We start from the raw sequence: 144,179 nt of genomic DNA, 5'->3' as shown, positions 1-144,179 counted from the left end.
GGAAACTGTGACCTGCAGTCTGGCCACCACCACCACCACTGTAGTGGCCAAGGAGGCGCCTCCTCGAGTGACCGGTGTTCCTGCTGTGCCAGCACAGAGAGAAGTGGGAACACAGACCTTTATCACCGCACACGACCTGGTTGTGCAACAGACCCGAACCCATGGGGTGTACCTGGCAGCGGGAGTGGACCTGGAACCTGGACTGCAGGGGTTCACCCGCCAGGTGGCGCCTCGTGGGGGATTCTGAAAATGAGTAAGCATGAATGCTTTGGTAATGTAAATAGTTCTTCCCTTTAACTGTTTGTTCCTGTTTTGCTGCTGAACCCGTTTAGGGTTAACTTTTAAAGGGATCCCTTTGTTGACCCGGGATCCCAATTGTTTGGTTTGTTTTTACACTTTTTGTTTCCTGTTATCAAGAACTGCCGCAATCATGAACAGTGCATGATACAAACTTTTTGTATATAGTTAGCACCTTATTAAAGGTGCTCCCTACTGGTTTTACTTAAAGAAGGACTCTTTGTGAAGATACCACACTGGAACCTTTGCTGAGTGAGGACTGGTAGCTTGAGAAGAAATGCTACCTCATAGAGACTTGGTCCCTTCTTAAAGGGGATGTTCAATTGTTGCACTTAAACGGTTATATTGCTTTAAGACAGGTAGCAATAATGTTCGATGAAAGAAAGTGATGATAATATGTACATGAGAAAGTTATATGTATCCAACCAGTTAATTGTGAAGAAATGATGATGATGTTTCTCGGAAGAAAAGGGATGATTGATAATGTTGATAGAAAGTGGGGATAGAAGGTAAACCCTGAGTCCTCCATAGAAAGTTAGTTTATTGTAAAGAAAGAGTTAATAATGTGTTACAGAGGACAGAAAGTGAACCCGTAGGGGTTAGGTAGTGAGTCCTCCTAGGAGCCATATGTAGATGGCTCAGTGCTTCTAAAACTGAAAGTAATGTTATGATCTATACTGTGTATAGAAGTTGAAAAGGCGGTAGGCCCTGGCTGAACGGGGCGGTCCTGTAACAGAAAGGAGAGGCAGTAGGTCTGGTGCCGATAGGACAGGCGGTCCTGCAGATTTAAAGAAGGAGAATGAAAAAGTTAAATTACCTTATAATGTGATTATAGGAAGGTCTTTAGTGGATACAGAGTGTATGTCCTTAAAGGCAACGTTAAAGTATTGTTCAGCAGTTTTTGCACTTAGTAGAATACCCGGTTGGGTAAGAAGAGTTATTTATAGCATGTTGCTATGTTATTTAACCATGTTTGTAACGTTCAAGTGTCCTTACCTCCCATAAAGGGAAGCCTGTTCAAGTATACTTATTGTTATTGCACTCAACAAAATTGTATGTCTTTTTGCTAAACTTGTATTGTTGTTTTCTTCCCAGTCCCGGAGTACTGTGTTTAACCAGGGGGGAGTGCAGCGCCCCAGAGTCCTGGTCGTTGCAGTACTGTGGCTCCGCCACTATGGGGAGCTATGGTGCGTCCGATGGCACTGAAGGAGTTCATCTGATCAGGTATCACAGACACCAATACATTTCACAGCCGGGCCTCCGGGGGGAGCTAAGGGTGCTATTCATTAGGCCACTCCCCACCATAGTGGGTAAACTGGGGGTCAGGCAGGAAGTTAGATCAGAAAGCTGACTGGGTTGGAACCAGGCAACACCTTGTGGCAGAGGGTGTTGTAGGGGAAGATACAGTAGGGTCTCTGTCAGGGGTGGGATCCTGACAGAGGCTTGGCAACGAGAACGAACGTAACGGGACCGTGCCTGCTCCGGGTAGCGGCGGTGCCCAAGAAAGGATTAGAAGAGAGATAGATTGTGCTGAGTGAGAAACGGGATCACGCAAAGGAGAAATACCAGTAGGAGTCATGCTGTAAGACCGAAGCAACATCCTACTGAGGCGCACTACCGGTGGCCGGAACGCCGAGGGAGTAGAATAACATTCAGCTTCAAGCAATACTCCAAACAGCGGCAGGACAGTCAGTCTCAGGCGGGCTGTCTAACTCAAATCACCTATGAAGTCTTGGGAGGCAATTGTGGGAGAGGGGCGTCTCTAGGGTCCCGGAAGAACTCCAGGCCTACCCGTCAAACGGGTGCCGTTCCTACCCGAACCTCAGGGAGGGACGGAGGATTAGCAGAACATCATCTAGTCGAGTTGTGAGGGAACTTAAGAAACAGACACAACAGTTGTGGGGTACTTTCCGTAAGCGCAGCAGGGAAGGACTACAACACATAGCGCTAGGGGGAAGGCACAGATTTCCTCCTGTGAAGAGAACTCTGGAAGTGTCATTGGACCGGCCGGACTTGCGCAGCCTGGTGAGCCGTATTCTGGACTGAGGACTCAGAGATCTTCAGTAAAGAGGTAAAGAGACTGCAACCTGGTGTCCTCGTTATTTACCGCGACCTGCACCCCACAACTGCACCGCTACACCACCACTTATTGCACCGGACGTCCCCCACTGACAGACAGGGCCACGGACCGGGTCTAGCCACCGTGACAACCCCAGAGCAGACACTCAGAGGCCCGGCTCCGGGTACCCCTCGGCCCTGCGGCGGTGTGGGGGCGCTCCACTTACCATCATGAATGAACAGTTTGCCTCTCCCCTTCCACAGTTGTTGTGTCTCTTTTGGATCATCCGGGCCGGGATGCGAACCTCCCTGCGTCAGGAGCTCTTTTACCCGATGGACCGCAGGGTCACCGTCCTGGGTCTCTGCCCATCCGTGGTGGGGCAGGGGATTTAGCATGGCGTCCTGCTTGTTCTTGAGCCTGTTCTCCACCTGATGGGAACACTGGGCGGCCTTGGGGCGATGGAACGCGGGCAACTCTATCTCTTCAAGTGCTTCCGAGTCTTCTCCCATTTCCGGCAAGTTGGGCATCCTGGACAAGGCATCGGCATTCGCATTCTTGTGCCCTGCCCGGTACTTGATGGTGAAGTCGAAATTGGACAACTGGGCCATCCACCGCTGTTCCAAGGCGCCAAGTTTTGCCGTGTCCAGGCGTGTTAGAGGATTATTGTCCGTGAAGACGGTGAATTTTGCCGAGGCCAGGTAGTGCTTGAACCTCTCCGTCACTGCCCAAACGATGGCAAGGAACTCCAGCTTAAAGGAACTGTAGTTGTCAGGGTTCCTTTCAGTGGGACGAAGCTTCCTGCTGGCAATTACCCTCTCCTTGCCTTTCTGGACCTGGGACAACACGGCCCCCAATCCCACGTTGCTGGCATCCGTGTACAGCACAAACGGTTGGTCATATTCAGGGTAGGCCAGTACCTCTTCTCCCATTAGCGCCGACTTTAAACAAGTGAAGGACCCCTCCAGTTCGTCATTCCAGTCAAAGGAGGTATTCCTACACTTGGTCTTCTTGGACTGGCCCACCAGCAGGTTTTGCAATGGCGTGGCTTTCTTGGTGAAGTCCTTGATAAATCTCCTGTAGTAGCCTACCAACCCGAGGAACTGCCAGACTTCGTGGAGGTTGCTGGGCTTCGGCCAGTCCTTGATCACGGTGACCTTGTCGGGGTCTGGGGCCACTCCCTCTGCACTCACCACATGGCCCAGGTACTGCACTTTGGGTTTTAGCAGATGGCACTCAGACAGTTTTACTTTTAAGCCGAAGTTGGACAGGGCTTCAAACACCTCGGCTAGGTGCTTCAGATGGTCTTCATAGGTCTTGGAGAAGACAATGACATCGTCCAGATAAACCAGCACGGTTTTAAAGTTCTTGTGTCCCAGACAGCACTCCATCATCCTCTGCAACGTTCCCGGGGCGTTGCACAGCCCGAAGGGCATGTAGTTGAACTCGCAGAGACCCATCGGCGTCGTGAAGGCCATCTTTTCCTTATCCGCCTCTGCCACGGGAACCTGCCAGTACCCACTAGTGAGATGTAAGGTAGAGAAGTAGTTAGCAGATTTTAGAGCGGCCAAGGACTCTTCTATCCTAGGCAGTGGGTATGCATCCTTATGTGTAATGCGATTTAGCTGCCTGTAATCAACACACATCCTCATTGTGCTATCCTTTTTCCTAACGAGGACTAATGGAGCTGCCCAGGGGCTACAACTGTCTCTCACCACCCCAGCCTCCTTCATCTCTCGCAACATGTCCTTGGCACACTGGTAATGAGCTGGGGGTACAGGGCAGTATCTCTCTTTTATAGGTGGGTGATCTCCTGTGGGGATATGATGTTGAATCCCTTTTACCTGCCCAAAATATAGGGGGTGCTTGCTGAATACCCGCTCATACTCATGAACCACCCTGTAGGCCCCCTGTTTCTGGTGTGATGGGTTTGAATCAGTGCCCACGTGCAATTCCCGACACCAATCTACCGTTTGCCCGGCAGAGCCGTTGTTTTCCGCCTGGGTGGACGGACTCAAGGGTTCTGGTGCCTGTACCGCATTATTACCAACAGTAAACAGTTTAGCAAGGGTGGCATATTTGGTTAGGTGCACCTCTTCCTCCCCGCAGTTAAGGACACGTACTGGCACCCTCCCCTTGCGGACTTCAACCATTCCCCTGGCGGTCAGGAGGGTAGGCCTGCTATCTGAATACACAGGTTCTACCAGGGCCTGGTAGTCTTTACCCTTGAGGCCTATTGCCGCCCGACACCAGATTAACATTTCACTCCTGGGGGGTATCACAATAGGGTTTGAATCACTCACGGTGACACGACCAATTTCACCACCAGTCAGCTCTACCTGTTGTCTCCGCATCAGAGCCCGAATTTCCTTCTGCAGGGCCCGTTGCTCACTGTAACCAGCTGTTTCTGCTACCTGCTGTAATAAGACAATGACTTCTGCAAGACAATTTTCTATGACATTAGTACCAATACTGAAGACCCACCTCTACCGACAAGCCTCTAACCTGCAGTAACCACCGATCGACCAAACCGATGCATGACCAGCTCTATCCTCGCCTACTGTATCCTCACCCATCCCTTGTAGATTGTGAGCCTTCGCGGGCAGGGTCCTCTCTCCTCCTGTACCAGTTATGACTTGTATTGTTTAAGATTATTGTACTTGTTATTATTATGTATACCCCTCCTCACATGTAAAGCGCCATGGAATAAATGGCTCTATAACAATAAATAATAATAATAATAATAATAATAATAAATCACGATTCAAGCACAATTCAGACACAGTTCCAAGGCACACATAACCTGATTCTCAGGCTTAAGTAGATCCTGTTCGTGACTCCAAGTTTGCAGCGCCCCCAAACGCTGGGCAGTGGGTACTCGGTACCGGGTCCCTCGGTCTCGGTTCTGGGGGTGTTACGGTGGCCCGACCCGGTCCGTGGCCCTGCTAAGGGGCGCCCAATTAAAGGTGTAGGTGAGAGTTTGTCAAGTGTATGTGACGCCACCTGTGGTATTCGGTCAGGGTGACCGACGCTGCTAGGGGTCCGCTGGGGTGATGACGGGTAACGAGGACACAGGGTTGAAGTCTCTTTACCTTTTTACTGAAGGCTTCGGCATCCGCAATCCAGAGCACTGCTAACAGGGCTGGCTGAGACCAGCCGGTCCGAAGGCACATCCAGAGTTCCCTTTGCAGGTGGAAATCAGTAGCCTTCCTACTAGCGCCTGGGTGTTGTAGTACCTCCCTGCTGAGCACCACGGGATAGTCCTCACAACTGTCGTGTATGTTTCTGTTCTCTCTCTCCGTCCCCCAGATGGTTTGGATAGGACGGAGTTATTTTATAGGGACCCTAGAGACGCCCCTCTCCCACAATTGCCTCCGTTGTCTTCATAGGTGTAAAGGGTGGACAGCCAACTTGGAATTAGCTGCCCCTGCCGTGATCTGGAGTAAAGCGTGTAGTCAGCACTCCCTCGGTGTTCCGGCCACCTGCTACGCGCCTCAGAAGGATGTTGCCACGATCTTAGGGCACGACTCCTCCCGGTATTATCTCCTAGTGCTGTGATCTCGTTTCTCACTTCTCCACAATATACTTCGCTTCTTGTCCTTTCTTTGGAAACTGCCGCGATGCAGTGCAGGTGCAGCTCCGTAACGATCTATCTGTGCTAGGCCGCTGTCAGGATCCCACACCTGACAGGTCCTCCCTGGAACTCTCCCAGGCTGCTTTTCTGACCTAACTTCCTATCCAACCCCCAGTTTTACCCATGTGTGAGGAGTGGCCTAGTAGATAGGACCTTTTGCTCCCCCTGGTGGCCGGAGTGTGAAGTTTAGTGTGTGACTGTGATACCTGGTCAGGTGAACTCCTTTGGTGCCATCAGACGTACCATCACTCCCCTTAGTGGCAGAGCGACAATACTGCAACGACCAGGACTCTGGGGCGCTGCACTAGCATACATTCACAGGGGGATTTCAACAAAGTATTATTGTAAGGGTGTACAGATCTGTGCAACCACAATATTTTAGTTCTTTATTTTTATTTATCTATCCCCAAATGTTTCAGTTTGTTTCTCGATGGATTTGTACAGATTATGGGAAACATTAAAGGTGGAAAAAGTTCTGAAATGATTCTTCTTTGAAGGATTTTTTTTGACATGATAAAAACCTGGTATTTTCACAGGGGTGTGTAGACTTTTTATATAGACTGTATAAGGTCTTGTAACCCCTCAAAAGATTAAAATGCAGTGGGTCTTTCAGGATTGAATCTAAATATAAGATAAGTCCGATATTCCATCAATTAAGCAAAAAAGCAAATCAGAGTCAGGTAAATGGACAATGTGAGGGCCGCTCTGTAAGGACCAGCGTCCTCCTCGGCACACGCTTCCTTCATTCGCTGCCTGTAGTGAAACCTCCCCGTGGATACAAAGATTTTGATTGTTTACACACATGAAGCGGGGGGATGAGAGCTTTTCCTGTACAATGGGGCCCACGTGAGACAAGCCCCCTCTTGTTTTCCTATGTGTAGGTTAGTGTAAGTAGTCCAACATAAGAAGCTTCTCCCGTCTCCCATCTAAACAGGGAGGACTTTGTGATCAGATCGCTGGATGGGAAATTCATTGCTATTGTATCTATCACTAGTGGAGTCCTCCTTGTTAGTAAATATAAGCTTTGGCTACAAACAGATACATTGTAAGCTACTTTCACTCTAGCGTCGTGCACTGCACGTCGCTATGTGACGTTGCAGCGCACCGACGCATAGTGTGGAAGCGCCGCACAACGGGGGCAGCGGATGCTGTTTTACATCGCATCTGCTGCCCCATTCTGATGTGCGGGGAGGCGGGGGCGGAGTTCCGGCCGCGCATGCGCGGTCGGAAAAGACGCTATCGACGCACAAAAAAAGTTACATGCAAGTTTTTTTGTGCCGGCGGTCCGACGCAACACGACGCAACCATCGCACGACGGTTGCGACGTGTGGCAATGCGTCGCACTGCGTCGCTAATTCAAGTCTATGGAGAAAAAACACATCCTGCAAGCAATTTTGCAGGATGCGTTTTTTCTACAGAACGACGCATAGCGACGTGCAGTGCACGACGCTAGTGTGAAAGAGGCCGTAGAGTTATAGCCACAGAGCAACGTTTCATAAGTGACAACAGAGAATCGAAATAATGATTTATTAACCAGCCCATTTATCTAGGACGTCATCCCCTCACTATCATCACAAACCCAAAATGAAGAAGTTAAATCCAACCCCTAAACTAATTCAGAACTTAAACCCAACCCCTAAACTAATTCAGAACTTAAACCCAGCCCCTAAACTAATACAGAACTCAAACCCAACCCTTAAACTAATGCAGAACTCAAACCCAACCCCTAGACTAATGCAGAACTCAAACACAGCCCCTAAACTACTACAGAACTAAAACCCAACCTCTAAACCAATACAGAACTCTAGCCCAACCCCTAAACTAGCACATAGCTCAAACCCTAAACTAATACAGAACTGAATCCCAGCCCCTAAACTAATACAGAACTCTAACCCATCACCTAAACTAATACAGAACTCAAAACCAGCCCCTAAACTAATACAGAACTCTAACCCATCACCTAAACTAATACAGAACTCAAAACCAGCCCCTAAACTAATACAGAACTCTAACCCTTCCCCTAAACTAATACAGAACTCTAACCCAGCCCCTAAACTAACAAAGAACTCTAACCCATCCCTGTTGTGAATTCGGCTCTTGGGCTCCCTCCGGTGGTTGTTGGTGGTAGTGCAGTTGTCTTGGGGTTGTAATCCAGGGCAGGTGTTTCTGCTGATTGCAGCTCTATTAGGTATTTAGGTGTGCAGGATCCATGATTCCTTGCCAGTTGTCCATTGTTCTGGGAGGGATTGCATCTCTCTCTGGCTCCTCATGCCCTGATGCCAATTCAGCTAAGATAAGTGTCTGTTTTTTGTCTCTGTGCACACATGCAGTGTGCTTTGCAATTCAGTGCAATTCATTGTGTTTTTGTCCAGCTTAGACTTTGTTTGGATTTTTCAGTCATGCTGGATTCTCAGGAGATGCAGATATACTTTCTATGTCTTTAGTTAGATGTAGAATATTTGTATTATCTGCTGTGGATATTTTTAGGATTTTAATACTGACAGCTTAGAATTCTGTCCTATACTTTTCTATTTAGCTAGAAGTGCCTCTTTTGCTAAATCCTGTTTTTCTGCTTGCGTGTGTTTTTCCTCTTATACTCACAGTCAATATTTGTGGGGGGCTGTCTATCCTTTGGGGTTCTGCTCTGAGGCAAGATAGAATTCCTATTTCCATCTATAGGGGTATTTAGTCCTCCGGCTGTGTCGAGGTGTCTAGGACTTGTTAGGTACATCCCACGGCTACTTCTAGTTGCGGTGTTAGTTTAGGGTTTGCGGTCAGTACAGGTTCCACCTACTCCTGAGAAAGTCTCTCATGCGGCTCCAAGGTCACCGGATCATAACACATCCCCTAAACTGATACAGAACTCTAACCCAACCCCTAAACTAATATAGAACTCAAACCCAACCTCTAAACTAATACAGAACTCAAACCCAGCCCCTAAACTAATACAGAACTTTAACCCATCCCCTAAACTAATACAGAACTCTAACCCAGCCCCTAAACTAATACAGAACTCTAACCCATCCCCTAAACTAATACAGAACTCTAACCCATCCCCTAAACTAATACAGAACTCTAACCCAGCCCCTAAACTAATACAGAACTTTAACCCATCCCCTAAACTAATACAGAACTGTAGCCCAAACCCTAAACTAATACAGAACTCAAACCCAACCCGTAAACTAATACAGAACTTAAACCCAGCCCCTAATACTAATACAGAACTCTAAGCCATCCCCTAAGCTAATACAGAACTCTAACCCAGCCCCTAAACTAATACAGAACTCCAACCCATCCCCTAAACTAATACAGAACTCTAACCCATCCGCTAAACTAATAGAGAACTCTAACCCATCCCCTAAACTAATACAGAACTCTATCCCATCCCCTAAACTAATACAGAACTCAAACCCAGCCCCTAAACTAATAGAGAAGTCTACCCATCCCCTAAGCTAATACAGAACTCTAACACAACCCCTAAACTAATAAAGAATTCAAACCCAGCCCCTAAACTTACACAGAACTCTAACCCATCCCCTAAACTGATACAGAACTCAAACCTAACCCCTAGACTAATTCAGAACTCAACCCCAACCCCTAAACTAATATAGAACTCAAATCTAACCTCTAAACTAATACAGAACTCTAACCCAACCCCTAAACTAATACAGAACTCAAACCCATCCCCTAAACTAATACAGAACTCTAATTCAGCCCCTAAACTAATACAGAACTCTAACCCAGCCCCTAAACTAATACAGAACTCTAACCCATCCCCTAAACTAATACAGAACTCTAACCCATCCTCTAAACTAATACAGAACTCTAACCCAACCCCTAAGCTAATACCAGTGGCGGATTATAATGACGTCAATCTGGGCGGTAGCCCAGGGCCCAGTGGACACACTGGGGGCAATATGCTGGACACACTGGGGCAGAGATGCTGGACACACTGGGGGCAGGATGCTGGACACACTGGGGGCAGGATGCTGGACACACTGGGGGCAATATGCTGGACACACTGGGGGCTGAATGCTGGACACACTGGGGGCTGAATGCTGGACATACTGGGGGCAGAATGCTGGACACACTGGGGCAGAATGTTGGACACACTTGGGGCAGGATCCTGGACACAATGGGGGCAGGATGCTGGACACACTGGGGCAGATTGCTGGACACACTGAGGGCAGTATGCTGGAGACACTGGGGCAGATTGCTGGACACACTGGGGGCAATATGCTGGACCCACTGGGGCAGGATGCTGGACACATTGGGGGCACGATGCTGGACACACTGGGGGCAGGATGCTCAACACCTTGGGGGCAGAGATGCTGGACATTGGGGGCAGGATGCTGGACATATTGGGGGCAGAGATGCTGGACATTGGGGGCAGAGATGCTGGACACACTGGGGGCAGAGATGCTGGACACTGGGGGCAGAGATGCTGGACACTGGGGGCAGAGATGCTGGACACTGGGGGCAGAGATGCTGGACAGTGGGGCCAGAGATGCAGGACACTGGGTGCAGAGATGCTGGACACACTGGGGGCAGGATGCTGGACACACTGGGAACAGGATGCTGGACACATTGGGGCAGAGATGCTGGACAGTGGGGGCAGAGATGCTGGACACTGGGGGCAGAGATGCTGGACACTGGGGGCAGAATTGCTGGACACTGGGGGCAGAGATGCTGGACACACTGGGGGCAGGACTGGAGACAGGTGGGGCAGGATTGGAGACATGGGCAGAATGTAGATACGGGGCATGATTGGAGACACGGGGCAGAATGAAAGACATGGGGCAGGATTGGAGACACCGGGGGCAGGATTGGAGACAGATCGTGCAGGATCATGGGGCAGGAAGGATACGATGGAGACTGATGGGGCAGGATGGGGAGATCATATGGGGCAGGATGGGGAGATCATATGGGGCAGAATGGATACTCATGAGGGCAGGATGGGAGAACATATGGCTGAAGCCAGGAATGAGATACACGGGGCCAGGATGGGGGATATTATTATTACCATAGGGGCTAATTAAGGGATATTATTACTGCAGTGATGTATTTATTTTATTTTTTGAGGACACTGTTTTAAATGGGGGGACGGTCCTGTTACTGTGTAGAGTGACACTATGTTGCCTCTTTTTCTTCATGTGGTGTAATGTAGAAGTTGGGAAAAATTAAGTAATGTGTTTTGCAAGCGGAGCTCGAGATAACTGTGTTATTTCCTGCAGAGACAAGTCCTGGCTGGATGAAGTGATGGCAGTCTGTGCTGGATGAAAGATGAATGACTTCACCTAGAGACGTCACTGGTGAGTCAGTGTTACCTATACACTGACACTATACACTATATACTATATACAGAGGTCCTGTGTATAATGTTACCGGTGATCACTGTATTACCTCTACACAGACACTGCATACTAAGTACAGATCTCCTGTGAATACTGACACTTATGGTGATAGTATTGTGTTTTGTTTTTTGTCTTCCTAACTGAAGGGTAAATTGACTAGATCAATGGATGTTTGACAGGTTATAGTTTCACACAGCAACTATTTTTCTGGAATAATATGGTTCTGGTATATAATGGCCCCGTTGCATAACCCCGTCGCATTACCCCGTCACATGACCCCATCACATGACCGGGGGCCCACAGTGTCTGAACAGCCTGGGGCCCTGGCTACCCTTAAATCCACTGATGGCTAATACAGAACTCTAACCCATCCCCTAAACTAATAAAGAACTCTAACCCAACCCCTAAACTAATACAGAACTTAAACCCAGCCCCTAACCTAATACAGAACTCTAACCCATCACCTAAGCTAATACAGAACTCTAACCCAACCCCTAAACTAATATAAAACTCAAACCCAACCCCTAAACTAATACCGAACTCTAACCCATCCCCTAAACTAATACAGAACTCTAACCCATCCCCTAAACTAATACAGAACTCAAACCCATCCCCTAAACTAATAAAGAACTCTAACCCATCCGCTAAACTAATACAGAACTCTAATCCATCCTCTAAACTAATACAGAACTCTAACCCATCCCCAAACTAATAAAGAACTTAAACTCAACCCCTAAACTAATACAGAACTGTAACCCAACCCCTAAACTAATACAGAACTCTAACCCATCTCTAAACTAATACAGAACTCAAACCCAGCCCCTAAACTAATAGAGACTTCTAACCCATCCCCTAAGCTAATACAGAACTCTAACCAAACCCCTAAACTAATACAGAACTCAAACCCAACCCCTAAACTAATGCAGAACTCAAATCCAACTCCTAAACTAATGCAGAACTGTAACCCAACCCCTAAACTAATACAGAACTCTAACCCAACCCCTAAACTAATAGAGAACTCAAACCCATCCCCTAAATAGAGAACTCTAACCCATCCCCTAAACTAATAAAGAACTCTAACCCATCCCCTAAACTAATACAGAACTCAAACCCAACCCCTAAACTAATAGTGAACTCTAACCCATCCCCTAAACTAATAGTGAACTCTAACCCATCCCCTAAACTAATAGAGAACTCTAACCCATCCCCAAACTAATGCAGAACTCTAACCCAACCCCTAAACTAATACAGAACTCTAACCCATCCCCTAAACTAATAGAGAACTCTAACCCATCCCCAAACTAATACAGAACTCTAACCCAACCCCTAAACTAATACAGAACTCTAACCCATCTCTAAACTAATACAGAACTCAAACCCAGCCCCTAAACTAATAGAGACTTCTAACCCATCCCCTAAGCTAATACAGAACTCTAACCAAACCCCTAAACTAATACAGAACTCAAACCCAACCCCTAAACTAATGCAGAACTCAAATCCAACTCCTAAACTAATGCAGAACTGTAACCCAACCCCTAAACTAATACAGAACTCTAACCCAACCCCTAAACTAATAGAGAACTCAAACCCATCCCCTAAATAGAGAACTCTAACCCATCCCCTAAACTAATAAAGAACTCTAACCCATCCCCTAAACTAATACAGAACTCAAACCCAACCCCTAAACTAATAGTGAACTCTAACCCATCCCCTAAACTAATAGTGAACTCTAACCCATCCCCTAAACTAATAGTGAACTCTAACCCATCCCCTAAACTAATAGAGAACTCAAACCCATCCCCTAAACTAATACAGAACTCTAACCCATCCCCTAAACTAATAAAGAACTCTAACCCATCCCCTAAACTAATACAGAACTCTAACCCATCCCCTAAACTAATAGTGAACTCTAACCCATCCCCTAAACTAATAGAGAACTCTAACCCATCCCCAAACTAATGCAGAACTCTAACCCAACCCCTAAACTAATACAGAACTCTAACCCATCCCCTAAACTAATAAAGAACTCTAACCCAACCCCTAAACTAATAGTGAACTCTAACCCATCCCCTAAACTAATAGAGAACTCTAACCCATCCCCTAAACTAATAAAGAACTCTAACCCATCCCCTCAACTAATAGTGAACTCTAACCCATCCCCTAAACTAATAGAGAACTCTAACCCATCCCCAAACTAATGCAGAACTCTAACCCAACCCCTAAACTAATACAGAACTCTAACCCATCCCCTAAACTAATAAAGAACTCTAACCCATCCCCTAAACTAATAGTGAACTCTAACCCATCCCCTAAACTAATAGAGAACTCTAACCCATCCCCAAACTAATGCAGAACTCTAACCCATCCCCTAAACTAATACAGAACTCTAACCCAACCCTTAAACTAATAGAGAACTCAAACCCATCCCCTAAACTAATACAGAACTCTAACCCATCCCCTAAACTAATAAAGAACTCAAACCCATCCCCTAAACTAATACAGAACTCTAATTCAGCCCCTAAACTAATACAGAACTCTAACCCAGCCCCTAAACTAATACAGAACTCTAACCCATCCCCTAAACTAATAGAGAACTCTAACCCATCCTCTAAACTAATACAGAACTCTAACCCAACCCCTAAACTAATAGTGAACTCTAACCCATCCCCTAAACTAATAGTGAACTCTAACCCATCCCCTAAACTAATAGAGAACACTAACCCATCCCCAAACTAATGCAGAACTCTAACCCAACCCCTAAACTAATGCAGAACTCTAACCCAACCCCTAAACTAATACAGAACTCTAACCCAACCCCTAAACTAATGCAGAACTCAAACCCAGCCCCTAAACTAATACAGACCTCAACCCCAACCCCTAAACTAATGCAGAACTCTAACCCAACCCCTAAACTAATACAGAACTCTAACCCAACCCCTAAACTAATACAGAACTCTAACCCAACCCCTAAACTAATAGAGAACTCTAACCCAACCCTAAACTAATAGAGAACTCAAACCCATCCCCTAAACTAATACAGAACTCTAACCCATCACCTAAACTAATAAAGAACTCTAACCCATCCCCTAAACTAATAGTGAACTCTAACCCATCCCCTAAACTAATAAAGAACTCTAACCCATCCCCTAAACTAATAGTGAACTCTAACCCATCCCCTAAACTAATAAAGAACTCTAACCCATCCCCAAACTAATGCAGAACTCTAACCCAACCCCTAAACTAATACAGAACTCTAACCCATCCCCTAAACTAATACAGAACTCTAACCCAACCCCTAAACTAATAGAGAACTCAAACCCATCCCCTAAACTAATAAAGAACTCTAACCCATCCCCTAAACTAATTCAGAACTCAAACCCATCCCCTAAACTAATAGTGAACTCTAACCCATCCCCTAAACTAATAGAGAACTCTAACCCATCCCCAAACTAATGCAGAACTCTAACCCATCCCCTAAACTAATACAGAACTCAAACCCAACCCCTAAACTAATAGTGAACTCTAACCCATCACCTAAACTAATAGTGAACTCTAACCCATCCCCTAAACTAATAGAGAACTCTAACCCATCCCCAAACTAATGCAGAACTCTAACCCATCCCCTAAACTAATACAGAACTCAAACCCAACCCCTAAACTAATAGTGAACTCTAACCCATCCCCTAAACTAATAGTGAACTCTAACCCATCCCCAAACTAATGCAGAACTCTAACCCAACCCCTACACTAATACAGAACTCTAACCCAACCCCTAAACTAATAGAGAAGTCAAACCCATCCCCTAAACTAATGCAGAACTCAAACCCAGCCCCTAAACTAATACAGAAATCAACCCCAACCCCTAAACTAATGCAGAACTCTAACCCAACCCCTAAACTAATAAAGAACTCTAACCCATCCCCTAAACTAATACAGAACTCAAACCCAACCCCTAAACTAATAGTGAACTCTAACCCATCCCCTAAACTAATAGAGAACACTAACCCATCCCCTAAACTAATAAAGAACTCTAACCCATCCCCAAACTAATGCAGAACTCTAACCCATCCCCTAAACTAATAGTGAACTCTAACCCATCCCCTAAACTAATAAAGAACTCTAACCCATCCCCAAACTAATGCAGAACTCTAACCCAACCCCTAAACTAATGCAGAACTCTAACCCAACCCCTAAACTAATACAGAACTCTAACCCAACCCCTAAACTAATGCAGAACTCAAACCCAGCCCCTAAACTAATACAGAACTCAACCCCAACCCCTAAACTAATGCAGAACTCTAACCCAACCCCTAAACTAATAAAGAACTCTAACCCATCCCCTAAACTAATACAGAACTCAAACCCAACCCCTAAACTAATAGTGAACTCTAACCCATCCCCTAAACTAATAGAGAACACTAACCCATCCCCTAAACTAATAAAGAACTCTAACCCATCCCCAAACTAATGCAGAACTCAACCCCAACCCCTAAACTAATGCAGAACTCTAACCCAACCCCTAAACTAATACAGAACTCTAACCCAACCCCTAAACTAATACAGAACTCTAACCTAACCCCTAAACTAATAGAGAACTCAAACCCATCCCCTAAACTAATACAGAACTCAAACCCAACCCCTTAATCTAGTAAAGACAAAGACTAGACCTCCCATAATAATGGTGACACGAGACGCCATAACGAATCTGAACCCAGACTCCCTAAACTAAAGTAATTGCAGACTCCCAGCTCAGACTCAATAACCTAAATCAGACTCCAGATCAGACCTCCACCTAAATAAATACAGCCGCCTGAACTAATATCGACTCCAGACCAGATTCTAAAGCAAATCCAGACCCTGGACCAAGCCCCATAAACTAAGAAAGATTCCTGCCCAAAAAATATAAACCAGACCCCTAAATAAATGCAGACGCTAAACGCCCTCCATAAATACAGCACCCCTGCATTAGTACAGACCTAAGGACAGATCTTAAAATAAATGCAGACCCCTAAACTAATATGGACCCCTAAATAAATACAGACCCCAGACCAGACCTTCTCCTAAATAAATACAGCCGCCTAAACTAATATATACTTCACACCAGATCCTAAAATAAATGCAGACCCCAGACCAAGCCCCATAAACTAAGAAAGACCCTCTGCCCCCCAAAAAATACTGTAAATAAATGCATGGCCTTGACCAGACCCCTAAAAAATATAAACGTGACACACCCTCAGTAATTTACGCAACCTATGTAAATTACTACAGATCTCAGGCCAGATCCTAAAATAAATGTTGTCCCCTAATCTAATTTCCACCCCAGATATGGTCCCAGTCCATACTCTCAAATAATGGTAGACATAAGTCCCCTTAAAAAAATAGACCAGACCTACTAAACTAATAGAGACCTCAGATTAAACCTCAAAACTTATACAGAGTCCAGACCAGATCCCATGATGGCGCCCAAGTGCAGGAGGAGACATGCAGGAGAAGAAAGGCAGATCTGTAGCTGGGTCTAGTAAAGCTACCCCCTTGTGTTTGTACATTTATTTTTTAAAAAAACAGCGCCACCCCTGTCCACAGGTTGTGTGTGGTATTGCATCTCAGCTCCATTTCCTTCAGTGTCAGACACAACCTATATACAGGTGCGTCGCTGCTTCAGAAAGGAAGCCACCATGGTCTTCAAATTTTGGAAATCCCCTTTAAGTCTTAGGACCTGACCTAGAATGCTATGGAGAGTACTAAAACAATCAGCATTCTCCCCTACTGGGTATGTGTATCCTTCTATCATGGGTGCTTGAATTCACACATCAATAATACATTTCACAGGATTTCAAAGACAGGACTTGTATGAACCCAGGGGCTCATGTGTCTCTAAGTCTCAGGAAATAATCTATAAAGGAACTGCATTGTCACAAAATGAAGTATTGTGCACATCTAGTTATCATTAAAAACATATTTTTGGTGCTATTTAACTTTTTTTTATGTGACTTTCAATAAATAATGTTTGTAATATTGCTGTTCTCACACCTGCCGCAAGAGCACATAATCAACAGGCACTTCCTACTTTCTATTGCTCGCTTTTCAGCTTTGTTTTGTTGCCTGGGACATGATGAGCAGAGTCATCTCATTATGTAAATCGTCACTGCACAGTGCCACCTGCACCGGAATCAAAAAAGGACACAAATGCTGCAGTCAACAGGAATTTAGAATTAATAAAAGTTGCTGTTTTTTAAGTATATAATTGTTCTCTCCTCATATTATGAGATGGATTCTCTAAGTCGCAGGTCAGGGTAGACAACATGGATCAAAGGAGATGGCACAGCGGGAAAGACTAGCCAGGTGGCACAAGTCTTACAAGCAGACAAACTGAGAAGGAAACACCAGAAGACACAGAGCCCGATGTGCCCACATACAGAGGAATTGATTATCTATAGTCGGTCCAGGACTTGAAGCAGCGTTTGTAGTGTGAACAGTTCCGAAGCAGAGTTTGTTATTCTTACAGCAGACAAAGGGTTAATCAGCAAAGATAATGCACAGTGGCTGGCAGCAAGAATTAGCAGGAAAAATAGTTTGCAGAGAAGATGCAGTCTGTTGCAACAGCATTTGTAGTGTGAACAGCTCCAGAGAAGAGTTTGTGAGGCTTCCAGTAGGCAATGAAAGTAGATGAAGAATGAAGAAACAAACAGGAGTTTGATGAGAAGATTCCAAGTGAGAGAACTGGGGAGGCAAGTGCAGCGCCCCAGAGTGCTGGTCGTGCAGTAACATCGCTCTGCCACTAAGGGGAGTGATGGTACGTCTGATGGCACTAACGGAGTTCACCTGACCAGGTATCACAGTCACACATTACACTTCACACTCCGGCCACCAGGAGGAGCAAAAGGTTCTATGTATTAGGCCACTCCTCACACTCTGGTAAAACTGGGAGTCGGATAGGAAGTTAGGGAGAAGCTGACTGGGTTTTGCCCAGGTAACATCTAGTGAGAGGGGAGTGTTGCTTGGGAAGACTCAGGGGGGTCCCTGTCATGGGTGGGATCCTGACAGTGGCCTAGCGAAAGGACAGATCGTTACGGAGCTGCGCCTGCACTTCATTGCGGCGGCATCTTAAGAAAGGACAAGAAGCGAAGGATATTGTGGAGAAGTGAGAAACGAGATCACAGCACAAAGGAGATAGAACCAGTAGGAGTCGTGCCCCTAAGATTGTGGCAACATCCTTCTGAGGCGCGTAGCCGGCGGCCGGAACGCCGAGGAAGTAACAGGCTCTACGCATTACTTTGAACTACGGCAGGGCAGTTAACTCTAGGTTGGCTGTCTCACCTTTACACCTAATGAAGACAACGGAGGCAATTGTGGGAGAGGGTCGTCTCTAGGGTCCCTATAAAATAACTCCAGGCCTACCCCGTCATACGGGTCGTCCTATCCATATCATCTGGGGGACGGAGAGAGAAATAACAGAAACATACATGACAGTTGTGAGGACTATCCCGTGGTGCTCAGCAGGGAGGTACTACAACACCCAGGCGCTAGTAGGTAGGCTACTGATTTCCACCTGCAAAGGGAACTCTGGATGTGCCTTCGGACCGGCCGGTCTCAGCCAGCCCTGTTAGCAGTGCTCTGGATTGTGGACGCTGAAGTCTACAGTAAAAGGTAAAGAGACTTCAACCCTGTGTCCTCGTTATTCACTGCGATCTACACCATCACCATCTACACTTCTGGGAAGCCTTGGGGACACACTTCACCTGTGGGAAGGTATACCATCTAGCTGCCATTCCATCACCCCAGCGGACCCCTAGCAGGTGGCGTCACGAACACTTGACAGACTTCCACGCTCACTGAGGAAGCGGTGAATACACGAACGCGAAACGCGCGTTGGGGTAGTAATCCAGGGTCCAGACGGGTCATCACGGATATCTATGGGTAATTAACCCTTTTACTTCTGTATCTATCTTTTACATGTTGCGGGGTGTTTGCTTATGATGCGCTATATGGTTAGTGCGATTGTATTATCGCAACACTTATTCTAGCTGGTATGCATCAATCTTTATTGCACATATGCAGAGACTGGTAACATTCACGGCCGCAACACATTATTTATTACTGTCCCGTCTTGTGGACCTGTAGCACTAGGTGCACTGTTGGATATAGTCACTAGCTACTATTTATAACATGATTTTGTACTATATATGATGAATTTTTAGGTGGAAATTGAAGGTTTCAATAAATATGTTCCAAGGTTACTTGTATGGCTAGTTTTTGACTCTTGCCTCTCCAATATTAGCTACTTGACAGACTTCTACCTACTCCTTTGATTGGACGCCCCTTAGCAGGGCCACGGACCGGGTCGGGCCACCGTGACATCCCCAGAACCGAGAGAGAGAGACCCGGTACCGAGTACCCCGCTGCCCTGCGTTTTGGGGCCGCTCCACAAACAACGAGAAAAACATGGTAACTGGACACAAAGTTACTTAATACTCAGACATGAGATTCTGAGTCGGCCTTAAAAGGCCTTAGGTGATGATGTCACTGGAGTTCATAGGTCAAACCCAACATGGAGCATAGAAAGGGGCATTCAGCGAGTATTATTCCTTTTGAAGGGGACAGAACAGGAGCATTATTAGTTTTGAAGAGGACACTCAGGGGACAGTACACTTTTGATCTGGACACTCATGGGGCATTATCTAATATATAAAGCTGAATGTGTGTATGCAGCGCCCCAGAGTTCTGGTCGTTGCAGTACTGTGGCTCTGCCGCTAAGGGGAGCCATGGTACGTTCGATGGCACCGAAGGAGTTCCTCCAATCAGGTATCACAGACACCAATATATTTCACAGCTGGGCCTCCGGGGGGAGCTAAGGGTGCTATTCATTAGGCCACTCCCCACCATAGTGGGTAAACTGGGGGTCAGGCAGGAAGTTAGAGAGAACGCTGACGGGATTGAACGGAGCAACACCCTGTGGCAGGGGGTGTTGTGAAGGGAGAGACTGTAGGGTCTCTGCCAGGGGTGGGATCCTGGCAGAGGCTTGGCACTGAAAGAACGTAACGGGTCCGCGCAGGCTCCTGGAAGCGGCGGGACTCAAGAAAGGACTAGAAGCGAGATAGATTGTGCTGAGTGAGAAACGAGATCAAGCAGAAGGAGAATACCAGCAGGGGTTTTGTTGAAAGAGGCAGCACCCTGCTGAGGCGCAATACCGGTGGCCGGAACGCCGAGGGAGTGGATTAGAATACAGCTTCAAGCCATACTCCAAACAGCGGCAGGACAGTCGGTCTCAGGCGGGCTGTCTACCACATATCACCTATGAAGTCTTGGGGGGCAATTGCGGGAGAGGGGCGACTCTAGGGTCCCGGAAGAACTCCAGGCCTACCTGACAAACGGGTGCCATTCCAACCTGAATACAGGGAAGGGGTGGATTACAGAGGAACATCAAATCGAGTTGTGAGGGAACTTAAGAAACAGACACAACCGTTGTGGGGTTACTTTCCGTGAGCACAGCAGGGAAGGACTACAACACATAGCGCTAGAAGGAAGGCACAGATTTCCACCTGAGAGGAGAACTCTGGAGGTGCCATTGGACCGGCCGGACTTGCGTAGCCTGGTGAACCGTGTTCTGGACTGAGGACTCAGAGATCTCCAGTAAAGAGGTAAAGAGACTGCAACCTGGTGTCCTCGTTATTTACCGCGACTTACACCCCACAACCGTACCGCTACACCACCATTAGCACCACTTACTTCACCGGACGTCCCCCACTGACAGACAGGGCCACGGACCGGGTCTAGCCACCGTGACAACCCCTAGACTGAGAACCCAGAGGCCCGGCTCCGGGTACCCCTCGGCCCTGCGGCGGTGTGGGGGCGCTCCAAATCTTGGCGTCACGAACAGGATCTACTTAAGCCTGAAGAATCAGGTCATGTGTGCCTAGAGACTGTGATTTACTGTACTTAAACCGTACTTTATTGGAGGGACTGTGCTGCGCCATTAGCCGCCAAAAGTTCCCGCCAAAAGGCGCCGCCATTGCTACACCCAAGGGGAAGGAGGGCGTGTTATGGGCGGAGACTCCCAGTGTGGCGCGAGAAATGGCTACCGCCCCCTGCACTTCTGGCTGCAGAGGAATGACCTGCCCCAAAGCAGAAGAGAAACACCCCTTGATATGCAACGGCGAGTGCCTGAGCGAGGAAGAAGCAGTCCCGGCCTGCCCTTCTTCACCGGAGATGGACCGGAAGCCTGCGGACCCAACAGCGGAGTTGCGTCCACCAATCCCGACCTCGGAGTTAGAGGAGGAGGAACCACGGCCAGCGGAGCCGAATCCGAGCATCCCATTGGAGGAGCCCCGGTCCGGGCTGCAGCAGACTCTAGCGTCCTCGTTAACGGACCGGAGCGACACCGATGGAACCATATTGGGCGCAGGTATGGCCGGCGTCCCTGCTCCCCTCCGCGAGCCCGCTTCCATGACCCACCTCTATCGCAGTAGGGAGCGACTTATCTCGGCAGGGCTAATGGTGCTATCCCCCGATGACCTGGGAAGGATGGTGCCACCGCTGTCGACTGGAGTGGGGGAGCCTGTGGATGTGAGCTTAGATGGAGTAGTTCTTCGGTGGGACACCCCCTGGTTTAGAGCAGATGGATCCCGGGAGAACGGGTCCACTCTTGCGGTGCTTACATGGGAACAATATAGACAGTGCTTGATTCTACAGTGGAAAGGCCGGAAAGAGGCCGAGTCGGTGGGCCCATCGAAAGTACAACAACCCCCTCCGGCATGGGATGACAGAGACGTGACAAGGCGGGGCACTGTGTTGGCCTACCATGCAAGAAGGGGGTGGGGCCTCATACACGAGCCAGGATTGGATACTGACGTTTTCGTTGCGCATTGTAACGTGAGGGCTCCCTGCTGTGGCCGTAGTGGAGAACCATTGCAAAAGGGGGATTCGGTGACCTACAGCCGCCACCAGAACCCGCTTGGGTGGTATGCACGGAACGTTCGGCGGTGTATGTCTGGAGCCGCGACCCTTACCGCCTCGGACCTGGTCCCAGGAGCACCCGATCTTGTCACCATCGCAACGGTGCGCCTGGTTGCGGCCACCGAGTTGGCCAGTCGGGTTCATCTTCACGTTCGAACCGCGGACGCTGGCACCACGGTGGCTGGGGTTCAGGAACCCAAGCCCCCAGAAAAAGAATAAACCTCGATACCATGAAAATGTAAATAGTTACTGTTTGTTCTTTTGTTCCTGTTGCTGCTAAACCCGACCAGGGTTAATGGATCCCTTTGTTGACCCGGGATCCCTGTGTTTGTTCTGAGTTTTCCTAAAATTTTTGCACAAGTTTAAAGAACTGCAGAAATCATGGACTGTGCATGATTCGAACTTCCTTTGTAAATAGTTTGCACCTTCTTAAAGGTGCTCCCTACTGGTTTTAGCCAAAGACACTTTGCGAAGATATTTGCCCTATTTGTTTGAGCCAAAGACACTTTGTGAAGATACCTTTCCTACCGGTTCTAGTTAAAGACACTTTGCGAAGATACCATACCGGAACCTTTGCGTGGGCTGGTAGGCTGAGAAGACGAGCTACCTTAGAAAGACTTGGTCTCCTCTTAAAGGGGATGTGAGAAACTGAACTTGAGAGAGATACTGTTGCAGAACAGTAATGCCATAATGATGCCTTGAAAAGAAATGTAACTGTTTTACATGCTAAGTTATATGTGTTGAATTTGTTGAAATGTCTAAATAATGTTTGCAGAAAGAAAAGATGCAGAGAGCCCGTAGGGGTAGAGATAGAGGTCTGCATAGTTGAAAGTAAGCAAAGTAATAATGAAGGTGAGGATAGAAGGTAAACCCCGCGTCCCCATTGAAAGTTACTTTGTTACTAAGGACAGAGAGTGACCCGTAGGGGTTAGAGAGTGAGTCCTTAAAGGAGCCGAGTAGAGCTGGCTCAGAGTTCTTTAAATGAAAGGAATGTTATGTCTATACCATGTATAGTAGAGAAAGGCAGTAGGCCCTGGATGAACAGGGCGGTCCTGTAAAAGAAAGGAGAGGCAGTAGGTCTGGTGCCATAGGGACAGGCGGTCCTGCAGGTTCAAAGTAGGAGAATGTGAAGTTACCTTACCCTGTAATGTGATTATAGGAAGGCCTTTGGTAAACTAAGAGTGTATGTTTCTTAAAGGCAATGTTAATTTATTGTTCCAGAATTTGCACTAAGTAGAATACCCGGTTGGGTAACAGGAGTTATGCATAGCCTGTAATTTATAATGTTGACCATGTTTGTAACGTTAAAAGTGTCCTCACCTCCCATAAAGGGAAGCCTGTTCAAGTATACTTATTGTTTTGCACTCAACAAAATTGTATGTCTGTTTACTAATCTGTATTGTTGTTTTTCTTCCCAGTCCCGGAGTACTGTGTTTAACCAGGGGGGAGTGCAGCGCCCCAGAGTTCTGGTCGTTGCAGTACTGTGGCTCTGCCGCTAAGGGGAGCCATGGTACGTTCGATGGCACCGAAGGAGTTCCTCCAATCAGGTATCACAGACACCAATATATTTCACAGCTGGGCCTCCGGGGGGAGCTAAGGGTGCTATTCATTAGGCCACTCCCCACCATAGTGGGTAAACTGGGGGTCAGGCAGGAAGTTAGAGAGAACGCTGACGGGATTGAACGGAGCAACACCCTGTGGCAGGGGGTGTTGTGAAGGGAGAGACTGTAGGGTCTCTGCCAGGGGTGGGATCCTGGCAGAGGCTTGGCACTGAAAGAACGTAACGGGTCCGCGCAGGCTCCTGGAAGCGGCGGGACTCAAGAAAGGACTAGAAGCGAGATAGATTGTGCTGAGTGAGAAACGAGATCAAGCAGAAGGAGAATACCAGCAGGGGTTTTGTTGAAAGAGGCAGCACCCTGCTGAGGCGCAATACCGGTGGCCGGAACGCCGAGGGAGTGGATTAGAATACAGCTTCAAGCCATACTCCAAACAGCGGCAGGACAGTCGGTCTCAGGCGGGCTGTCTACCACATATCACCTATGAAGTCTTGGGGGGCAATTGCGGGAGAGGGGCGACTCTAGGGTCCCGGAAGAACTCCAGGCCTACCTGACAAACGGGTGCCATTCCAACCTGAATACAGGGAAGGGGTGGATTACAGAGGAACATCAAATCGAGTTGTGAGGGAACTTAAGAAACAGACACAACCGTTGTGGGGTTACTTTCCGTGAGCACAGCAGGGAAGGACTACAACACATAGCGCTAGAAGGAAGGCACAGATTTCCACCTGAGAGGAGAACTCTGGAGGTGCCATTGGACCGGCCGGACTTGCGTAGCCTGGTGAACCGTGTTCTGGACTGAGGACTCAGAGATCTCCAGTAAAGAGGTAAAGAGACTGCAACCTGGTGTCCTCGTTATTTACCGCGACTTACACCCCACAACCGTACCGCTACACCACCATTAGCACCACTTACTTCACCGGACGTCCCCCACTGACAGACAGGGCCACGGACCGGGTCTAGCCACCGTGACAACCCCTAGACTGAGAACCCAGAGGCCCGGCTCCGGGTACCCCTCGGCCCTGCGGCGGTGTGGGGGCGCTCCATGTATGTATGTATGTATGTGTGTATGACCGGGATTGGCATCTGAACCGTCGCAGCTACAGGCACAAAATTTTGCACAGTCACACGTCTGGACCCCGAGAGCGTCAAAGCTATGTTGTGAGGTGAAATTTTAACCCCGCGCTTTCCAATTCACCAAACAATTTTGACCCTATCTACATAATGGGGAAAGAATGAAAGGAAAAGTGTAGGAGGCAAATTAACAGCTGCCAGATGTGAACAAGGGGGACTTAAAGAATGAGAGCGATGGCGCCAAAGAGTATATACTGTACAGTTGCTAAGGTGGGGCCCCGACATGGGATAATCACCACACCACCTGTTGTGAAATTGGATTTTGGGCTCCCCCGGTGGCCACTGGTGGAATTGAACTGGTGTGCATCATCCTCTCTGTTCACCTGTTTCCATCAGGATGTGGGAGTCGCTATTTAGCCTTGCTTCTCTGTCACTTCCATGCCGGTCATCATTGTAATCAGAAGCCTTTCTGTGCATGTTCCTGCTGCTAGACAACTCCCAGCTAAGTTGGACTTTTGTCCTTGTTTGTTTTTGCATTTTTTTCCAGTTCACAGCTGTAGTTTCGTTTCTGTGTCTGGAAAGCTCTTGTGATCTGAAATTGCCACTCTGATGTTATGAGTTAATACTAGAGTCTTAAAGTAATTTCAGGATGGTGTTTTGATAGTGTTTTTAGCTGACCATGAAAGTGTCCTTTCTGTCTTCCTGCTATTTAGTAAGCGGACCTCAATTTTGCTAAACCTATTTTCATACTACGTTTGTCATTTCATCTAAAATCACCGCCAATATTTGTGGGGGCCTCTGTCTGCCTTTCGGGGAATTTTCTCTAGAGGGGAGCCAGGACTATATTTTCCTCTGCCAGGATTAGTTAGTCCTCCGGCCGGCGCTGGGCGTCTAGGGATAAAACGCAGGCTACGCTACCCGGCTACTGTTAGTTGTGCGGCAGGTTTAGTTCATGGTCAGTTTAGTTTCCATCCTTCCAAGAGCTAGTTCTTATTTTTGCTGGGCTATGTTCTCTTGCCATTGAGAACCATAACAGTATGACCGGCCAACGCAGAGGGTTAAATTAATTGACAGAGAAAGGAGAGACAAGAGAAGTCTGCTGAAGATTTATTTTTTTTTTTTTCCTTCAGTTCTGAGTGTGCTTGCAATTGAATCCTTGCAAGTCTGCCTATGTTGCAGCCTTTCTCTCTCTCTCTCCTTCTAATCCTGGAATGGCTCTGTGTTCACCTGTGTAAAATGGATATTCAGAGTTTAGCTGCAGGTTTGAATAATCTTACCACGAAAGTTCAAAATTTACAAGATTTTGTTGTTCATGTTCCTATATCTGAACCTAGAATTCCTTTGCCTGAATTTTTCTCGGGGAATAGATCTTGCTTTCAAAATTTCAAAAATAATTGCAAGTTGTTTTTGTCCCTGAAATCTCGCTCTGCTGGAGATCCTGCTCAGCAGGTCAGGATTGTGATTTCCTTGCTCCGGGGCGACCCTCAGGATTGGGCTTTTGCATTGGCTCCAGGGGATCCTGCGTTGCTCAATGTGGATGCGTTTTTTCTGGCCTTGGGGTTGCTTTATGAGGAACCTCAGTTAGAACTTCAGGCGGAAAAGGCCTTGATGTCCCTATCTCAGGGGCAAGACGAAGCTGAAATATACTGCCAGAAATTCCGTAAATGGGCTGTGCTTACTCAGTGGAATGAGTGCGCCCTGGCGGCGAATTTCAGAGAGGGTCTCTCTGATGCCATTAAGGATGTTATGGTGGGGTTCCCTGTGCCTGCGGGTCTGAATGAGTCCATGACAATGGCTATCCAGATCGATAGGCGTCTGCGGGAGCGCAAACCTGTGCACCATTTGGCGGTGTCTACTGAGAAGACGCCAGAGAATATGCAATGTGATAGAATTCTGTCCAGAAGTGAACGGCAGAATTTTAGACGAAAAAATGGGTTGTGCTTCTATTGCGGTGATTCAACTCATGTTATATCAGCATGCTCTAAGCGTACTAAGAAGCTTGATAAGTCTGTTTCTATTGGCACTTTACAGTCTAAGTTTATTCTATCTGTGACCCTGATTTGTTCTTTATCATCTATTACTGCGGATGCCTATGTCGACTCTGGCGCCGCTTTGAGTCTTATGGATTGGTCCTTTGCCAAACGCTGTGGGTATGATTTGGAGCCTCTTGAAACTCCTATACCCCTGAAGGGGATTGACTCCACCCCATTGGCTAGCAATAAACCACAATACTGGACACAAGTAACTATGCGGATTAATCCGGATCACCAGGAGATTATTCGCTTTCTTGTGCTGTATAACCTACATGATGTGTTGGTGCTTGGATTGCCATGGCTGCAATCTCATAACCCAGTCCTTGACTGGAAAGCTATGTCTGTGTTAAGCTGGGGATGTAAGGGGACGCATGGGGACGTACCTGTGGTTTCCATTTCATCATCTATTCCCTCTGAGATTCCTGAATTCTTGACTGAATATCGTGACGTTTTTGAAGAACCTAAGCTTGGTTCATTACCTCCGCACCGGGAGTGCGATTGTGCCATAGATTTGATTCCGGGTAGTAAATACCCTAAGGGTCGTTTATTTAATCTGTCTGTGCCTGAACATGCTGCTATGCGAGAATATATAAAGGAGTCCTTGGAAAAGGGACATATTCGTCCTTCGTCATCTCCCTTAGGAGCCGGTTTTTTCTTTGTGGCTAAGAAAGATGGTTCTTTGAGGCCGTGCATTGATTATCGGCTTTTGAATAAGATCACGGTTAAATATCAATATCCGTTGCCACTGCTGACTGATTTGTTTGCTCGCATAAAGGGGGCCAAGTGGTTCTCTAAGATAGATCTCCGTGGGGCGTATAATTTGGTGCGAATTAAGCAGGAGGATGAGTGGAAAACCGCATTTAATACGCCCGAGGGCCACTTTGAGTATTTGGTGATGCCTTTTGGTCTTTCAAATGCCCCTTCAGTCTTTCAGTCCTTTATGCATGACATTTTCCGTGATTATTTGGATAAATTTATGATTGTGTATCTGGATGATATTTTGATTTTTTCGGATGACTGGGACTCTCATGTCCAGCAGGTCAGGAGGGTTTTTCAGGTTTTGCGGTCTAATTCCTTGTGTGTGAAGGGTTCTAAGTGCGTTTTTGGGGTTCAAAAGATTTCCTTTTTGGGATATATTTTTTCCCCCTCTTCCATCGAGATGGATCCTGTCAAGGTTCAGGCTATTTGTGATTGGACGCAACCCTCTTCTCTTAAGAGTCTTCAGAAATTTTTGGGCTTTGCTAACTTTTATCGTCGATTTATTGCTGGTTTTTCTGATGTTGTTAGACCATTGACTGATTTGACTAAGAAGGGTGCTGATGTTGCTGATTGGTCCCCTGCTGCTGTGGAGGCCTTTCGGGAGCTTAAGCGCCGCTTTTCTTCCGCCCCTGTGCTGCGTCAGCCTGATGTTGATCTTCCTTTTCAGGTTGAGGTCGACGCTTCTGAAATCGGAGCTGGGGCGGTTTTGTCGCAGAGAAGTTCCGATTGCTCCGTGATGAGACCTTGTGCTTTTTTCTCACGTAAATTTTCGCCCGCCGAGCGGAATTATGATATTGGGAATCGGGAGCTTTTGGCCATGAAGTGGGCTTTTGAGGAGTGGCGTCATTGGCTTGAGGGGGCTAGACATCAGGTGGTGGTATTGACTGACCACAAAAATCTAATTTATCTTGAGTCCGCCAGACGCCTGAATCCTAGACAGGCGCGCTGGTCGTTGTTTTTCTCTCGGTTTAATTTTGTGGTGTCCTACCTGCCGGGTTCTAAGAATGTTAAGGCGGATGCCCTTTCTAGGAGTTTTGAGCCTGACTCCCCTGGTAATTCTGAACCTACAGGTATCCTTAAGGATGGAGTGATATTGTCTGCCGTTTCTCCAGACCTGCGGCGGGCCTTGCAGGAGTTTCAGGCGGATAGACCTGATCGTTGCCCACCTGGTAGACTGTTTGTTCCTGATGATTGGACCAGTAAAGTCATTTCTGAGGTTCATTCTTCTGCGTTGGCAGGTCATCCTGGAATCTTTGGTACCAGGGATTTGGTGGCAAGGTCCTTCTGGTGGCCTTCCCTGTCTCGAGATGTGCGAGGCTTCGTGCAGTCTTGTGACGTTTGTGCTCGGGCCAAGCCTTGTTGTTCTCGGGCTAGTGGATTGTTGTTGCCCTTGCCTATCCCGAAGAGGCCCTGGACGCACATCTCGATGGATTTTATTTCGGATCTTCCTGTTTCTCAGAAGATGTCTGTCATCTGGGTGGTGTGTGATCGTTTCTCTAAGATGGTCTATTTGGTTCCCCTGCCTAAGTTGCCTTCTTCTTCCGAGTTGGTTCCTCTGTTTTTTCAAAATGTGGTCCGTTTGCATGGTATTCCGGAGAATATCGTTTCTGACAGAGGTACCCAATTCGTGTCTAGATTTTGGCGAGCATTCTGTGCTAGGATGGGCATAGATTTGTCTTTCTCGTCTGCTTTCCATCCTCAGACTAATGGCCAGACCGAGCGGACGAATCAGACCTTGGAGACATATTTGAGGTGTTTTGTGTCTGCAGATCAGGATGATTGGGTTGCTTTTTTGCCTTTAGCGGAGTTTGCCCTCAATAATCGGGCCAGCTCTGCCACCTTGGTGTCTCCCTTTTTCTGTAATTCGGGGTTTCATCCTCGATTTTCTTCTGGTCAGGTGGAATCTTCGGATTGTCCTGGAGTGGATGCTGTGGTGGAGAGGTTGCATCAGATTTGGGGGCAGGTAGTGGACAATTTGAAGTTGTCCCAGGAGAAGACTCAGCTTTTTGCCAACCGCCGGCGTCGGGTTGGTCCTCGGCTTTGTGTTGGGGACTTGGTGTGGTTGTCTTCTCGTTTTGTCCCTATGAGGGTTTCTTCTCCTAAGTTTAAGCCTCGGTTCATCGGCCCGTACAAGATATTGGAGATTCTTAACCCTGTGTCCTTCCGTTTGGACCTCCCTGCATCTTTTTCTATTCATAATGTTTTTCATCGGTCATTATTGCGCAGGTATGAGGTACCGGTTGTGCCTTCCGTTGAGCCTCCTGCTCCGGTGTTGGTTGAGGGCGAGTTGGAGTACGTTGTGGAAAAAATCTTGGACTCCCGTGTTTCCAGACGGAAACTCCAGTGTCTGGTCAAATGGAAGGGATACGGTCAGGAGGATAATTCTTGGGTGACTGCCTCTGATGTTCATGCCTCCGATTTGGTCCGTGCCTTTCATAGGGCTCATCCTGATCGCCCTGGTGGTTCTGGTGAGGGTTCGGTGCCCCCTCCTTGAGGGGGGGGTACTGTTGTGAAATTGGATTTTGGGCTCCCCCGGTGGCCACTGGTGGAATTGAACTGGTGTGCATCATCCTCTCTGTTCACCTGTTTCCATCAGGATGTGGGAGTCGCTATTTAGCCTTGCTTCTCTGTCACTTCCATGCCGGTCATCATTGTAATCAGAAGCCTTTCTGTGCATGTTCCTGCTGCTAGACAACTCCCAGCTAAGTTGGACTTTTGTCCTTGTTTGTTTTTGCATTTTTTTCCAGTTCACAGCTGTAGTTTCGTTTCTGTGTCTGGAAAGCTCTTGTGATCTGAAATTGCCACTCTGATGTTATGAGTTAATACTAGAGTCTTAAAGTAATTTCAGGATGGTGTTTTGATAGTGTTTTTAGCTGACCATGAAAGTGTCCTTTCTGTCTTCCTGCTATTTAGTAAGCGGACCTCAATTTTGCTAAACCTATTTTCATACTACGTTTGTCATTTCATCTAAAATCACCGCCAATATTTGTGGGGGCCTCTGTCTGCCTTTCGGGGAATTTTCTCTAGAGGGGAGCCAGGACTATATTTTCCTCTGCCAGGATTAGTTAGTCCTCCGGCCGGCGCTGGGCGTCTAGGGATAAAACGCAGGCTACGCTACCCGGCTACTGTTAGTTGTGCGGCAGGTTTAGTTCATGGTCAGTTTAGTTTCCATCCTTCCAAGAGCTAGTTCTTATTTTTGCTGGGCTATGTTCTCTTGCCATTGAGAACCATAACACCACCACGGGGATATGAACACACACACAAAATGCGCCACACACTACCACGTGCTCGAACACATATACCACGCTCAGCGCACATTTCACCACACATACACCAACCTCGCCACATAAAAGTCGAAACACAAAAGTCGACGCTCAAAACTCGCCACGCGCAAAACTCTCCACATGCAAAACTCGCCACACGTGCAAAACTCACCTCCTGGAAAACTCGCCACACGCAAAACTTGCACACGCGGAAAAATTGCCACATGCACAAAAGTTGCAACACATGCAAAAGTTGCCTCACACAAAACTTGCACATACACAAAAGGCACCACACATAAAACTCGCTACGCGCAAAACTCGCCATGCGCAAAACTTGCTGCACACAACTTGCTACACTAACCTGTCACATGCAACTCGACACACAAAAAGTTGCTACACGCATGTCGCCACACAAAACTCATCTCACAAAAGTCGCTACATGCATGTCGCCACACGCAACTCAACACACACAACTTGACACACGAAACTCACCCTAAAACACACACAAGTCTGGTATTATCCTTCAAAAATAAAAATCTGATTAATAAGCAGACAAACTACAAGAGCAACAAATGTACCATATAGGAATCCGGCAGCTGTCAGTCACATGACCTGTCTATTATGTGTATGTGTGAGCTAATATATACTGCCAGAGGGTGGGCTTACTGTTGGCTGGGGATTTATCAGGCTGCCAATTTAGCTTACAAATACTGAGGTAAAAATACTGACCAAATAACGTGTGAACGAGCTCTAATACAGGAGGAGATGACATACAGATATATACTATATACAGGAGGAGATGACACACAGGTATATACTATATACAGGGGAGATGACACACAGGTATATACTATATAGAGGAGGAGATGACATACAGGTACATACTACATACAGGAGGAGATGACATACAGGTATATACTATATACAGGGGAGATGACACACAGATATATACTATATACAGGAGAGATAACACACAGGTATATACTATATAGAGGAGGAGATGACATACAGGTACATACTACATACAGGAGGAGATGACATACAGATATATACTATATACAGGAGGAGATGACACACAGGTATATACTATTTACAGGGGAGATGACACACAGGTATATACTATATACAGGAGGAGATGACACACAGATATATACTATATACAGGAGAGATGACACACAGGTATATACTATATAGAGGAGGAGATGATATACAGGTACATACTACATACAGGAGGAGATGACATACAGGTATATACTATATACAGGAGGAGATGACACACAGGTATATACTATATACAGGAGCAGATTACCTACAGATATATACTATATACAGGAGGAGATGACACACAGGTATATACTATTTACAGGGGAGATGACACACAGGTATATAGTATATACAGGAGAGATGACACACAGGTATATACTGTTGTGAATTTGCTTTTTGCTCCCTCTAGTGGTTACTAGTTTTTTGACTCTGGTTTTTCTGTCATTCCTTTTATCCGCACCTGGGTCGTTAGTTAGGGGTGTTGCTATATAAGCTCCCTGGACCTTCAGTTCAATGCCTGGCAACGTAGTTATCAGAGCTAGTCTGCTGTGCTATTGTCTACTGATCCTGGTTCCAGTTATATCAGCTAAGTCTGCCTTTTGCTTTTTGCTATTTGTTTTGGTTTTGTATTTTTGTCCAGCTTGTTCCAAATCTATATCCTGACCTTTGCTGGAAGCTCTAGGGGGCTGGTGTTCTCCCCCCGGACCGTTAGACGGTTCGGGGGTTCTTGAATTTCCAGTGTGGATTTTGATAGGGTTTTTGTTGACCATATAAGTTACCTTTCTTTATTCTGCTATCAGTAAGCGGGCCTCTCTGTGCTAAACCTGGTTCATTTCTGTGTTTGTCATTTCCTCTTACCTCACCGTCATTATTTGTGGGGGGCTTCTATCCAGCTTTGGGGTCCCCTTCTCTGGAGGCAAGAAAGGTCTTTGTTTTCCTCAACTAGGGGTAGCTAGATTCTCCGGCTGGCGCGTGTCATCTAGAATCAACGTAGGAATGATCCCCGGCTACTTCTAGTGTTGGCGTTAGGAGTAGATATATGGTCAACCCAGTTACCACTGCCCTATGAGCTGGATTTTTGTATTCTGCAGACTTCCACGTTCCTCTGAGACCCTCGCCATTGGGGTCATAACAATATACTATATAGAGGAGGAGATGACATACAGGTACATACTACATACAGGAGGAGATGACATACAGGTATATACTATATACAGGAGGAGATGACACACAGGTATATACTATATACAGGAGCAGATTACCTACAGGTATATAGTATATACAGGAGGAGATGACATACAGGTATATGCTATGTATAGGAGGAGATGACATACAGGTATATACTATATACAGGAGGAGATGACACACAGATATATACTATATATAGGTGAGATGACACACAGGTATATACTATATACAGGAGGAGATTACCTACAGGTATATAGTATATACAGGAGGAGATGACATACAGGTATATGCTATGTATAGGAGGAGATGACATACAGGTATATACTATATACAGGAGGAGATGACACACAGATATATACTATATATAGGTGAGATGACACACAGGTATATACTATATACAGGAGGAGATTACATACAGGTATATACTATATATAGGAGGAGATGACATACAGGTATATACTATATACAGGGGAGATGACACACAGCAGGTATATACTATATACAGGGGAGATGACATACAGGTATATACTATATACAGATGACAAACATGTATATACTGAGGTGAAAATGAGAGGTGTGAGGTGAAAATGAAAAGGTGTGAGTGCAAAATGAGAGGAGTGAGGGAAAATAGGAGTGAGGGAAAATAGTGGAGTGATTGGAAAATGACAGATGTGAGGTCGAAATGACAAGTGTTAGGGGGGAATGAGAGGAGTGAGGGGGAAAATAAGAGGAGTGAGGGGGAAAATGAGAGGTGTGAGGGAGAAAATGAGAGATGTGAGGGGGAAAATGAAAGATGTGATGGGGAAAATGAGAGGCGTGATGGGAAAATAAGAGAAGTGAGGTGCTATAACTAACCACAGATATTTACTATGCCCAGGCAACGCCGGGCTCTTCAGCTAGTTAGCTTATAAAGGGCATTGTTACTTTAAGGAGACCCTGATCGGGCATTAATACTCGCAGGGGGCACTTGGGGCATTTTAACCTTAGAAGGAGCACAAGGGACATTACTACTTTCTGGGGGCGAGAAGTGGGTCCTATAACTTTCATGGTAGCACAGTTGACCATTATTATATCTGCAGGACACATAGGGGGTCATTATTTCTGTCTAGGGGGCACTATTACTTTGTGGGAACAAAATAGGAGCACTAGGATGGAGGGTTGGAGTAGGTCGGAATAGGTTATGAATGTCTGACAATGCTTTTAGGATAGAATACATCTATATGATATTCTATGGAGATTACCCTTTTCCCATAAAAGTTAATGGTGATTGAACATTGAAATCCACATTTACAGATCTATGATGCAGCTGCCATACAATGACCAGAGGCTGCAGATGTGGCAGGTCTGGAGCCTGATAAGGAGATAGCAGCATTATAAATGACAGGAGCTCAGGAGCTTCAGCTTATGTCTGAGGTTAGGATCATCTCTGAACTACAGGTGCATCTAAGGGAAAAATGTTATTTTCTTACTTCTTTTTCATATGGTGCTTTATGGTCCGGGCAGAGCATCTACAGTACAACAGAAGGCAAAATTAATACCAGAATGTACTTTACATTCAGGTCTATGGAGGCCGTAAGGGAAAACTTATATGAGGGTCACATCAGAAGCATAACTAATAGAAAAAGAAAATCAAATATTTTTGTTGGCACGTTACAAGTGCTTCATTCTATAGCTCAATCGCTGTACTATGTGCTACCTGCTGACGTGGCAACAAATGCCCTGTTCAGGTCTGTCACATAAACCCTGGCCAGACACAGATACATACAGTAAAGTGAACCAATCCAACCCCCTAAAAAATTTTTAAAAAATCAATAACTGTACTGAAAAGTTGTAATAAAGTAATTAAATAAATAGATAATAATAATAATGTTCTGTTTGTCTCATGCAATACACATAATCTAAAAATAAAAGTCAGTCTGGAGTCACAGAGCATTGTCCGCACTGGATACATTGTATCAGTCTGGAATCACAGAGCATTGTCCGCACTGGATACATTGTACCAGTCTGGAGTCACAGAGCATTGTCCGCACTGGATACATTGTATCAGTCTGGAATCACAGAGCATTGTCCGCACTGGATACATTGTACCAGTCTGGAGTCACAGAGCATTGTCTGCACTAGATACATTGTATCAGTCTGGAGTCACAGAGCATTGTCTGCACTGGATACATTGTATCAGTCTGGAGTCACAGAGCATTGTCTGCCCTGGATACATTGTATCAGTCTGGAGTCACAGAGCATTGTCTGCACTGGATACATTGTATCAGTCTGGAATCACAGAGCATTGTCTGTACTGGATACATTGTATCAGTCTGGAGTCACAGAGCATTGTCTGCACTGGATACATTGTACCAGTCTGGAGTCACAGAGCATTGCACCATCTGAATTGTACTCTTTGTGATTATTTTTGCATTATATGTATTTTGTATGATGATAATTCTATATTAAATAAATTTTGTTATATTGGCAATCGCTCCTTCAGTTGTTTCTCCATTGGTACATGTGTATATGTGAAGGAATAATCCCCCTTGGGTTTTTTTTTTTTCTTAACTAGTATATGAGGTGCTCTCTTTAAGTATATACATTGTACCAGTCTGGAGTCACAGAGCATTGTCTGCCCTGGATACATTGTATCAGTCTGGAGTCACAGAGCATTGTCTGCCCTGGATACATTGTATCAGTCTGGAGTAACAGAGCATTGTCTGCCCTGGATACATTGTATCAGTCTGGAGTCACAGAGCATTGTCTGCACTGGATACATTGTATCAGTCTGGAGTCACAGAGCACTGTCTGCACTGGATACATTGTATCAGTCTGGAGTCACAGAGCATTGTCTGCACTGGATACATTGTATCAGTCTGGAGTCACAGAGCATTGTCTGCCCTGGATACATTGTATCAGTCTGGAGTAACAGAGCATTGTCTGCCCTGGATACATTGTATCAGTCTGGAGTCACAGAGCATTGTCTGCACTGGATACATTGTATCAGTCTGGAGTCACAGAGCACTGTCTGCACTGGATACATTGTATCAGCTGAGAGCATGTTCAGGGTTTCTGCCTATATAAAGTGTTATATGTCAGTGACATGTGTTGAAAATGGAGAGAAATAGAAACATGAATCACATATGAAACTTGTAGAATTTGCAAAAATTTAACTTTTCTGTAGATCTTAAAATCCCGGCGGACTCATTTCTGTGCGGATTTCATTCTTTGCGATGCATAGGTATAAATCCACTACAAATCGAAAACAGAAGCCGCACAGTGTTTTTCCGGCACGTGTGAACATAACGTAGTGACAGCGTGGAAGGTCCCAGAGTCGTCCGGGGAGGGAATACGTCCTGACACGTTATATGTAGAGTCAATATTATATGTACAGTCACATGTTGGAAAAATACACAGAAAAACACCTTTCACCCAGAGCGGGAAACAAGTGGATAATCCCACACTCTCCACAGGGTCACATCTGTGCGGTTAATGATAAAAGTACAAGTCGTCTAATGGATGAGAAATGAGAAAAAGAATTAAAAGTTACAATTTACATAGACAAAGTTACAATAGTAAAAAAAGGAAATAAACAAAACTCTGTAAAGAAAATAACAAAACAGAAAACATTGTTTGGCATAGAACACAGAATGATGGAAGCATAATTGCAGTATCAGATTACATGGGAGTTATTTGTTGTCTGTTGCCATGGAGATACATGGGTTTGCATTGAAGCTGTAGACTCAAACTGGTGGGATTTTTTGTTTTATATATTTTTAAGGTGCAATGGGCAATTGAAATAAAAGTGCTTGCAGCCATCGAGGTTCCGTTTATGGTCAATCTTGGCTTCAGGATCTGCTTGCTAGTTGCACGAGAGATCCTGGCGCTGACCGATGGTGGCATGGCTCTGCCCTCGGGTGATGTATACCCTGTGATCAATCACCGGCCATAAACGCTTGTTCTAGTTTCTCTGCTATTGGTAACTGATAAAATACTTTACATTTGCTGCAGAGAATATCATCACTTTTGCAAAAAACTATTCTATAATTTTTCATCATCCACAGGATACAGAGCAGTTTTATCAGTTTTTAGATCAAAACTAAGAAAATCTGTGAATTCCTTGGATCAATCCCACTGCCATTTATTCTGTACATGATCCTAAAAGTGCATCTGTGCAGATAATAAAAAATCAGAATCCATGGAGAAGAAACATCGGAATTGTTGTCGGAGCCGGGAATTGTCTATAATCCAAGACGACAGTGAGCTTGTATTCAGTGTATAGGAATATTTATAGGCAGACGACCCCAGAGGTGTCATATACAGGAGATAGATAGATAGATAGATAGATAGATAGATAGATAGATAGATAGATAGATAGATAGATAGATAGATAGATAAGTAATAGATAATAGGTGGATAATAGATAGATAGATAGATAGATAGATAGATAGATAGATAGATAGATAGATAGATAGATAAATAGATAGATAAATAATAGATAAGTAATAGATAATAGGTGGATAATAGATAGATAGATAGATAGATAGATAGATAGATAGATAGATAGATAGATAGATGATAGGTAGATAGATAGATAGGTAGATAGATAATAGATAGATAGATAGATAGATAGACAATAGATAGGTAATAGATAATAGGTGGATAATAGATAGATAGATAGATAGATAGATAGATAGATAGATAGATAGATAGATAATAGATAAGTAATAGATAATAGGTGGATAATAGATAGATACATAGATGGATAGATAGAAAGATAATAGATAGATAGATACATACATAGATAGATAGATAGATAGATAGATAGATAGATAGATAATAGATAGATAGATAGATAGATAGATAGATAGATAGATAGATAGGTAATAGATAATAGGTGGATAATAGATAGATAGATAGATAGATAGATGATAGGTAGATAGATAGATAGATAGATAGATAGATAGATAGATAGATAGATAGATAGATAGATAATAGGTGGATAATAGATAGATAGATAATAGGTGGATAATAGATAGATAGATAGATAGATAGATAGATAGATAGATAGATAGATAATAGGTGGATAATAGATAGATAGATAGATAGATAGATAGATAGATAGATAATAGGTGGATAATAGATAGATAGTGGCATGTACAGAAGGATAGGACCCATCAGAGGGAGGTCACCTTGCCACGGTTGATGGACGCACATGAATCAGCCATTGTGTGAGCTAAGAACCTTCTTTTTCTTTTTAATCCATCTTATTGAGTAGTAACATAGTTTAGATTTAATGTTTTGACAGCTAGGGTGGAACACGATGTATATACGACAGCTCCGGGGATTGGACACGATGACCCCGGAGGTCCCTTCCAGCTCTAACATTCTGTGATTCTATGATTGGATTGTTGCACCCAGATTGATTTCTACCAGCGCTGCCTTCATTCTCTTGTATATACATAGACACATCACTGCTATATAGAATATTCTGATAATATTTAGATTCCCGGAGGCCACATTGGCCATTGTGTGTGCGCCCACCGGCCAAGACAAGGCGACCTCACGCTTTGTGCGCCCACCGGCCACAACAAGGCGACCTCACTCTGATGGACAGTGACTTTCTTGATCTGTCAGCTGTAGTTTGTGTATTTCCTTTTCACCCTTATATAGCGCCATTAATTCCGCAGACCTCGCGCCTATAGAGCCGTCTTATGGCGCCCTGATAACCGGCCGGGCCGGTCCCATATAGAGCTGCTGCACAGTTCAGGGCACACGCTGGTATTATGTTACAGCCGTGTGGGGAGGCCGGGAGCCGCAGACTCATGGGCTGCACATTCCCCAGTAAATGGGTCACTTTCTGCACGGACCGGCGGACGCTCCACTTTATGAAACTCTCAGGATCTTACATTCCAGGCTGAAAAAAAGCGTAAAACTCGGGGTAAGAATAAAATAAAAGCGGGGGCCTGGGGTCCCTGATCAATATTCCAGAGGCACAGGGCTGGGGTCTCCTCCTCATACTCTCTCTGTTGGTTGGGCAATCTCCTCCCCTTGTCTTAAGTCATAGACACAGCAGATTGCTGGAGAACACATGCTTCTTCCCAAACTCGGCTCTGTCCTCTCTGAGCCCCTTCTTGGAGCTTTCTTGCCCCATCTCCAGCCTCCGCCACAAAAAGGTGAGTTCGAATCTTCAGTAATATTCTTTATTTCCTGCCCAAAAAAGAGGGAATTTGGTGATTCTGTGCTGCGGAATGTTTGGGATTGAGCAGTTGATACATTGTATCGATTCGATTGTCAGCTCTGCCTCCCATTGTTTGCATCTTTGTGCTTCATTATTATTGATTCGGTTGGGTTTTCACACTTTTTTACCAACTTTTATGCTGCCCAGATTCTGGCTACTGCTCAGATGTAGCAGTGCTGGGTTTGTTATCTGCGGTTTTATATAAACCTGCGCTCACAATGCAGCATGCAATGACAAAGTCAGCTCTGCTACATACATGTCAGTTTTAGTTATCCTATGTCGTGAAAATAAATAAGTACACCCCCTCCACCGTCACCACACTGCCCCGACGCGGAGTGTTCATTCATCAGCTGTTTCGGGTTTTAGCACCAGAATCAAAGAATCGCACGCATTCCTGCAAATCTGCGGATAATTCATGGACAATCGGTTCTCTGTTGCTGGTGGGTGACCCAGATATCACTGCTGACGTAGCAGAGTTGAGTTTGTTGCCACTTTATCATTAGATAATGTTTTAGATTGTAAAATACTATGAGTTGTAATAAATGACCAACTCAGCTCTGCTACATTAAAGAGACAGAGAGCACAAATATGTCTAGATGTCACCGCATAATAATGCGAAAACACAAAACGAGGTGAAATCTGCAGCATAATCCTCTGCGGAAATGTCAAGTTCAGCTCTGCTGCATCTGTGCTAATATTATGTCACTTCATGGTTCTGGATCAGGTTGGACTGGTATAGCTCGATCCATGAAACGTGGTAGATTATCCTTCAGTCCCATGTAAAGCCGCTGATAGCACCTCTGCGCCAAGTGACAAACTCGTCACTAACCGTATGGGATATTCTCTGGGACTGTCAGGGAATGCTGGGAGTTGTAGTTTCACAACAGCTGGAGGGCAGCAAAATGCTGACACTGCTAAATCGGAAGATGAGTCGTATTAGAATGGAAGGATGGAACTTTCCAAAATATCCCAGGTGTGGAGGGATAATCATTAGTGACTTTAATTACTACGTCATCAACATGGGAAAGTGCAGGGATTATCAGCTGATTAATACAATAACAAAATGTATCTAATATCTAGACATCAAAGGATTCATTCATCCAAGATCTGTTTATGTCTTAAATGTATTTATTTTTATCAATCTATCTATCTATCTATCTATCTATCTATCTATCTATCTATCTATCTATCTATCATCTATCTATCTATCTATTATCTATCTATCTATCTATCTATCTATTATATCTATTATTTATCTATTATCTATCTATCTATCTATCTATTATTTATCTATTATCTATCTACTGTCTATTATCTATCATCTATCCGTTATCTATTATCTATCATCTATGTATTATCTACTATCTATCATCTATCTATTATTTATATATTAACTATCTATCATCTATCTATCTATCTATCTATCTATCTATTATCTATCTTTCTATTATCTATCTATTATCTATCTATTATGTATCTATTATCTATCTATTATCTATCTATCTGTTATCTATCTATCTATCTATCTATCTATCTACCTATCTATCTATCTAATATCTATTATCTATCTATTATCTATATATCTATCATCTCTCTATCTATCTATCTATCTAATATCTATCTATCTATCTATTATTTATCTATTATCTATCTACTGTCTATTATCTATCATATATCCGTTATCTATTATCTATCATCTATCTATTATTTATATATTAACTATCTATCATCTATCTATCTATCTATCTATCTATCTATCTATCTATCTTTCTATTATCTATCTATTATCTATCAATTATGTATCTATTATCTATCTATTATCTATCTATCTGTTATCTATCTATCTATCTATCTATTATCTATTATCTATCTATTATCTATCTATTATCTATCTATCTATTATCTATCTTTCTATTATGTATCTATTATCTATCTGTTATCTATCTATCTATCTATCTATTATCTATTATCTATCTATTATCTATCTATCTATTATCTATCTATTATCTATCTATCTATTATCTATCTTTCTATTATGTATCTATTATCTATCTATCATGCCTCTCTCTATCCCTCTCTCTATCCCTCAGCTCCGTGTTCCCCCTCTCCATCCCTATCTGGGGGGCTCTGACTTGTCTGATACCTATAAAGCTCGCTCACGTCTTGTGTTACAGGTCTTCTTCTGGCCGAGCTGCCGCCTTTGATCATCCGCTGGAATCTCCAGTGGCCATTATTACACTAGGAGGAGCGGCGACTTTACCCAGCACAAATGACTAAAAGCAACGGCGAAGATCCGCGATCTGGGAACAGGATGGAGCGCTTCCAGCAAGGTGTGCGCCAACGCGGCATAATGGCCAAGAAGAAGGTGCAGAACATATCAAAGGACGACGTCAAAAGCTTCCTCCTGCGGAATGGCTTCGTGCTGTTCACCATCATCGCCGTCATTGTCGGTGAGTACCGGATCCTCCCGTCATTTCACCATTATTACAGGACGGGACAGAATCCGAAATCAGCGTGTGAGGGAAAAGAAGTGCCGCTTTCTACAGGACTTCATGTTTTCATTTTTCACAACTTTGAAGATCTCTGCTTGCTGTCAGTGAATGAGAACCTTTTTTTCCATTTGCAGACAGTAAATCTGTATATAGCTGGTCTCAGTTGTATCCAGAATAATCAATGTGAGCTAAACAGCCCGGACTAATGAAAGCGGACGCTAATCTATTTATTATCTATCTATTTATTTATCTATTTAGAGCTTGGTACGGTAGACCATGCTTCCTAGTGATGAGCTCGCTGACCAGTCCCCAGTACAGTGCACAAGCTCGGCTCTTCATAGTAGTAGTAGTATTTTATCCAGTATTATTTATTATTTGTATATTATTTAGTTTTGTTGTATTATTTTATGATGTGATGTTATTTTTCATTATTTTCTTATCATTGTTTTACATTATTACCATTTTAGCTTTATTTTATGATTCGCTATCTAATATCATTTTATTATCATTTATTATTTTAATGATTTCTTTGTTGCTTATTATGTACAACGCAAGTACACCAAATATATCTAGAGAAGTATCCGAGCAAACCCCATGACATTCCATGGTAGATTGGCTTTTTACTATGTAAGTCATGAGGCCTTCTCTTCAGACATCCACCCAATATGTTCCTCTTTTTATTATGCTTTATGTCTGGTTTTAATTTGTAGAGATTTGGAGCAGGAGCTGAAATGTTGTGTGCAAAGAGAAATCAAAGAGAGTCATTCACCGTAAAAGGCCACAATTGTAATTATGATCTCACATGACGTCAAAACTTATACACAAGTCACATCCAAAGCTGCATACAGAATCTTTCTGCTTTCTTTCTGCACATGGATTTTACCTGAAGCTTGAATGCTGCTCTGGATGTGAATGGAGTATGAGAGTATCTCAGAGCACGATATGGTGCGACGATGCGAATGCTACGTTACTGCTGGTTAGAAAAGTGCCATCATCGAATGCAATGTCAAAGGCATTTTTACTGTTGGGTTTTATCCTCGGAATACAGGCTGCCATAAACAGCCCAATATTCTGATGACTACAGTGGGGCAAAAAAGTATTTAGTCAGTCAGCAATAGTGCAAGTTCCACCACTTAAAAAGATGAGAGGCGTCTGTAATTTACATCATAGGTAGACCTCAACTATGGGAGACAAACTGAGAAAAAAAAATCCAGAAAATCACATTGTCTGTTTTTTTATCATTTTATTTGCATATTATGGTGGAAAATAAGTATTTGGTCAGAAACAAACAATCAAGATTTCTGGCTCTCACAGACCTGTAACTTCTTCTTTAAGAGTCTCCTCTTTCCTCCACTCATTACCTGTAGTAATGGCACCTGTTTAAACTTGTTATCAGTATAAAAAGACACCTGTGCACACCCTCAAACAGTCTGACTCCAAACTCCACTATGGTGAAGACCAAAGAGCTGTCAAAGGACACCAGAAACAAAATTGTAGCCCTGCACCAGGCTGGGAAGACTGAATCTGCAATAGCCAACCAGCTTGGAGTGAAGAAATCAACAGTGGGAGCAATAATTAGAAAATGGAAGACATACAAGACCACTGATAATCTCCCTCGATCTGGGGCTCCACGCAAAATCCCACCCCGTGGGGTCAGAATGATCACAAGAACGGTGAGCAAACATCCCAGAACCACGCGGGGGGACCTAGTGAATGAACTGCAGAGAGCTGGGACCAATGTAACAAGGCCTACCATAAGTAACACACTACGCCACCATGGACTCAGATCCTGCAGTGCCAGACGTGTCCCACTGCTTAAGCCAGTACATGTCCGGGCCCGTCTGAAGTTTGCTAGAGAGCATTTGGATGATCCAGAGGAGTTTTGGGAGAATGTCCTATGGTCTGATGAAACCACACTGGAACTATTTGGTAGAAACACAACTTGTCGTGTTTGGAGGAAAAAGAATACTGAGTTGCATCCATCAAACACCATACCTACTGTAAAGCATGGTGGTGGAAACATCATGCTTTGGGGCTGTTTCTCTGCAAAGGGGCCAGGACGACTGATCCGGGTACATGAAAGAATGAATGGGGCCATGTATCGTGAGATTTTGAGTGCAAACCTCCTTCCATCAGCAAGGGCATTGAAGATGAAACGTTGCTGGGTCTTTCAACATGACAATGATCCAAAGCACACCGCCAGGGCAACGAAGGAGTGGCTTCGTAAGAAGCATTTCAAGGTCCTGGAGTGGCCTAGCCAGTCTCCAGATTTCAACCCTATAGAAAACCTTTGGAGGGAGTTGAAAGTCCGTGTTGCCAAGCGAAAAGCCAAAAACATTACTGCTCTAGAGGAGATCTGCATGGAGGAATGGGCCAACATACCAACAACAGTGTGTGGCAACCTTGTGAAGACTTACAGAAAACGTTTGACCTCTGTCATTGCCAACAAAGGATATATTACAAAGTATTGAGATGAAATTTTGTTTCTGACCAAATACTTATTTTCCACCATAAAATGCAAATAAAATGTTAAAAAAACAGACAATGTGATTTTCTGGATTTTTTTTCTCAGTTTGTCTCCCATAGTTGAGGTCTACCTATGATGTAAATTACAGACGCCTCTCATCTTTTTAAGTGGTGGAACTTGCACTATTGCTGACTGACTAAATACTTTTTTGCCCCACTGTAAATGTGCCTAACAGATTCCCTTCCAAAAACTGCATCCTCAGAATACAGGCTGCCATAAACAGCTCAATATTCTGATGACTATATATGCCTTACAGATTCCTTTCTGAAAACTGCATCCTCAGAATACAGGCTACCATAAACAGCACAATATTCTGATGACTATATATGCCTTACAGATTCCCTTCTGAAAACTGCATCCTCAGAATACAGGCTACCATAAACAGCACAATATTCTGATGAATATATATGCCTTACAGATTCCCTTCTGAAAACTGCATCCTCAGAATACAGGCTGCCATAAACAGCACAATATTCTGATGAATATATATGCCTTACAGATTCCCTTCTGAAAACTGCATCCTCAGAATACAGGCTGCCATAAACAGCACAATATTCTGATGACTATATATGCCTTACAAATTCCCTTCCAAAAACTGCATCCTCCGAATACAGGCTACTATAAACAGCACAATATTCTGATGACTATATGTGCCTTACAGATTCCCTTCCAAAAACTGCATCCTCCGAATACAGGCCGCGATAAACAGCACAATACTCTGATGAAAATATATATGCCTTACAGATTCCCTTCTGAAAACTGCATCCTCGGAATACAAGCTGCCATAAACAGCACAATATTCTGAGATTACTATATACGCCTTACAGATTCCCTTCTAAAAACTGCATCCTCAGAATACAGGCTGCTATTAACAGCATATAATATGATGACTATAAAAGTATATAGATCCCTGTCTCAATGCTCCATTCTCAGAATACTGGCTGCCATAAACAGCAGTAAAATTTCACTGCTCCAGTCAACTTATAACAGCGCAAACCAGTTAAATATTCTGATGACTGTATAAGCATCATAGATCTCTGTCTATATCCTCCATTTACAGAATACAAACTGTCATAAACAGCATTAAGTTATAATTAATATTAAAGGATCAGCGATCCCCATCTCAATGCTTCATTCACAGAATACAGGATGCCAAAACATTAACTAATCTGATAACTCTAAAAGTATAATAGATCCCTATCTCAATACTCCATTTACAGAATGCAGCATTAAATTCTGATATAAAGGATCCCCTTCTTAATGTTTCATCCTCAGAATATAGGCTACAATATACAACATAATATTCTGATGACTGTATATGCCTTACAGATTTCCTTCCGAAAAGCGCATTTTCAGAATACAGGATGCAAAAAATGTCACATACGGTAATCTGATAAATGTAAAGTATTATAGATCCCTATCACAATGTTCCATTTACAGAATACAGGCTGTAAATCTCAATGCTCCAGTGACAGGACACAGGTTGCCAAAAAAGCTCAAAATGATGACTTTAAATGTGATACAAATCACCTTCTGTAAGCTCCATTTGCAGAATACAGGCTGCCATACACAGCACCAAAATCTCAATGCTCTATTCACAACATAAAGGCTGCCATAAACAGCACTAAAATTTCAATGCTCCATTCACAGAATACAGGCTGCCATACACAGCACTAAAATCTCTATGTTCCATTCACAGACTACAGGCTGCCATACACAGCACTAAAATCTCAATGCTCCATTCACAGAATACAGGCTGCCATACACAGCACTAAAATCTCAATGCTCCATTCACAGACTACAGGCTGCCATACACAGCACTAAAATCTCAATGCTCCATTCACAGACTACAGGCTGCCATACACAGCACTAAAATCTCAATGCTCCATTCACAGACTACAGGCTGCCATACACAGCACTAAAATCTCAATGCTCCATTCACAGAATACAGGCTGCCATACACAGCACTAAAATCTCAATGCTCCATTCACAGACTACAGGCTGCCATACACAGCACTAAAATCTCAATGCTCCATTCACAGACTACAGGCTGCCATACACAGCACTAAAATCTCAATGCTCCATTCACAGACTACAGGCTGCCATACACAGCACTAAAATCTCAATGCTCCATTCACAGACTACAGGCTGCCATACACAGCACTAAAATCTCAATGCTCCATTCACAGACTACAGGCTGCCATACACAGCACTAAAATCTCAATGCTCCATTCACAGAATACAGGCTGCCATACACAGCACTAAAACCTCTATGTTCCATTCACAGAATACAGGATGCAAAAAACAGCACATAATCTGATAACTTTAAAAGTGTTATAGATCCCTATCAGAATGCTCCATTTGCAGAATACTGGCTGCCATAGACAGCACTAAACTCTCAATGCTCCACTCAGAGAATACAGGTTACCAAAAACAGCACACAATCTGATAACTTATACTTACGTATTATAGAACCCTTTATCAGTGCTCCATTTAAAGAATACTTCACTTGCCATAAATATGTATTTTGTTTTACCCAGTGTAAATTCCGCTGTTCTCCTGAATCCGGCAATATTTTTCTTTTGTTCCTGCACCTCTCCGTTCCCGAGATATGACTCCATCTTCCCTGTATATAAATCTGGCAGGTGTTTTTTTTTAGCTAAATGGGTGTGGTCCTTAATGGGGTTTTATGACCACACCCAGTTGGCTAAAATGAGAAAAAAATTCTAAAGGAAAGAAATGGCCATATCTCAGGAACAAAGAGGCACAGGAACAAAAGAAAAACATTGCCGGATTCAGGAGAACAGCGGCATTTACACATATTTCCCCACTAGGGGCACTTTCCTGCAGCACCTCATATCTCAGCTTCCTGGGAGGGTTAATACAGGAGGTAGGGATAGTCGAGGTCAGGTGCACCGCCATGTACCCCTACTGCTATGGCCAATATGTGCAGCAGTTCTTCCGTGTGACTCTTCTTCTCCGTCCCCACAGGTATCATCCTGGGATTTTCTGTCCGATCCTATAAAATGTCCTTCCGGGAGATCAAGTACTTCTCTTTTCCTGGAGAGCTGCTGATGAGAATGCTGCAGATGCTCGTCCTCCCTCTCATCGTGTCCAGTTTGGTTACAGGTAGGAATAAGCGTACCCTCCTTCTTGTTCAAGGCGCTGTACGTGTTAGACCTCTTTCAGAAATAGCGCCACACCTGTCCTCAGGTTGTGTCTGGTATTGCAGCTCAGACTCATCGAAGTGAATATTGCTGCACTGCAATACCACATATAACCTGTGGACAGGGGTGGCGCTCTTTTAGGGAAATGTATCATTTTTGGATTATATGAACAAAGCAAAATACATTAATTAATAAATAAAATAAATTGCCGTTTTGATAGTCGAACTAATAAAAGGACCTGTAAGTAAATCTACCTTTACATCTACATTTTTTTTGCATTTAACTGAACAAATGAAGCAGCCAGCCCTCATAATGTATAGTGTATGCAGCTCTAATGCAGATCAATGTGACACCTTCCACCATGTGATGTGTGCTCTTCTATAGGACATACCCTCAAAATATCCCACTCGAATTACTATTAGTGCCTATGACCTCCTTACTATGCCTCAAAATGAAGAAAGACCCCCAAACCAGACTTAACACATTCAGACCCCCCCAACTAGACCCCCTAAACAAATACAGACCTCAGACCAAATACCTAAAAAATAAAGACCTCAGACCAGACTGCCTAAATACAGACTTTAAACAAGACCCTCTAAACAAATACAGACCCCAGACCAAAGCCGCACAACACATACAGACCCCAAACTAGACTCCAGAACGGTCCCTAAACAAATACAGCGGGTACGGAAAGTATTCAGACCCCTGTACATTGTTCACTCTTTGTTTCATTGCAGTCATTTGGTAAATTCTATAAAGTTCATTTTTCCTTATTAATGTTCACTCTGCACCCCATCTTTACTGAAAAAACAGAAACGTAGAAATTTTTGCAAATTTAATACAAAAGAAAAACTGAAATATCCCATGGTCATAAGTCTTCAGACCCTTTGCTCAGTATTGGGTAGAAGCCCCTTTTGAGCTCGTACAGCCGTGAGTCGTCTTGGGAAGGATGTAACAAGTTTTTCTCCCCTGGATTTGGGGATCCTCGGCCATTCTTCCTTGCAGATCCTCTCCAGCTCCGTCAGGTTGGATGGTGAACGTTGGTGGATGCCATTTTCAGGGCTCTCCAGAGATGCTCAGTTGGGTTTAGGTCAGGGCTCTGGCTGGGCCGGTCAGGAATGGTCACAGAGTTGTTCTGAAGCCGCTCCTTTGTTATTTTAGCTGTGTGCTTAGGGTCATTGTCTTGTTGGAAGGTGAACCTTCGGCCAAGTCTGAGGTCCAGAGCACTCTGGAAGAGGTTTACATCCAGGATATCTCTGTACTTGGCCGCATTCATGTTTCCTTCAATGACAACCAGTCGTCCTGTCCCTGCAGCTGAATAACACCCCATAGCATGATGATGCCACCACCATGTTTCACTGTTGGGATTGTATTGGGCAGGTGATGAGCAGTGCCTGGTTTTCTCCACACATACCGCTTAGAATTATCACCAAAAAGGTCTATCTTCGTCTCATCAGACCAGAGAATCTCATTTCTCATAGTCTGGGAGTCCTTCATGTGTTTTTTTAGCAAACTCTATGAGGGCTTTCATATGTGTTACACTGAGGAGAGGCTTCCGTCAGGCCACTCTGCCGTAAAGGCCCGACTGGTGGAGGGCTGCAGTGATAGTTGACTTTGTGGAACTTTCTCCCATCTCCCTACTGCATCTATGGAGCTCAGCCACAGTGATCTTGGGGTTCTTCTTTACCTATCTCATCAAAGCTCTTCTCCTACGATTGCTCAGTTTGGCTGGACGGCCAGGTCTAGGAAGACTTCTGGTGGTCCCAAACTTCTTCCATTTAAGGATTATGGAGGCCACTGTGCTCTTAGGAACCTTGAGTACTGCAGAAATTCTGTTGTAACCTTGCCCAGATCTGTGCCTTGCCACAATTCTGTCTCTGAGCTCCTTGGCCAGTTCCTTTGACCTCATGATTCTCATTTGGTCTGACATGCACTGTGAGCTGTGAGGTCTTATATAGACAGGTGTGCGCCTTTACAAATCAAGTCCTATCAGTTTACACACAGCTGGACTCCAATGAAGGAGTAGAACCATCTCAAGGAGGATCACAAGGAAATGGTCAGCATGTGATTTAAATATGAGTGTCTGAGCAAAGGGTCTGAATTCTTATGGCCACGTAATATTTCAGTTTTTCTTTTTTATTAAATTTGCAAATATTTCTACATTTCTTTTTTTCAGTAAAGATGGGGTGCAGAGTGGACATTAATGAGAAAAAAAATGAACTTTTTTGAATTTACCAAATGGCTGCAATGAAACAAAGAGTGAAAATGTAAAGGAGTCTTAATACTTTCCATACCCACTGTACATTGTAATATTTGTAACTTATTAGGTCTTTATTGCATTATTACATTTTTTGGAACTATTTTCTTATCCTAGCCATAAAGCTAACCCTAGCACTATCCCTAATCATAGTACTGTCCTACCCTTAGAGCTCATGCTAGCCCTAGCACCATCCCTAAGCCCAGTACTATCCTTATCCATAGTACTACCCTATCCCTAAAGCTAATGCTAACCCTAGCCCTAACCTTAGCACTATCCCTAACCCCAGCACTATCCCTATCCATAGCACCATCCCTAACCCTAGTACGATCCCTAAGCTTAGCACTATCCCTAACCATAGTACTAGCCTATCCTAGCTAATGCGAACCCTAACCCTAACCTTAGCACTATGCCTAACCCCAGCACAACTCTAAGCCCAGCACTATCCTTAACCATAATTCTACTCTATCCGTAGAGCTAATGCTAACCCTAGCCCTAACCTTAGCACTATCCCTAACCCTTGCCCTATCCCTAGCACTATCCTAACACCAGCACTATCCCTAACCCTAGCACTATAACCCCAGCACTATCTGTAACCCCAGCACTATCCCTAACCCCAGCACTATAACACCAGCGCTATCTCTAACCCTAGCACCATCCCTAAGCCCAGCACTATCCTTAACCACAGTACTATTCTATCCCTAGAGCTAATGCTAACTCTAGCCCTAACCTTAGCACTATCCCTAACTCTAGCACTATCCCTAATCTTTGCCTTATCCCCAGCACTATCCCTAACCCCAGCACTATACCTAACCCTAGCACAATCCTTAAAACCAGCATTATCCCTAACCAGAGTACCATGCTATTCCTAGAGCTATTGCTAACCCTAGCCCAAAGCCCTAACCCTAGAACTACCCCTAACCATAGTACTATCCTATCCCTAGAGCTAATGCTAACCCTATCCCAAACCTTAGTACTATCCTTAACCCTAGCCCAACCCTTAGCACTGTCCCTAACTGTAGCACTATCCCTAACCGTAGTACTATTGTATCCCTAGACCTAACTCTAATTCTAGCCCTAACCCTAGCGCTACCCCTAACCATAGTACTATCCTATCCCTAGAGCTAATGCTAACCCAAGGCCAAACCCTAGCACTATCCCTAACCGTAGTACTATTGTATCCCTAGACCTAACTCTAATTCTAGCCCTAACCTTAGCACAATCCCTAACTCTAGCCATAGCACTCTTCCTAACGCTAGCACTATCCCTAACCCTCACTCTAATCCTAAGCTTAGCGCACCAACATGTCATCTTGAGCCTTCACCCGAACCCTGCTGCTCCTACTTTCTGGCCACTCACTACTAGAAGAAGGATCACTTGCCATCCGCTCAGCTAAGATTGCCGAGGGCTAGGGACTGGTAAATGTATCATTTTGACAGTGAGAGGTGACATTTTTGCGCTTCTATTTCATTTTTATGCCCTGGGCTACTCAGATCTCCTCCATTCTACACCACAGGACCCCAAGATGGGTAAGATAACGGGAAGAGATAAAGCTATGTAACAACATGTAACAACATGTAGCATAGCATATGTTGCAATCAAGAAGAAATGTTGCAATATTAGTGCGTCATCATCTAACGAGCATGGAGCCTCATAAGAAAAAAAAACTTTCTCCGACCTCTGATCTTACGTAACCGCATCATCCAGAGATTAACTGGCCGCAAAGTCATGACCTCAGCGCTGAATGGTCCTCGCCAAGGAACACGGGCCGCAGTCGGTGCTCCAGAACACTGAGCTGAATGGCTGCCCCATTACTGGAGGTGACTCATTCAGGAATGTCCATTGTCCCCATCCTTCTTCTCTACAATGATTTAGGCCGTGTGAATTTTTTTATACCCCCTACGCTCTCTGCCCACCATTGATCACATCGGAAATCAGTGTGCCGTAAGGATAAAAGGGTGAAAAAATAGTTAAATGCTGACTTCAAAGACTTGGGGACAATCAGTCAAGTTCTGTACTCCTGCTTCATGTTCTCTGTGATTGCTTTTGTTCAGAAACAGCGCCACAACTGTCTACTGGTTGTGTTTGGTATTGCAGCTCAGCTCCATTGAAACAAATAAGGACGAGCTGCAATACCACACACAACCAGTGGACAGGAGTGGCGCTCTTTTTTGAAAGAAAGCAGCCAGAAAAATTAGGTCTATGCTTGAAGGTTCAAGCATTTGCAATGGTTACAGGCATTCCATAAAGGGAAAGTCTCACGTAGTTCATGTTTAATGTCATCAATTACTTTGTTTATTTGTTTATTTTGATACTTTACCTATTTTTTTTAATTAACCCCTTCCTGACAGGGGCCAGTTTTTGCTTTTGGTGTTTTCAGTTTTTCTTCTTTTCTTCTTCCAAGAGCCATAACTTTTGTTTTCATTTCTCCCTTGACATCGCCATACAGACGAGTTGTAGTTTTCAATCTATCATATAATGTATGGAAAAATGGGGGGAAAAAAAGTTTCCAAATGGCGTAAGAGGGTGAAAAAAAATCTAAATTCTGACTATCAGGAGGTTTGGGAAGATCTTGTATTGGGCACGAAATATTAAAGGGGTTGTGCAGGATTTTAAAAAAATGCTTGTTCTCTTTCAGAAATAGCGCCACATGTATATTTGGGTTGTGTCTGGTATTGCAGCTCTGCTCCATCCAGCTGAACAAAGTTGAGTTGCAATACCTCACACATCCTGTGGATAGGTGTGGCGCTGTTTTTGAAAGAGAGCTGCCATGTCTTTATGTCTTAATCCTGGGCTTTGTGGTGCAGTGTCTATTGTTGGCTACAGGATGAATTAACTAAGAATCAGTCAGTAAGCTGGTTCTGCTGGCAGAGTTTGTAACTCTTATATCTGTGGTGATTTATGACCACATCAAAGTTCAGCTCAACTTAAATGTCATTTCTTTTCAGAAATCAGATGAAAAGAGCTCAATAAAAAAGTTTACAAACTCAGAACAGAGCTCACTGATTAATTTTTAGTTCAGCTCATTCTGCAGCCAGCAATGTGCAAGGAAACAAACAGGAGGACCTGTCACTTGCTAAAAAATTCCCTGAGTTCTCCCGATTCTGACGTTTTTTTCCATTTTGAACTATGTTGCTCCATTGCAGAGATATTCACATTTGTTGCTTTTGGAGCGCAGTATGTGAAATCTCTACTTGCAAACCAACTGGGCTTTTCTTCAGAGTTTCTCCTCCATCCCAGACCCTGCATATCACAGCGCAGTAGCATCTGAGACTGCTAGATCAGCTGCTGAGCTGTGATTAGCATGGATTGGGATGGAAGGGTGATAGCGCACAGTTGTAATGCAAGCAGAGATTTCACATGCTGGATTCCAAAAGCAACAAATGTGAATATCTCCGCGATGCAGCGACGCATCGCAAAAGGGAAAAAAGTCATAGAATCAGGGGAGCTCAAGGATTTTTACAAGCTATTTTACTTTTTTTGAGCAAGCGATGGGACCTATTTAAAAGCTAAACAATGCAAAAAGACTTTATTGCAAACATTTTTCTTAGAACTAAATACACACATTTAGTAAAAAAAAAAAAAATGCTCCCGATGGCATCCATATCCTTTACCTCTTACTAACCTCTCTACAGTCCTACACCCTTTCACTGGTTGATATCTGGGTCTCTCTTTGCATTTCTAGTGTTATAGATCTACAATGGTCACGATTGAGACAGACGCCCACGGGGGGCATTATCCAGCATAGTTTGATAGTATCAGTCGAGCTGCTATGAGCAGTTTACAGAAATGATTGTGGACTATTATTATTCTTAAAGGGGACATGCCTGTAAGTTATAATAGTATAATAGCATGTAGCGGGATATGCAGCAGCTAGATCGGAGATAGATGAACCAACGCGGAAAAATGGGGCCACAGCTCAGGCTTGACCCTTATCCACCGACATGCCTATCTTGGCAAATAAGGAAGAGAGTTTGGGCAAGAGTAATCCTGGAACTGGGCTAGACGTGCCCCCAAGAATAATGACTTTTTTGGGGGGCTGTTGTGAATTCTGCTTTTGGGTTCCCTCCGGTGGTGGTAGGTGGTAATGCAGTTGTCCCTGGGTTGCAGTCCTGGTCAGGTGTGTCTGCTGATTGCAGTTCTGACTGGGGTATTTAGGTGTGCAGGATTCATTAGTCCTTGCCAGTTGTCAATTGTTGTTGGGAGGTGTGGACCGGATCCGGTTAAGGTTCAGGCCATTCATGATTGGATTCAACCCACATCAATGAAGAGCCTTCATAAATTTTTGGGTTTTGCAAATTTTTATCGCCGGTTCATTGCTAACTTCTCCAGCGTGGTTAAACCCTTGACTGATTTGACGAAAAAAGGCGCTGATGTGGCGAATTGGTCCTCTGCGGCTGTCTCTGCCTTTCAGGAGCTTAAACGCCGATTTACTTCTGCTCCGGTGTTGCGCCAACCAGATGTTTCTCTTCCGTTTCAGGTTGAGGTTGATGCTTCTGAGATTGGGGCAGGGGCCGTTTTGTCTCAGAGGAATTCTGATGGTTCTTTGATGAAACCGTGTGCCTTCTTCTCCCGCAAGTTTTTCGCCTGCTGAACGCAATTATGATGTCGGCAATCGGGAGTTGTTGGCTATGAAGTGGGCGTTTGAGGAGTGGCGACATTGGCTTGAGGGAGCTAAGCACCGTATTGTGGTCCTGACCGATCATAAGAATTTGATTTACCTCGAGTCTGCCAAACGGCTGAGTCCTAGACAGGCTCGATGGTCCTTGTTTTTCTCCCGTTTTGATTTTGTGGTTTCGTATCTTCCGGGTTCTAAGAATATTAAGGCTGATGCCCTCTCTAGGAGTTTTTTGCCTGATTCTCCTGAGGTCCTTGAACCGGTCGGCATTCTGAAAGAAGGGGTGGTCCTTTCTGCCATTTCCCCTGATTTACGGCGGGTTCTTCAGGAATTTCAGGCTGATAGACCTGACCGCTGTCCTGTGGGGAAATTGTTTGTTCCTGACAGATGGACTAGTAGAGTGATTTCTGAGGTTCACTGTTCTGTGTTGGCTGGTCATCCTGGTATTTTTGGTACCAGAGATTTGGTTGGTAGGTCCTTTTGGTGGCCTTCGTTGTCACGTGATGTGCGTTCTTTTGTGCAGTCCTGTGGGACTTGTGCGCGGGCCAAGCCTTGTTGTTCCCGTGCTAGTGGGTTACTTTTCCATATTTCTATGGATTTTATTTCTGATCTTCCGGTTTCCCAGAGGATATCGGTTATCTGGGTTGTTTGTGACCGGTTTTCTAAGATGGTCCATTTGGTACCTTTGCCTAAGTTGCCTTCCTCTTCTGATTTGGTTCCTTTGTTTTTTCAGCATGTGGTTCGTTTGCATGGCATTCCGGAGAATATTGTGTCCGACAGAGGTTCCCAGTTTGTTTCTAGGTTTTTAGAGAATATAGTACACCGCACACTCTGTATGTGTATTTGCAAAATAGTGAAAAGTTTATTTGACATGAAAAGCAACCAGAGGTAATTATTATGACGTTTCGGCCCTACCAGGGCCTTAATCATACAATCGCTTTAATGTGCACAGAGAAGAGGGAAGAGTCCTTGTAGTTAAAGGCATACACTTAAATGCCGAGCCCGAGTAGTAATGCGTATACTAACGCAAAAGTAGCCCTGAGGTGGGTTCTGTGAACCTGGTAAGTGTAGTTACTGTGTGGCGCTCCCGCGCCCTGCTGCCGGTGTGTAGCGTGGCCGGCGCCGTAATGTTTTATGAGCGCTCATAAAGGTTAAGGTTAGCGCTCATAAAACATTGCGGCGCCGGCCACGCTACACACCGGCAGCAGGGCGCGGGAGCGCCGCACAGTAACTACACTTACCAGGTTCACAGAACCCACCTCAGGGCTACTTTTGCGTTAGTGTACGCATTACTACTCGGCATTTAAGTGTATGCCTTTAACTACAAGGACTCTTCCCTCTTCTCTGTGCACATTAAAGCGATTGTATGATTAAGGCCCTGGTAGGGCCGAAACGTCATAATAATTACCTCTGGTCGCTTTTCATGTCAAATAAACTTTTCACTATTTTGCAAATACACATACAGAGTGTGCGGTGTACTATATTCTCTATGTACGTGGGGCTCATACAGCCCACTACACCTGCACCTCGCTCCCCCATTACCCTGAGTGCGCGCCGATTTTCTTTACTCATGTTTCTAGGTTTTGGCGGGCCTTTTGTGCTAGGCTGGGCATTGATTTGTCTTTTTCTTCTGCATTTCATCCTCAGACAAATGGCCAGACCGAGTGAACTAATCAGACTTTGGAGACTTATTTGAGATGCTTTGTGTCTGCCGATCAGGATGATTGGGTGGCCTTTTTGCCATTGGCCGAGTTTGCCCTTAATAATTGGGCTAGTTCGGCTACCTCTGTTTCGCCTTTTTTTTGTAATTTTGGTTTTCATCCTCGTTTTTCTTCAGGGCAGGTTGAGCCTTCTGACTGTCCTGGTGTGGATTCTGTGGTTGACAGGTTGCAGCAGATTTGGGCTCATGTGGCGGACAATTTGGTGTTGTCTCAGGAGGAGGCTCAGCGTTTTGCTAACCGTCGTCGGTGTGTTGGTTCCCGGATTCGGGTTGGGGATTTGGTTTGGTTGTCTTCCCATCATGTTCCTATGAAGGTCTCTTCCCCTAAGTTTAAGCCTCAGTTTATTGGTCCTTATGGGATTTCTGAGATTATTAATCCGGTGTCTTTTCGATTGGCGCTTCCGGCCTCTTTTGCTATCCATAATGTCTTCCATAGATCTTTATTGCGGAAATATGTGGTGCCCGTTGTTCCCTCTGTTGATCCTCCGGCCCCTGTTTTGGTTGATGGGGAGTTGGAGTATGTGGTTGAGAAGATTTTGGATTTTCGTTTTTCGAGGCGGAGGCTTCAGTACCTTGTCAAATGGAAGGGTTATGGCCAGGAGGATAATTCTTGGGTTTTTGCCTCTGATGTCCATGCTGCTGATCTGGTCTGTGCCTTTCATCTGGCTCGTCCTGATCAGCCTGGGGGCGCTGGTGAGGGTTCGGTGACCCCTCCTCAAGGGGAGGGTACTGTTGTGAATTCTGCTTTTGGGTTCCCTCCGGTGGTAGTAGGTGGTAATGCAGTTGTCCCTGGGTTGCAGTCCTGGTCAGGTGTGTCTGCTGATTGCAGTTCTGACTGGGGCATTTAGGTGTGCAGGATTCATTAGTCCTTGCCAGTTGTCAATTGTTGTTGGGAGGTGTGGACCTCTGCCTGGTTCCTCCTGTCTTTCTGCCAAATCAGCAAAGATAAGTGTCTGTTTTTTTTTTCCTGTGGCACACATGCTGTGTGCTTCACAATTCAGTGCTATTCTTTGTGTTTTCTTGTCCAGCTTAGATTGTGTCAGTATTTTCTCAGTCTTGCTGGATTCTCTGGAGTGGCAGATATACATTCCATGTCTTTAGTTAGATTGTGGAACTTTTTGTATTATCTGTTGTGGATATTTTTGGAGGGGTTTTAATACTGACCGCCTAGTAATCTGTCCTATCCTTTCCTATTTAGCTAGAGTGGCCTCTTTTGCTAAATCCTGTTTTCTACCTGCGTGTGTCTATTCTTCTCCTACTCACAGTCATTATTCGTGGGGGGCTGCCTATCCTTTGGGGGTCTGCTCTGAGGCAAGATAGCATTCCTATTTCTATCTATAGGGGTATTTAGTCCTCCGGCTGTGTCAAGGTGTCTAGGGTTTGTTAGGCACACCCCACGGCTACTTCTAGTTGCGGTGTTAGTTCAGGATTTGCGGTCAGTACAGGTTCCACCGACTCCAGAGAAAGTTTTCATGCGGCTCCAAGTTCACCGGATCATAACAGGGGGCACAGATTGGTCCCTGAAGGGGTTGTGCGCTACTTTTTATTAGCAGGGTACCCTGACAATATGTCAGATCCTCCTTATCAATCAGCTGTGATTGCATCAAACAGCAAGTGTTTCATTTCCCTGCAGCACCACCACAGGGGAAATGCAGTATTACATCAGGTGTATTGAAATCAATGCTGTGTCTGGTCCTCCAGACCTTCGTTGAGGTCACTGGGCTGAATTGGGAGATGCCCTCGATTGACTTCACATCGGGGAATCTGAAATGTTTTTTCTAGTGCAGAAATCCCAGTACGATTAGGGTCTGCAGCACAGTAAGTAACGCTATATGTGGACCCCGGAGCGTCCCCCCCAGCTGTGACCCATATGTAGCTATATCCTGTGCGGAGGTCCCTGGATTCATTTCAGCATCAGCTGTTCGTGCACTTTGCCAAATATGTGAAAATGTATATGATGCCCATGGTGCACATTCCTTGTTGCGCTGTATCAAGTATCTGCGGCTGAAAAGAATGAATCCCCCAATGTATACTCATAACTCAAAGCTCATGGGCCCCAATGTACAGTCTTGAACCGGCCCCCTCCACCTAATTATGGGCCATTTATAATACTGGTGTCTGTATATGTGGGCCCCCTCAGGTACCAGGGTCCAGGTGTGAATGCCATCTTAGGATTTGCACCTGTATATGGAGTTTTAATTTTGTCACTGTATGTTGGTATTATTTCCGCACTGTTTGGCGACACTTTTGCAATGTGATGGCACTTGATAGCATTGGTATTGTATATTAGCATAATAGTGCACTGCATGGCGGTATTCATTTGTGCAGTGGATGGTTTAGGTGATACTGGATAGCATTGCTATTTAGGCTGCTCTATATAAGTTTTATTTGGCCGCTGTATGTTGGTATCATTTCGGCACTGTATGGTGGTATTTACTTTTGCAGTGTATGACTATGAAAATAAGGAATAGAATTCTTAGTTTGACTGTTGTATGGAAATTTAGTTTTTTTGGTATTATTTTGAGCAAGGTATGGTAGTATTTATGATATTAGGGCACTATATGGTGTTATCCTCTTACAGTACATGCTTGTGGATAGCATTGGTATATGGGCAGTTGTATGGAAGTTTTATTTTTTTTTACTGTATGTTGGTATTGTTTTGAGCAAGGTATGGTGGTATGTATGATATTAGGGCACTATATGGTGTTATCCTCTTTCAGTACCTGGTTGTGGATAGCATTGGTATATAGGCAGTTGTATGGAAGTTTTATTTTTTTTACTGTATGCTGGTATTGTTTTGAGCAAGGTATGGTGGTATGTATGATATTAGGGCACTATATGGTGTTATACTCTTTCGGTACATGGTTGTGGTAGCACTGGATAGCATTGGTATATAGGCAGTCGTATGGAAGTTTGTTTTTTTTTACTGTATACTGGTATTGTTTTGAGCAAGGTATGGTGGTATTTATTATGTATGACTGTGGTGGTACCGGATGCCACTGGTGTTTAGGCAGCTGAATAGAATGGGTATTTGGCCACTATATGTTAGGATATATGGACACTATATGGTGTTATTCACTTTTACTTTATGGTCGTGGTAACACTGGATAGCAATGTTATTTAAGTCGCTGCATGCAAGTTTTATTTGGTCACTGTATGTCGGTATTATTTCAGCACTGTTTTTTTTTTTTTTTATTTTACTCCCATATACAGCAAAATTAATTCTTATTTGTTTTATTTCGTTTACTCACTCATATAGTGCCATTAATCCCACAGCGCTTTACAGGCATCATTATCGCTGTCCCCATTGGGGCTCACAATCTACATTAGAGTGTGGGAGGAAACCGGAGAAACAGGATTTGAACCCAGGACCCCAGCGCTGAAAGGCTGGCAATATTTACTTTTGCATTGAATGGTTATTTTGTATTATTTGAGCACTATATGACGGTATTTGCTGTTGCAATGTATGGCTGTGGAGATACTGGATAGCAATGTTATTCACGCACTTGTATAAAAGTGTTATTAAGTCACTGCATGCTGATATTATTTTGAGCATTGTACAGTGGTATTTTTTTTTATCAATGTATGGCTGTGGTGGCAGTGGATAGCATTGGCCTCTAGGCAGTTATATGGAAGTGTTATTTAGCCAGTATATGTTAGGATAATTGAGCACTGTATGGCGGCATTCAGTTTTGCAGTGTATGATACTGGACAGCACTGTTATTTCCACAGCTGCATTATCTGGTTTCTGTGTGTTGGTATCACTCTAGCACTATATGGTAATATTTACTTTTGCAATGTATGGCTGAAATTAATTTAGCTGATTTTTATTCCTGTTATTAATGTTATTATCCTTATTTTGTATTAATTGTAACACTTAATATTGAGCAGAAGTCTGCTGACTCGCTGCTACTGCTACTAATTGTTACGCCAGAGCTTATTGTAACTTGTATTCCTATCTGTTCTCTCATGTCTGCGCTTCCGTCTCTTAGCCACAATAGCGTGTGTGCAGTTCGCCATACTGCGTTCACAGACTTTTCTGTCGAGCCATGTACCTTCAGATTTTGGTCTTACATAGTGACCGTGCACCAACCGGTCCTTAAGGGACCTACCCCTGCGGAAAGTAATTTGAGGCTGAGGGGAGATGATATCCTCAAGAGTCGTACCTGCCTGTAGGATCTGCCAATGTTTTCTAAGAATCCTATAAATATTACCAGCTTGTGTGTCAAACATGCCGATCACTCTAGACTTGAGGAGCCACAAACGGATAATAGTGCCTCTAGAGTCTAGAGGCACTATTATCCGTTTGTGGCTCCTCAGTTCATATGCCTGTGTGCTAAAAACACCTTCCTCTGAACAGTTCCTCCTGATGCGGAGGTATTGTCCGTTTCTTATCTTATACTGCTTTTTATAAAGTTTACAAATCAAATTCTTCCTTTATTCATCCCTTGTACGTTGATTAACAGCTTCCTCCACAAAGTATGATGCCCCCAAAAGAACCGCACACACAGTGTGATTCCCCCACATACACCATACTCAGTATGATGCCACTATAGCCTCCTACACACAGTATAATGTCCCCACAGAATAATGTTCTCACAGCCCCTCACACAGTATAATGTCCCCACAGCCCCACACAGTTTGATGCCCCCACACAGCATAATGTTCTCACAGCCCCTCACACAGTATAATGTATGAGGACACAAAGTATGATGCTTTCACACAGCATAATGTTCTCACAGCCCCCGCACACAGTATAATGTCCCCACAGCCCCACACAGTTTGATGCCCCCACACACAGTATAATGTCCCCACAGCCCCCACACACAGTATGATGCCCCCACACACAGTATAATGTCCCCACAGCCCCCACACACAGTATAATGTCCCCACAGCCCCTCTGACAGAGGCTGAATTGTGGGAGAAGGAGCCATCTGTTCCACTATTATATTCAACTGTATCTGTATCTGTGACCCACAGATGTTTCCTGTAAGTCACAGTTGGACGAGGTCCGGTCCATGCAGTAGACAGGTCATAATGTGCTTAGGCTGGAATACAATTTCAGCTCCTAGGTTCCATCAAGTGGTGGCTGCAGGCAGTCAGAAATGGAAAGTGATCCTGTCAGCCGGATTTTGCTGAGTAAACTACAGGCATTGTCATGTTGCCGCTGTTAAACTGATTAAAATGATACCTGGGCTGAAGCAATCCGTCTTGTGGTTCTTGTGTAATCAGTGTTGGAAGTTTTCAGTTAATGAGATGCCGGTGCTCCGGGGTGGCCTGTGGGCAATCTTATCTTCCTGCTCTAAGCCAGAGAAACCAAGGAGAGACCAAGGAAAGACTCTGCCCACAGGCCGTCCAGAAGCACAAACATGTTCCTGGAAGGGATGTTACCTCTCCTGGCTCCAGCATATGTTTCTACTGTTCCCCTCTGCTTCAGCTATCTATCTGCCTCCGTATTTGTGTGCATCGGCTGTCATCTTCTTAGGTTTCCTAGCCCGCTAAGCCTGAGTATTGAGTTAGGAATGCACCCTGCTAAAATGCGCATCACTATACCTAGCCCCCTAGCTAATTAATCAACTGCTACTACTGGGCTCTTGCTGCACCTACTTCAAAGCGAGGCACTCGATAAACTCTACTCAACTCTGCTACAACAAATTTCCTGATTGCCAAATCAGCTCTGCTGTTCCTGGGTTCTGTCCACACGTCCTGCACTGCCGCAGCTATGTTCCAGATTGTTGACTTGGATCTGCTGTTCTTGGGTGCAGTTCACACACTCAGTTCTGCTAGAACAAGGTGCCTGATTGCCAACTCAGCTCTTTTTTTCCAAGGTAATGTCCAAATGCCTAGGTCTACAACAACAAGGTGCCTGACTGCCAACTCATCTATGTTCTTCCAGGGTGCTGCCTACACACTCAGCACTGTTACAACAAGGTACCTGACTGCTGGCTCAGCTGTGCTATTCTCAGGTGCTCGTCTCTGCTCCATTAAGGCACCTGCTTGCCTAGTCATTTCTACTATTCCAAGGTGCTGTCTGCGTCTTGGATTCCTCTGTATCAAGCACTTCCAGCCCTGCTAATCCACTTGCCATGCGGCATATCCAGCTCTACTGGTCCTGGCAGACCTACATACTGTCTGGCTTGTCCAGTTCTACTGCATCATCACCTCTGGTCTGTTTTCTCACCCACACTTATAGCTTAGTGAAACCTCCTCCCCAAAGGAGCCCATAACCAGGGATTTTGATCTGTGTATCAGAAGCATAGAAGTTAGAACTCTGACATATATAAAGTTATCTCAGCACAGAACACTGGACTTTTAAACTTTGACCAGGCATAGTAACCCTCAGACCAGGAGCTGCTGACAAAACCAGGTCTATAATTCCTGGAGAGCAGTGCATTGTGCCATACAAATGCCAACGATACAGCCAGCCCGTCCAGCATCTGTCGTGGTGCCTGGGTATCAAATATCAACTGTACAAAAGAGGATTACCTTCTGCTTAGGTGATCTAAATCTCTACAATACAGTAATAATATATTCCAGCCATTTATGTAAGATGACACTCTGCCCCCACGATAAAAGGGAGAACAATAGGGTTAGTGAATGGGCCGGGGGTTAAGGCAAAGCATTATCTGATTATACAGTGTGGTAGGAAACTACTTGTATGTATATGAAAAGCTCTGCAAATGTATAACATCAGTTCTTTATAGGTTTCTAAATCTTTGCCTAGTGTCCGTGCATTTTAACAATTATATATATATATATATATATATATATATATATATATATATACAAAGGCTGATAATGTGGAAAGACCTAATACTTTTCACGTTTGCTACAATTGCAGCCAGTATAGACAATCCTCTGTGAGCTCCACAGCCTGGATTACAGAATGATACAATGTAACTCTCATCAACAAGTGAGGAAATCCGCTGCTGCAGAGGTTTGTGCTACAGAGGCTTGTCTAGGCTAGATACCTACAATGGAGCAAACATCAACACAAGAGAGGATATCCACTGCTGCAGAGGTTTGTGTTGCAGAGATTTGTCTAGGCTAGATACATACAGTAGAGCAAACATCAAGACAAAAGAGGATACCCACTGCTGCAGAGGTTTGAGCTACAGAGGCTTGTCTAGGCTAGATGCATACAGTAGCGCAAACATCAAGACAATAGAGGATATCTGGTGCTGCAGAGGATTGTGCTACAGAGGTTTGTCTAGGCTAGATACATACAATGGAGCAAACATCAAGACAAGAGAGGATATCCACTGCTGCAGAGGTTTATTCTGCAGAGATTTGTCTAGGCTAGATACATACAGTAGAGCAAACATTAAGATAAGTGAGGATATCCGCTGCTGGTTTGTGTCTTGTCTACCCCCACGGGCCTACTGCATCTTTCTTTGGCTCTCTATCATTAGTTCCGATAATCACTTTAACTTCAATTTTATTCACATATCATTATCAACATTTCTATTCCTTATCACTATCTTTCTATCTACATACTACTACTATGTAAAACATTATTACCATTTAACTTTCTTAAGGCAACATTATATTTCAGCTTATTGCAACAATGAACATTCCCTTTAAGAGGGACATCTCAAGTCTCTTTGAGGTAGTGCAAACTATCAATTTGCTAGTCTGCAGTAAACAAGAACTTCTGCGCTGTATCCAGGAACAGTCTCTTCAAAAAGCTCTTTTCCTTGTAAAACCAGTAGGGGGCACCTTTAAGAAGGTGCAACTATTTACAGCAACAGTTTGTGAATCGTTCACCATCTATGATTCGGCAGTCTTTTAGAACAATTTAGAAAACTGGTGCAAAAACATAAAACAATAGTGATCCCGGGTAAATGAAGGGATCCCTGTAAGAACTACCGTATTTCGCGGACTATAAGACGCACCGGACCATAAGACGCACCCCAAATTTGGGGTGAAAATTGCAGAAAAAAAGATTTTTTATAAGATGGGGGTCCGTCTTATTGTCCGAATTTACAGTATCTTACCTGTGGGCTGGTGGTGACAGAGCAGGGTCACAGGAGGCATGGTGTCGGCAGAGGTGGGGTGAGGCGGTACAGCGTGCACCTGAGCAGGGTCCCTTCCTGCTTAGGTGGGCGACGCCACGGCCTGGTGTCCATGGGAGGGTGGCAGCAGTGGTTACCGGCAGAGGTGTGGAGACGAGGAGGCGCAGTGAGCGGGGTCCCTTTCCCTGGTGAGGTGATGCAGCAGCCCGGTAATGCAGCAGAGCCGGGTGAATCCTGTTGTTACTGTGGTGGCAGAGGTGTGGAGATGAGGAGGCGCAGTGAGCGGGGTCCCTTTCCCCGGTGAGGTGATGCAGCAGCCCCGGTAATGCAGCAGGGCCGGGTGAATCCTGTTGTTATCGGTGCGCGCGGCCATCTTCCTGAGGCCGCGCGTTCGCAGATGGAGCTCTGCTGCCCGGGGCTTCAGGAAAATGGCCGCCGCGATCCCCATCTGCGCACGCGCGGCATCCCGCGGCCATTTTCCTGAAGCCCCGGGCAGCAGAGCTCCATCTGCGAACGCGCTGCCTCAGGAAGATGGCCGCGCGCACCGATAACAACAGGATTCACCCGGCCCTGCTGCATTACCGGGGCTGCTGCATCACCTCACCGGGGAAAGGGACCCCGATCACTGCGCCTCCTCATCGCCACACCTCTGCCGCCGCACCTCGGTAAGCCTGCATTGCGAATATAAGACGCACCCCCCATTTTCCCCCCTTTTTTGGGGGGGAAAAAGTGCGTCTTATATGCCAAAAAATACGGTAACCCTGGTCGGGTTTAAGGCAGCAAGACGGCAGGAAAACAAACAGTTAACTATTTACATACTCGTGGCTCCGAGGTTTATTCTCATAGTAGGTTGCAAGGCATCATTCGGTAGCGAACACTTCCTGGCCTGGGAAGATCTGTGTTCGACTTCTCATCCGATGCGGTATCAATGTCACTAATCGGTTTTTCAGGTATAATCTGGGTTCGAATGTCAGTTTTGGTAGTAAGTTTAGTAGTAGAGATAATGCACACTGTAGTAGTAGTGCTGGGACTCGTCGGTTCAGAGGTAGTCTTAGTCAGGGCAGCAGGTTGCTCTGCGATGGGGCCTATCAATAGTTTCTCAGTCACCGGAGCAGGGTCGGCATTCTTACCTGCCGCAGCGGTGTCCTCAATGTCGGCTGGCTCTGCTGGCGGCAGCGTCCGCGACGGTGTTGGCAGCGGCTCCTGTAGCGATGTAGGGAGCGGTGGCGGTGTTGAGGAATCCTCCGCAGGTGTCGTCCGGTATGCGGCCCTGGTGGTTACCCGCATCTGCAGGAGCCGGTCAATCAACTCCTCCATTCTGGCCTGCAGGAAATCAGTAACAGCGGTGGAGGCCTGGTTACGGTGCCCCTCCGGGTAGCTGGGGGAGTACTCTGCTCTGACCCCACGCTCTGGTCCTGGGCAGCTCGCCATGGCGTCCTCCACTTGGTTTTCTTCTTCCTGTTCCTTTTTCCGCTCTCTCCTTCGTGGGCGGTTTCGCTTTCTTTGTCTCCGCCCTCCATTGAGAATCAGGAGGCGGATCTCGGCTGCTGACGGACACGTCCTCAAGGTACAGAAATACTTAGACTGGGCGGCCATTGTCTTTCGCGCTCTTCAGTTCATTCACGCCCACAAATCCACGCCCTTCTTCTTCTCCTGCGCCCCTTGTGGCGCTGTAATGGCAGCGGTTTTGCCGGGATTTTTTTTGGCGGCAAATAGCAATACACAGTCTTTGCAATAAATCACGATTCCAGCACAATTCAGTCACAATTCCAAGGCACACATGACCTGATTCCTCAGGCTTAAGTAGATCCTGTTCGTGACGCCAAGTTGGAGCGGCCCCCAGATGCAGGACAGCGGGGTACTCAGTACCGGGTCTCTCTCGGTTCTGGGGATGTCACGGTGGCCTGACCCGGTCCGTGGTCCTGCTAAGGGGCGCCCAATAAAAGATGTAGGTGACGGTGTAGGTCGCAGTAAATAACGAGGACACAGGGTTGCAGTCTCTTTACCTCTTTACTGAAGGCTTCGGCATCCGCAATCCAGAGCACTGCTAACAGGGCTGGCTGAGACCGGCCGGTCCGAAGGCACATCCAGAGTTCCCTTTGCAGGTGGAAATCAGTGCCTACCTACTAGCGCCTGGGTGTTGTAGTACTTCCCTGCTGAGCACCACGGGATAGTCCTCACAACTGTCGTGTATGTTTCTGTTCTTTCTCTCCGTCCCCCAGATGATATGGATGGGACGCACCCGTATGACGGGGTAGGCCTGGAGCTATTTTATAGGGACCCTAGAGACGCCCCTCTCCCACAATTGCCTCCATTGTCTTCATTAGGTGTAAAAGGTGAGACAGCCAACCTAAAATTAACTGCCCTGCCGTTGGTTTGAAGTAATGCGTAGAGCCCAATACTTCCTCGGTGTTCCGGCCACCGGCTACGCGCCTCAGAAGGATGTTGCCGATCTCGGGGCACGACTCCTCCTGGTTCTATCTCCTTTGTGCCGTGATCTCATTTCTCACTTCTCCACAATATCCTTCGCTTCGTGTCCTTTCTTAAGATGCCGCCGCAATGAAGTGCAGGCACGGCTCCGTAACGATCTGTCCTTTCGCTAGGCCTCTGTCAGGATCCCACCCCTGACAGGGACCCCCCTGAATCTTCCCAAGCAACGCTCTTCTCTCACTAGATGTTACCTGGGCAAAACCCAGTCAGCTTCCCTCTAACTTCCTATCCAAAGCTTAAGCCCAGTTTTACCAGAGTGTGAGGAGTGGCCTAATACATAGAACCCTTTGCTCCCCCTGGTGGCCGGAGTGTGAAGTGTAATGTGTGACTGTGATACCTGGTCAGGTGAACTCCTTTAGTGCAATCAGACGTAACATCACTCCCCTTAGTGGCAGAGCGACGTTACTGCAACGACCAGGTCTCTGGGGCGCTGCACATACAATGGAGCAAACATCAAGACGAGAGAATATCCATTGCTGCAGAGGTTTGTGCTGCAGAGGTTTGTCTAGGCTAGATAGATACAATGGAGCAAACATCAAGACAGGTGAGGATATCCACTGCTGCAGAATTTCAGTATACAGGGGAAAGCAATTGTTAAAAAACGTTGTGAAACCCTAGGGGGTAAATGAATTTCTGCATGCATGGTTTTTTCTCAGAGTCACATCACTCTTTTACAATAAGCTTCTACCTATAGCAGCCTATCATTCCAGGTCTATAATGGGCAGAAATGGACTGTACTATCGGTATGTGCCCCATTCATGATCATAGAGGACGCAGATGCCATCTATCGTTCACTTCACCTGACATCTCCCCAATCTAAGTCATGTGTCTATCCTGACCCCAGCACAACCCATACATATCCATGTTTCCACAAGCACCATAATATGCACCTTGGACTTGGACTGTGCAGCTCTGAAATAGTCCCATATACTTAAAATATTAGAGTTTCACTACAAGAGGATTTCGGCATGGGCTCATACACATGAGCCGTAATAGGAAACTTGGACTGCGGAGCTCTGCAATGCCTCTATGTACTTCTAACTGCACATGGAGGTGTCTGCAGGGAAAAAAGGCACATTTTTGGGATGCTTGTTGTGAATGCAATGTTATAAGGGGAGCATTGGCCCAATGGGGAAAAAAACCCTTCAATATGCCACTGTATGGAACACGATATGGCGCCATACAGAATTCCTGAGCGTCATAAATACAGAACTGCAGGGAATGTCTATGCCTTAGTTATGCAATTTCCTAATAAACAAGAAAACAGTCAACTTCATAAAGCAATGTCCTAGCCAGACGCATATTACTAATATGGCATAGTATAATGTCATTGTTTAGGAGGCAGACTGCACGTGGCATCCGTATTGTGCTGCAGAACGTGAGCGCGCCTTTCATGTTTCCTTCAGGGGTCACAGAAACAATGCAAAGTTAATATAAGACTACAAATAAAGCATTGAGGACACTAATGAGATCCGTCACCATCCGTAATAATGTAAAAGTTGCATTTATAGAATTCTAGAAGAACGTATGGATGAGGAGCCGTGACTAATGTGTCCTGTAAGCTGCAGCCAATGTTTTCCTGCCAGAAGCGCACATGGCACTGTGCTGAGTCACGCTAACTTCACATGTTCGTTCTGACATTTACCAGTATTCATTGGTCACATTGCATTTTTCCGGCAGAGTGGCAATGATGAATCCATCATAGAGGCAGAGCATACGACTGATGTGGGGCCGTAGTAGTAAGAGGGCTAAGCTGTGCACTGCTGCCGATTCTTGTCACTGCAACAACTAAGTGGAGATCCTTATGTACTTAATTTAAATGATTATTCCTAAATAACAAAGTGAGGATATTTGTTATTCTGAGAATGCAGAGCGTATTTATTGCTGAACCCCACTCTTTCTCCAGGCATGTAGAGAGCTCCCTTTATTGGTAGTAAATAAATCCATATGCAGTGAGATCCCGCTAGTGGTGGCTGTATAAATCCATATGTAGTGAGCTCCCTCTAGTGGTGACTGTATAAATCAGTATGTAGTGAGCTCCCTCTAGTGGTGACTGTATAAATCTGTATGTAGTGAGCTCCCTCTAGTGGTGACTGTATAAATCTGTATGCAGTGAGCTCCCTCTAGTGGTGACTGTATAAATCTGTATGCAGTGAGCTTCTCCTAGTGGTGACTGTATAAATCTATATATAGTGAGCTCCTCCTAGTGGTGGCTGTATAAATCTATATGTAGTAAGCTTCTCCTAGTGGTGGCTGTATAACTCTGTATGTAGTGAGCTCCCCCTAGTGGTGGCTGTATATATCTGTATGTAATGAGCTCCTCCTAGTGATGACTGTATAAATCTGTATGTAGTGAACTCTTTTATTATAAAAATACAAAACTTACAATCAATAAATAGCAAAAATCAAAACCCCAGCAAAAGCAACTGTCCGAGTCCAACATTACCACCCCCCCCAGTCCAAAGCAAAGTCCAAGTCCAGCATAACTGCCCCCAGTCAAAGCAACCCCGCAAAAGAAAACAAACTGCCTTCTTCTTTCTCAGAGAAGCTTCCTCCATCTTTCCTTCTTATGCTGTTTTTCTGTCCTTTACTTGTCTTTTCAATTTTCAATTTTTTTATCCATCCAGATTTCCTCCTCCCCAGGTTACCTCACCCAAGGAGAGAAGAAACATTTTATTAATAAACGCACACATACACACTTCATACCAAACCTGACAAAGAAAAACTCTGGTCCATCGCCCAAAAAGAAACATTATAGCCACCTGGCTTAAACACATCTATCTAAATCACACCAATTTTATTTTTTATTTTTTTTTTTAATCTATTTTATAATTTATTTTTTTTTATTTTTTTTTCATTATTTCATTTTTATTTATTTTTTAATATATACATTTTTTTTTTTTTATACAGCAAACACAACTATAAACAGCCTACCACCAAACCCACACAATACAAAAATAAGCTCACCGAGGAACTCATAACCTCTTGCTTATAAGACAGGTGCATTAACCCTGTAAGCCACAGGATCATCACCTTACAATACAATCTAATATATAATTGCCTAGAATACTACTTCCTGCAATTTGTGCCAACTTCCGTGGCTTTGTCCGGAGCTAATGTCCGGAGATAATGTCCGGAGCTAATGTCCGGAGATAAGTGACGTCACCAGTGTCCTACACCCAGGCAGAGCACAGGGGCCCCAGGCAGCATATGGGGCCCCAGGCAGAGCACAGTGGCCCCAGGCAGAGCACAGGGGCCCCAGGCAGCATATGGGGCCCCAGGCAGAGCACAGTGGCCCCAGGCAGAACATGGGGCCCCAGGCAGAGCACAGGGGCCCCAGGCAGAGCACAGGGGCCCCAGGCAGCATATGGGGCCCCAGGCAGAGCACAGGGGCCCCAGGCAGCATATGGGGCCCCAGGCACAGCACAGTGGTCCCAGGCAGAGCACAGGGGCCCCAGGCAGCTTATGGGGCCCCAGGCAGAGCACAGTGGCCCCAGGCAGAACATGGGGCCCCAGGCAGAGCACAGTGGCCCCAGGCAGAGCACAGGGGCCCCAGGCAGAACATGGGGCCCCAGGCAGAACATGGGGCCCCAGGCAGAGCACAGGGGCCCCAGGCAGCATATGGGGCCCCAGGCAGAGCACAGGGGCCCCAGGCAGCATATGGGGCCCCAGGCAGAGCACAGTGGCCCCAGGCAGAGCACACACCAAATCGGAGGCCAAGGGGCCCCGCCAACCAAATCGGAGGCCGAGGGGCCCCGCCAACCAAATCGGAGGCCGAGAAGCCCCGTCCACCAAATCGGAGGCCGAGGGTCCCCGCCCACCAAATCGGAGGCCGAGGGTCCCCGCCCACCAAATCGGAGGCCGAGGGTCCCCGCCCACCAAATCGGAGGCCGAGAGTCCCCGCCCACCAAATCGGAGGATAAGGGGCCCCGCCAACCAAATCGGAGGCCGAGGGGCCCCGCCCACCAAATCGGAGGCCGAGGGTCCCCGCCCACCAAATCGGAGGCCGAGGGTCCCCGCCCACCAAATCGGAGGCCGAGGGTCCCCGCCCACCAAATCGGAGGCCGAGGGTCCACACCAACCAAATCGGAGGCCGAGGGGCCCCGCCCACCAAATCGGAGGCCGAGGGGCCCCGCCCACCAAATCGGAGGCCGAGGGGCCCCGCCCACCAAATCGGAGGCCGAGGGGCCCCGCCCACCAAATCGGAGGCCGAGGGGCCCCGCCCACCAAATCGGAGGCCGGGGGTCCCCGCCCACCAAAGCGGAGGCCGAGGGGCCTGGCCCCGCCCACCAAAGCGGAGGCCGAGGGGCCCCGCCCACCACATCGGAGGCCGAGGGTCCCCGCCCACCAAAGCGGAGGCCGAGGGTCCCCGCCCACCAAATCGAAGGCCGAGGGTCCACACCAACCAAATCGGAGGCCGAGGGGCCCCGCCCACCAAATCGAAGGCCGAGGGGCCCCGCCCACCAAAGCGGAGGCCGAGGGTCCCTGCACACCAAATCGGAGGCAGAGGGACCCTGCCCACCAAATCGGAGGCCGAGGGGCCCCGCCCACCAAATCGGAGGCCGAGGGGCCCCGCCCACCAAATCGGAGGCCGAGGGGCCCCGCCCACCAAATCGGAGGTCGAGGGTCCCCGCCCATCAAATCGGAGGCCGGGGGTCCCCGCCCACCAAATCGGAGGCCGAGGGTCCCCACCCACCAAATCGGAGGTCGAGGGTCCCCGCCCACCAAATTGGAGGCCGAGGGTCCCCGCCCACCAAATCGGAGGCCGGTCCCCGCCCACCAAATCGGAGGACGAGGGGCCCCACCAACCAAATCGGAGGCCGAGGAGCTCCGCCCACCAAAAGTAAGTGCGGCCCCAAAAGTAAGTGCGCCCCCGGGTGCAAAAGTAAGTGCGCCCCCGGGTGCAAAAGTAAGTGCGCCCCCGGGTGCAAAAGTAAGTGCGCCCCCGGGTGCAAAAGTAAGTGCGCCCCCGGGTGCAAAAGTAAGTGCGCCTCCGGGTGCAAAAGTAAGTGCGCCCCCGGGTGCAAAAGTAAGCGCGCCCCCGGCCCCGGGTGCAAAAGTAAGCGCGCCCCCCAGTCCCGTGTGTGAAAAGTGCTGCTGTAAAGCTGGTAGCGCTGTTCAAGCACCATGTATTTCCTTCAGGAAATGCCCATCTAATATATAATTGCCTAGAATACTACTTCCTGCAATTTGTGCCAAGAAAGAACATACCAATATACATAGTTATTGATACATATTATTTATTATTTACATTATTGTTCTTAAGCAAAGAACCGTTGTTGTGGCATTTGCCACAACACGCAAAGTTGTTGTCTGATGTCTTTCATCACTCCCCTCATAAGCATGTTCATGGATCCTGTGTAACTGTACCTTAAATAACAAGAATTGTCAAGAGCTGGTGAGTGCAGCCATTTTTTGTTCTTTCTTACTATTATTTATTAATTGTATTATTCTTACATTTGAATAAAGTATATATGGATTCTAGACTCCCGATTCTTTAGAATCGGGCTGCCATCTAGTGCTACATAACTCTATATACAACACTTACCCAGAGCCAGGATTGGTGCCTGTAAGCCCTATATCAGTAATTCACTTCTGCAAAACAAAAATCTGATAGTGAAAAGCCCCAGCCCGCCACCGGGAAACCGGAGATGACAGGCTTCTACCCTAGCAATCCTTACCCTACCAGCCATCCCTACCTGTCTAGAAATCTGCCCCTATTCATCTACCTACCTTTCCCTGTCTCTCCCTGCCTGACCCTACTACCCTACCTAACTCACCGCGTGCCTACCTAACTGTCCCTAGGCTGTCCCTATCCTGTCCCTAACTATCTACCTGTCCCTACTGAAGCTATCTACCTGTCCCTATCATCTACCTGCTCATCTAAGCCCTAGGTACATTAAATGAGAACCCTCTCCAGAGAAGAGAGGCCCTCGCTGCACCCAGCCTGTCATACTCCAGAGAGCGCACCTTCACCAGGCCACCCAGAATGTTCCTAACAACCTCGTCCCGGGGGAGGATTTTCTGCTGAGTTGACACTAAGCACCGTGCGTTCCACGTGTAAAACCTGACGACTAAACTGACTAGAAATAAAGTGCCCCGATCTCGGCCACCCAGGGATCCGAATGCCCCATACGCCCACTCCGCATAGGAAAGGTGTGCCAGCCGAGGCCAGCTTATGGAAGCACCCACCCTGTTGTAGACCGCTGTATTAAAAGGACACTGAAGGAGGAAGTGCTCCATGCTTTCCAGCGTGTCGCAACACCCCTCACGGGGACAACCCCGATCATCGGAGTTCCTACACTTCAGGTTGTCCCTTACATACAGTTTCCCATGGAAGCAGCGCCAAGCCAAGTCCCAAAACTTCAAGGGGACCCGTGTAGAATTCAATAACCTCAGCCCACCCTCCAGATCCCGACTTGGGCAATCTTTGAGCACCAGAGGCTTCTGGAAATGGGTCAACAGGACCCTCCTGTCAAGGAATTTCCTCGACATGGTCCTGATCTCCCACATTCCCAGACCCCACCGGCGGATCACCTTCAGAACCGGGGTAGCGTAAGCCGGGAGATGCCCGTGCGGTGTGCGCAGGTCCTTCACTTGCCCTCCTGTCTCCCATTCCTGGAAGAAGGGTCGAAGCCATCCCCTGCAGGAGAATACCCACGGAGGAGCCCTCTCTGACCAGAGGTTGGCGATGTTAGTCTTGACAAAAGTGTTTATTAGAAACACCACTGGGTTGACCATACCCAACCCTCCTAGTCTCCTTGTGCGGTATGTGACCTCCCGCTTGACTAGGTTCAGCCTATTTCCCCATAACATCTGGAAAAACAGGCTGTAGACCCGTGTCCAGAGCGGCTCTGGCAACATGCAGACACTGCCCAGGTATATTAACAAGGGTAGCAAAAAACCCTTAACCAGGCTAACCCTTTCCCTCAGGGTCAAAGACCAACCCTTCCATTGGTCCACCTTCTGGGCGGCGATCTTAAGTCTGCCCTCCCAATTTTGCTGGGGGTAGTCCCCAGGGCCAAATTCGATGCCTAGGATTTTTGCCGATGCCTGGGGCTCTGGAAGAGTGTCCGGGAGACCAAAACTAGGGTCTCCCCCTCCCAGCCAGAGACTCTCACACTTTTCCTGATTAATTCTGGACCCAGAAGCCTCCGAGTAGCGATCAACCTCAGACATGACCCACTCCGCCTCCTCACCCGAGGACACGAAAAGGGAGACGTCATCAGCATATGCTACCACCCTCAGAGTGGCTTCCGGGGCCACCTGGTCCATCCTGACTCCCGCCAACGGCCCACGCTCAATCCTCCTTAAAAGGGGATCTATCGCGAACACGTATAACAGCGGGCTCAATGGACAGCCCTGGCGGACCCCAGACCCAACCTCAAAAGGGCGGCCAGACCAACCATTCACAAGCGGGAAAGTCTCTGCCCCCGCGTACAATATCTTTAGCCAATTTACAAACCCCCCAGGCAGACCATACCTCAGAAGGACGAACCAGAGGTACTCATGGTTAACCCGATCAAAAGCCTTCGCCTGGTCTAAGGACAGCAAGTACCCCTTCCAGTGACCTGCCCTGCTCTGCTCCACTGCCTCTGGGACACCGAGCACAGCACTAAACGTACTGCGGCCTGGAACAGAGCAGTGCTGGGCCTCCGAAAGGAGCCGGGGTGCAAACTTCACCAGCCGTTTGAACAGCACCTTTGCCAGAACCTTCCGGTCCGTATTGAGAAGCGCTATGGGACGCCAATTCTCAATACGGGATGGGTCCTTACCCTTTGACAGGATAATCAGGGCCGACTGCCTCATTGACCGGGAAAGAGCGCCCGAGGAGAGACACTCGTTAAACACCTCAGTCAAGAGGGGGACCAAGGAGTCCCTAAAGGTCTTATAAAACTCGGATGTTAAGCCATCCGGACCTGGCGATTTCTTAGGCCGAAGCCCATCAATGGCCAGTCGCACTTCCTCTTCCCTGATTGGTTCTGTCAAAACGTGAAGCGAGGGGTCATCTCCTGGCTCAGGGATGGCCTCGGCCAGGAAAGCCGACATCATGTTCTGATCCAGATCCCTCTTCTCCAAGAGGTGTGAGTAGAAAGATCTGATCACCTCCAGGATCCCTGATTTGGATCTGTTCAGGAAACCTGTATCGTCGACCAAACCTGTCACCACCTTACAACTCACTGACATCTTACAGTTTCTGTAGGGGTCAGGCGAGCGGTACCTCCCGAAATCCCTCTCAAAAACCAAAGACGTGTGCCTATCGTACTGACACCTCTTGAGTAAAGACTTCACTCTGGAGATCTCCTCACGGTCACCTCCAGCCGAGACGAGATGTTCGAGTTTCCTCCTCAGTTCCTGATACAGGCGGTACCTGCTCAGGCTCCTGAGGCTCGAGAGCTGGCGGAAGAAACTCGCAACCCGATCCTTGAACATCTCCCACCACTCTGACTTATCGCTACAGAGATCCAAAAGCGGTACCTGGCTCTGAAGAAAGTCCTCAAAGGATTGTCTTATCTCTGCTTCTTCCAAGAGGGACGAATTCAGCTTCCATAGTCCCCTTCCCATCCGAGGGGTTTCTGAAACATTCAGAGAAAAAGAAATCAGACAGTGATCGGAGAACTCCACCTCAACAACGGACACTGCTGAAGAGATGGCTTCCTCCTTTAAAAAAAACCTGTCTATCCTAGACCTACAATTACCTCTATGAAAGGTGAAACCACAGTGACCTGGGGTGTGCCGGATGTGGACATCCACCAGGCGAGCGTCACTAGCTATGCTATTGAGAGTATTACTATCATAAGCCAGCCGGTCAATGGAGCCTCCCCTATCACGAAGCCTTGTGACAGTGTTAAAGTCACCTCCAAAGACCACCTGCCGACTCGTAAAAAGATAGGGCTTAATCTTCAGGAAGAGACATTTACGGTCCCACTTTGACTGTGGACCATAGATGTTAATGAGCCGAAGCTCTTGTCCCCTCATGAAGACGTCTAAGACCAGGCACCTCCCCATTTCTACCTTGATAACTCTCCGGCATTCAACCGATGCAGTCTTAAAAAGGACTGCCACCCCGCTACACAGCTCGGCCGCAAGAGACCAGTACGAAGACCAGCACCTCCACTCGCTCTCCGCCTTGCGTATGGCCCCCATATCCGTAAGCCTGGTCTCCTGCAAAAACAAAATTTCAGCCTCAAATCGGGTGAGAAAATCAAAGGCCGCAAATCTAGCCGCATCAGACTTTATACTAGCAACATTAATGGTCGCTAGAGTCAACGGGGTGGGTGCCGCCATCATGAGTGATCGAGTTAGATGGCCTTTTTCTTCCCCCCACCCTTTTTCTTAGCCCACTCATCTCCGGACGATGAAGCCCCCCCTCTTCTTTTCAGAGAGACAGAGGTATCCATCCCTCCCACCTCTTTCTCATCTCCAGACCCAGGGTCGTCCCCACCTCCCGAGGAAGACACACCCCCTGGAGAAGGGACTCCCCCGCTTCCCAAAGGCCCTCCCGATTTACCTCCGGAACCTCACCCCCGACTCCCGTCTCAGCAGGATCGTCAAGGGCTTGGAACCGGTTGGAGAGGGGGATCAGAGGGGAGTCGGTGGGACCTTCCTTAGGCACCTTGGTCAGGGAAGAAGATTTTCCACTTTTTTTCTTCTTTTTTTTACTTTTGGCACTCTTGGCACTCTTGGTACCCTTGTCACCCATTTCTTTAGGCTGCTCCCCTCCATCCTCATCAAAACTTTCATATTGAGAGGCATCTGAGAGATCAGCCGCTTCCTCATTCTCCATCCGTCTGATCTCCTCATTCACCGCTTCCTCCCCCGGGGCCTCAGTGACATGGGCCGTCGCCTCGGAGGAGGGGGCAGGCATTACCCCAGTTTCCCGAGGCTCCTCCTGCCCCCTGCCCTCCTGACGCCTTGCCTGCCTCCGCTGGTAAGAGGGGCCCCTAGCCCTGCCATTCCTCATCGGCCCCTCAGCTCCTCCCCCGCTGCCACCTCCAACCCCTGCAGAAGTTGCACCGCCAGGAACTTCCTCGCGGCTCCCCTCCACCCGGCCGGCCATGGCATTAGAAAAGGAACGAGGGCAGCGGCTGAATGGGTGACCTAGATCACCACACAGGTGACATCGAATGACACCACAGGATGCGGCGAGGTGACCCACCTCGCCACACAAGGAACATTTCTGCACCTTGCAGCCTGTGCTGAAGTGGCGAGGATCACCGCACCTGTGGCAAACCTTCGGCTGCCCCTGGTAGAAGATCAGAATCCGATCCCTTCCCAGGAAAGCCGAGGAAGGGATGTGGGTGACAGTGCCACCTGAACGCTTCAACTTTACCATGAAGGTCCAGCCTCCTGACCAGATACCAAAATCGTCCCGGTTCTTCTTAGGGACGTCCACAACCTCGCCGTAGCGGCTCAACCAGGTCATTATGTCAACGCCAGAAAGAGACTCATTACATGTTAAAACGGTCACTTTCTTCGGCCCACTTTGGCGAGAAATTGCTTCCACAGCGAACCCTCGCCAGCCGGGCTCCTCTTTTACCAGCTCATAATTCGACCAAAAGAGCTCCAAGCCCTCCGGCCGAACAAAGCTGATATCAAAGGTGGAGGTCCCAAAAGGATGTATCAGAGCAAAGATGTCAATAGCCCTGAAGTCCATGTTCATGAGGAGCTTCACCACATTTGTCCTGGTTGGACACGCCTCATCGCCCCTCCAGCGAAGACGAACCACATTTCTCCTGGAGACCCCCTGCCCGGCTGTCGGGAGGGACCACACGGTCTCCCCCCCCCCCCCCCCTTTTCTCTTGGAAGGCAGCTAGACCAAACTTATCTAGCCAGTAGGACAATGCCACCTCTCTTCCCTCTACATTGATCGTCCGCTCCCCTTTTTTGAGGGCCTCCAGGAAACGGCGGCGAAAAGCCTCATTCCCTGGGTCCGGAGATGAGGAAGACCACTGTGGAACCCCAGCGGCAGCAGCCGCATAACTAATGGCGGCTGCAGGTGAGGGGGACGATGGACCAGCCCCTATATTCCCTGAACCCTCAACCTCACAGTCAACCATCTCCACCTCACTTACCTCAGCCTCACCATTTTCACTGGTAGAAATCCCCGCACTGGCACCATTCACACCAACCTTACCTCCAGCAGAAACCACCCCTGACCCGTCACCATTATCACAGACAATTTTCACACCACTTGCACCACTTCCATTCTTATTTACATTTTTGTTTGCATTTTTTTTTCTGCTTTCTGCTGGGGTTGTTGCTATTTGCAGTGCAGCTGCCCCTTTAAGATCCATACTGCAGGGTTTGATTACCACACCCTGCTTTTCAGCAGAGCATGTGCTGGCAGCTGCAGACTGTTGCTCCAGCCTCTCCTGCAGACCATCTCCACGCTCCTGTGTGCACTTCACCGCCGGGTCCCCCGCAGATACAGGTGACACACATGCAGAGGACCCCGGCGGTGCGACCCCCTCCGGTGAGGGTGTGATCCGGACCGGCATTACCGCAGCCATTACAGCTGCACCCGAGATGATAACCGGTGCCGGGTCCCGGATTTTGACCCAGCATCGGATCTGCATGTGGGGGACCCCGACACCACAGCACACGCCGCCGATGATGCGGCCCCGGCTGACAGCGCACCGCCAACACTGCGGGGAGCGGTGACCACCGGTAAGGTACCAACAGCCTCCACCCCCCGAGCGTCAGCGGGTGCAGCAGGCACCAGGCTGCCCCCCGTTTCCACAGAGGATCGGGCCTGGACACCTCCACAGATCTTATTACTGCCCGCCACAGGGCCACACTCCAGACCATGCACACTGTCCGGCTCTGCAGCCGCATGCCCACTCTCGCCTTCTCTGCTACCGCCAGCAGAGACGGCGACCTGCGCCATACGACTTGTACTCTCCCCGCTCCCTCGCACCGGACCCACTGCAGGTCCCGGGCCGGGGTGGGTAGCGGGCTCCACACAGCGGGACCAGGGGGTCCCAGGAAGGGGGACAAACACCAACCTCTCCTCCGATGTTTTCTTCCTTTTTTTGCTTTTCTTTTTCCCCCTCCTGGTTGCCTCGTCCCCGCAGACCTCATCCCCAAACTTCAGGTGGGCATAATTTACTGGGGACTCCAGCTGACGGATCTGCTGCAAGACGAGGCAACCCCCACTACTGCTGTTATCGCTGCTGCTATCATCCGCATCTCCCCCATCATCCTCTGAAATGCTATTGTCTGATGGGAGTGGGACCTGCACTGGCTCTATCCCGCTGTGTGTGGCCTGGAGATCACTTACCAAGCCCCCAGGTGGGTACGGTGCCTCCTCCATCTCCTCATGGTCCACCTCCTCCACCTGGGTCGGACGCCGAGACCCCTCTGGCTCCTTCGCAGCAGCCATGTTGTGGAATTGGTCCTCGTTTTCCAGTTTTTCCCGGAAGGGCCCGCTGTTATCCAATATTGCCGCTCTCCGGGCTTCCATGCCCTCAATGCAGATCCCCAGGCTGGATATCCTGGCTGTCAGGGCAGACTTCTCTGTGCGGGAGGCTCTGCTGGCAGCTTGCCTCACCTCCTTCAGCTCCTCCCGGAGTCTCCTGATGGTCTTCCCAGCCTCATCATACTCGCTGAGGTACGCATGGACGCGGGAGCCATAGCTGGTAACCGGCTCCCGTGCGGCCCTAGTGCCCCAATCCTTCTGCACCGCCACCGCTGCACCTCTGCGAGTACTCCGCTCACCTCCGGGAGGAGACACCGCAGTGGCCCTCGCCTCAGCCTTAGGGGCTTTGCAGCCCTCCTGGATCTTCCTGGGCTCTTCCATGCTCTGGGCCTTGCCAGATCTGGTGACCCTCTTTGCCGGTAGCAATGAGCTCCCACCCCTCGCCGGCTTAGACCGAGGGGTGGGAGACGGGGACTCAGCCCCACAGTCCATCCACTACACCCCTCTCTTTCCTAGGTCAGAGAGGGGGGGGGGAATTACTGGGTGGAAAAAAAAACGGTGACTCTCCTGGAGCGAACAAACCAGCACCTTCCTCCACAGACTACAGGCTCCTAGTGGTGGCTGTATAAATCTGTATGTAGTGAGCTCCCCCTAGTGGTGACTGTATAAATCTGTATGTAGTGAGCTCATCCTAGTGGTGACAGTATAAATATGTATGTAGTGATCTCCTCTAGTGGTGACTGTATAAATCTGTATGTAGTGAGCTCCCTCTAGTGGTGACTGTATAAATCTGTATGTAGTGAACTCTTTTATTATAAAAATACAAAACTTACAATCAATAAATAGCACAAATCAAAACCCCAGCAAAAGCAACTGTCCGAGTCCAACATTACCACCCCCCCCAGTCCAAAGCAAAGTCCAAGTCCAGCATAACTGCCCCCCGTCAAAGCAACCCCGCAAAAGAAAACAAAACTGCCTTCTTCTTTCTCAGAGAAGCTTCCTCCATCTTTCTTTCTTATGTTGTTTTCCGTCCTTTACTCGTCTTTTCACTTTTTATCCATCCAGATCTCCTCCTCCCCAGGTTACATCACCCAAGGAGAGAAGAAACATTTTATTAATACACACGCACATACACACTTCATACCAAACCTGACAAAGAAAACTCTGGTCCATCGCCCAAAAAGAAACATTATAGCCACCAGGCTTAAACACATCTATCTAAATCACACAAAACACATTTTTTTTCCTTTTTATCTATTTTATAATTTATTTTTTTTTAATATACACATACATACATATATATATATATATATATATATATATATATATATATATATATATATATATATATATATATATATATATATATATATATATATATACACACACACATATATATATATATATATATATATATATATATATATATATATATATATATATACATACATACATACATACATACATACATACATTCTTTTTTTTTTTTTTTTTTTTTTACACAGCAAACACAACTATAAACAACCTACCACCAAACCCACACAATACAAAAATTAGCTCACCGAGGAACTTATATCCTCTTGCCTACAAGACAGGATCATCACCGTACAATACAATGCTACATAACTCTATATACAACACTTACCCAGAGCCAGGATTGGTGCCTGTAAGCCCTATATCAATAATTCACTTCTGCAAAACAAAAATCTGATAGTGAAAAGCCCCAGCCCGCCACCGGGAAACCGGAGATGACAGGCTTCTACCCTAGCAATCCTTACCCTACCAGCCGTCCATACCTGTCTAGACATCTGTCCCTATTTATCTGCCTACCTTTCCCTGTCTCTCCCTGCCTGACCCTACGACCCTACCTAACTCACCGCGTGCCTACCTAACTGTCCCTGGGCTGTCCCTATCCTGTCCCTAACTATCTACCTGTCCCTACTGAAGCTGTCTACCTGTCCCTACCATTTACCTGCTCATCTAAGCCCTAGGTACATTAAATGAGAACCCTCTCCAGAGAAGAGAGGCCCTCGCTGCACCTAGCCTGTCATACTCCAGAGAGCGCACCTTCACCAGGCCACCCAGAATGTTCCTAACAACCTCGTCCCTGGGGAGGATTTTCTGCTGAGTTGACACTAAGCACCGTGCGTTCCACGTGTAAAACCTGACCACTAAACTGACTAGAAATAAAGTGCCCCGATCTCGGCCACCCAGGGATCCGAAGGCCCCATACGCCCACTCCGCATAGGAAAGGTGTGCCAGTCGAGGCCAGCCTATGGAAGCACCCACCCTGTTGTAGACCCCTGTATTAAAAGGACACTGAAGGAGGAAGTGCTCCATGCTTTCCAGCGTGTCGCAACACCCCTCACGGGGACAACCCCGATCATCGGAGTTCCTACACTTCAGGTTGTCCCTTACATACAGTTTCCCATGGAAGCAGCGCCAAGCCAAGTCCCAAAACTTCAAGGGGACCCGTGTAGAATTCAATAACCTCAGCCCACCCTCCAGATCCCGACTTGGGCAATCTTTGAGCACCAGAGGCTTCTGGAAATGGGTCAACAGGACCCTCCTGTCAAGGAATTTCCTCGACATGGTCCTGATCTCCCACATTCCCAGACCCCACCGGCGGATCACCTTCAGAACCGGGGTAGCGTAAGCCGGGAGATGCCCGTGCGGTGTGCGCAGGTCCTTCACTTGCCCTCCTGTCTCCCATTCCTGATAGAAGGGTCGAAGCCATCCCCTGCAGGAGAATACCCACGGAGGAGCCCTCTCTGACCAGAGGTTGGCGATGTTAGTCTTGACAAAAGTGTTTATTAGAAACACCACTGGGTTGACCATACCCAACCCTCCTAGTCTCCTCGTGCGGTACGTGACCTCCCGCTTGACTAGGTTCAGCCTATTTCCCCATAACATCTGGAAAAACAGGCTGTAGACCCGTGTCCAGAGCGGCTCTGGCAACATGCAGACACTGCCCAGGTATATTAACAAGGGTAGCAAAAAACCCTTAACCAGGCTAACCCTTTCCCTCAGGGTCAAAGACCAACCCTTCCATTGGTCCACCTTCTGGGCGGCGATCTTAAGTCTGCCCTCCCAATTTTGCTGGGGGTAGTCCCCAGGGCCAAATTCGATGCCTAGGATTTTTGCCGATGCCTGGGGCTCTGGAAGAGTGTCCGGGAGACCAAAACTAGGGTCACCCCCTCCCAGCCAGAGACTCTCACACTTTTCCTGATTAATTCTGGACCCAGAAGCCTCCGAGTAGCGATCAACCTCAGACATGACCCACTCCGCCTCCTCACCCGAGGACACGAAAAGGGAGACGTCATCGGCATACGCTACCACCCTCAGAGTGGCTTCCGGGGCCACCTGGTCCATCCTGACTCCCGCCAACGGCCCACGCTCAATCCTCCTTAAAAGGGGATCTATCGCGAACACGTATAACAGCGGGCTCAATGGACAGCCCTGGCGGACCCCAGACCCAACCTCAAAAGGGCGGCCAGACCAACCATTCACGAGCGGGAAAGTCTCTGCCCCCGCGTACAAGATCTTTAGCCAATTTACAAACCCCCCAGGCAGACCGTACCTCAGAAGGACGGACCAGAGGTACTCATGGTTAACCCGATCAAAAGCCTTCGCCTGGTCTAAGGACAGCAAGTACCCCTTCCAGTGACCTGCCCTGCCCTGCTCCACTGCCTCTCGGACACCGAGCACAGCACTAAACGTACTGCGGCCTGGAACAGAGCAGTGCTGGGCCCCCGAAAGGAGCCGGGGTGCAAACTTCACCAGCCGTTTGAACAGCACCTTTGCCAGAACCTTCCGGTCCGTATTGAGAAGCGCTATGGGACGCCAATTCTCAATACGGGACGGGTCCTTACCCTTTGACAGGATAATCAGGGCCGACTGCCTCATTGACCGGGAGAGAGCGCCCGAGGAGAGACACTCGTTAAACACCTCGGTCAAGAGGGGGACCAAGGAGTCCCTAAATGTCTTATAAAACTCGGATGTTAAGCCATCCGGACCTGGCGATTTCTTAGGCCGAAGCCCATCAATGGCCAGTCGCACTTCCTCTTCCCTGATTGGTTCTGTCAAAACGTGAAGCGAGGGGTCATCTCCTGGCTCAGGGATGGCCTCGGCCAGGAAAGCCGACATCACGTTCCGATCCAGATCCCTCTTCCCCAAGAGGTGTGAGTAGAAAGATCTGATCACCTCCAGGATCCCTGATTTGGATCTGTTCAGGGAACCCGTATCGTCGACCAAACCTGTCACCACCTTACAACTCACTGACATCTTACAGTTTCTGTAGGGGTCAGGCGAGCGGTACCTCCCGAAATCCCTCTCAAAAACCAAAGATGTGTGCCTATCGTACTGACACCTCTTGAGTAAAGACTTCACTCTGGAGATCTCCTCACGGTCACCTCCAGCCGAGACGAGATGTTCGAGTTTCCTCCTCAGTTCCTGATACAGGCGGTACCTGCTCAGGCTCCTGAGGCTCGAGAGCCGGCGGAAGAAACTCGCAACCCGATCCTTGAACATCTCCCACCACTCTGACTTATCGCTACAGAGATCCAAAAGCGGTACCTGGCTCTGAAGAAAGTCCTCAAAGGATTGTCTTATCTCTGCTTCTTCCAAGAGGGACGAATTCAGCTTCCATAGTCCCCTTCCCATCCGAGGGGTTTCTGAAACATTCAGAGAAAAAGAAATCAGACAGTGATCGGAGAACTCCACCTCAACAACGGACACTGCTGAAGAGATGGCATCCTCCTTTAAAAAAAAACCTGTCTATCCTAGACCTACAATTACCTCTATGAAAGGTGAAACCACAGTGACCTGGGGTGTGCCGGATGTGGACATCCACCAGGCGAGCGTCACTAGCTATGCTATTAAGAGTATTACTATCATAAGCCAGCCGGTCAATGGAGCCTCCCCTATCACGAAGCCTTGTGACAGTGTTAAAGTCACCTCCAAAGACCACCTGCCGACTCGTAAAAAGATAGGGCTTAATCTTCAGGAAGAGACATTTACGGTCCCACTTTGACTGCGGACCATAGATGTTAATGAGCCGAAGCTCCTGTCCCCTCATGAAGACGTCTAAGACCAGGCACCTCCCCATTTCTACCTCGATAACTCTCCGGCATTCAACCGATGCAGTCTTAAAAAGGACTGCCACCCCGCTACACGGCTCGGCCGCAAGAGACCAGTACGAAGACCCGCACCTCCACTCGCTCTCCGCCTTGCGTATGGCCCCCATATCGGTAAGCCTGGTCTCCTGCAAAAACAAAATTTCAGCCTCAAATCGGGTGAGAAAATCAAAGGCCGCAAATCTAGCCGCATCAGACTTTATACTAGCAACATTAATGGTCGCTAGAGTCAACGGGGTGGGTGCCGCCATCATGAGTGATCGAGTTAGATGGCCTTTTTCTTCCCCCCACCCTTTTTCTTAGCCCGCTCATCTCCGGACGATGAAGCCCCCCCTCTTCTTTTCAGAGAGACAGAGGTATCCATCCCTCCCACCTCTTTCTCATCTCCGGACCCAGGGTCGTCCCTACCTCCAGAGGAAGACACACCCCCTGGAGAAGGGACTCCCCCGCCTCCCAAAGGCCCTCCCGATGTTGCCTCCGGAACCTCACCCCCGACTCCCGTCTCAGCAGGATCGTCAAGGGCTTGGAACCGGTTGGAGAGGGGGATCAGAGGGGAGTCGGTGGGACCTTCCTTAGGCACCTTGGTCAGGGAAGAAGATTTTCCACCTTTTTTCTTCTTTTTTTTACTTTTGGCACTCTTGGCACTCTTGGTACCCTTGTCACCCATTTCTTTTGGCTGTTCCCCTCCATCCTCATCAAAACTTTCATATTGAGAGGCATCTGAGAGATCAGCCACTTCCTCATTCTCCATCCGTCTGATCTCCTCATTCACCGCTTCCTCCCCCGGGGCCTCAGTGACATGAGCTGTCGCCTCGGAGGAGGGGGCAGCCATTACCCCAGTTTCCCGAGGCTCCTCCTGCCCCCTGCCCTCCTGACGCCTTGCCTGCCTCCGCTGGTAAGAGGGGCCCCTCGCCCTGCCATTCCTCATCGGCCCCTCAGCTCCTCCCCCGCTGCCACCTCCAACCTCTGCAGAAGTTGCACCGCCAGGAACTTCCTCACGGCTCCCCTCAGCCCGGCCGGCCATGGCATTAGAGAAGGAACGAGGGCAGCGGCTGAACGGGTGACCTAGATCACCACACAGGTGACATCGAATGACACCACAGGATGCGGCGAGGTGACCCACCTCGCCACACAAGGCACATTTCTGCACCTTGCAGCCCGCGCTGAAGTGGCGAGGATCACCGCACATGTGGCATACCTTCGGCTGCCCCTGGTAGAAGACCAGAATCCGATCCCTTCCCAGGAAAGCCGAGGAAGGGATGTGGGTGACAGTGCCACCTGAACGCTTCAACTTTACCATGAAGGTCCAGCCACCTGACCAGATACCAAAATCGTCCCGGTTCTTCTTAGGGACCTCCACAACCTCGCCGTACCGGCTCAACCAGGTCATTATGTCAACGCCAGAAAGAGACTCATTACATGTTAAAACGGTCACTTTCTTTGGCCCACTTTGGCGAGAAATTGCTTCCACGGCGAACCCTCGCCAGCTGGGCTCCTCTTTTACCAGCTCATAATTCGACCAAAAGAGCTCCAAGCCCTCTGGCCGAACAAAGCTGATATCAAAGGTGGAGGTCCCAAAAGGATGTATCAGAGCAAAGATGTCAATAGCCCTGAAGTCCATCTTCATGAGGAGCTTCACCACATTTGTCCTGGACGGACACGCCTCATCGCCCCTCCAGCGAAGACGAACCACATTTCTCCTGGAGACCCCCTGCCCGGCTGTCGGGAGGGACCACACGGTCTCCCCCCCCCTTTTTCTCTTGGAAGGCAGCTAGACCAAACTTATCTAGCCAGTAGGACAACGCCACCTCTCTTCCCTCTACATTGATCATCCGCTCACCTTTTTTGAGGGCCTCCAGGAAACAGCGGCGAAAAGCTTCATTCCCTGGGTTCAGAGATGAGGAAGACCCCTGTGGAACCCCAGCGGCAGCAGCCGCATAACTAATGGCGGCTGCAGGTGAGGGGGACGATGGACCAGCCCCTATATTCCCTGAACCCTCAACCTCACAGTCAACCATCTCCACCTCACTTACCTCAGCCTCACCATTTTCACTGGTAGAAATCACCGCACTGGCACCATTCACACCAACCACACCTCCAGCAGAAACCGCCCCTGACCCGTCACCATTATCACAGACAATATTCACACCACTTGCACCAATTCCATTCTTATTTACATTTACATTTTTGTTTGCATTTTTTTTTCTGCTTTCTGCTGGGGTTGTTACTATTTGCAGTGCAGCTGCCCCTTTAAGATCCATACTGCAGGGTTTGATTACCACACCCTGCTTTTCAGCAGAGCATGTGCTGGCAGCTGCAGACTGTTGCTCCAGCCTCTCCTGCAGACCATCTCCACGCTCCTGTGTGCACTTCACCGCCGGGTCCCCCACAGATACAGGTGACACACATGCAGAGGACCCCGGCGGTGCGACCCCCTCCGGCGAGGGTGTGATCCGGACCGGCATTACCGCAGCCATTACAGCTGCACCTGAGATGATAAGCGGTGCCGGGGTCCCGGATTTTGACCCAGCATCGGATCTGCATGTGGGGGACCCCGACACCACAGCACACGCCGCCGATGATGCGGCCCCGGCTGACAGCGCACCGCCAACACTGCGGGGAGCGGCGACCACCGGCAAGGTACCCACAGCCTCCACCCCCCGAGCGCCAGCAGGTGCAGCAGGCACCAGGCCGTCCCCCGTTTCCACAGAGGATCGGGCCTGGACACCTCCACAGATTTTATTACTGCCCGCCACAGGGCCACACTCCAGACCATGCACACTGTCCGGCTCTGCAGCCGCATGCCCACTCTCGCCCCCTCTGCTACCGCCAGCAGAGACGGCGACCTGCGCCATACGACTTGTACTCTCCCCGCTCCCTCGCACCGGAACCACTGCAGGTCCCGGGCCGGGGTGGGTAGCGGGCTCCACACTGCGGGATCGGGGGGTCCCAGGAAGGGGGACAAACACCAACCTCTCCTCCGATGTTTTCTTCCTTTTTTTGCTTTTCTTTTTCCCCCTCCTGGTTGCCTCGTCCCCGCAGACCTCATCCCCAAACTTCAGGTGGGCATAATTTACTGGGGACTCCAGCTGACGGATCTGCTGCAAGACGAGGCAACCCCCACTACTGCTGTTATCGCTGCTGCTATCATCCGCATCACCCCCATCATCCTCTGAAATGCTATTGTCTGATGGGAGTGGGACCTGCACTGGATCTATCCCGCTGTGTGTGGCCTGGAGATCACTTACCAAGCCCCCAGGTGGGTACGGCGCCTCCTCCATCTCCTCATGCTCCACCTCCTCCACCTGGGTCGGACGCCGAGACCCCTCTGGCTCCTTTGCAGCAGCCATGTTGTGGAATCGGTCCTCGTTTTCCAGTTTTTCCCGGAAGGGCCCGCTGTTGTTTAATATAGCTGCTCTCCGGGCTTCCATGCCCTCAATGCATATCCCCAGGCTGGATATCCTGGCTGTCAGGGCAGACTTCTCTGTGCGGGAGGCTCTGCTTGCAGCTTGCCTCACCTCCTTCAGCTCCTCCCGGAGTCTCCTGATGGTCTTCCCAGCCTCATCATACTCGCTGAGGTACGCATGGACGCGGGAGCCATAGCTGGTAACTGGCTCCCGTGCGGCCCTAGTGCCCCAATCCTTCTGCACCGCCGCCGATGCACCTCTGCGAGTACTCCGCTCACCTCCGGGAGGAGACACCGCAGTGGCCCTCGCCTCAGCCTTAGGGGCTTTGCAGCCCTCCTGGGTCTTCCTGGGCTCCTCCATGTTTTGGGCCTTGCCGGATCTGGTGACCCTCCTTGCCGGTAGCAATGAGCTCCCACCCCTCGCCGGCTTAGACCGAGGGGTGGGAGACGGGGACTCAGCCCCACAGTCCATCCACTACACCCCTCTCTTTCCTGGGTCAGAGAGGGGGGGAATTACTGGGTGGAAAAAAAAAACTGTGACTCTCCTGGAGCGAACAATCCAGCACACCTTCCTCCACAGACTACAGGCTCCTAGTGGTGGCTGTATAAATCTGTATGTAGTGAGCTCTCCCTAGTGGTGGCTGTATAAATCTGTATGTAGTGAGCTCCTCCTAGTGGTGACTGTATAAATCTGTATGTAGTGAGCTCCCCCTAGTGGTGGCTGTATAAATCTGTATGCAGTGAGCTCCCCCTAGTGGTGGCTGTATATATCTGTATGTAGTGAGCTCCTCCTAGTGGTGGCTGTATAAATCCAAATATAGTGTGCTCCTCCTATAACTAGCAAGCTCCCCCACTTCATTCCCCGCTAGCAGATCTTTTAGTGAGGAATGAAGCCAATTCTATATTTTGAACCTTATAGTTTTTGCATATGCCTCAGCTGAGAGAGAAACATTGTGAGAGATCCACACCATCGATAAAGAATAACAGCACTAAGTGCAGACTGTGACATACAATGATCATACACCGCCATCTCCCATTACAGACATCGCTTCATGCTATCTTTATTTATAGATCATGCACCCAAATTTATTAGAGCAGAACCCTTCATGGTTTTCTATCACATTTGACTTATCAGCTTAGAATCTGATGGTATAATGTACTTAATCAGTTCAGAACTGGGTCATTTACCACTATTGCTGACCAGGCACATTTTTTTTTTAATAACTTTTGCTGATATTAGGCGATATTGGTGGGAAAATATAAAATATAAGTGTTTTGGAATTTTTTTTCATGACCTCAAAGGAGCACTGAAGTACATTTAAAAATTTGTTCCCCGTTCTGCAACCTCTATATTTTTATATTAGATACATTTTCCTTTTTTCAAAGGGGCAGGGGTAGTAAAAGCGATTTGGATCGGCAGTGTTTTTTTATTTTATTTTATTTTTATGTTGAAATATGTTTTTTCATTTATTTTACACATTGTGTCCCCCATAAGGTCATAAAAGATCTTTGTGGGGTATTTCAATATTTAGTTACTTTTTCTTTACTAATTTCCCCTGTAACTGGGGCTAGTATGTTAGCCCTAGTTACAGTGGAAAAACAGCCTCCTGATTGGGTCTCCTAAGACCCAGTAGCTCCTGTTGCCTCCCAGTGATCACATGACCTCTGGGTCCGTAGGAGGTAGCGCCATTAGGTTCTTCCTATTGAGCTCACAGAGCATTGTCCACACTGGATACATTGTATCAGCAGAGAACAGGTCTAGTGATGTACAGGGTTACTGCCTCTAAATGGAAACAACTGTGTTCTGATTCACTGTCAGCAAATACATCTTTAAAAAGGGAAAGAATTGAAGCATAAAAAGAAAGTTCTAGAACTTTTTTTCATTTATACGGATGACATTTTAAATAAACTAAGAAAATCCCTTTAATCTTGCTCTAGTTTGCTGCGGTTAGGGTTAACCCTTTATTATTCTCCCTTCCATGATTTCACATCCATCTCAATAGACCCCTTTGATTCCAGCATAATATGAATGTCCCTAAAATTGGAGCAAACGTGTAATATAATAGCCAATGTTTCGGACCCCGTTGCTCCAGCGCAGCCACCGCCCGCCACAAAGGACACATACATTTCCGCCCATGTTCTATGAAAATAATTAAGAAGTTGGGTACAATATACCGCAGGATAATACGTCTATTCACCAATGGCTTCCATAGCCCCAGGAAAGCCTCCGCGCTCCGTCTTATGTAGTGTGAATACATAAAAAGGTATCATTTGGGGACGCCATTGTTCAGGTAGAGGTGATATCTCGTTACAGGAATCTGCGCTGCCACTTTTTTTGTGTTCTCGGGATTTTAATTCTTGGCTTGGGGACAATCGTCCCATTGTATTCCGCGATCCCAATGAGGTAACCAAAGAAAAAGAGTCTGAGCCCGAGACTGTCAGCTGTAACTAATCATGGCTCTATGGCTTTCCGAGAATGCCCTGCTTGCTTCTCACCCCTTTCCTCCTTAAAGCCAATAAAGAATTGAGTACAGTGCCCCCTAAACTCACCCACATCCCCTAAAACAATGCAAAAATTAAAAACTTTTTAATTTTTTTTTTAATTTTCAAATTAAATATTTAATGAGTTGAGTTTTGGCCAGACTGTCATCAGCATGTTCTCCCTGCAGCTTTATTCCCGACAGTCGGTGACAGCGCCGCACTGACAAAATGATTAATTGGCCATTATAAATTTCTCATACTGAGTTTTTATCTTAGCAAATCATAATGTGCCCAAATATTAACAATATATTGTAAAAGGAAGAGGAGGTGGGGGTTAACAATCATAGGAGAAACCAAAATGTGCATCATGCCTCATTGCATCTCTCTCCATTAATGTAATGTGGCAGTCATGGCTTTAATGAAATACCTTGGGATCATTTCATTAGAGAGAGGAGAACGTAATAGATGACGGCACTGCCACACACATCAGGACAAGTTTTATATTGAATCATTTTTAATAAATTGGTTGTAAGTATTTTGTTTTTTTTATTGTTTACATATTGACAAAGGAAAGGTTGCAGAGGAGTAGCACAGCAGGGGAGGAACAAAGGGAAGATTGTAGAGTAGAAACACACCCAGGAGGAATAAGGGGAGGGCTACAGAGGATGAAGACACCTAGGAGGAATAAGGGGAAGACTGTAGAGGAGAAACACACCTAGGGGGAATAAGAGGAGGACTACTGAGGATGAAGACACCTAGGAGGAATAAGGGGAAGGCTACAAAGGATGAGGACAGCAGGGGAGGAGCAAGGAGAAGACTGTAAAGGAGAAAGACACCCAGGAGGAATAAGGGGAGGGCTACAGAGGATGAAGACACCTAGGAGGAATAAGGGGAAGGCTACAAAGGATGAGGACAGCAGGGGAGGAGCAAGGAGAAGACTGTAAAGGAGAAAGACACCCAGGAGGAATTAGGTGAGGACTACAGAGGATGAAGACACCTAGGAGGAATAAGGGGAAGGCTACAAAGGATGAGGACAGCAGGGGAGGAACAAGGAGAAGACTGTAAAGGAGAAAGACACCCAGGAGGAATAAGGTGAGGACTACAGAGGATGAAGACACCTAGGAGGAATAAGGGGAAGACTGTAGAGGAGAAACACACCTAGGGGGAATAAGAGGAGGACTACTGAGGATGAAGACACCTAGGAGGAATAAGGGGAAGGCTACAAAGGATGAGGACAGCAGGGGAGGAACAAGGAGAAGACTGTAAAGGAGAAAGACACCCAGGAGGAATTAGGTGAGGACTACAGAGGATGAAGACACCTAGGAGGAATAAGGGGAAGGCTACAAAGGATGAGGACAGCAGGGGAGGAACAAGGAGAAGACTGTAAAGGAGAAAGACACCCAGGAGGAATAAGGTGAGGACTACAAAGGATGAAGACACCTAGGAGGAATAAGGGGAAGGCTACAAAGGATGAGGACAGCAGGGGAGGAACAAGGAGAAGACTGTAAAGGAGAAAGACACCCAGGAGGAATAAGGGGAGGGCTACAGGGGATAAGGACTCCCAGGATGAACAAGTGGAAGACTGTAGAGGAGAAAGACACCCAGAAGGAATAAGGGGAGGACTACAGAGGATGAAGACACCAAGGAGGATCAAGGGGAAGACTGTAGAGGAGAAAGACACCTAGGAGGAATAAAGGGAAGGTTACAAAGGATGAGGACAAGGAGGTACAAGAGGAAGAATATAGTGGAGAAAGACTCCCAGGAGGAATAGGGGGAGGGCTACAGAAGATAACAAGAACCAGGGGGAACAAGGGGAAGACTGTGACTGAGAAAGACACACAGGAATACGGGGAGGGCTATAGAAGATAAGGACACCCAGGAGGAACAAGGGGGAGACTGTACAGAAGAAATACACCCAGGGGGAATAATGGGAGAGCTACAGAGGATAAGTACACCCAGGAGGAATAAGGGCAAGACTGTAGATGAGAAAGACACCCAAGAGGAATAAGAGGAGGGCACAGAGAATAAGGACACCCAGGAGGAACAAGGGAAGGGGCTGAAGAGGATAAGGATACCCAGAAAGAACAAGGAGAGGGCTGCAGAGACGAAGGATACTCAGGAGGAACAAGGGGAAGAATGTAGAGGAGTAGGATACTTAGGAGGGATAAGGAGAAGGCTACAGAGGAGGAGGACTGTTGTGAATTCTGCTCTTGGGCTCCCTCCGGTGGTTGTTAGTGGTAGTGCAGTTGTCTTGGGGTTGTAATCCAGGGCAGGTGTTTCTGCTGATTGCAGCTCTACTAGGTATTTAGGTGTGCAGGATCCATTTTCTGTCATGGCGTTTGTGGATTCAGGCGCCGCTTTGAACTTAATGGACTTTGAATTTGCCAGGCGTTGTGGTTTCCCCTTGCAGTCTTTGCAGAACCCTATTCCTTTAAGGGGCATTGATGCTACACCTTTGGCTAAAAATAAACCCCAGTTTTGGATACAGGTGACCATGTGCATGGCGCCAGCCCATCAGGAAGATTGTCGTTTTCTGGTGTTGCATAATTTGCATGATGCTATTGTGCTGGGTTTTCCATGGTTGCAGATACATAATCCTGTGTTAGATTGGAAGTCTATGTCTGTGACTAGTTGGGGTGTCAGGGGGTTCATAATGACGTTCCTTTGATGTCAATCTCCTCTTCCACCTCTTCTGAGGTTCCAGAGTTTTTGTCTGATTTTCAGGATGTATTTGATGACCCTGAGCCCAAGTCCAGTTCCCTTCCACCGCATAGGGACTGTGATTGTGCTATTGACTTGATTCCAGGCTGTAAGTTTCCCAAGGGCTGACTTTTCAACCTGTCTGTGCCTGAACATACCGCCATGCGGAGTGAGAAGGAACATATTCGGCCACCTTCTTCACCGTTGGGAGTGGGATTTTTTTTTGTTGCTAAGAAGGATGGCTCCTTGAGACCCTGTATTGATTATCGCCTCTTGAATAAGATCACGGTCAAGTTTCAATACCCTTTACCTTTGCTTTCTGATTTGTTTGCCAGGATTAAGGGGGCTAGTTGGTTTACTAAGATTGACCTTCGGGGGGCATATAATCTTGTTCGTATTAAGCAGGGTGATGAATGGAAAACTGCATTTAATACGCCCGAAGGCCATTTTGAATATCTTGTGATACCATTCGGACTCTCTAATGCTCCATCTGTTTTTCAGTCCTTCATGCGTGATATCTTCTGGAATTATCTTGATAAATTCATGATTGTATATTTGGATGATATCTTGATTTTTTCCGATGATTGGGAGTCTCATGTGAAACAGGTCAGGATGGTATTTCAGATCCTTCGTGATAATGCTTTGTTTGTGAAGGGGTCTAAGTGTCTCTTTGGAGTGCAGAAGGTTTCTTTTTTGGGCTTCATTTTTTCTCCCTCATCTATGGAGATGGATCCGGTTAAGGTTCAGGCCATTCATGATTGGATTCAGCCCACATCCGTGAAGAGCCTTCAGAAATTTTTGGGCTTTGCTAATTTTTATCGCCGTTTCATTGCTAACTTCTCCAGTGTGGTTAAACCCCTGACCGATTTGACGAAGAAAGGCGCTGATGTAACGAATTGGTCCTCTGTGGCGGTCTCTGCCTTTCAGGAGCTTAAACGCCGATTTACTTCTGCCCTGGTGTTGCGTCAGCCGGATGTTTCTCTTCCGTTTCAGGTTGAGGTTGACGCTTCTGAGATTGGGGCAGGGGCCGTTTTGTCTCAGAGGAATTCTGTTGGTTCCTTGATGAAACCGTGTGCCTTCTTTTCCCGTAAGTTTTCGCCTGCTGAACGCAATTATGATGTCGGCAATCGGGAGTTGTTGGCTATGAAGTGGGCGTTTGAGGAATGGCGACATTGGCTGAGGGAGCCAAGCACCGTATTGTGGTCTTGACCGATCATAAAAATCTGATTTACCTCGAGTCTGCCAAACAGCTGAATCCTAGACAGGCTCGATGGTCCTTGTTTTTCTCCCGTTTTGATTTCGTGGTCTCGTATCTTCCGGGTTCTAAGAATATTAAGGCTGATGCCCTCTCTAGGAGTTTTTTGCCTGATTCTCCTGAGGTACTGGAACCGGTCGGCATTCTGAAGGAAGGGGTGGTCCTTTCGGCCATTTCCCCTGATTTGCGACGGGTTCTGCAGGAATTTCAGGCTGACAAACCTGACCGCTGTCCAGTGGGCAAACTGTTTGTTCCTGACAGATGGACTAGTAGAGTGATTTCTGAGGTTCATTGTTCTGTGTTGGCAGGCCATCCTGGTATTTTTGGTACCAGAGATTTGGTTGGTAGGTCCTTTTGGTGGCCTTCTTTGTCGCGTGATGTGCGTTCTTTTGTGCAGTCCTGTGGGACTTGTGCGCGGGCCAAGCCTTGTTGTTCCCATGCTAGTGGGTTGCTTTTGCCTTTGCCGGTCCCTGAGAGGCCCTGGACGCATATTTCTATGGATTTTATTTCAGATCTTCTGGTTTCCCAGAGGATGTCGGTTATCTGGGTTGTTTGTGACCGATTCTCTAAGATGGTTCATTTGGTGCCTTTGCCTAAATTGCCTTCCTCTTCTGATTTGGTTCCGTTGTTTTTTCAGCATGTGGTTCGTTTGCATGGTATTCCGGAGAATATTGTGTCCGACAGAGGTTCCCAGTTTGTTTCTAGGTTTTGGCGGGCCTTTTGTGCTAGGCTGGGCATTGATTTGTCTTTTTCTTCTGCATTTCATCCTCAGACAAATGGCCAAACCGAGCGAACTAATCAGACTTTGGAAACTTATTTGAGATGCTTTGTGTCTGCTGATCAGGATGATTGGGTGGCTTTCTTGCCATTGGCCGAGTTTGCCCTTAATAATCGGGCTAGTTCGGCTACCTTGGTTTCGCCCTTCTTTTGTAATTTTGGTTTTCATCCTCGTTTTTCATCGGGGCAGGTTGAGCCTTCTGATTGTCCTGGTGTGGATTCTGTGGTTGACAGGTTGCAGCAGATTTGGGCTCATGTGGTGGACAATTTGGTGTTGTCTCAGGAGGAGGCTCAGCGTTTTGCTAACCGTCGTCGGTGTGTTGGTTCCCGGCTTCGGGTTGGGGATTTGGTCTGGTTGTCTTCCCGTCATGTTCCTATGAAGGTTTCTTCCCCTAAGTTTAAGCCTCGGTTTATTGGTCCTTATAGGATTTCTGAGATTATCAATCCGGTGTCTTTTCGTTTGTCCCTTCTGGCCTCTTTTGCCATCCATAATGTTTTCCATAGATCTTTATTGCGGAAATATGTGGTGCCCGTTGTTCCCTCTGTTGATCCTCCTGCTCCTGTGTTGGTTGATGGGGAGTTGGAGTATGTGGTTGAGAAGATTTTGGATTCTCGCCTTTTGAGGTGGAAGCTTCAGTACCTTGTCAAATGGAAGGGTTATGGCCAGGAGGATAATTCTTGGGTTTTTGCCTCTGATGTCCATGCTGCTGATTTGGTCCGTGCCTTTCATCTGGCTCGTCCTGATCGGCCTAGGGGCTCTGGTGAGGGTTCGGTGACCCCTCTTCAAGGGGGGGGGGTACTGTTGTGAATTCTGCTCTTGGGCTCCCTCCGGTGGTTGTTAGTGGTAGTGCAGTTGTCTTGGGGTTGTAATCCAGGGCAGGTGTTTCTGCTGATTGCAGCTCTACTAGGTATTTAGGTGTGCAGGATCCATTACTCCTGGCCAGTTGTCCATTGTTCTTGGAGGGATTGCATCTCTCTCTGGTTCCTCATGCTCTGCTGCCAATTCAGCTAAGATAAGTGTCTGTTTTTTTGTCTCTGTGCACACATGCTGTGTGCTTGTATTTCAGTGCAATTCATTTGTGTTTTTGTCCAGCTTAGACTTTGTTTGGATTTTTCAGTCATGCTGGATTCTCAGGAGTTGCAGATATACTTGCTATGTCTTTAGTTAGATGTAGAATATTTGTATTTTCTGCTGTGGATCTTTTAAGGATTTTAATACTGACCGCTTAGAATTCTGTCCTATCCTTTTCTATTTAGCTAGAAGTGCCTCTTTTGCTAAATTCTGTTTTTCTGCCTGCCTGCGTGTGTCTTTCCTCTTATACTCACAGTCAATATTTGTGGGGGGCTGCCTATCCTTTGGGGTTCTGCTCTGAGGCAAGATAGGATTCCCAATTCCATCTATAGGGGTATTTAGTCCTCCGGCTGTGTCGAGGTGTCTAGGACGGGTTAGGCACACCCCACGGCTACTTCTACTTGCGGTGTCAGTTTAGGGTTTGCGGTCAGTACAGGTACCACCTACTCCTGAGAAAGTCTCTCATGCGGCTCCAAGGTCACCGGATCATAACAGAGGACACCAGGGGAGGAACTAAGGGAAGATTGTGGAGAAGGAGGATACCTGGGATGGATAGATGGGAGGCTGCAGAGAAGTACACCCAGGAGGAGCAACAGGAGGGCTGCAGAGTATAAGGTCACCTGAGAGGAACAAGTGGAGGCCTGCAGAGGAGAAAGATACACCAGGAATGATAAGGTGAAGGCTGCAGAGGAGGAGGATACTCAGGCAGGAAAAAGGGAATGGCAGCAAAGAAGGAGGACACCCAGGAGGGACAGGGGGAAGACTGTAGAGGGGAAGAACAGCCTGGAGTAAAAAGAGAAGGATTTCAGAGGATGAGGCCATCAGGCAGAAAAAGGGTAGGGCTGCAGGGAAAGTGGATACCTGGGAGGGATAAGGGCAAGACTCAGAGGAGGACATCCAGAGAGCGATAAGGGGAAGGCTGTAGAGTAGGAGGAAACCCAGAAGTGACAAAGGAAAGGCTATAGAAGAGAAAGACACCAAGGGAAGTAGAGGGAAGGTAGCATAGGAGGACACTCGGGGAGGTACAAGAGAGGAGGACACCCAGGAAGGAGATGGGGGAGATGGCAGGGTGTGACATTTATGCTATAGAGATCAACATAATGTAGACTACCATGTTGTAGTTATACATTCTTTTGCCACTTGGTGTCATATACCTGTGCATTACCTAACTCTCCAGCCTCTCCCTCTTTTTCTATATCTACTGCTGATGTTGCTAGACCCCATTCCATATCCATCTTTTTTTTTTTTTATATACAGTTACGGGTGCTGCTACTAGAAGGCAAAATGTTTCTTTTCCTCCTTTGAGAGACCTGGGAAATTTTCCCGGTTTGTGGAGTGATATGAGGAAAGAGAAGACTTCAGTCAATTCCAAACAGCGCAGGTTGCGAGCAAGTGATTTAATAAATGATGTGTCACGTCAGATGGCCTCTAAAAATAAATTTTGCATCTTAATCCAAACTGATCTCTCTATTTGGGGAAGACAGAGATTGCCAGCCTATGGGGGTCATCATATGGAAGGGTCAGGACATACTAGTTGTTCGTGTTTTCCTCTGATGCGATCAAGATGGCCGAGTCTGTTCATCCCCAAGTGGATTTTGGCTTAAAAAAGTTGAAGCACTTTTTCGAAACTGTTAAGGAAAGTTAAAAAGTGTCTAAGCTCTCAGACTGAAGGATACGCTTTTCCGAAAACACATTGTCAAAGGTGTGCTGTTTCATCCTCCATCTGGCCATGGTGCCTCCGCATACCATTTATTTTACAGAGTGCCACTGCAAAAAAAATGTATGCCATGTGATATAGTTTTTTTTTACAATGGGTCCTTTGGTGGACAAATGCCCCGACATCCTTTCTGACCAAGGCTGGAATACCCCTTTCAGCGGGAATTAAGGCTTTGTTCACATCACACCCGATCCTTGCATCAGACGTACTATATATTGTATAAACACAGCTTAGATTTATTTTTAGTCGTATGTTGCCCATAGACTCCCATATTAAAACGTATCAGTGACGTCTCAAGGTATAACTGCATAGAGATAATACTAGTACCATGTCCTGGTCACTAGTGTATCTTAAGGTGTGAAAACTATTGTTATAAGACTAGTAAAAATTGTAGCAATTAAAGATTGCTGTGCAATGTATGGACAGTTTATCATAGAGGTGTTGGCATCCTTGAAATTGTTCAAAAAAATGAAGCATTTCTCAAAGAAAATTATCACAATTACACATGTTTTGTTATACACGTTTATTTCCTTTGTGTGTATTAGAACAAGACAAGAAAAAAGGCAAACTGGACATAATTTCACACACAAAACCCAAAATGGGCTGGACAAAATTGTTGGCATCTTTCCAAAATTGTGAGCAAACAACTTTGTTTCAAACATGTGATGCTCTTTCAAACTCACCTCTGGCAAGTAACAGGTGCGGGCAATATGAAAATCACCCCTGAAACCAGATAAAAAGGGGAGAACGTGACTCAGTCTTTGTATTGTGTCACACAACGCATGGAGAACAGAAAGAGGAGAAGAGAACTGTCTGAGGACTTGAGAAACAAAATTGTTGAACAATATCAACAATCTCAAGGTTACAAGTCCATCTCCAGAAATCTTGATGTTCCTTTGTCCAACATAACAAAGAAGCTTACAACCCATGGGGCTGTAGCTAATCTCTCTAGACGTGGATGGGATACAAAAATTGATGTATATATAGTAAGGATGGTGGATAAGCAGCCCCAATCAAGTTCCAAAGAAATTCAAGCTGCCCTGCAGGTTCAGGGTGCATCGGTGTCAGCGCAAACTATTTGTCCACATGTGAATGAAATGAAACACTATGGCAGGAGACCCAGGAGGACCCCACTGCTGACACAGAGACATAAAAAAGCTAGAGTGCAGCCTGCCAAGATGTACATGAGTAAGCCAAAATCGTTCTGGAAAAGTGTCTTGTGGACAGATGAGACCAAGATAGAGCTTTTTCGTAAAGCACATCATTCTACTGTTTACAGAAAACAGCATGATGCCTACAAAGAAAACAACACAGTACCTACAGTCAAATATGGTGGAGGTTCACAAATGTTTTGGGGCTGTTTTGCTGCCTCTGGCACTGGATGACTTGACTGTGTGCAAGGCATCATGAAATCTGAAGATTACCAAAGGATTTTGGGTCACAATGTAGTGTTCAACGTCAGAAAGCTGGGTTTGTGTCGTAGGTCATGGGTCTTCCAGCAGGACAATGACCGCAAACATACTTCAAGAAGCACTCAGGAGGTAAACAAAGCGTTGGAGAGTGCTGAAGTGGCAGCAATGAGTCTGGATCTAAATTCCATTCATCACCTGTGGAGAGATCTTAAAATTACTGTTGGGAAAAGACGCCTTCACATATGAAAGACCTGGAGCCGTTTACAAGAGAAAAGTGGTGCAAAATTCCAGGTGAGAGGTGTAAGAAGCTAGTTAATGGTTATAGGAAGCTATTGATTGCAGTTAGTTATTCCAAAGGATGCAACCAAATATTAAGTTCAGGGTGCCAACAATTCTGTCTGTCCCTTTTTTTATTGTGAAATTATGTCCAATTTGCCTTTTAAAACAGCTCAGTATTTCTATGTAGGATCTGGAAGGAATTAATTTCTCCTAATGTGAGGCAATCATACATCAATATAGGAAAGGGTTCTTTACAGTTAGGGCAATCAATATGTGTAATGATAATAATCATGTATACAATGAAAGCATTGATGGCTAATTATAATAAAGAAAAACGGTTCATAACTACTCAAGGGAAATGTCTATCTGCCATGTAGAATCTGGAAGGGATTTCCCCCCTCCATACATAATTATAGGAAAGGGTTCTTTACAGTTAGGGCAATCAACATGTGTAATGATAATAATCATGTATACAATGAAAGCATTGATGGCTAATTATAATAAAGAAAAACGGTTCATAACTACTCAAGGGAAATGTCTATCTGCCATGCAGAATCTGGAAGGAATTTCCCCCCTTAATACATAATTATAGGAAAGGGTTCTTTGCAGTTAGGGCAATCAAAATGTGTAGTGATAATAATCATGTATACAATGAAAGCATTGATGGCTAATTATAATAAAGAAAAATGGTTCATAGCTAGTCTAGGGAAATGTCTATCTGCCATGTAGGATCAAGAAGGAATTTCCCCCCTTAATACATAATTATAGGAAAGGGTTTTTACAGTTAGGGCAATCAAAATGTCTAATGATAATAATCATGTATACAATGAAAGCATTGATGGCTAATTATAATAAAGAAAAACGGTTCATAACTTGTCAAAGGAAATGTCTATCTGCCATGTGGGATCTGGATGGAATTTCTGCAATCTATACATAATTATAGGAAAGGGTTCTTTACAGTTAGGGCAATCAAAACGTGTTATGATAATATTTTTAATAAAGAAAAACGGTTCATAACTAGTCAAGGGAAATGTCTATCTGCCATGTAGGATCTCAAAGGAATTTCCCCCTCCATACATAATTATAGGAAAGGGTTCTTTACAGTTTGGGCAATCAAAATGTTTCATAATAATAATCATGTATACAATGAAAGCATTGATGGCTCATTATAATAAAGAAAAACGGTTCTTAACTAGTCAAGGGAAATGTCTATCGGCCATGTGGGATTTGGAAGGAATTTCCCTCCTCCATACATAATTATAGGAAAGGGTTCTTTACAGTTAGGGCAATCAAAATGTGTAATGATAATAATCATGTATACAATGAAAGCATTGATGGCTAATTATAATAATGAAAAACGGTTCATAGCTAGTCTAGGGAAATGTCTATCTGCCATGTGGGATCTGGATGGAATTTCCCCCCTCCATACATAATTATAGGAAAGGGTTCTTTACGGTTAGAGCAATAAAAATGTGTCATAATAATAATCACGTATACAATGAAAGCATTGATAGCTAATTATAATAAAGAAAAACGGTTCATAACTAGTCAAGGGAAATGTCTATCTGCCATGTGGGAACTGGATGGAATTTCCCCCCTCCATACATAATTATAAGAAAAGGTTCTTTACAGTTAGGGCAATCAAAATGTGTAGTGATAATAATCATGCAAACAATGAAAGCATTGATGGCTAATTATAATAAAGAAAAACGGTTCATAACTAGTCAAGGGAAATGTCTATCTGCCATGTAGGATCTGGAAGGAATTTCCCCCCTCCATACATAATTATAGGAAAGGGTTCTTTACAGTTAGGGCAATCAAAATGTGTAATAATAATAATCATGTATACAATGAAAGCATTGATGGCTAATTATAATAAAGAAAAACGGTTCATAACTAGTCAAAGGAAATGTCTATCAGCCATGTGGGATTTGGAAGGAATTTTCCCCTCCATACATAATTATAGGAAAGGGTTCTTTACAGTTAGAGCAATCAAAATGTGTCATAATAATAATCATGTATACAATGAAAGCATTAATGGCTAATTATAATAAAGAAAAACAGTTCATAACTTGTCAAGGGAAATGTCTATCTGCCATGTGGGATCTGGATGAAATTTCCCCAATCTATACATAATTATGGGAAAAGGTTCTTTACAGTTAGGGCAATCAAAATGTGTAATGATAATATTTCTAATAAAGAAAAACGGTTCATAACTAGCCAAGGGAAATGCCTATCTGCCATGTAGGATCTGGAAGGAATTTCCCCCCTCTATACATAATTATAGGAAAGGGTTCTTTACAGTTAGGGCAATTAAAATGTGTCATAATAATAATCATGCATGCAATAAAAGCATTGATGGCTAATTATAATAAAGAAAAACGGTTCATAACTAGTCAAGGGAAATGTCTATCTGCCATGTAGGATCTGGACGGAATTTCCCCCCTCTATAGATAACTATAGGAAAGGGTTCTTTACAGCTAGAGTAATCAAACTTTGTAATGTCCTACCCAAGAGATAGTAATTTCATATACAATGACAGCATTGAGGGCGATCATTATAACGATGAAGGTTGCTTAATTGACCAACGGAAAAGCTCTTTTTGCCATGTAGAGTCCGGAAGGAATTTCTCCCTCTTAATGTCAGGCAATCATTCGTTCATAAAGAAAAGGATTCTTTACAGTTAGAGCGATCAAACTTTGTAAAGACCTAGCCCAAGTGATGGTAATTGCATATACAATGATAGCATTGAGGGCGATCATTATAACGATGAAAGTTGTCTAATTGATCAAGAGAAATTATATTTCTGCCATGTGGGGTCTGGAAGGAATTTCAACCCTCCAAATGCGAAACAGAATTGACTACAGGGGGTTTTGTTTTGTCTTCCCCTGGATCAAAGGGATAAGTCTGGGGAATGTTGAACTTGATAGACAGGTAATTATGGAACCATGCAGCTACATAGTAGGACTGTTGAATCGTGAGGCTTATAGTGAAGATTCTGGGCCCCGATGGGAAGATTTGTCACAGGGCCACCAGCACCCGGTGCCATCCATAATACTGGTGTCTTCTTATGAGGCACAGGGGCAACTTTAGGCACCAGCTGCAACTTGCTCCCTATGTTCTCCCGATGTCTACGGACCCCTGATAATCTAGATAAAATGATAATGTGAAAAGAATGAGAAGCAGGAACATGAATCTGAATAGAGGGCGAACCATCCTCCCTGCTCCCTGACATGATGTGAACCATCCGAAAGAAAAGCCTTGCAATTAGGGGGCCTCGGCCACATGTTAGTTTTGGATGACTGGGCATAAATACTTGACAAAGCACAATTAGTTATTTTTGGCCGTGACTATTTCCAGTGCTGCGTCCTCTTGTTCATTCATTTCTAGTGCTTCTTTTTACGTGGAAAAATAATCACTTGTGCGTCCTTATGAAAACTAAAAACTTGCTCTGAAATGTTTTTGAACTTTCTACTTACAATTTTTTCTTTATTGAAATTTGTTTCCTTATCTCTATTGCTAAGCTGCAAGTTTAATCCTCTTCTCACCATCTGAATTCACTCCAAAATTGCTGCTGCATTCCCTGCCTCTGCTTTTATACAGACTTTGATAGTGCTTCCTGATTGGCTGTGCTATGCCATGTGGTATGAGAGTTGCAAGAAATTAGGGGAAACACTGCCCCCGTCATGTGAACCCTCCACGGCTGATGCAATCTTCTGCAATCTGCAAAATGATGTCTTTCTAGGCCTGCTGTTTCCATTCCTCTGCTCGTCTCTGTACTTCCGGCTCTGCACCACTGCAGCCAATCACTGTCCACAGAGTTGTCTCAGTACAACCAATGATTGGCTGCAGCAATTATATTTCTGTGTCACGACATTATTCAGAGACTGTCGGGGAATTGGGAAGTGTTTGGATTGAAAAGGCTAGTAGGACTTGCTTTATTTTTTTTTATGCCAGGTTGAAAATATACTCATCTGGACAACCCCTTTAAGACTTTAATGCACAATCTGTAAAGGTGTCCATATATATTAAAGGAAAGCCATAAAAATCCAACAATTTCAGCACGATCTTATGACTCCCTCATATGTGTAAGGATGACACAATATCAGATTTCAAAGGAATAAGGATTAGGCATGTTGGGTTTCAACATGTCCAGTCTTTTTTTTCTGTGGAAGACAAGCTGCCGCCAGAGGTTTCTGGCTGTGACCTGCTCTCCTCTCACCTTAAAAAACAGATGCACTCGTGGCAGAGGTGATCTCAAGGCTATATTCACACATTGCATTTTTTCTGCATTTTTTTTAATGCAAATTTTAACCTGTGTTTGACAGTGCCAGCAAAAGCTATGAGATTTCAGAAATCTCATGCACACACATTGTTTTTTTTTCCCCTTACTAAATTGGAAAACTGTTGCTTTTTTAAAACTGCAGCATGTCACTTCTTTCAGCGTTTTTGCAGTGGTTTTTTTCACCCATAGAAAGCAATAAGTAAGAACAAAACTGCAGCAAAAAAAGGCAGGTATCAGGCTTTGCTGCGTTTTTAGTAAAAAAAAAAAAGCAGGTACAGTAGTATGTGAAACTGATTTATTTTGTGATTTTCCCAAATTTAAACCATAATGTCTTGGTCTCCTCACCTGAGAATAGCAGTTAGGATTAGTACAATTTAATTAAATTAGTGATGTGTTAAAGTTAACATTGGCCGACCAAAGTGTGAGATTGAACAATAGCTGGCCAATTCAAGGGCCGACCAAGGTGTGAAATTGAGCAATGCCTGACCAACTCAAGGGCCCACCAAAGCGTGAAGTTTATCAATTCTTGACCAACTCAAGGGCTGACCAAGGTGTGAAATTGAGCAATGCCTGACCAACTCAAGGGCCCACCAAAGCGTGAAGTTTATCAATTCCTGACCAACTCAAGGGCTGACTAAGGTGTGAAATTGAACAATACCTGACCAACTCAAGGGCTGACCAAAGTGTGAATGTAAACTGTCCTACAAACTCAATGCACTGTCAATGTATTAGGTAAACTATTCCCGACCAATTCAACTCCCTCCACTTTTACATTTGTAATTGTGTACTTTATCATGAGCCATATAAACTGCATCCTATCGGCCGGCATAAATAGATCCTCTTTTGATTAGCCAGCCTGGGGGGATGTCACCTTTCTGGCAAGACGGACATGCAACATAGCACAAGACTGGGCAATCAAAAGAGCCAGTGATGCCGGCAGGTAGTAGGCGGTTGACAGGTCTACCCATCTGGCCTGACCTGGACAAAAAATGAGTTAACTGAGAATCAATCAGTGAGCCTGCTATGACAGTCTGATATGGGAAGTTTGTAAACCTTTTAGCTGTCATTTTCTGATTTAATTTTAATTGATTTATGAGCACAGATTACATTAAAGTTGAAAGAAAAAAGTCTGTAAGAGTCAAACGATGCATAATTTTTACTGAAATCCAATTGTAGAAATTATTTTTTTTTAGCCTCAAATACATGCGCGTAAGCAGAAGACAATGTTTTGGGGTGTCCTATACTGTGACTGTGGGCTTGATGGCTGATATTGGGGTTCTTTGGTTGGCAGTATTTTGGGGGGTCCTATACTGTGATTGTGACTATGGCCTTTTTGGCTGATATTGGGGTTCTATGGTTGGCAGTTTTTGGAAGTCCTATACTGTGATTATTACTATGAGTTTGATGGCTGATATTCGGGTTCTATGGCTGGCAGTATTTTGGGGGGTTCTATACCGTGTCTTTTACTATGAGTTTGATGGCTGATATTGGGGTTCTGTGGTTGGCAGTATTTTTGGGTGTCCTATACTGTGACTGTTAGATGATGAGTTTGATGGCTGATATTGGGGTTCTATGGTTGGCAGTATTTTCGGGTGTCCTATACTGTGATTGTGACTATGAGTTTGATGGCTGATATTGGGGTTCTGTGGTTGGCAGTATTTTCGGGTGTCCTATACTGTGATTGTGACTATGGGTTTGATGGCTGATATTGGGGTTCTATGGTTGGCAGTATTTTCGGGTGTCCTATACTGTGATTGTGACTATGGGTATGATGGCTGATATTGGGGTTCTATGGTTGGCAGAATTTTGGAGTCCTATACTGTGACTGTTATGATGAGTTTGATGGCTGATATTGGGGTTCTATGGTTGGCAGTATTTTCGGGTGTCCTATACTGTGATTGTGACTATGGGCTTTTTGGCTGATAATGGGGTTCTATGGTTGGCAGTATTTTTGGGTGTCCTATACTGTGATTGTGACTATGGGCTTTTTGGCTGATAATGGGGTTCTATGGTTGGCAGTATTTTTGGGTGTCCTATACTGTGACTGTTAGATGATGAGTTTGATGGCTGATATTGGGGTTCTATGGTTGGCAGTATTTTCGGGTGTCCTATACTGTGACTGTTAGATGATGAGTTTGATGGCTGATATTGGGGTTCTATGGTTTGCAGTTTTTGGAGTCCTATACTGTGATTGTGACTATGAGTGTGATGGCTGATATTGGGGTTCTATGGTTGGCAGTATTTTCGGGTGTCCTATACTGTGATTGTGACTATGGGCTTTTTGGCTGATAATGGGGTTCTATGGTTGGCAGTATTTTGGAGTCCTATACTGTGACTGTTATGATGAGTTTGATGGCTGATATTGAGAATCCTATGGTTGTCAGTATGATTGTTACTATCGGCTTGACTGATATTAGGGGCTATACGGCGATCAGTGTTATTGGGGGTCCTATATTGTGACCGTTACGATGGGTTTGGTAACTGATATTGGGGGTCCTTTGGTCATCTTTGCCTTGGAAGTCCTACACTTAGCAAAGCTCCAAGATATTGGAGGTTCTATGGTGGTCTGTGTTTTTGGGGGACCTATACTTTGACTGTTACTGTCGGTTTGATGACCGATTTTGGAGATCCTATGGTTGTCATTATTTTTTGGAGTCCTATATTGTGACTGTTTCTATAGGTTTGATGGTTGATATTGGGTGTCTTATTGTTGTCTTTGTTTTGGGGTCCTACACTCTGACTGTTACCAGGGGTTTGATGGCTGATACGGAGGGTCCTTTGGCCAGCCATCAATTATTTACTCAATTAAAAGTAACTTACTGATTGCTAAGGGTTTGACCTGTGGGATCCCAATCGATCCTGAGAATGGGGGCTTTGGATACAGAGAATGTGGCAATACAGAGCTCCATCCAAAGGGAGCAAAAGTGAGCTTGCTGGCTCCATTCATTGACTATGGAACTGTGGAAGAAAGTAGAATACAGCACTCACCTATCTTCAGCAGTACCATAGACAATGAATGGAGCCGCGGTCAAGCATGCACACCGCCACTCCATTCTTCGGCGATACCTATCTATAAGACCGAGGGGTAACTTTACATGTGACGAAGCGCTGGTCAGCACATCCCTCAGTGCAACAAAAACAGAGATGTAATTTTAAAGGATTATTTCCAAAAATAGCAAGTTATTCCCTATCTATAGGATAAGGGAAAAGTTACTGATTGCTGGGGATCGGACCGCTGGGACCTCCAGTAATACCAAGATCAGGGCTTTGGAACCCTGAGCACAGTCTCTGCAGCCCCATCTGAGTGGAGTCAGTCACGCATGCTTGACTTTACTTCATTCATTCTCTATGGAGCAGTGCCCCTCTATTTCCACAGTCCCATAGACAATGAATGGAGCGGAGGTCAAAAATGTGCATAAGGACAGGACTGCAAATCCCCTTTCTTGGGGTTCCAGAGCCATGATCCCCGGATCCATGGGGGTCTTAGCAGTTGGATGCCACCAATCAGCAAGTCATCCTCTATCATATGGATAGGGCATGACTTGTTTTTGGGGGGGGGGGGGTAAAGCTCTTTAACTGCACTGATAAATTGTAGCAGTCAAGTAGAGAGAATGCTGATGTGTTTAGCTCACAGAGCATTGTCTGCAGTGGGTATAATCGTATCATTTCTCAGCTGAGAGCAGGGCGAGCAATTTATAGGATTACTGACTATAGATGGATACGAGAATACTCAATTTAGTGTATTAGAATGTAATAGAACATTTCATTTACACAATGTATCAATCTGGAGATCTGGATGTTTAGCTCACAGAGCATTGTGTACACTGGGTATAATTGTATCATTTCTCAGCTGAGAGCAGGGCAAGCAATGTACAGGATTACTGGCTCTAGATGGATACGAGAATACTCAATTTAGTGTATTAGAATGTAATAGAACATTTTGTTTATACATCGTATCAGTCAGGAGATCTGGATGTTTCGCTCACAGAGCATTGTCTGCACTGGGTATAATCGTATCATTTCTCAGCAGAGAGCCATGTGCAGGATTATTGCCTCTAGATGGATATGAGAATTCTCAATTTAGTGTATTAGAATGTAATAGAACATTTCATTTACACAATGTATCATTCTGGAGTTCTGGATGTTTAGCTCACAGAGCATTGTCTGCACTGGGTATAATTGTATCATTTCTCAGCTGAGAGCAGGGCGAGCAATCTATAGGATTACTGGGTCTACATGGATCCGAGAATTCTTAATTTAGTGTATTAGAATGTAATAGAACATTTCGTTTATACATTGTATCAGTCTGGAGATCTGGATGTTTAGCTCACAGAGCATTGTGTACACTGGGTATAATTGTATCATTTCTCAGCTGAGAGCCATGTGCAGGATTATTGCCTCTAGATGGATACGAGAATACTCAATTTAGTGTATTAGAATGTAATAGAACATTTCATTTACACAATGTATCATTCTGGAGTTCTGGATGTTTAGCTCACAGAGCATTGTCTGCACTGGATACATTGTATCAGCAGAGTTTATGTAAGAGTGTTCTCATTTACTGACAGCAAGCAAAAATTAAAACCTTGTATTCTATTTTTACGATAGAATAATTATGTTTTACGTATATAAAACCGGACCCCCTTTCCCACTATTAAAGATCCCGCCGGCCGCACTGTATAAACGCGTCGTTGTATATTTTGGCGCCTGCGACTGTCACAAACGCTCAGTGTTATACGCAGTACTAATCACTGTCAGCGCTGAATGGAAATCTGACACGGACACTTGATGGAGGTGCAATAAAGTTAGTTCTGTATCCGTCATGTGCCATGGGGCTTTGTATCCGTCCTTCTCTCTTTCACTGGCCGCTAGCAAAAGCCTCCATTGTTGCGAGGAGATGTATGTTCTCCTTTAATCCCCTGCGAATCTCTCTCCCACATCCCTAATACTGCATTCATCGCCATGCCCCCGTCTGCCCCCCGCTCTCGTCTGTGACGGGCCCTGGGAAACTTGCAGCGCCAATGGACACCACAAACAAGGATGCCGCTCTTGTTGCCCCAGCAATGCCAAGTGTGGTGCGAGCGATTTCTCTCCCTGCGCTGCACTCCAATGGTGAAAGGGATGACGTGAGGGATAAACAGAACTTGCAAACAAGAAAAATCTCCCTCAATCCCCTCTCTTTCTATTCGGCTCCCGGCCCCTTTCTCCTTAAGCGAGTGTGAAACGGTCACACTGAGCCGAGATAAAGACCTAACAAGCCCTTCTGGGGGCCACGAGGTAGGGAAAAAATCCAGTTTCACTCTACATCAGCCCAGAACAAAGTCCGGGTGAATAGACGCTGAACAGAAGGTTTTCTATTCGGACGTCCTCACTTAAGAGTTCTCAGCACTGGAATGTTCGTCCCCATATGGGTAAACGGCCATATTAACCGACGGATCAACCATAATATCCCAAAAATGCAGATAACTCACTAAGTTACATCCACAAGATAAAAGAGTTTGTTGAGTTTTTTTTGCCCTTCGTTCTCATTGGACCATTCCTTCTAAGTTGCAGTTCCTCTAGGGCGGAGTTTGGGGAGTTTGTCCCACCCAATAGCAACAGAGATGGTACAAAGTCGAGCCTATCCTTGTCTTAGTGTATATTAAAGTAGTTTTCCGGTTTCAGTTTTGAAAAAAAGCAAATTGACCTTTATTCACCATCCCCAGGTCCAACACTAAGTGTCCGACACTGCTTCTGGTGTCTATTATTATGTGCAGTGCTGGTGTCATGTCAACAGTACTGCAACCAATCAGTGAGTTCATGCCATCAACACAAGCAGAATTGATTGGCTGCAGTGCTGTGTAGGGAATACTCTCGCTGCAGACAATAACAGACACCAGGAGCAGTGACTGAGAACCAGTGATGGACCTAGGGAGGGTGAGTAAAGCACAGTTTGCTTGTTTTTTTTTCAACTGCAGCTGGGAAACTCCTTTTCATAGTGTAATGGCTACTCATGGCCTCTATAGATCTCAATTATTATGGTGCAGACACATACATATAAGAAGAGGGCTGATGTGCAAGAATTGTTTTTGGGAACCCTTGATCTCCTTTGGCTCCGTTGCTATAGGGCAACACTGTAAGACTAAGTAATTGTACATCATGAAATTCACTATGAAAAAGATTACATATTTGGTGTGTCTGCTCCTGCTGTACATGCAGGCCATGCATCTCCTCTGGGGCTCTTGAAGAAAAGTAGTAGAACTATAGCTATTTAGGGTGGTAAATGTGCGCAGGACTCCCCTCCCCTGAGGATCTTTGTAACAAACAAAAGGGTGGAGAAATGGCCATGGGTCATGGAAATAGAGAGTCAGGGAATCAAACCAAGAACCTACCTCTAAGTGGCATAACATGGGGGGAAGGGTGGTGGAGAGATCCTGGGAACAAAATTCTTAAAGGTGCAACATTTCAGAATACATTTTTTGGGTGTCCTGGATCCCCATGAAGCGCCACTTTGAAATGTATCGGTAACAACATGATGCTGATATGGTTGAATCCTGTGGTAGACCATGGAACCATAGCCTGCAAGCCCCAACACTCTCCAACCTGTGGGCCACCGGCAGCTGTAGACATATGGTCTATTAGACGTCAGCATCCCAGTGCAGGCTCCCAGCGCAGGCTCCCAGTGCAGGCTCCCAGTGCAGGCTCCCAGTGAAGACTCCCAGTGCAGGCTCCCAGCGCAGGCTCCCAGTGCACACTCCCAGTGCAGACTAGACTCCCAGTGCAGGCTCCCAGTGCACACTCCCTGTGCACACTCCCAGTGCAGACTAGACTCCCAGTGCAGGCTCCCAGTGCAGGCTCCCAGTGCAGGCTCCCAGTGCACACTCCCAGTGCACACTCCCAGTGCAGACTAGACTCCCAGTGCAGGCTCCTAGTGCAGGCTCCCAGTGCAGGCTCCCAGTGCACACTCCCAGTGCAGACTAGACTCCCAGTGCAGGCTCCCAGTGCACACTCCCTGTGCACACTCCCAGTGCAGACTAGACTCCCAGTGCAGGCTCCCAGTGCAGGCTCCCAGTGCAGGCTCCCAGTGCAGGCTCCCAGTGCACACTCCCAGTGCACACTCCCAGTGCAGACTAGACTCCCAGTGCAGGCTCCTAGTGCAGGCTCCCAGTGCAGGCTCCCAGTGCACACTCCCAGTGCAGACTAGACTCCCAGTGCAGGCTCCCAGTGCAGGCTCCCAGTGCAGGCTCCCAGTGCACGCTCCCAGTGCACGCTCCCAGTGCACACTCCCAGTGCAGGCTCCCAGTGCAGGCTCCCAGTGCAGACTCCCAGTGCAAGCTTCCAGTGCAGACTCCCAGTGCAGGCTCCCAGTGCAGACTCCCAGTGCAGACTCCCAGTGCACACTCCCAGTGCAGACTAGACTCCCAGTGCAGGATCCCAGTGCAGGCTCCCAGTGCAGGCTCCCACTGCAGGCTCCCAGTGCAGACTCCCAGTGCAAGCTTCCAGTGCAGGCTCCCAGCGCACACTCCCAGTGCAGGCTCCCAGCGCACACTCCCAGTGCAGACTAGACTCCCAGAGTAGGCTCCCATTGCAGGCTCCCTGTGCAAGTGGTGCAAGGACATCACTGGAATAAGTGTAAACCTTATTTTTTTGCATTGGGTGGCACAAAGGTCTATTATTAGTTTCGCGAGAAATACTCAGGGGGCATCCTTACCTTTAATGGGGCACTTAGGGAGGCATAATTTGTCTTAAAGGGGGAACTCAAGGAGCATTATTACTGGGCTAGTGGGTAGAATACTTGCTGCTGGTATCCCACACTACGTCACTTACCTTTTCCTTATTTCCAGGTCCAGGATATATTTAAATTATTATTTTTTTCTTTTTAGGCATGGCAGCATTGGACAGTAAGGCATCTGGGAAGATGGGAATCCGAGCTGTCGTTTACTACATGACAACAACGGTCATTGCAGTAATCATTGGAATTATCATCGTCATCATCATCCACCCCGGGAAGGGCAGCAAAGAGAAAATGCATCGGGAGGGCAAAATTGAGCAAGTAACCGCTGCGGACGCTTTCCTTGATTTAATCAGGTGCGTTATTATTTAGCAGTATCCGTTTGTGGTGTCTTCTTATGTGACAGAGGGGCCTTTTGGCTTCCTCAGGTATCAGGTATACATCACACTTCTTTTCATTGCATGACTATATACAATATATTATATTATGGTATAAATTATATTGCACTATATTATTTTGTGTTAAATTATATTATACATGATATTACATTTTAAATTGTATTGTACTATATTATATTAAATATTATATTTTATATTATCTATTTCATCTATAAATAATAAATATAAATTAATCTAATATATATTTATTATATATTATATATAACATAACATTCTAATGTATTATATATATAATATTCTAATATATTGTGTATATAAATATATATTTATATATATAAATCTAATATATTATATATATTCTATACCACACATGTAATATATTAGAAAGTTATAATATACATTTTAGATTATATGTATTATACATTACATATTATTTTCTATTATACTATATTAAATATTAGATTTTGTATGATATATTTTATATATGAAATAATATAAATAATATAAATAATTAATAAATAATACTAATAAATCTAATATATTCTATATATATATTATATGACATAATATTCTAATATATTGTATATATACATATAATATACATGTAATATATTAGAATATTACTTTATAAATGATATGCTTTAAGATATTACATAAAATTGCATCATATTGTAAATTATATTATATTACATAACATTAATAATTATATTATACATATTATAACATTATCTTGCTTTTTTCTATGGGTTTCGTAACCTTTCTCTATTTTATCTCCTTCCTGACAGAAATATGTTCCCTCCCAATATGGTGGAGGCCTGCTTCAAACAGGTAGGAGATCCATGATAAGCTGTAAACATTATATATGTGGCGTATTACAGTTATCGTATTAATGGCCGATAATCACTGTTTATATATTTCTATATACTACATTTACTATATTGTTGGAAATTGAGCGATTATCCGCATATTGCATAATGGCGGCCATATTGGTTGTCACCTAGACGCAGACATAACACACCAATGTAAAGGGTTCTGACATAGTTTGCGTACACAGCTCCTGTGCAGAGCTATGTGTCTTCCTAATGGTTCCACTTAAACAATGGAGAAAAGCACAGAGAACAATAAATAATCTTTGACTGACCACGATCGTGTCACACATTGTGTTTTGCTCACCTTAAATGCACGATGGCTTCAGCACCGCAACGAGAGATTATACAAGAACGATGTACAGAAAGCAAACTGAGCAGACACAAGACAGATATAGCAATGTTCTGCCCTCATCACAAACACTGGGGCAGATGATTGGAAACGGTCTATTATAAAACCAATATGTCGCCCATAGCAGCCAATCACAGCACAGCTTTCATGCTATCAGAGCTATTTAAAAAATTAAAGCTGTGCTGTGATTGGTTGCTATGGGCAACATGGTCAGATTTACGTTTAGATAGCTTTGATAAACAAGGGCCACTGTCTCCCAGGACACAGTCTCACGTCCTGCATCATGGAGGCCTCCTGACACATGGGGGTCTATCTCTTCTCTAGCTCTTCTTCCAGACCCTGCTCTAGGGAGGGTTCTTTATGTTATTGTTCCTTCACCTCAAGGATCTAAGGGTTCTTGGATTTTTCTTTGGAGAAGATCTAAATAGGACCACTGTAACAAAACACTCCGGGATCGCCTTTGCTGGGGTCAAAGGTCACGTGGTTTGTGCATTAAACTCTGAGGCGACAGCAGGTTTCCAAGTAGACCGACCTCAGGTCAGATTTATTAAAGTGAAAGCAAATACAGAAAACAAATCATAAAAAGAAATCCTTGCCTGTCCGGCGCTAACTATACAGATACGTTCCTAACTAACAACTGGGGGAGCTTCTCCCACCCAGCTAACATTACATAGATCATGAGCATAGCTCTCACTCACGTTTGTCTCACACAGACAGGCATTCTGTGTGCCCCAGGCTGACGCCTGATTCCTCCAGCTGGTCATCTTTTAAACCTGCACTTATTAACCCATGAGTATGCTGAAGACACAGAGCAGCCTAACTCACATAGGACAGATATCTAGGCGAGATATACCTGCCCCCAACTACCAGACCGACATGACTCTTACATATCCCCCCCTCCTGCTCAGACCACTCCGGTCGAGCAAGGACACCCCCGAAACAGTGCACTCGGGATAGGGCATCGGCGTTTCCCATCTGCGCCCCTGGGCGATGCTCTACTGTGAAAGAGTAAGCCTGCAGGGCAAGGAACCAGCGAGTTACCCTACTATTACGGTCCTTGTGGAGGTGCATCCACTTGAGAGGGGCATGGTCCGTGACCAACTTAAACTTCCTACCTGCCAGGTAATACTTGAGAGAGTCGAGAGCCCATTTAATGGCTAGACACTCTTTTTCAACCACGGCATACCTCTGCTCATGTACATTTAATTTCCGACTGAGGTAGAGGACCGGGTGTTCCACTCCGTCCTTCACCTGGGAAAGTACAGCTCCGATACCAGTATCAGAGGCATCAGTTTGCACCACAAACTCGTTGCTGAAATCGGGAGTCACTAGTACGGGCTGAGAGCACAAAGCCCGTTTTAGGCTGTGGAAGGCCTCTTCGGCCGCGGAAGTCCACTTTACCATGACGGAATCCTTCCCTTTGGTAAGATCCGACAAGGGGGTGGCAATGGCTGCAAAGTTGGGTATGAACCGGCGATAATAGCCGGCAATGCCCAGGAACGCTTGAACTTGTTTCTTGTTCACTGGCTGCGGCCAGCTCTGAATAGCTTGTATTTTGTCGATCTGGGGCTTAATCACTCCTCTGCCTATCACGTAGCCCAAATATCGGGCTTCTTCAAGCCCGATGTGACATTTCTTGGGGTTCGCAGTTAAGCCTGCTTCTCGCAGGTCATCAATCACCGCCTGTACTTTCTGGAGGTGCGTCCCCCAGTCCTTGCTGTAAATTACGATGTCATCGAGGTAGGCAGAAGCGTACTGCCTGTGGGGCCTCAAGACTCGATCCATCAGTCTCTGGAACGTTGCTGGTGCTCCGTGAAGTCCAAATGGCATGTAGATATACTGGAACAGACCTTCTGGTGTAGCAAATGCCGTCTTTTCTCTGGCCGCCTCGGCCAGAGGGATCTGCCAGTACCCCTTTGTTAGATCCAGGGTCGTAAGGTATCGGGCTTTACAAAGCCGGTCGATCAACTCATCGACCCGGGGCATAGGATACGCATCAAATTTAGAAGCCGCATTCAGTTTCCTAAAGTCATTACAAAATCTTATGGAGCCATCCGGCTTGGGTATCAACACGATTGGACTGGACCAAGCGCTGTGCGACTCCTCAATGACTCCTAAGTCCAACATTGCCCTCACTTCCCGGGAGACGGCTTCACGGCGGGCTTCCGGAATCCGGTAAGGCTTCACATGGACTGTGACCCCGGGTTCTGTGACGATCTCATGTTTCACCAGCTTAGTCTGGCCAGGTTTTTCCGAGAAAAACTGTCGGTTCTGTAACAAAAACTGCTTCACCTCAGACTTTTGTCGTTCCGAGAGAGTCTCGGCAATCTGCACCTCCGGTACGGTAGGTGCGCAAACCGGGCGGGGTATATCCACGGCTAGGGCAGAGCGGTCTTTCCAGGGTTTTATCAGATTCACATGGTAAATCTGTTCTGGCTTTCTTTTACCAGGCTGGTATACTTTATAGTTCACTTCACCAACCCTCTCCATGACCTCAAAGGGGCCCTGCCATTTCGCCAGAAATTTACTATCCACCGTAGGGATTAGGATCAACACCCTATCCCCGGGCGCAAATGTACGGACCTTAGCACCTCTATCATAACTTTGCCTCTGGGCTCCCTGGGCCTGTAACATATGGTCCCTAACAATGGGCATGACCGCGGCAATACGGTCTTGCATTTGTGTTACATGGTCGATCACCGTTTTAAAGGGAGTGACTTGACCTTCCCAGGTTTCTTTTGCGACGTCCAACAGACCACGGGGACGATGTGCGTACAATAGTTCAAAAGGCGAGAATCCGGTGGAAGACTGGGGAACTTCCCTAATGGCAAACAGCAAATAGGGTAACAAGTAATCCCAGTTCTTCCCGTCTTTGTCTATCGCCTTCCGTAGCATTTGTTTTAAGGTTTTATTGAACCGCTCAACCAACCCATCGGTTTGAGGGTGATAGACAGATGTACGCAATGGGTCTATTTGTAGGAGCCTACAGAGCTCCTTCATCACCCTTGACATAAAGGGAGTCCCCTGGTCGGTGAGTATCTGTTTAGGAATTCCCACCCGACTAAACACTTGTACCAACTCTTTAGCAATCGTTTTGGTAGCCGTGTTTCGTAAAGGGATGGCTTCCGGGTAGCGAGTGGCATAGTCCACGATGACGAGAATATGTTGGTGCCCCCGTGCGGACCGGGGAAGGGGCCCAACCAAATCCATCCCAATTCTCTCAAATGGGACTCCAATGACAGGGAGAGGTACCAAAGGGCTACGGAACAGAGGTTTAGGCGCGGAGATCTGGCACTCTGGACAGGACTCACAATAGTTACACACATCACTATGTAAGCCGGGCCACACAAAGCAATGGGATATCCTTTCTGTGGTTTTCTGCACCCCCAGATGTCCCCCCATTATATGTCCGTGGGCCAGGTCCAGTACCTTCCGCCGATAAGGTTTGGGTACCACTAACCGTTGCACAGTGTCCTCCCCTTTTTTCTCTACCTGGTAGAGCAAATCATTTTCAAGTACCATGTACGGGTATGCTAGCCTGGTGTCAGGTTCTACGGGTACCCCATCTATTATTTTTACGTTTTTTCTAGCCGGAGCCAGAGTAGGATCTTTCATTTGCTCGCTGTGAAAGTCATCCACCTGGACTTCCAAATCTGGCAGGCAGGGGGCTGGATGGCTACCTGCCCCCGCCTCTCGCTGAGTTTCCTCAGTTTCCTCAGTTTCCCCCGCCATAACTGAGAAGGGGTACTGAAGGTTAGATTCACTAATCTCCCCAGCTGCATCTTCCTGTGGGGTCTCCTCCAGGAGCTCGGGACCTCCAGATAGCATGGGAGAAGATTCACGGTTACAGCTACCGTGAAGGAGCAACTGATTCTCCCACAACTGCCAGAAATGAGGAAAATCCCTGCCCAGGATTATATCATGTAACAATGCGGGAATGAGTCCCACTTTGTGTTGCACAGACCCATAGGGAGTGGAGATACATATGACCGCTGTAGGATATGAGCAGGTGTCACCATGCACACACGTTACAGAAAATTTATCAGACGGACCAGATGGAAGTGCCACCAGACTGGCTTTCACCAGAGTCACCACACTTCCAGAGTCTAGCAATGCCACAACATTTTTCCCATCTACAGACAATTCACACAGGTGTTTCGCTGTATCATTTTGACCCGCATTCACACTTACTAGCCGTGTAACCAAAGACATGCGTTTCTTAGAGTCCGTAACGTCGCACTGCATGGGTTCAGTGGTAACAGGACAGTTCGCAGAAACATGGCCCTTCTCATGGCAACGGAAACACCTAACAGGCCCCCTATTGAAACCAGAGTCCGACACCCTTGATCTCGGGGTGCGAGCAGTCCCGTGTTCCTCCCCCACAGTTTTTGGCGCAGTCCCTGGAACAGTCTTACCGGTTCCACGAGGAGGAGGTACAGTTCGGGTAGTAGCGGTATCATCAGGAAGTCCTTCCGCCACGGAATAACGCTCCACCAAGTCCACCAATTGATCCGCTGTCGCGGGATTTCCTTGGCTCACCCACTTTTTCAGCGCCGGTGGTAGTACTCTCAGGTACTTGTCCAGAACGATCCGCTGGATTATCTCCGGAGTTGTCAGTACCTCGGGTTGCAGCCATTTCTTTATCAAGTAGATCAGGTCGAACATCTGCGATCGCGGCGGTTTATCTGGCTGATAGGTCCACTGATGTACCCTCTGTGCACGGACAGCCGTCGTCACACCCAGCCGGGCCAGGACCTCAGCTTTCAGCCTCTCAAAGTCCTGAGCGACTTCCGGGTCCAAGTCATGGTAAGCTTTTTGGGCCTCACCGGAGAGAAACGGAGCAATTAGATCGGCCCATCGTTCCTTCGGCCACTTCTCTCTCAACGCTGTCCGCTCAAACGTTGTCAGGTACGCCTCGACGTCATCTTCTGCGGTCAGCTTTTGCCAGTACCGACTCACATGGATTCTCCTGGACTCTGCTTCCGGGTTAGCCTCAGGCATGCTCACCAAGCGCTGCGCCACCTGTTGGAGAAGCTGGCGGTCTGCAGTCGTCACGTCCACCAACTCCTTTAGCTGTGCGGCCATCAAGCGGTTAGCTTCATGCTGTGCGGCAGTGGCCTGCTGCTGTACGGCAGTGGACTGTACTAGGGCTTTCACCACGTCTTCCATACTGTCGCCTGTGCCACGGAGTGCCCGCGTTCTCCACCACAATGTAACAAAACACTCCGGGATCGCCTTTGCTGGGGTCAAAGGTCACGTGGTTTGTGCATTAAACTCTGAGGCGACAGCAGGTTTCCAAGTAGACCGACCTCAGGTCAGATTTATTAAAGTGAAAGCAAATACAGAAAACAAATCATAAAAAGAAATCCTTGCCTGTCCGGCGCTAACTATACAGATACGTTCCTAACTAACAACTGGGGGAGCTTCTCCCACCCAGCTAACATTACATAGATCATGAGCATAGCTCTCACTCACGTTTGTCTCACACAGACAGGCATTCTGTGTGCCCCAGGCTGACGCCTGATTCCTCCAGCTGGTCATCTTTTAAACCTGCACTTATTAACCCATGAGTATGCTGAAGACACAGAGCAGCCTAACTCACATAGGACAGATATCTAGGCGAGATATACCTGCCCCCAACTACCAGACCGACATGACTCTTACACCACCCTATAGATCTTCTCTATTTATACTTATGATAACAGTTGGGCTGCCAAAAACTTAGGCCCTGACTCTCAAGGGATTTAGTTCACACTCCCCCCTTCCACTGTCTACTCCGCAGACCACTCTTTAGTTCATGTCACAGGTCGCCAGGTCAACCAGTGCAGCCTCAACTGGACCCACGGTGACTCTCCCAAACCCTCTTCAGGACAGGACAATAAGGGTCTTTCAACTATTCCCACAACGTCAACAGACTCCAAAGATCTAAGCCCACGATATACTTCAGCCATTAGCGCTTACGTGGTGCTCTTGCCGACCTTCTTCTCTTACAGCCCTAGACCACCATAGTCATCATATATTCTGCAACTCATTTACATGGCCTTACATAGACGAGGGATCAAACTGCCTTTAGTTTCTGAGGTCCATTCACGTTCCAACTGGTGACCGATAAGGCATGTCTCCTGACATCCGGTCCACCATTTCCATACCAGGAACCTTTCAGCCATCTTTCACATAGAAATCCTGGGTTTCCATAGTAAAGTTCTGACCTGGTGGGCTCCTGCCTGGCAATGATTAACACGTTATGTTCCCGCAATCTGATGACCAGTAGGTGTGACAATAGGGCCCAAAAACCTATTTAACCATTTAGATGAAATGGTCGCTCTTTACCATGGCATCTAAGGGGTATACTGTTACGATCAAAGCTTTTAGTTACTGGCAGATGTCTGCTGTGTAAAACTGTCAGTACCAGCCTGAAATGGAGCAGGCTCAGTGCATGAGCCTGCACCATAAATATCTTCTATTTCTACCTCTTGGCACTACCACCACTCCTTCCCATTGGCTCAATTTTGGTTACAAGGCTTTCCACCATTGGCGGTACGTTTTCTACAACCTAAGCACAGAAGGGCTCACTTTTTTACTAGGTGACCAAAGTCTTGATCTCTCAGAGTCTCTTCTCTCCATTTCCCAGGTTGCACCATGAGCTACCTGGACCCAGTCAGTCTGCCATATCTACTTTGTGACGGTCGCCCAGAAGTCCTTCCTCCATCAATAGCAACACACACATCATAACCATAAAGCACAATGGACCATCTTCCTTCACAACCTGCAAAATAAATCCCGTAAATACGTCATAAGAGAAGATACAGGTGCTTCTCATAAAATTAGAATATAATCAAAAAGTTAATTTACTTCAGTTCTTCAATACAAAAAGTAAAACTCATATATTATATAGAGTCATTACACACAGAGTGATCTATTTCACATGTTTATTTCTGTTAATGTTGATGATTATGGCTTACAGCCAATGAAAACCCAAAAGTCATTATCTCAGTAAATTGTAATACTTTATAACACCAGCTTGAAAAATTATTTTAAATCCGAAATGTGGGCCTACTGAAATATACAATACAGACCAAAAGTTTGGACACACCTTCTCATTTAAAGATTTTTCTGTATTTTCATGACTATGAAAATTGTACATTCACACTGAAGGCATCAAAACTATGAATTAACACATGTGGAATTATATACTTAACAAAAAATTGTGAAACAACTGAAATTATGTCTTATATTCTACGTTCTTCAAAGTAGCCACCTTTTGCTTTGATGACTGCTTTGCACACTCTTCGCATTCTCTTGATGAGCTTCAAGAGGTAGACACCGGGAATGGTTTTCACTTCACAGGTGTGCCCTGTCAGGTTTAACAAGTGGGATTTCTTGCCTTATAAATGGGGTTGGGACCATCAGTTGTGTTGAGCAGAACTCTGGTAGATACACAGCTGATAGTCCTACTGAATAGACTGTTAGCTGCTTTTTTCTTGCCATAATTCAAATTCTAAGTAAAGAAAAACGAGTGGCCATTATTACTTTAAGAAATGAAGGTCAGTCAGTCCGAAAAATTGGGAAAACTTTTAAAGTGTCCCCAAGTGCAGTGGCAAAAACCATTAAGCACTACAAAGAAACTGGCTCACATGAGGACCGCCGCAGGAAAGGAATACCAAGAGTCACCTCTGCTTCTGAGGATACGTTTATCCGAGTCACCAGCTTCAGAAATCGCAGGTTACCAGCAGCTCAGATTGGAGACCAGGTCAATGCCACACAGAGTTCTAGCAGCAGACACATCTCTACAACAACTGTTAAGAGGAGACTTTGTGCAGCAGGCCTTCATGGTAAAATAGCTGCTAGGAAACCACTGCTAAGGACAGGCAACAAGCAGAAGAGACTTGTTTGGGCTAAAGAACACAAGGAATGGACATTAGACCAGTGGAAATCTGCGCTTTGGTCTGATGAGTCCAAATTTGAGATCTTTGGTTACAACCACCATGTCTTTGTGTGACGCAGAAAAGGTGAACGGATGGACTCTACATGCCTGGGTCCCACCGTGAAGCATGGAGAAGGAGGTGTAATAGTGTGGGGGTGCTTTGCTGGTGATTTATTCAAAATTGAAGGCATACTGAACCAGCATGGCTACCACAGCATCTTGCAACGGCATGCTATTCCATCCGGTTTGCGTTTATTTGGACCATCTTTTTTTTTCCAACAGGACAATGACTCCAAACTTCTCTAGGCTGTGTAAGGGCTATTTGATCAAGAAGGAGAGTGATGGGGTGCTACGCCAGATGACCTGGCCACCACAGTCACCAGACCTGAACCCAATCGAGATGGTTTGGGGTGAGCTGGACCGCAGGGTGAAGGCAAAAGGGCCAACAAGTGCTAAGCATCTCTGGGAACTCCTTCAAGATTGTTGGAAGACCATTCCCGGTGACTACCTCTTGAAGCTCATCAAGAGAATGCCAAGAGTGTGCAAAGCAGTCATCAAAGCAAAAGGTGGCTACTTTGAAGAACCTAGAATTTAAGACATAATTTCAGTTGTTTCACACTTTTTTGTTAAGTATATAATTCCACATGTGTTAATTCATAGTTTTGATGCCATCAGTGTGAATGTACAATTTTCATAGTCATGAAAATACAGAAAAATCGTTAAATGAGAAGGTGTGTCCAAACTTTTGGTCTGTACTGTATGTTCAGTAAATGCACTCAATACTTGGTCGGGGCTCCTTTTGCATCAATTACTGCATCAATGTGGTGTGGCATGGAGGCGATCAGCCTGTGGCACTGATGAGGTGTTATGGAAGCCCAGGTTGCTTTGATAGCAGCCCTCAGCTCATCTGCATTGTTGGGTCTGGTGTCGCTCATCTTCCTCTTGATCTTGATAAAACACAGTGGACTTACACCAGCAGATGACATGGCTCCCCAAACCATCACTGATTGTGGAAACGTCACACTAGACCTCCAGCAGCTTGGATTGTGGCCTCTCCACTCTTCCTCCAGACTCTAGGACCTTGATTTCCAAATGAAATGCAAAATTTACTTTCATCTGAAAACAACACCTTGGACCACTGAGCAACCATCCAGTTCTTTTTCTCCTTGGCCCAGGAAAGACTATTCTGGTGTTGTCTATTGGTCATGAGTGGGTTGACACAAGGAATGCGACACTTGTAGTCCATGTCCTGGATAAGTCTGTGTGTGGTGGCTTTTGAAGCCATGACTCCAGCTAATTTTTGAATGGCCTTTTCTTAACAATCCTTTCAAGGCTGCGGTTATCCCGGTTGCTTGTGCACCTTTTTCTAACACACTTTTTTCTTCCACTCAACTTTCCATTAATATTCTTGGATACAGCACTCTGTGAACAGTCGGCTTCTTTAGCAAGGACCTTTTGTGGCTTACCCTCCTTGTGGAGTGTGTCAATGACTGCCTTCTGGACATCTGTCAAGTCAGCAGTCTTCCTCATGATTGTGGAGCTACTGAAACATACTAAGGGGCCTTTATAAATGCTTATGAAGCCTTTGCAGATGTTTTTTGTTATTTATTCTACTTTACTGAGATAATGACTTTTGGGTTTCATTGGCTGTAAGCCATAATCATCAACATTAACAGAAATAAACACGTGAAATAGATCACTCTGTGAGTAATGACTCTATATAATATGTGAGTTTCACTTTCCGTATTGAAGAACGGAAATAAATTAACTTTTTAATAATATTCTAATTTTGTGAGAAGCACCTGTATACTGTATACACGAATGTACATTTTTCAAATAAACAGACTGGAGTACTCTTCACAGTCTTAGAGAAGCATACAACAAAATCTGCAGCAAATGTTGCTTTTTTTTCAGCTTAGCAAAAATTATCAGGTTCAGACTACACAAGGTTTGTAGTCTGTAACTATGGAGACATATAGGTCTGCATATGTGCCATAGACCCAAAACAGTAGTTAATTTTTTTTACTAATTTTATTTGCCAAATTGCTTCATTTTTTTTAAATATAGATATATTGGAACAGCAGTTCTGATTTATGACTATAATTCATAAGATCAGCAATTACTCTTATTTTTATGACTTTTTTTTATATGAATAAACTTTACATTTTTTTTCTTACTTAGTTCAAGACGAACTATGAGAAGAAACAGTTCAAGATTTATGTGCCTCAAAATGAAACCTTGTTGGCATCAGTCATGAACAATGTATCGGAGGCCATGGAGTCATTAACCAAATTTCGGGAGGAGATGGTGCCCGTTCCAGGGGCGGTGAATGGAGTTAATGCGCTGGGACTTGTGGTGTTCTCGATGTGCTTTGGTCTGGTGATTGGAAACATGAAAGAACAAGGCAAAGCCTTAAAGGATTTCTTTGACAGCCTCAATGAGGCCATTATGAGATTGGTTGCGGTGATTATGTGGTGAGTATCCATGTATTACGTGAGGCCGCTTAGACATAGCAGAGACGCGTGTGCGGGCATAAGGTGGCGCACAAGGTGCAGTTTCTTTATGAGCAGTCCTATGACATTTTCTCTTACGGTAGATTTATATATAGATTTGTATATGCATTTGCTGCAGAATTTGGGGGCATATTCCCCCCTTGAATCTTGTGAACAATTCACATTGCAATACATATGAGTGGGATTTTCAAATTCAAACAAAATATAAAGGGCTTGTCCCGTTTCAACTAATTTTAGCCTACAGGCTATAAAATAATAAACTGAGCTTTACTTACCCTCGCTTTACTTACCCTCCTCGGGTTGAGAGCTGCCTCTCAATGCTGCTCCGGTCTTTGATAGTCAACTTCAGCGCTGTAACCAATCACTGATCCCATGAAAAACTATGCAATGTGTAAATTCAGATTTAGGATTACGAGTGAGTATCTTGGACATTTAAGCCTCACCCCCAAAGACCACTGAGGAATGCCCCCAAAATTCCCCAAAACGGCCACAGAACACTCAATTTTGGTGAGGCAGATAATCCCTTTACCTTTTCTGAAGTTCAGATTTCCAAGAAGTTTTTAAAACTAAAACTTTTTTATTGAATACTCCATGCATGGTAAATCTTCCCCAACATCAAAGCGATGGCCTACACTCCCAGAAGAAAAGGGGGGTTGGGTAAAGAAAAATGTATAGAGTAGACATAGTCTAAAAAAGGGATATAGATTTTTGGCATGAGTGTCCTGCTGGAAGGGCTTGCCTAAAAGTTGAATGTATATCATGACATCATGCTAGATCGTGTCGTTGACGTATAATTAATTTGTTTCTAGGTATGCCCCCATAGGAATCCTCTTTTTGATTGCTGGGAAGATTGCAGAGATGGAAGACATGGGGGTGGTCGGAGGGCAGCTTGGCATGTACACCATCACTGTGATTATAGGGCTTCTTATTCACGCCATCGTCGTCCTTCCTCTGCTTTACTTCCTTGTTACTCGTAAAAACCCTTGGATGTTCATCGGAGGATTGCTGCAAGCCTTGATCACAGCCCTGGGAACTTCCTCAAGGTAAGCACTCATCCAAACATAACTGTCTTCTTATACTCCTCTTCTCCTAATACCAAATGGCTATAAAAGTAAATGGTGCAAGCAGAACCCTATGAAAGCCCCATATCTTCATATCTTCCCATGTGCATAGTGAAACAAAACAAGGATCAATGGTGGCCCTCTTTCACTTAGTTGGCCAGAAAGAGGCAGGTGGGGTTATAAACGGTCATTCCCAGCATTAAATTTACAGGATAACTTTCTCATTGGTGGCAGTCCAACTGTAAGGATCCCCACCCATCCTCAGAACGTACCCTTACATGCCACGCATGCACACCACCGCTCCATGCTGTAGACCACCAAAAACGGCATTTGGCAATCTACCGCAGCATCATAGAGCGTGAATGGAGCATCGAAGGGCTTGCGCGGTCAACTCTCCATTCCGAAGGAACCCATTTTTGGGATCAGTAGGGTTCTGACCGCTAGAATTAGTAAGTTAGGTGATAGCCCCCGAAGCCAGTTTCCAACTCAACATGAGAGCCACCTCTCCTGCTGGGCCTAATAATGGTGTCATAGTTTGTGTGGTTATATATGATGCAAAGGTAGGAGTCACATCCAGGTCCTGGTGTCTGAAGGGGCCCAAATAATCCTCCCCCCAGCTACGAAGACACCAGTACTATAAATGTGACAAGGTACATGGGGAACATTGTACAGATTTTGCACTGGGGTCAAGGGGCTTCAAGTGAGTGTCCTCAGTACCACGATGAGCTGTGTGCTTCTGATCCACATCCTCCGGTGCCTAAAGCCTACGGACAAAAAGTTTAAACCAAGTAGCGGGACATAGGCTACTCTGTCACTGGCGAGGAAGTGTAGCCGAAGAAACCTGAACCGCTTTCCTCCCTATTATCATTGCTGTTCCACTCACATCTACTGTTTTTTATTTTTTTTGCAGCTCTGCAACTTTACCGATTACATTCAAGTGTCTGGAAGAAAACAATAAAGTGGATAAGAGGGTGACCCGATTTGTGCTACCAGTAGGAGCTACAATCAATATGGACGGCACCGCCCTCTATGAAGCCCTGGCTGCTATTTTCATTGCTCAAGTCAACAATTATGACCTTAATTTTGGACAGATTATTACAATAAGGTAACTGATTCCATTTTTAGAACAGCCGGTGCTGCTCCACAGCTGCATTTACAATTCTGCAGACTTCAGAGCAGAAATCTTCTAGCATTTTCTGCAAACGTATTAAATGTAATTGATAACCCGATTTTTACCCATTAAGTAAAGTCAGGCTTTATTATACCCGTGCTCAAGGACGTCCTCTATGACATGCAAGCGGCTTATTTCAGATCTTTCTCTTTTGAGAAGTGCAGAATTGTGCTGCTTATGTAAGAATTGCAAATACATTGCAAAACTTAACTACAGTTGACCAAAAAGACGTGGAAGCTTTTGTCTTATATACAGTGCCTTGAAAAAGTATTCATACAGTGTGAACTTTTCAACAGTTTTCACGCTACACCCTCAAATATTTAGGAATTTTATTGGGATTTTATGTGACACCAACACAAAGTAGCGAGAATTTGTGAAGTGTGAAAGAAATGACACAAGGTTTTCTAAATATTTTAAAAATATAAATCTGAAAATGATGATGTGCATTTGTATTCAGCCCCCTGTAGTCTGATACCCCTTAATAAAATCCTGAGTTACTGATTGCCTCCAGAAATCACATAATTAGTAAATTGAGTCCACCTCTGTGCAATTTCTTCTCAGTATAACTACAGCTGTTCTGTGAAGGCCTCAGAAGTTTGAGAACATTAGGGATCAAACACCATCATGAAAATGAAGGAGCTCACCAGACAGGTCAGGGATAAAGTTGTGGAGAAGAGTAAAGCAGGGTTAGGTTATAAAAAATAGCCTAAGCTATGAACATCTCACAGAACACTGATAAATCCATCATCCAAAAATGGAAGGAGTATGGCAGAACTGCAAATCTACCAAGACATGGCCGTCCACCTAACCTGACATTATAAGCAAGGAGAGCACTAATTAGAGCATAGTCATAGGAGGAGCTGCAGAGATCCACAGCTCAGGGGGGAGAATCTGACCACTGGAGAACTATTAGTCACATACTCCACAAAACTCGGCTTCAAGGAAGAGTGACAGGAAGAAAGACATTTTTTAAATGAAGCTATAATAAGTGGAGATGGGCAAAACGGAACAGTAAAGTTTCGCATCCATATCGCACATCTACTGTTCGGGCACAGATACCGAACACCGACTTCACCAGGAGGTCCATGTTACTGTTCGGGTTCGGCCTCCCAAATACCTGGTGTTTCTCGCGCTGTTATGTGGTCATGTGCATGACAGAGTGGCAAACACTGCCTCTGATCGGCGTTAAATCATTACCGGTGGTCAGACAGCCGCGGTTCCCATGCTGTCAAATATGAGTGTGAGCCCGCAGCTGTCATCATATTTTTACCTCCGGTCACTGGTGTCAGCTGATGGGACTACTGCCCTCATCAGCCGACGCCTGCTCCCGCTACCAACAGCGAGAGCAGGTGGCGGCTGATGGGAGCATTCATTAGCCGGCACCTGAGATCTAAATAAATAATTTAAAAAAACAGCATGGGAACACCTCTATTTTTGAAAACCAACCTTGCTAAAGCTGACATCTGAGTGTTGCAGCACGTAGCTGTCAGTTTTGCCTGGCTGGTTATCAAAAATACAGAGGAACCCATGCCGTTTCTTTTTTATTATTTAGCTAGAGTGCAGGCAGCAGCTGATGAATACTTCCATCAGTCGCTGACTACTCTCGCTGTTATTAGCAGCAGCAGGCGAATAGTCCCACCAGCTGACGCCAGTGACTGGAGGTAAGCTTCTTACCTCCGATCATAGCTGCGGTCTCAATAGACAGCGTTGGAACTGCGGCTGTCTGACTGGCAGTAATGATTTTACCGCTGATCAGTCAGTGTTTGCTGTGCTGTCATGCACATGACACAGTAGCAAACACTGGATGTTTGGGTCCGGATACTCTTCTGGTACCCGACCTGAACTTTTTTAATGATTTGGCAGAACCCGCCTGTAATAATTATAGGGGATAACTCAGGAGACTCTTTGGGTGGAACAAGACAACTACAGGACACCGTTTTATAAGTGGTAAAGTCTATATTATCACACGGTGATTCAAACAGGTGCAGAGAGAAACTCAAGTCCACAACACTTGGTGTAAATATTAAATGCAGCTCAGCAGTCTATAGGAAACTTCAGAGGAAAATGCAGTTACGCAGAAAGTCTATGAAGCACAGTTATTCTTGAGGATACTTGACACGAATAAGTCCTTGTTTTAGTCCAAACATAGATAGATATGCTTATAAGGCAGTTCAAGCAATGTCTTATCTCAACCAGGAAGGCCTGGGTGATAGTCTCAGGTTCTTGCAGAGCAGAAACAGCTTACATGTCCAGCAAATGCAGATGGGAGTAAACACGAGCAGCAGATGAAGGAGGATTACTGGAAACTGGTGTATGCAGCAGGAACTCAGAGCAGAGTAGCAGGATCACCACACAGGTTCACAGGAGCAGGTGTATAGCCAGGGAGTCATCAGAGTCTGGAGCTGGATGCAAGGCAGAATACTCTAGCACAGACTGAAGGCTGGGGTGGAGTTTTATAGCAGGAAGACACAGTGCGCATGAGACCAAAGACGCCATCTTGGAAAAGGGCAGTAATGCACAAAAGGTAATAAAAATGTTCAGAGTCTTGACACCGCCAGACCAGAACATCCAGGGATCCGCCCATCTCTAATAATAAGTCCCATTTGCAATTTGCAAAAAGCCATGTTGGGGACACTGTGAGCATGTGGAAGAAGGTGCTCTGGTCAGATGAGACCAAAGGAGGACTTTTTGGGCTAAATGTAAAACTCTATGTGTGGCGGACAACTGACATAATAATAATAATAATAATAATAATAATAATTTTATTTATATAGCGCCAACATATTCCGCAGCGCTTTACAACTTATAGAGGGGACTTGTACAGACAATAGACATTACAGCATAACAGAAATCACAGTTCAAAACAGATACCAGGAGGAATGAGGGCCCTGCTGCTCGCAAGCTTACAATCTATGAGGAAAAGGGGAGACACAAGAGGTGGATGGTAACAATTGCTTTAGTTATTTGGACCAGGCATAGTGTAAGGCTCGGGTGTTCATGTAAAGCTGCATGAACCAGTTAACTGCCTAAGTATGTAACAGTACAGACACAGAGGCTATTAACTGCATAAAGTGTATGAGAACATGATGGAGGAACGTGATTATGTTGTTGTTTTTTATTAATAGGCCACACAGGGATAATTAGGTTAATGCGTTGAGGCGGTAGGCCATAGAACATCACCCTGAAAATACCATCCCCACCATCAAACATGGTGGTGGCGGCATCCTGCTGTGGGGAGGCCTTTCTTCAGCAGGGACAGGGAAGCTGGTCAGAATTGATGGGAAGGTGGATGGGGCAAAATACAAGGCAATCCTGGTGGAAAATCTGTTAAGAGTCTTGAGACTGGGGCATAGATTCACCTTCCAGCAGGACAACCACATTAAACAGCCTGCGAAAGCTACAATAGAGGGTTTAGATCAGAGTATATCAATGTGCATGAATGGCCCAGTCACAGTCCAGACGTAAATCCCATTGAGAATCAGTGGCACCACTTTAAAATTGCTGTTCACAGACGCCTACATCCAATCTCTCTGAGCAAGAGTGAGTGTGAAAAGAAAAGTGGGCAAAAATGTTACATCTAGATGTGCAAAACTGGAAGAGACAGACCCCAAAAGACTGTAGCAGTGATTGCAGTGAAAGGTGCAAAGTATTGGCTCAGCGGGGCTGAATACAACTGCATGTCACAATTTTCAGATTTAGATTTTTAAAGTAATCAGAAAACCCCGTATTATTTCTTTTCCACTTCACAAATACTTGCTGCTTTGTGTTGTTATCACATAAAAGCCTAATAAAATAAATTTAGGTTTGTGGGTCTAACGTGAGAAAATATGGAAAAGGCACTGTCTATGAACTATTTTTGGAATTTCTGACAATGTTCTCAGTATGAGATATAACTTGTTCTTTATTTGTAGTATTACAGCCACAGCTGCAAGTATTGGAGCTGCTGGGATCCCACAAGCCGGTCTTGTCACCATGGTAATTGTGCTGACATCGGTGGGATTGCCAACAGAAGACATTACATTGATCATTGCAGTTGATTGGTTTTTGTAAGTATTTACCAAAATTTTACTTGTAGTACAAGGTTGATCGTTTTGTCATCTGGGAAGGTTACAATTAGTTCTTATCAAGCCTCTGAGATATCTATTGAATATGTGATCTAGGTTCTCCTTTACCATTCCCTCTTCTCATCTCCTAAAAAACAATAACCCTAAAGCTGAAGTTCATTTGTTAACCACTTTCATACTTCTCTAATGCATTTAAATAAATAAATTAAAAAAAAAAACAATTTTACAAATATTTTGTTACTTTTAAAAATCTCCTATTATTGGGTGTCTACTGCTCCATACAGACCTATGTATCTCCATAGTAACAGACTACAAACAATCTGTGTAGTCTGATTCTGCAGTCATAGAAACTTCCATCTGGGCCTTACTGCTCACTTCCGCATTTCTTAGGTTATCAAGAAAAGAAGGAGGAGGTGGTGGAAGTGAAGTATCACATAACTATAGACTATACAGGAATTGTTTGTAGTCAGTTAGCATGGCGAATTATAGATGTGCTTACGAGCTGTAGACACCCAACGGTTGAATATTATCAATGAAGGCTAAAAAAGACCACAGATCAGCCAAGTGGTCGATGGAAGGGGAAGAGGTGTTGGGATCAGTGGAAGGTCACCTCAAGGCCAAAAAAATTCTCAACCTCTTATAAAGCTTCTATTCCACTGCTTAAACATAGATGTAACCCAAATCCTGAGTACTAAGTGGGTTTGTCTTTCATGGTCTACATCTTTAATTACAGGGACCGGCTTCGTACCACCACAAACGTGCTTGGGGACTCACTTGGTGCTGGAATAGTGGAGCATCTGTCCAGACATGAGCTGAAAAAGGGTGATGCCGAAATGGGCAACTCCGTGATTGAAGAAAATGAGATGAAGAAACCCTACCAGCTGATCTCCCAGGAAAATGAAACTGAAAAACCCATAGACAGTGAAACTAAAATGTAGACGCCCTCCGATTGTCTCCTGACCGGAAACACACTCATTCCATTTTGTCTTAACCTTCAAACATATCGTCTTGTGCCAGTGCGACGCCAACTGTAGCCAGACAACCATCAATCATCGGTGCCACAATACCCGTTTTTATTTTTTAATAATATTTTGCCAACGTGGCTCTGACCAGTTTGTGCTAACCAGCTGATGAAAATACCATGCTTGTACAAGAGTTTTATTTTAATAATATGGGGGTTTTATATCTCTTTTTATGACTTGGGAACCAAGGGTGTAGCAATCGGGGGTACAGCGGAAACAATCAGCCCCACATCCTGCCTCATAACAAGACACAAGTATTGTAAATGGAATATGATAGATGGAGGGCTTGTTGAAGATTTTGTATTGGAGTCCCTCTACTGTGTCCTGAAGGGTGGGACTTCACAATAATTGGTAATAATTAAAAGATTACCCTTTAGTCAGGGTTTGCTTATCATCAAGGCTATTCATACAACTTCTATAGGAGCAAATGGGTACGGGGTCCTATGTAAGTTTTCATCAACACGTAGAGGGATGTTGAAAAGAGTTGTCCTTCACGGGCTTTGCACCTTAGAAAAAAAGGGGTATAAAACTAGATCCTTTTGTTCAGGGAGAACATATAGTCAGCTGAGTGACCTTAAATAGAGGGCATGTGATGGTCAAGGCATGGTAGGGCCCCCCGTACTAAATTTTGATATTGGTCACTGCTATCTAAAATCATTGTTTTCCCCAAGAATGGTTAAATTGATATCTAGATTTGTGCCACCTAAATTAGAGCCATCCCTTAAAGTTACCACCGAGTACTTATTAAACAGGGCACTTAAGATATTCTAATTTACCCAAGGAGAAAAAAAAAAGTTAGAGGACCAAATTCACAAGTGTTTTTTTTAAGTTATCATTTACAATTGTGGGTCCACATCAATCATCGACAGGGTAGAGCGCCATTCTTTCTGGGGGATCCACTGATTTCAGTTGGTGCTCTGTAATACTTCATTTCTCCTGTGGGGGCACTGTAAGAGAATTGAACACTTGCTGGGGGCTCCAGCATTTGAACATACTGTGATCAGTTTATTATTAACAGATTCCTCCAATTGAAAGGGATTTCCAATGTAGACACCCCCTTTAAATATAGGCTACTCTTAGTTATACCATTATTATAAATTCTACAATAAAAAGGGGATATAGTATTTTCATTAAAAATTAATTTCCCATCTCATATATATGCCTGTGGTTCACCGAACATTTATGTAGATCATTATGATAAAATGGTTATTTTATGAAGGGTTTTGCTGGAATTTTGTGATAATTTTTCTTCGATATACTTGAAGGCTTCAGACTTGTCTCCCTTCGTCTTACAGAGTATAATAACATTTGGTGGCAGCTATGCCTTTTGCTTTTTTTAATTTTATTTACAATCTATTGATGCTGCTCTCAAGTCAAAAGTATCTTAGAGTGTGTTCACCTTTTAAAATAAATGATCATAGCCGATCCCATTTATCTCTATGGGACTCAAACGTTGCCACAATTCATTGCCAGGGAACATCTCAGACCCCACTTGAAATGTCTATTGGGCCATAATTGGAAAGTAAAAAGTATTTTTTTTTTATTTACTCTAATTGACTCAGTCATATTCCATCTTAGTGGTGATTTTGGTGGTGATTTTGGTGGTGTTAATGAATGTAGACCTAAGAACACAAATTGTAGTGCCCTATATGATGGCACACAGAGTCCCGTAGATCCATACTACAGGGGAGCTTGTCTCCAAAATGCTTGTAGATTATGTATGAATCCTTGATAGAATTACAGTATGGGTCCATGTAGATAATAGTCTCTGTTGACCAGACTGTTGAAAGGGCCTTCACTACTTTGTAGGAATGGGAAGAGGTTCTGCCTAACCTCTCTATTTTCCAAAATGGATCTTATTGAGCCAAAAAGAAAAGGATGAGTGGTCATACTTCAGGTTTCCATACACCGTAGCTAGTGGTTAGCCGACGCACTTTATATGTAGAGGAGTAAACTGCTGCCCGACACTTCTGGCGGTGGCTTATCTCTCAGAAACACAAAAGTATTGGGCGTTGACATTAAACAAGTAGAATATGTCATGGAAGAATAATAGGCAGCTGCAGAAGCAGGGATCCGAATGTCAGAGATTGAGAAGGCAATGATGGCTTACTATCATCTCTGCCTTCCCAATTCAGATAGATGATCAACCAGTCCTTCCAAAATCTAGTGAAAAAAAACTTCTCAGCTCACCACACTGGATGTTTAACCAAGAGAGTACGGGAAGGTTCAGAGCAGACACACCTACAGGAATCAGCAAGTTGGAAAGAGATCCAGCATTTATGAAGTCCCAGGTAAATATATATAAAACTTAACATTTAATAGGTTATTTAAAAACTCCAAGTTATTCACTCTGGCAAAAAAAATATATAAGAACAGATAAGTAGATGGACCCACATATTTCGGCTGTATGCCTTATTTTTGATCTCAAGACTCAACAACATGAGTAAGGCATCCAGTCGAAGTGTGTAGGTCCGTCTAGTTATCTCTACTGATCAATTTTTTGAAGTTTTTAAATAACCTATTAAATGTTAAGTTTTATATTTATTTACCAGGAACTTCATACACACTGGATCTCTTTCCTACTTGCCAATTCCAAAATCTAGCATTTGGAGGCCCTAAGAGCCATCATCAAGGCTACGTGGAGAAAGCAATGTCTCCTCTCTTACATATAGGTCAGATAGGGTCTTGGTCCCAAAGGTAGAAAAAATTCTCTTGGCAAGTAGCAACCACTAACCTTAAATTGGCTCCATAGAGAAAAACATTCATGTCCTTCATGTGCAATTTTGACTTACCAATTGCATATGTGATCGAATGTGTTATTATAAAAGACCAGTGCCTTGAGCAAATGTGTCTTAGGATTACAAATTTAATGACTAAGGGTTTTTTTTTAAATGTTTTTCGGTAGGGTTCATGCCCATGGCAATTGAGAGTATCTACATAATACGCCATACAGCATGCCATATTTTTCTCTCTTAGATTGAGGAAAAGCCTCTGTGAGTAACACATGGGCACAATATTGGCCAATCGCAGCCCATGGGACCTGTGCATGAGCCCTTAAATCCAATGCCCTTTACGTCTTTAAGTAAGACACAATATGTTTGAGCATTTCTGTCCATCATGATAGAGTTAATTAACATAAGTTTCAATGTGATATAAAGACTCACCAGACATTGAACCCAAATGTATCTCAGCCGCTGTTCTTTAAAGGTTATGTAATTTCCGTTCTGTATATATATATTGTGTAAAAGAAAAAGCGATCTTTTTTTTTTAAGTGCAGAGTATGTACTATACTGAGAAATATCTACGTTCGCTAGAAAGTTTTAACTGGGTACTTTTTTAAAAAAGATCTACAGGCATTACACAAGTCAGAGATATACAGTACAATATAAATGCTATATTTTGCTAATATGAATAGAGAAATACAGATCTTATGAAATGTAAGTAGAGATATTTTTTATAATAGATACAAAAAAAATTTTATGTACAAAACTTAACTTTAGAGAGTAACTGTGCGTGTGTTGTTTTTGAACTTTGTGAACATTTTGATAAAATTCTAATGTTGAAAATTGTCGTTTATTTGTTAATTTTTTTTTTAAATCATTTGTCATGTAACTAACTGTTTTCATGAATCAGGTACGATAGAAGTTTCTTTCCACATGTCCTTTACTGGTTCTGTTTTCATGTACCCAGTGTGGATTGAAGAATTGTACTTTGTAGGTGTATTTTCAATAAAAAATAGATTCTAAAAGAAACCATTCTACTCGTTTGCACATTGTATTTGGATGCTTTCATTTAAAAAATCAAGCCAAATCTAAAAAATTCAATTTTTAGAATGGAAAGAGAATCAAAATTGAATTTTAAAAAGTATATGAAATACATAAAAAACTGTAACCTACAAGATAAGGATTCTGACATGTAGGAGAGAGAATAAGAAGTGGAAAAAAATTAAGAATTAGAAAAAAAATTATAAAAAAATATAAATTAGGTTGTGTAGTGGAATAACATAAGAATATAAACTGTTAAAATGTGGTAACTAAGTTTGGATAAAAGCAAAAACAGAAATCATAACATGTAAACATTACAAATTAAAAATATTTGAAAAAGGAGCAAAAAATATATATTTTAAAAATGAATATCCATAGCCAAGTTATAATCTAATAATGTTGTTAAGCGTACATGCAGCTCCAAGCATGATGTGAGATCAAACCTAATCTCAGACTTCTAAATTAATTTAGACTTCACACCAGACCCCTAGATAAATTCAGAACAGACCCTTAAATTAATCATAGTCCAGACCAATCCTCTAAATTATTTCGGACCTCCGATCAGACTCTTAAATTAATTTAGACACCGGACCCAACTCCACATTAATCAGACCTCAAACCAGACCCCTTAATAATTTCCAACACCAGCCCAGGCCCCTCTATTTAGTCTTATTTTCATCACTTTAGGGCATTAATGCTCACAAGTTGTGAGGCTAGCTGATGATTGGACCATTTGCCAGGCCCATATGGACATGCACATAAGCCAAAATCCTTCTGGGAAAGCATCTAGTGGACAGGTAAGATCAAGATAGAGATTTTTGGTAAAGCACATCATTCTACTGTTTACCAAAAATGGAATAAGGCCTACAAAAAAGTACACAATACCTACAGTCAAATATGGTGGAGGTTCCAAGATGTTTTGGGGTGATGTTGCTGCCTCTTGCACTGGGTGCCTTGACTGGGTGCAAAGCATAATGAAATCTGAAGAATACCAAATGATATTAGGTCGCAATACAGTGCTCAGTGTCAGAAAGCTGGGTTTGCGACCTATGTCATGGGTCTTCCAGCAGGACAATGATCTCAAGCATACTTCAAGAAGCCCCCCAGAAATAGATGGAAACAAAGCAATGGAGAGTCCGGATCTAAATTCCATTGTTCTCCTGGGAAGAGATCTTAAAATTGTTGGTGGGAGAAGGCGCCTTCATATATGAGAGACCTGAAGCAGTTTGCAATAGAAGAGTAGTCCAAAATTCCACCTTAGAGGTGTAAGAAACTTGTTGATGGTTATAAGATGCGATTGATTCCAGTTATTTATTCAAAGGGTGTGCAGCCCAATATTAAGAGGGTGTCAACAATTTTGTACTGCCCATTTTAAGGTTTAGTGTGAAAATAGCTGTTTCCAGCCAGCTAACGCTCGGCATGCTCATTGCTATCTAATTAACGCCGCTAGTGATTAAACTAAAGTAAATAATGACAACATTCAATAGCGCTTACGCAGGTGGTAAATTAACTTAAAATGAAGTTAATAATAATTAAAAATCAGAATAATACTAATACATTTTATTCAGTGTAAAATCTAAAGCAAACTGGATTTGTGTGGTAATGTGTGGGGACAGAGCCTCGTATGGTAATGTGTGGGGACGGAGCCTCGTGTGGTAATGTGAGGGGACAGAGCCTCGTGTGGTAATGTGTGAGGATGGAGCCTCGTATGGTAATGTTTGGGGACAGAGCCTCGTGTGGTAATGTGGGGGAAAGAGCCTTATGTGGTGATGTGTGGGGACGGAGCCTCATGTGGTAATGTGGAGGGACAGAGCCTCGTGTGGTAATGTGGGGGGATGGAGCCTCATGTGGTAATGTGTGGGGACGCAGCCTCATGTGGTAATGTGTGGGGGCGGAGCCTCATGTGGTAATGTGGAGGGACAGCCTCGTGGTAATGTGTGGGGATGCAGCCTCATGTGGTAATGTGTAGGGACGCAGCCTCATGTGGTGATGTGTGAGGATGGAGCCTCGTATGGTAATGTGTGGGGACGCAGCCTCATGTGGTAATGTGTGGGGAACAGAGCCTCGTGTGGTAATGTGTGAGGACAGAGCCTCATGTGGTAATGTGGAGGGACAGAGCCTTGTGTGGTAATGTGTGGGGACGCAGCCTCATGTGGTAATGTGTGGGGACGCAGCCTCATGTGGTAATGTGAGGATGGAGCCTCGTGTGGTAATGTGTGGGGAATGAGCCTTATGTGGTAATGTGGGGGGACGGAGCCTCGTATGGTAATGTGGGGGGACGGAGCATCGTGTGGTAATGTGTGGGGACGGAGCCTCGTGTGGTAATGTGGTGGGGGGGCGGGATTGTGTGTGGTAATGTGGTGGCGGGGATGGGATTATGTGTGGTAATGTGGTGGGGGCGGTATTATGTGTGGTAATGTGGTGGGGGCGGGATTATGTGTGGTAGTGTGGTGGGGGCGGGATTATGTGTGGTAATGTGGTGGGGGGCAGGATTGTGTGTGGTAATGTGGTGTGGGGGCGGGATTGTGTGTGGTAATATGGTGGGGGGCGGGATTATCTGTGGTAATGTGGTGGGGGGCGGGATTATGTGTGGTAATGTGGTGGGGGGGCGGGATTGTGTGTGGTAATGTGGTGGGGGGCGGGATTGTGTGTGGTAATGTGGTGGGGGGGCGGGATTGTGTGTGGTAATGTGGTGGGGGTGGGATTGTGTGTGGTGATGTGTGGAGGGCGGGATTGTGTGTGGTGATGTGTGGGGGCAGAGCTACTGTGAAGGGGGCGGGATTAGCGAGTAATCACGATGCCTCTTATATACAGTATATAGATTATGTCCATTACTATCCTATGGGCTTGATGTCACCTGACAATACAAAGATGACATCAACCCCAATACTATCACCCCACTTTCTTCCGCACCAGGCAAGTGGAAAGAGTGATGCTAATTGCCAGAATTGGTGAATCTTATGGATGCAACATTTCTGGGGTGGCTGTGAGCTAATGTTGTTAGTCTATGAGGGGGCCAATATCCATGGCACCTTGCTAGGCTATTAATATCAACCCACAGCTGTCTGCCTAGCCTTTGCTGGTAATTAATTATAGGGGAACCCTACGTCATTTTTGGGGGGTCCCACATATTAATAACCAGTAAAAGCTAAGTATACAGCTGTGAGCTGATGTTAATAGCCTGAAAAGCTCCATTGGTATTACCCCATTACCAGGCTATAAACATCTGGCTCCAGCTGTCCGCTTTTCATTTGCTGGTTAATAAAATTTCAGGGGAGCCCACTCAAAATTTTTCAGAAATGAATTTGTTTAGTAATAAAATACATGTACAGTAAGCTACACAGACAAGGCACTGATTATATATCTCAGGCACATATTTATATTTACCATATATACTCGTGTATAAGTCAACCCGAGAATAAGCCGGGGCACCCAAGTTTGCTACGAAAATGCAGGAAAACTTATTGACTCGAGTATAAGCCGGGTATGCATTGTCCCCTCATCCCTGTCCTTGTATGCATGGCTCCCCATTCCTGTCCTTGTATGCAGGTCTCCCCAACCCTGTCCTTGTATGCATGGCTCCCCGTCCTTGTATGCATGGCTCCTTTTCCCATCCTTGTATGCATGGCTCCTTATCCCCTATCCTTGTATGCATGGCTCCTATAAAAAAAAGCATCCTACTTACCTTCCCTGCGTGCCCTCATTGCATCTCGTTCTGGCGCCAGCAGCTCTTCCAGGCCGAGCGATCATATGTCCCCGCTCATTAAGGTAATGAATAGTGATGAGCAAATATACTCGTTACTCGAGATTTCTCGAGCATGCTCAGGGGTCCTCCGAGTATTTTTTAGTGCTCAGAGTTTTAGTTTTTATTGCCGCAGCTGAATGTTGTACATCTGTTTGCCAGCATAAGTACATGTGGGGGTTGCCTGGTTGCTAGGGAATCCCCACATGTACTTATGCTGGCAAACAGATGTAAATCATTCAGCTGCAGCAAGAAAAACTAAAACTTCGGGCACTAAAAAATACTCGGAGGACCCCTGAGCATGCTCGAGAAATCTCGAGTAACGAATATATTTGGTCATCACTAGTAATGAATATTCACTCCACTCCTATGGGAGTGGAGAGGGGTGAATATTCATTACCTTAATGAGCGGGCACCCGTGCTAGCCCGGCCGCTGCTGGAAGCTGGTGCCTGTGGCTGTAACTTTGAGCGCTATAAGAGAAATAAATATTCAAAGCCGCATCAGGGACCCCGGAAGGTGAGAGATTTGCAGCCTCCTGTCCAGCTGCTGGGTACCACTGACCTGGATGCCGGATGGGAGTCCTTTGAATCCATCCGCTTATCTCTAGTTCCAACTGTCCCGGATACAGCGGACAGTCACGGATTTTGTTCTACGCCCAGCAGTCTCAGGCATCTGCTAAATATCCCTCATTTCCAGTGACCAGCGTCAGACTGGAGCACCTTGGGCCCACCAATGAAAATCATTCTTGGGGCCCACTATGTAGCTGCATAGAAATAAATATAAGACCACGATTGTGTGGTAAAACACGCTAATATCAGGGTATAATATAAGGTAGTACACGTCTTAATTATGTAGCAGGGGTTGGGGTAGACCCCTTATAGAATATAATGTAGCCCCCTCATAGAATATTATGTAGCCTCCGTCATAGAATATAATGCACCCCTCCCATAGAATATAATGTAGCCCCCTAGCCCCCCCCCATAACCCTCTCCACCACCTCCATCATTGTTCTCCCCCTCCATCCCATCATTGTCCTCATCACCACCTCCATCATTGCCTTCTCACCCACCACCCCATCATTGCCTTTTCCATCACCTCCATCATTGCCTTCTCCCCCACTTCCGCCATCATTGCCCTTTCCACCACCTCCATCATTGCTTTCTCCCCCACCACCCCACCATTGCTCTTTCCACCACATCTCTCATTGCTTTCTCCCCCACCACTCCCATCATTGCCCTCTCCATCTCCTCCATCATTACCTTCTTCCCCACCACTTCTATCATTGCCTTCTCCCTCACCACCCCATCATTGCCCTTTCCATCACCTCTATGATTGTTTTATCCCTCACCACCCACATCATTGCCCATTCCACCACCTCCATCATTGGTTTCTCCCCCACCTCCCTCATCATTTCCCTTTCCACCACCTCTATGATTGTTTTCTCCCACACTACCCACATCATTGCCCATTCCACCACCTCCATCATTGCTTGCTGCCCCACCACCCCATCGTCCTTTCCACCACCTCCATCATTGCCTTCTCCCCCACCACCCCCATCATTGCCAACTCCCCATCACCCCATCATTGCCCTCTGCATCTCCTCCATCATTGCCTTCTGCCCCACAACCCCTATCATTGCCCTTTCCACTACCTCTATCATTGTTTTCTCCGTTTCTCCGGTGGGCCAGTCCGACCCTGCCAAGCGACCCTCTGGCAACTCCTCCTGCCAGGAAAGAAAGAAATGGTAAATGGGCATAGCTTAGGGTGTGACCAGGGCTGTGGCCAAAATTTGCCACGGCCCACATAACGCAACACAAGGCTTGTATCTCTTTCTCTTCTGTAAAAGTTGGGAGGTATGCATACAGTGGGGCAAAAAAGTATTTAGTCATTCAGCAATAGTGCAAGTTCCACCACTTAAAAAGATGAGAGGCGTCTGTAATTTACATCATAGGTAGACCTCAACTATGGGAGACAAACTGAGAACTAAAAATCCAGAAAATCACATTGACTGTTTTTTTTATCATTTTATTTGCATATTATGGTGGAAAATAAGTATTTGGTCAGAAACAAACAATCAAGATTTCTGGCTCTCACAGACCTGTAACTTCTTCTTTAAGAGGCTCCTCTTTCCTCCACTCATTACCTGTAGTAATGGCACCTGTTTAAACTTATCAGTATAAAAAGACACCTGTGCACACCCTCAAACAGTCTGACTCCAAACTCCACTATGGTGAAGACCAAAGAGCTGTCAAAGGACACCAGAAACAAAATTGTAGCCCTGCACCAGGCTGGGAAGACTGAATCTGCAATAGCCAACCAGCTTGGAGTGAAGAAATCAACAGTGGGAGCAATAATTAGAAAATGGAAGACATTCAAGACCACTGATAATCTCCCTCGATCTGGGGCTCCACGCAAAATCCCACCCCGTGGGGTCAGAATGATCACAAGAACGGTGAGCAAAAATCCCAGAACCACGCGGGGGGACCTAGTGAATGAACTGCAGAGAGCTGGGACCAATGTAACAAGGCCTACCATAAGTAACACACTACGCCACCATGGACTCAGATCCTGCAGTGCCAGACGTGTCCCACTGCTTAAGCCAGTACATGTCCGGGCCCGTCTGAAGTTTGCTAGAGAGCATTTGGATGATCCAGAGGAGTTTTGGGAGAATGTCCTATGGTCTGATGAAACCAAACTGGAACTGTTTGGTAGAAACACAACTTGTCGTGTTTGGAGGAAAAAGAATACTGAGTTGCATCCATCAAACACCATACCTACTGTAAAGCATGGTGGTGGAAACATCATGCTTTGGGGCTGTTTCTCTGCAAAGGGGCCAGGACGCCTGATCCGGGTACATGAAAGAATGAATGGGGCCATGTATCGTGAGATTTTGAGTGCAAACCTCCTTCCATCAGCAAGGGCATTGAAGATGAAACGTGGCTGGGTCTTTCAACATGACAATGATCCAAAGCACACTGCCAGGGCAACGAAGGAGTGGCTTCGTAAGAAGCATTTCAAGGTCCTGGAGTGGCCTAGCCAGTCTCCAGATCTCAACCCTATAGAAAACCTTTGGAGGGAGTTGAAAGTCCGTGTTGCCAAGCGAAAAGCCAAAAACATCACTGCTCTAGAGGAGATCTGCATGGAGGAATGGGCCAACATACCAACAACAGTGTGTGGCAACCTTGTGAAGACTTACAGAAAACGTTTGACCTCTGTCATTGCCAACAAAGGATATATTACAAAGTATTGAGATGAAATTTTGTTTCTGACCAAATACTTATTTTCCACCATAATATGCAAATAAAATGATAAAAAAAACAGACAATGTGATTTTCTGGATTTTTTTTTCTCAGTTTGTCTCCCATAGTTGAGGTCTACCTATGATGTACATTACAGACGCCTCTCATCTTTTTAAGTGGTGGAACTTGCACTATTGCTGACTGACTAAATACTTAATTGCCCCACTGTATATTATGATGCCCACTGCAGCCTCTTTACACAGTTTGTTGCCTACAGTGGCCCCACACATAATGTGATGTCTCCACACAAGAATCCCACTTGCCTGTGTGCTCTGCTATGAAACTATTTGCTGCTGCCAGTCATGTGACAAGAGAATGTCACATGATCTGCGAATGTCACATGACCTGAGTTTGGCACATGATCTGAAGGTCCCCCTACCCTACTCAAACTGAACAGGGGAGCAAGAATCTGTGGGTTTGTAATGGGGGCCAGGGCTGTAGTCATGGCTTTCAATGGTGGCTGCTTCAGAACACCCTGGCCCTCCGTCACATGCACACAATGTCCCAGCGGTAGCATACCTTTTTGTCCCCTTTCCTGTCCATCTGAATCCTCTCTGGTCCACTGGATGTCTCCCTCATGAGGTTCCACGTAAAGAGAGACAGAGTCAGGTTCCAACTTAAAACAAATGATTTTACTCAGTTCCTTTCTCAGCTCGTCCAGTTCACATTTAGGCACAGCACCAGATACTTCATAAGATACGACATTTTCTTTCCCTGTGCTGTCCCTCACTTGTTTAGGGCTATCGCAGGATCGTACCGTTGTCCCCGGTACCGCAGCATTCTGTCTGACAGGTCTGGCTATCTTTAGGAGTTCCCATTCCATTTCACCCCAGACATGCAGGCATCTTCCTAAATAGCTGTCTGCTACCATGACGTAGTTGCCTTGCATTCCGTTACTTCACTGGCATTCTTTACTCCTCGGCCCTGGAAGAGCTGGGCTCCTTTTCTTTTAACAGCGGTGCGTGGCTCAATTGCCCTGTATGGGTTCTGAGGCCCTACTGATTGACTACAGGAAATCCTTCCAGCTTACCCCAGTTGGCCCCTCCTAATTTAAGTAGTTCCTATCCTACCGATGTCTTATACTATTGTGCCCCCTCTAGTGGGCCAATCTGAATACTGCACTTTCCCTAAACAATAACATAAATACATGGCATTAGCAATCTTACAGTACACATAACATTTAACAGTTATAAACAATATAGCAGCAGTGCATGTTAAACACACCAGTTTGTCAGGGACATAAAACACGGGCCAGGGAAAGCGGGTACAATAGCTCTTGTGCACATCTTACAGGTTCTCTGCTACTCCAATGTATTCAACTGTGTCTGAGTCCTGAAGACATACAGTACTGTGAAAGGGTTTTGGGCACGTGTGGAAAAAATACTACCTCCATTATCAGTATCTGGTGACCGCCCATCGCCTCCATCATCAGTATCTGGTGACCGCCCATCGCCTCCATCATCAGTATCTGGTGGCCACCCGTCACCTTCATCATCAGTATCTGATAACCGCCTGTCGCCTCCATCATCAGTATCTGGTGACCACCCATCCCCTCCATCATCAGTATCTGGTGACCGCCCGTCGCCTCCATCATCAGTATCTGGTGGCCACCCGTCACCTTCATCATCAGTATCTGATGACCGCCTGTCGCCTCCATCATCAGTATCTGGTGACCACCCGTCACCTCCATCATCAGTATCTGGTGACCGCCCATCGCCTCCATCATCAGTATCTGGTGACCGCCCATCGCCTCCATCATCAGTATCTGGTGGCCACCCGTCACCTTCATCATCAGTATCTGATAACCGCCTGTCGCCTCCATCATCAGTATCTGGTGACCACCCGTCACCTCCATCATCAGTATCTGGTGACCACCCATCCCCTCCATCATCAGTATCTGGTGACCGCCCGTCACCTCCATCATCAGTATCTGGTGACCACCCGTCACCTTCATCGTCAGTATCTGATGACCGCCCGTCACCTTCATCATCAGTATCTGATGACCGCCTGTCGCCTCCATCATTAGCATCTGGTGACCGCCCGTCACCTCCATCATCAGTATCTGGTGACCGCCCAGACACATGATGTGAGATCAGGGGTCTGTGGGGCCGGATCATTATTTCCAGGACTCCTCGTTCTTAGTGATATTGATTGGATGTTTGGTTTTGTTGTTCAGCTGCACAATAAATTTTGAGCCAATCAGAGGCCTCCTGATGATAAGTATCTCCTGGATTCCTCAGCATTGAAGACACCATTAATCCTGACCAAATCCCCAACTTCATTTGCTGAATCGCAGCCACAAACTTGCAGGACCCTACCCCGATCGTCCCTGCTCTTGTAGACCCTCATTATTGTACCGCTCTAAAGTCCCCAGGGAACAATCTGCTTCTGTTACAGCCAAATATTTCACATTTTGACTCCTCAGTCCAGAGACCTGCTGACATTCTTCTGCTCCCCAGCTCCCATGTTTTCCTGCATATTTAAGTCACTTGCCCTTTTTTCCATGTAGAAGGTTTGGCTTTTGGCGGCAATATTTCCATGAAGACGACTTCTGACCAGACTTCTCCGAACAATAGATGGATGTAACTGAGTCCCACTGATTGCAGCCAGTTCTGAGCTGATGGCACTGCT

The 144,179-nt window shown here is 45.7% G+C and overlaps 1 protein-coding gene across 1 annotated transcript; it reads left to right on the top strand.

Moving 5' to 3' along the window:
* Window positions 1-39,241: 39,241 nt before the first annotated feature.
* On the top strand, window positions 39,242-134,494 carry SLC1A3 (solute carrier family 1 member 3). Its single transcript, XM_077281616.1, has 10 exons — window positions 39,242-39,369; window positions 41,609-41,884; window positions 47,445-47,582; window positions 111,523-111,727; window positions 112,555-112,597; window positions 123,093-123,385; window positions 124,234-124,467; window positions 125,396-125,590; window positions 129,568-129,702; window positions 130,454-134,494. Exons 2-10 carry the CDS (start codon window positions 41,704-41,706, stop codon window positions 130,656-130,658), a joined length of 1,629 nt encoding a protein of 542 aa, XP_077137731.1. The 5' UTR covers window positions 39,242-39,369; window positions 41,609-41,703; the 3' UTR covers window positions 130,659-134,494.
* The last annotated feature ends 9,685 nt before the right edge of the window (window positions 134,495-144,179 follow it).

Source organism: Ranitomeya variabilis, chromosome 1 (assembly GCF_051348905.1).
Source record: "Ranitomeya variabilis isolate aRanVar5 chromosome 1, aRanVar5.hap1, whole genome shotgun sequence".
NCBI classification, from domain to species: Eukaryota; Metazoa; Chordata; class Amphibia; order Anura; family Dendrobatidae; genus Ranitomeya; species Ranitomeya variabilis.
This window is presented reverse-complemented; position numbering and strand designations above follow the sequence as displayed.

What these genes read in the sequence shown, in the direction of transcription:
- SLC1A3 (XM_077281616.1), top strand. Translation starts at nt 41,704, where the DNA reads ATGACTAAAAGCAACGGCGAAGATCCGCGATCTGGGAACAGGATGGAG. An exon ending in TTGGTTGCGGTGATTATGTG is followed by an intron (nt 123,386 to 124,233) that starts GTGAGTATCCAT and finishes ATTTGTTTCTAG; the next exon opens with GTATGCCCCCATAGGAATCC. An exon ending in ATTGCAGTTGATTGGTTTTT is followed by an intron (nt 129,703 to 130,453) that starts GTAAGTATTTAC and finishes CTTTAATTACAG; the next exon opens with GGACCGGCTTCGTACCACCA.